The following is a 121,896-nucleotide window of genomic DNA, read 5'->3' on the forward strand; positions in this document are numbered from 1 at the left end:
AAGACTCTTTTACTGAAAAACATCGCAGCTATTAGTATAGGGAAACAGAATGTATGTTTGGACTGCACGGTGCGGTACGCAGATCTTGGATCAGTGATTGAATAATCACGAAGCTTATGAGCAATATACAAATTAATCAGTGAGATGGGTGGGACTCTGCAGACACCCCCCAGCTATCAAAGAGTAAAAGTGCCCAGATGCACTAACTCGGAGAACGCTCAAAATACAAAATAATGATTGAATAAATAAATTTAACAGAGAATACGATTAAACTGACCTATGATATAGTAAAAACAGATTTTAAGCTAAGGATAAAGTCATTCAAAGAAGTTCATCACCCGTCAGGAATATGCTGCATTCCTTTTATATGAATATATGAACAACAATACATATTTAACAACTTGAAACATCTATTTTTTTTGCAACTGTTCATTTTATCATGAATGCAGGACTACTCTATGTTAAGGTTGTGTGATTGGTATATTACTTCTAAAAGTAGTACAATAATTTTACCGACTTTCTTGCCAACATTATCAAACAAAGAACAATTATGGTCGCGGTGCTCCGCTCCGTTAGAAGATGATACCCTGTTTATTTCTATTCTTAGTCATCTTCTAGATAACTTCAATACCTAAGTTTTTCAATCATTTCATATTCTTAAAATTCTACATTTATAACATTTTATTAAATTTGCAAAGAAATTTAATAGTAGGAAATAAGCAATATTAGTGCGTCAGTATTAGACGACTTGAAATTTTGAAATATAAGATTCTACTGAAATCATTTAGCACAGTTTTGATTTTACAATTCTCATTTGCTTCACCAAAGCAAAATATTAAATAAATTGAGTGAATAAATTACAATTTTGATATTTCAATTCTCATTTGCTTCACTTTTTGTGTTGAATAAAAATCTTAAATCTCAGAATATAATTGTGAATAATGTAAAGTTTAATGTAAAATTTCAAAAGAATTTGTTTAAAACACAGACATCATAGAAAAGCAAACAAATTAGTCTGATAAATTAACTTGTATTTTTCGGCGTTTAATGCTATACATATATTGGCTGTTCTTATCGTTCAGAAGTGGTGTTCATATTATTATTACCGTATTTTTCCGCCTAGATACTTCGATAAAAAGTTATACGGACGTAGATAATATAAATATCTACGTGGCATGTAAAAATTCGACTTTTTCTTTAGCGGAAAAGTTACCTTCAATAGAGAGCTGGATACAGCTGAAAAAAAATATTCAGAGGTTTAGGTATTATTAAAAACTAACCATTAAAAAAGGTTTGGTGAAAAAATTTTTACAATCTTTTAGACCCAAAATATCACAATGACCCACAAGTGAGTGTCAAATAAATAATGCTGATTCAATCAAAATCTGATTGGTCAAAAAATATTCAAAAATTCCAATTTAAACTCAAATGAAGTATAATTTATTTATAAATATTAATTAGCTATGGTGTTGATAACTTCAAGACGAAAAAATATTCCAATAAGCAATGCCGGAATTATTAAAAAAAACTGCTTTAAGTATTGCTGTCAACTCTGGCGTAGTTCCAAAATTAGCTCATGTATTTTATTATCATATTATGAAATTAGATTTTTTCACCCGTTGTGATGTACCCGTTTTTTATTTCTGACTTTGTAGTCAGACAAGAGTGTATACATTCTCACCCATCATTGACGTCGTTATGTCAAAAGTAATTCCCAAAGTGTGTGATATCACTCTCGGCTTAAATTATAAGCTAAGCGGCCAGAATTGTACAATTGACATTCAGTTGACATCTTACAGCTTCACGCCCTCAATTTTACAGTTAGTATTACAAGAACCATATAAATTCGATTTAACATAACTTGTGAAACTTCGGATAAAGAAGCTCCAGTATCGAAAAGTATCAATTATGTAGGTACCTTATATCAAACGATAACTTCAACCTACAGAACATATCCCGTTTCTATACGATAGTGAAAGCTGAAATACAACCTCCAACAGCACCCAACTTTTAAAAGGTTCACCACATCATGCAGTTATTCTGTCCTAACACAATATCTAACATCGAATTATGGTTCAGAACTAAGCAGCCTTTAACTACTAAAAAAATAATGACTAGAAAATAATAGCTTAGCCATTTATAGGTCTTAGTTATAGGTCATATGAAAAAGAAAACAGGATCCGTGCTGCAATTTTATGAAAGCAGTTGAAAATTATTTGTTATTCAGCATCAAAATAGAAATAAATAACCAAGTGATATTTGTCTTAACTTTTTGAACATTAAACCATTCCTGAGACATTAGAGAGTCTTTTGAAATATTATTTTGGTTGTGTAGACTATGTTTTGACGCTCTGTAACTTAGTAAATATTGAAAATGAAATTAATAAATTTATATAAAATAAATACATCATGAATATTCCATCTATTAATCATATAATTCTCTCATTATCTTTAGTTCTTGTTTTTTTTTTTTTTATGACCGTCGTAGTTAAACCAGAAACCTCACTTGAGTAGTAGTAGATCTTGATTAAAACTCTAAATTATATATAGTAAATACTAAGAAGTGTACCGAAGAAAATATCATAATTTAAATTTGATATCAACTTCAGTTGTCTTTTTTCATAAGTTACATATGTATATATTCAATTTTTCCGATTTTGGTTAAATAAAAGAAAAGTTACATTTTATTGAATAAGAAAAATATGGATAGACTACTAAGGCACTAGGCGCCAAACGAATCGTAGCACTCCGACTTTCTTTGTATCAACAAACGGAGAGTATTCACCACTTCGAGAGAAGATCACTGAACATTACGCACTCTGTCCATTAAAAAAGTTTCATAAAAGTTTAATATCTAATATTAGACGAAGATAAATATTTCTGACTTAGTATTTTCCTCCTGACCCAAATCATTGCCGGACAGTATCAAAGCATGTGATTAGAAATATCGTCTGCCTATAAGCAGTGCCGACACATTTTTCTTAGGCAGACTAATCTTATTATTATATATTATAACAAGGAATAGAAATAATTACATACGTTGTTAACTCCAAAGAACACGAAATCGCTAAGTCCAACTGAATGATGATATACATACTATTTTGAGATGAACAGATGGCATCGAATCAGATCATTAACAGATCATTTACTATGCAGTGATATTGAATGTTTGCAACAACATTTGCAAAGAAAATGTTCATCAAAACATTAAACAAGTACGGATGTATATAACCGTCATGCTGAAATTTTATGAATCACTTCTCCATTAAAAATACTTACCAATTTGAACCCTTGGAACTATATTTTTTATTACAAAGCACAAGCAAAGGTAAGTAGAAAAGACCTTACTTAACTTGCTGGTGTTACCATTGTGCCTGTATTCAGGAAAATGTTTAACCCAACCGAAAAAATGATTAAAATATTTGATGTGACAGAAATGCGCACAATAAGATATATAACAAGGTTACTCCAAACGGACCAAATAATCACATCAATGGTGATATGATCATGTAATAAGAAGCTCAGGGAACCATAGTGTAAACCAAGATCTATAAAGCACCAAAAGAGAAAAACTCAAATAGGCCAACGAAAACTTAGAAAACTACCATTAAAAACAGCATGGGAATGAAAACCACTAAAAAATGAGAACTAAAAATTTTGTGACCCAAGAAGATCTGACACGAATTAAGATAGGACCAAGAGACACAAATAAATGATCTGGATAAATGTTACTTTGTTTTCTAATTCAAAAAAAACTATTCAACTTTATTTTAATAAAAATTAATTTTGTCTAACTTTTTTAATATTTTTTTAAATAATTTACGAACCAGCAAGCTTTAGTGACAGACGGATAGCATTTTATTCCTGAAACTATTAAAGGATTGCATTCTTTTTTTAAGTTTTCATTAAAATAAAAGGTGATTTGACTTTTGACTTACCACGTATATTTAATATTTCAAAATGTATTTTTTCTTATGAAATCCAAAGCAAAGATATTTATATTTTTATAAGCACATGTGATGCTATGGATGTATATGACATGGATACTATGGATGTATATGCTATGGATGTATAGCACTCCTATGGATGTTATATGATATGTTTAAAAACCAATTTTATTTATTTGTCCATTCAATCTACTTACAATCAGTTACATTTGATTCGTTCAAAAACGAACACAAAACCGACGGATTGACTGCAACCAAACTTTATACCGAAAAGAACAAAAAGAACCAATGTCATCTAATGGTTACCTTTGCATACCTATGTAGTTGGCCTTTGCAGATATACATATGTCATTCAGGTAACATTCAGTGGATTCTGTCAGTCAGGCTAATCAACTGCTTATGGTCATCACTTGGTAGCATCAAATGTCTTTAAATAATTTGGCATCTTATCCTTCCACCGAAAACTCGGAAGGCATCTATATTTTTCATCAGAAGGTACCTAATTGAATATCCTCTTAACTGAAGCAGTTTTATTGGCCAATGACATTTTCTGCTCTAAGAAAAGACATCATTTACCCTCTGAAATATCAGGTAGGTGCCTGTTGAAAATCCTGCTGTAAAACAACTAGGATCTGAAAGCGGATTCTGTCTCAGTTTACAGACCCGAAAGCGCTTACCTGTAATTAAACTTAGTGTTGTTATCTACGTTGCGGCAGGTTTCAATGTATTGATAATGCGAAGAAAGAGATTGACGTAAAGAACGAGGAAACAGCGCTCGATGTATAGTTACGCCATTTGGATGTCTTTTTATGTTTTAAAGGTAACTGACAAATTAGTTCGTTTTCAAGTTAAGAATTATAAAGATATCTACAAATATTTATTTGATAATGTGGTGCATACAATATGTATAAAAGTAATAAATATAATAAAAATATAAATAAATAATAAAATTGATATCAGCGAAAAGAAAATAAAATATATTCCCTATAAATACCCAAAATTAAATCAAATCTTTTTGTACTATATACTATATAAATGGGAAATCCATCAATAATTAACCTATACTATAACGAAGTAGCATGAAGAAGTTTCGATTTAAGAACGACTAAATGAGGTGTACAGGTCACAGGTAGTCTAAAATATCCATGAACCTTTTCAAACTGAACTCAAACGAACTTCATGTATTTATCAGAAACTGTACCAAAACTTTCATCGGAATTCTAGCAAGACAATACAACAAAATTACCATTTCTAGATCATAGGGCTCTCAGAAACCAATATCTACCGTTTCTAAAAAAGTGACATTCTGTGAATGTCCAATATACACAATAGTTCACTTATCTATCACTTTTTCACTTATTTCATCTCTTTTTTAAAAATAATCTGTCTAAAGTGCTCATGCTTATTAAAAGTATTAGAATCAATCAAGGTAACTGAGGTTAACACAATTGATAATAATAATAGATAGTGATAACACGCTGCAAGTCTCTGAACTGAAAATAGACTAACAAATAATAGAATATAAAATAGAATAGAGTCTGGATATGTTTCAGAGTACACATTTCAAAAAATTTTAGTCTTAAATAAAATGAACATAAGATTTAATGGAGGTTAATAATATTACTGTACTAACGAATAATATAAATAAACTTCAAAAATTTCTGAAATCAGTAAATGCAATGAGTGTCTAATGGATGCCCTGCTTATCTACCATACGGCTGCTGCACAAGAAAATATTGCAAACAATGATATAAATATCTGTTCAAACGACAAAATAATCGGAACAACGTCATGCTTCAATAATTTAAGATGCTCTTAGAATGATAAAAAAGGTCGTTGCTAAATTTGACTGCCAACATTACTTTTTTGTAAATTTAGAAAAGTTCTCTTATAAACCTCACGGAATGACACAAAAAAAATTTTTAACGAATAAAATTTGGAAGAACATCTTTCCAAAATTATAGAAAAATTCACTCGCAAAATGCTCACAAAATGATATAAACCTTCGTTAATGGATTTAATAAATGCTCTAGAATACCTTTCTTAATTATAGAAAAGTTCCTAGACGCCAAAAACGTTAGTATGAGATACTTCAAGCAAAAGTCTAACACATAAAAAATAAAAAAATAAAAAAATAAAATAAAATAAAAAGAACGCGTGGTAGAGAAATCTTACAAATATCTTAGCTCCAATATATTCAGAATTAATCTGAACCGGTTGAACAACTTTTATAAGTAATACGTAAGAGGATAATTTCAAAATCGTGTCAGAAACTCTACAAAAATATTCTGTTTGATAAGTCAGCGGTAAAACAAAAATGTGATCTAATTTATACTCAGTTTTGAATTTGTTTTTCATAAATTATCTTAACATCAGTATAAATATTGTTATATGGCAACTCTGTCAACTTTATTCTGCAAAAAGCATATGCAAAATGTGTGGAGTAATAACAATGAGTCTTCTTATTACTGAATTCTTGAATCAATCGCAGTGTCTGATATGTGGAGATATTGACAACATGCAATGTCTAGTAAAAAATATTATAATAGTATACCAATTATCGTACCAGGCTACGAGTAGTTGAGATATTTCTGATGTCTTCGATTGTGGTTCTATTGGCACTAAAAGTAGCACCATTCTTTGTGTGGAAGTAGACTTACCCTTAGAATGAACATGCAGACAAGACGTTGCTTGAATAATATTGCCATACTTAGAACATCTCTTTGCAGTGGATAATGATAATGTCTGTAGAAAATATTTTAGATTTTTTAAAACTATCCAAATTTTAGTGAAAAGATATGCTAACAGTATCTGGAATAGGCACATGCTGCTTGGAATATTATTGTAATTTGTAGTTCATACTGTAATCTGTATGAAAAACTTTTATAAATAAATATATTACATAAAAATTGACCTTTTTCTATAGAAACAGATCATTTTTCTTTATTGAAAAGGCTTTACAATAAAGCCTTTTTCTATAGAAAACAGCTTTATTTATTTTGAAAATATTTTTATAGATCTAAACATTTTCCATTTTTACTATTATCTTTTGGTAAGTTATTAATTAGAAGAACTAAATCATTGTATCGTTTTACTTTTTTAATTCTCTGAATTTTTCTCTCTGAAAAATTCACATAGTTTATTTTTTTAAAATATTTAAAAATATTATTCATATATTATCGTTATTTAAATAAATAATTATATGACTATATAAAGTTTAAGCTACATTGAATTTTTATTAGCCAAGTTCCCTTAATTTGTGGGTTCCTATCTCTTTCTAATGTTGGGATATGCCAAACAACTGACATTTTGAGTGTCATTCGAATAACGGAGTATCTTTTCTGCAGTTACGATTAGTTAGCAGCAGAGAAAATCAGCTATAGCCGTAGTACTCCGCTCCGCTATATTTGTACTGGGTGACTGAAAATTTGAACGTTTCAAAATTATCATAACATTTTTTTTTGATGTTTTCCAATTTTTTTCTGAAACCACTTTTGTTGCCTGATGATGGCTTTAGAATATAGTCGTATTATCAAAAAAATAAAAACTATTCTAAAACAAATCGTTTTTTCTTATTTTTAATTTTTATTTTTTAGCAATAAAAAATTTGACCAATTAGCCTGCAAAGAAACTTTTATGAAATCACTTTAATTAATGACTGTAAAGACTTCAATAAATCGTTGAACTGGAGAGCAGTACCTTGATTCATATCATATTTTAAGGATTTGTCGCCTTTCGTGAAGCTTGGTTTTTTTTTATACCAAGGCCGTTTACACCTAATATTAAAACATGTGATCCACTTAATATCATTCGGTTCTATATGTTTTAAAAATATCAAGATAAATGCTACTCATATAAGTTTTAACTAATATATTTTAATATGGTTGCGTTTTGAGTGAAATAATGAAAATATTTTTTCCTTCTATGTCCACGATAACGTGGTCTATAAAGAGAAATTAAAACACTCTACAATATTTAATCTATCTAACACACTCCCAGATGAGACTATCTCTTTTTTTATAAAACTCGTTATACAATAAAATTATAAACAATAATCGACTATTATCGAAAAATTAATTGCATTTTGCAAAAACCAACAAATACTTTCAAAAACCAGTGACGTTGAATTTTTAGGAATATTCGAAGCAACTGTTTGGTCAGATTCAAATCATATTGATAAGAAATAGAACTGTTAGTATCACATTTCCTTACTATTTTTCCTTTATTATAAAAAAATATGGTTCTATTTCAAATGTTAAATTATATGAAGTCATTAATAAGCATTTTATACTTCATCATTGAATTTTACCAAAAAAGTTTTCTATCTGCATTGCAAATGATTAAATAGTTTTTAATTTGAAATTTTATCTTTATCAAGTATAATCTTTGTGTTATACATATGTTATTTAAGTAAATAAATATAAGGTATTTCATTATTTCAATCGATTTAAATTGAAAAAACAAATAATAGATAAGTAGATGCTCGACATAATGAAAGATATTATGTCAAGACCCTTCGTTAATTCGTATGCTTTTGGTATGGAAGATTCGATTTTAAGAAAGAATAATATTGGTATGTTTTTAATTTACAACAGTTCAATCGTTTTTTATTTAGAGAGCTTGTTTTAACGAGTATTAGTTAAACCGAGAATCTACTGCATATATAATCATCATTGGTTAAAATAGCCACAGTATCAGGGCTTAAGTTAACACGGGACTTTACTGATTACTAATAAAACTACTTTGAGGTTCATATAAAATGGTGCGTATTTTTAATCTGAGCACTAGACACATATGTGAAAGAGCTAAAAACACATTCGCCTAAGATATTTTTGTTTCTAACTAGAGTCGCATAGCTATATTAGAAATATACCACTTTAACTATTTTGAATTCATCTTTACAAGTTCCGCAATATTTTTTGAAGAAGACTCCTAACCTAAGAACATGCTTCCAACATAGTTAGTGACCGGTTATATATGGCACTACTTTAGAGATATCTTCTTTTGTTAGGCTGATTAAATCCTTTAAATTTTTTGTTTAAAATATCGGCCACATTCACTTAAATGTTACACAAGTGTTTTAAATTTCCCTAGAGTTGTACGTTTCCTGAACAACATGTTGCGTTAACAATTAATATGTTTACAGGATCGACCTTTAACCGGATCCACTATCTACTACTCTCTGTGCTATTGCCTACCTTGCTGTTAGTGCATTTTCATCTATCATCTGTTCTATTGTTCCATAGCAAACGACGACAAAAAAGTTAGACAAACAAATATCATGTTTAATATGCGCTTAAGTTTACTATAAATTAAACAAGCTAAGAGCTTTGTCAATTTGAAATCTTACTTACTTACTTAGTTGGCCATTACAGACGTGTGTCGTCCTTGGCCGCGTCGAGTAGCCTCCGCCAGTCAGCCCGATTAGTTGCCTTCTGAAATCTTACGAACAAGAATATATATTTTTTTGGTGAAATGGAGACCACTGTGCGTATACGTTACAAAATTTTGCGAAAGCATGGAGAATTTTGAATTCCTAAAAATAATTTTAATAAAAAAAAATTAAAAAATAGTGAGAATAATAAAATGAAAATTTTTAATATAGAGTAAGTGCTTGAAGTGTACATAATTACTAAAGTAAATAATTTCATATGAACCCATAATCCATGTACAGATTTTGTTGTACCGTACCCTTTACAATACTTCAATTATGACAGCCTCGTAATTTCTATTAAATACCTAATTAGAGCATACATATCGTCCCAACCCACTTGTGCGCATAAAAATTCCTTTTTTTTTTATTTTTTACCCTAAAACATATTCCGGTAATAAAACCTATAAAAATAGCTAGCATTTTTAATTACAAAATTGCACAAATACTTCTTAACTTTTGGTCTACATAAATAAAAGTTATTAATTTTCCTACAGCTTATGTTTGGCAATTGGTATGAGGAGGCGGTCCTGCTGCATGCACATGTTCCCTAATGAAAGCCATAAACCCCAAAAAGTTTTCCAAACACACAATTTACCACACATGAAGCACACAATTTAATAAAGTAAATATTAATTATACACTTCAAAGCAAAGAAAAAACGCAAACATTTTCATATGGGAAACTTAACTGGCGGAGAGCTAACCTCGTCTTTAATGCGAAAATTCATTTATTTGATTATTCGGTAATTTACGGAATGCGAATCGGTACGGATGCCTCAAAAGATTTTATTTACTGTTTTACTTCAGCAATTTTTTTAATTAAAATTTTTCAGCAACTTTTTAATACGGAAAGAAAGAAAAAGTCAAATAAACAACAAAAAAGAGAAAATTTATTTTAAGCACTTTTAAATTTGTTGAGCTAAATTTTGGAATACTCCATGGGGATACTAAAGTTTAGGGATGCAGTTTTAGGGCAATAACAAATTTAAAAGAGAAACAAAAAAAAATTTTTTACGTTTTTTTCATTAAGGAAATGTTAATTCTGTTAAAAAGATTGGAAAAATTTGAAATTCTCCTGTAGATTGGAAATATTGTATTAAATTGTTATATCAAGCTTACATGATGATTTTAATAATAAATAAATTTCATGCCCCAACTTATTAAAAATATTAATATAAACTATACAAAAAGAATAAAATCATTAAAGGAATATCATGTACTGAAAGGTGTTATATCTCTTTTTAATGGTCAAAAATGCAAACGGATATTCTTTCACCATCATCTAAGCAGACATCATAAAACAGAAACATATCTCCTATCTTTTTCTGTAAGATCTTTTACCTCTTCAAGCAATAAACACATAAAAAAATTAAATGATTATATTTGATAATCACTATTGTAACTAAAGATAAACAAATAAACCTAAATATCCCTTTCGAATATCTATGTATCTTGCTCCGGGTTGTCTTTCACATCTTTAACCAATAAACACATAAAAAAATGTCCGGAAAATAATTGGTAGTCACTACATCAGTTGAAAAAAAAAAATTAAACTTAACATCCCTCTTTAATCTCGATATCGCTTGGTCCTGTACGTTCTCAATCAATAAATTGATAAACAAATTAACGAATAATCTGTGATAATCATCATTTTAATTAAACACAGATTAGTAAACATAAACTTTCCTGTTCTGGTATATATTCTATTATTTCAATCAATCAACACATAAAAAACTAGAGATTAGTCTTTAATAATTACTATTTTACCTAAAGAAAGACGAATAAACCCAAACATCGCTCCCGATATATCGGGTTTTGTATGATATTCTGCTTCTTCATCCAATGAACCCATCAGAAAAGTGAACGCATGGTCCTCGACAATACTCTATCACACCAAGTTCTCTTTTTTGATTTTTCAAATAAAGTTCGAAAAGTGTCATTTCAAATGGTTAATAAAATTTTTCTTATTTTGGAAGAATTTATTAATTTCAGCAAACTTACTGTGAATAAATAGATAAATATTTTTATGATGAAATTAATGGAATTTAAGAAAGATTGTCTAAAGCAAAAATGTTTATCCGGAGCCATCTCATCAAGTTCGGAAACAGGCTATAGTCACTGGGAGCCAAATCTAGAGAATACCGTGGATGAGGAAGCAATTCATACCGTAATTCATTTAATTTTGCTATGGTTGTCATTGACGTGTAAGCGGGTGCGTTATCCTGCAAAAACAAAATTTTTTTCTTCGACAAATGTGATCGTTCTTTCTTGATTTCCTCAGTAAGAAAATACTGATATACAAATGATAAATAAAATTATATAAAAAAAATATGTAGTAGTAGTTAAATAATAAATATGTAGTAGACCATCTAAACTCTACAATATTATTTTGAATATCAGTAACGCTACACCTAATTGACGAAACGAAGCACTTAATTTTATCCGTGGAGGATGTTAGGAAAGCAAGAAGATTTGTTCTACACTTGTAGAAGAAACATAAGCATTTATTAAAAAGTATATACTATCATATATACTTAGAGAGCTAAGGAGGAGTAAGCGTTCTAGTGATACCATATACATACATCAATCAAACAATAATAAATCATACAGAAAAACTTACTAGTCAATTTTAAAAACTTTTGTTAGTAAATAATTCTATGTGAGGGTTATTGAACCTTTGAAGTGACCAAAGTTAATCTTTTTTTACAAGTTCTAGCTTTTATATATTGTATATTTGTATATTTGTTTCGAGTTTAAAAGGAATTCTTTATAAGTCTGTCCATATTCTATTGTTAAAATCACCACACAATAGGACACATAGAATATGTGTTTAATGGCTATTAGTTATCCCTCCTCAGTCTGAAACGTAAAGTAAGTAGTCATTAGAAGACACATATTTTTTGCTGTAAATTCTCGAAATTCCTTTACTTTTGTGTAATTTTTTTCATACTTATACTAAGTTCATGCGTTAAGAACTTCGGGAGGAATTCGGGAAGACAGCAACACAAACAAAACTTTATTCTGAAAAAAAGTAAAAATAATAAGAAATACAAGTTCGGGCATCATTTATGGCAGTTTAAACTTATTTTCGTAATTTTTTTTATTTTTCCACAGGTTTTTTTCAATACTTTTATTTTATTTTTACTTCAACACCCAAAAGGAATTTCATTGTGCGTATTCTCTACGCGGCAACCCACAAGTCCTGCCATCTTTTGGTATTCATCCCACAAGGCAAGCTTTTAAGTTGCCTACTTAAGGTCTTTTATGCCAAACATGTACAGAAAAAGTTTGAAAAAATTTTCTTAGAAACATTTTACGCGTGCAAATAACTTATTTTTTCAAATTCATGTGCCCAAATATTTACCTAAAAATTGCTTTTATAAATATTATCTACGTTAACTGCCATTTAAATGGAGTTACTCATACATGCTCTATTTGTGCATTTTTTTCTAAGACTACCAAATAGTCCTTTCTCGAAGAACACTGTTACTCATTGTGTGCAAACGCTAAGCAAAATAACGAATCCATTCTGTAACTATAGTCTCCGACAGGACATAAGAAATATATGCCATCTATATGGCAACAATTTTTTTTGGATAAGAATTAATTACTTATTCTAATTACTAGTTTCATCAGACAAACCCTCATCTAAAATCAGTATTTTTACAACTAAAAAAATACGTCTTAGTCAGTCTTTTTTTAAATTTTTAAATAAAATATATAATATTAGTAGATACTTCCTTCAATATAACTACGCTGGAGCATCTAATAATTTATCTGTCAACAAACACTATCTTTTTATCAAGTAATACCTTACTCAATCAACATCGTTAAAATGAAATCTATTAAAATTAACAGTAAAAATAACAGGTCGAAGATTTTACCTACCTATGTAGTGTAATATCCGCAGAAGATAGCGCAAGAAAAAATAACCTGACCAGAATTAGCAAGGCAACGGGCATATACTCGCAGTTGCGTCAAATATGGAACTCAAGAAAATATCCTTCTTCACAAAAATGAGACTATTTAAGTTAAACGTCATCTCAGTATTGCTCTATGGATGCAACTTGTAATTTTCTTACTGGATAAATTCAACTCATTATAGATATATTTGATCGAGAGTACGTTTTGTTTGTTGCAAGGAATTACTTCAGACATAATTGACGTGACACCATCTGTCCTGTCTTGATTATTTAATTACCAGCTAATTAATTAAATGCTAATTTATTTAGCTATTTCCTTCGGTTCGAATACTTCTGGTACAGAAAATATTCCTTTGCTTATATATTCCTTAATAGGAAATTTTATGCCTTTAAATTTTAATAACTTTATATAGAATTATTTCTGCGTGATTTTTGTTTTTGTGCACCCAGTGCTAGTTAAACTTGCTATTCTAAGGTCTACGCACCTTAGAAGTTATATTTAAGTTAAGTCAGGCACATTTTTTTTTTGTTGTTTGATAGATGGAAAGCATCAAAAGCCTGACCAGACCTAAACCTACTAAAACCACCTTTTAGGAATGAATGGAAATGATTTTCACAGCAATATGGAAAATTCATTCCAATAATCAGGGCAAAGAGCAAGTGACTAAATACCTAGCGGACTAGGTTTATCCAAGCCAGAAAACATAAGTGGGACGCAGGTAGATTTGGTGTTGTTGGAGAGGGGCAGGGTTATAGGGCAAGCATGGTGGTTGGGCTAGTGATAGACTCTGTAATCGGGGTCACGAAAGCCCAGTTACAGAGGGGGATAATATGTGTACCAGAGTCCTTTTTATCTAAGTAAAGCGTGAGGTATTTGACAGTTTGAAGCGCATAGCTTGAACGACGTCTGCAGGGAGGATGCTAGGAGTAAAGACGTCAAGCGGAGGGTATACAATCGTGCAACGTATCGTCAGGCGAGTATCAAAGATACTCATTAAAGTGAGTGATTTTGGCTTTGTCGTAAAGAGCGGTATCGGGCCGTCGGTTTTGCGCTTGTAGTTTGTTCAATCACGCAGAAGCTTGTGCTTAAAAATACAGATTATGTCCATCTGAATAGAAGTAGAAGAAAAAAAATAGAATAGAAGAATAGAATAGAAGAAAAATGCTCATCTTATGTACCCAATCGACCGATCTTTCATGAAGCGAATTATTTTCCGTGTGATACTCTTGTTTATTTTGATGTTTGCAGTTTCCTATTTCATCTGCAATGCGGAACTCAACATGCATACTCAACTTTCTCTGATCCTGTCTTCATATTGTCCAGCATTTCTCTAACGTCAAATATGTCGGCGTTTGAACCACAGGAGAGCATAGGAAGCGTTTATTCGTCCTAACTTGTTTTTCTAAATTATTTCTTATAAAATCTTTCCAAATGTTACAGTCCGTCAGCTCTTCTTTTTTTGACAATTTGATTTTTATACAGTAAATTTAGTCGGATAGGTAAATTAGCATTTCTCGTTATATCTAATAACATGTTCATATTTTTCACTAATTTTTTTTCGATTGCTCAATCATCGCTTAAAATCATACCCTTAACTTTTACAACGAGTTCTAGCTGTAAAGTAGTTTTTGAACATCCTTAGCGTTACTAGCCTCTAAGGCTTGTACGATCAGTTTTAAAATTTTAAATTGCTCCTTTTTGACGAAGCAGATTAATCTAGTATCAAGTACAGCACTTCGATCTATTTCCATATTGTTTGCAAATAATTTAATCACTACTCGATATTTAATTTTTTCTATTGTTAAAAGACCCATTGGCACGTCACTTCAAATTACTAATACACAAAGAATGAATTAACAGATCAAAAATATGTTGACTAACTTTGTGTGAAGACTGAAATATTTAAATTGAATCAACATTTTAGTATTAACCAATAGGTGGCACTCCGTGAACTTATTGGACAACCTAGTATGTATTAACAAAAAATTATTAAAACTATTATTATTCTTTACAAACAAAGAATGAATTTACAGATAAAATCCATATGTTGAATATATTTGTATGAAACGTGAAATATTAAAATGACATCAACATTTTAGAATTAACGAATAGATGGCGCTCCGTGAACTTATTAAACACCCTAGTAAATACTACCAGCTAAATTATTGAAATTATTATTTTGATTTAAATTTTGAAACAAATATATTTAATCATATTCTACTTGTGATTGTTATTTGCTATAAATGAAATATAATTAATTAATAAAGTATAATTAAATGAGGTTCTGTTATTTGTCAAAGCAGATTGAATGGGTTACTTAGCAATACTAATTACTTGTTATTTTCTCCCATCAGTTAATGCACTAGCCACCTGGTAAACCATTTATTAAGCAGTAACAATGACTTTACAAACTGTGTAAGAACATCAAATATAATTTTTGGAAATAATATAATGACAAACAAAAATGAATAATTGAGTTGTTAACCTAATAAGACTCAGTACTTGGGATTGCAATTATTTACTTATTCTCATTCTCGAAATTTCTAATTAATAATTGTTGGGATTTACAGATGATTTCGGTATTGAAATTCAAACGACTTATTTGTTATTGTATAATGATTGAATTGTTTCGTTTGTAATATAAGGGACATATTAGAACAGACAAATATTAGCTGTAACTATGTACGAGAGCAATAATGCCACAAAACAAACACTAAAGCAGCTTTTATTCTGCATGCAAAGTTAATGGAATCATCACATAAAACGGAGATGCCTTAGGCTAAGCAAAATAGGTATAATTCCTCCCACTAATGGAAACGTCCTGTGTGCTACATTCTATTTCGGTACTTAGCACTTAGAATGTCCAATAGCATTAGCAACACAATCTACGGCTACACTTTTAGTGCTAAGCAGTCACCCACACAGCAATCAAATCATGGACCATGAACAACTGAACAACTACACAGGAACAACAACAGCAACGAATACAAATTCAATTGTAGAAATCGGGCATGGGAGCAATACAAGTGAAACAAGCCAAGCACGTTCGAACCCGGGCAGTTGCTAAGGTAACACAATTCCAGCACCTAAGTATAGCACAAGTATACTTCGTACCAGCAGTCATTCCAACAGTTTAACATTTTCACATTGATTCATTCATTCATTCATTTATTCATTCTTCTTCATAGCCATTTGCTCATACAGTCAGTTTGATACAGTTCAGTTCAGTTCAGTTTGGTTCGGTTCGGTTCGGTTCAGTTCAGTTCAGTTTGGTTCAGTTCGGTTCGGGTCTGGTCGGTACCATGTATTGTATTGCATATCTAGTTTGGTTATTTTTACGTGTACTACTTTTGTTGGGGAGTAGTCCTTTTGTGCACAAATTTTTCAGTTGTTGATTGTGCTCTGTATGGGAATATGCGACTCATGCAAAGTAATCCTTACTATACTCGGCACAATACAATATTTGCGGTTTTCATAGAAAACTTATTGTGCAGAGAAAACTTTGCGTTTTCACAGAAATGCTCGTAGTGCACAGAATGCGAATTATAATTCCGTTCGCAATTGTACAAATTGGAAAAAAGGAGGAGACTTCCTCAGGAAATATTAAAATAAACTTACAATATTAACTAAAAGGCTTCAATTAAACTTACTTGAATATTTTTATGTTTTCAGCACAAGACATACAAGCACTTTGTCATGACTTTTAAAAGCTTAAAATGTTCCTTTTACTTCTGAATGGTAAGCATTTGTGGTATTTGTGGAATACTTGCGGAATATCAACTTAGACTTAGGACCATTTTAAGGTTAAAATACTCGTGTTTAAGAAAATAATTTAAATATTTAACAAGGCACTTGACTTTTGTGTAATTGACTAACTTATATTAAAAAATTTGGATACTGCTACGTACTCTTCAGGTTGTTTGTTTTTCAGCAAAAACTTAATTTAAGTTAACATTTATTAAAGTTATAGTCAATTCTTTGATTAAATCCAACTGAATACTTAAATTAATCAACCGCTTCTCTAGTGTTATGTGAAGTAATCGGTTCCACATTGAAAAAGTTTTGAAACTGGTAAGTCTGGGTACCTCAGAAATCAAACATAATATACCTGAGAGACTTAAATATGATAAACCGCAAAAAGTGAAATATACCTAAACTGATCCTTCGAATATTTAATTTATTACTTCAAAGTATGATTGCAACTTAAATAAAAAAATGATTATGCACTTTATATCGTAAAACAAGAATATACTAAGAATCTACCCATTTATTATTAACAAAAAAAAATTTTAATTATCCAATATAAATATTTTTCTTTACTGCCTTAAAGAACCCAAAAACTATGGCAATGGAAAAGTAGGTTATGATTCAAATATTTTTCATTATATTTCTAAAACAATATAAAAATGTAAGGTATAGAAATCGGCTAACCAAGTACATGATACAATCTTAGATGAAATCAAGAAGGAGTGTAGTGGTCCAATAAAGGTTCTGGGATTTACTACAAACTATATAATATCAACCCCGAACTACGAAACTAAAAATTTCCATGGTTTATCCAAGCAGTAAGACATTGGAGTCAAGATCTGAAACAGATACATCTGAAACTGTCATCTCAATAATGGAGAAAATGTTTTACAGTACAGACAGTATCATCCAATCTTCCAATACCACTATTTTTATAGACAGTCAGGCAGCAATGAAAGCAATTGAATCCAGAACGGTTAAATCGAGAATTGTGATAAAATGTCACACAGCCACTTTACTAATAAAAATTGAGCTTAACAAGCTATCTTTAGTCAGTGGCGTAACTACAGGGAAGCAACTGGAAGCAACGCTTTCGGGCCCCCGAATTTAGGGGGCCCCACTATAAATGTTTGTAAACGTTTTTTTGTTGGAATAACTTCATATTGCATTTTATAAAAGACACGTAAATTTTAAATTTAAAGTACATAATATGTATGTACTTCAAATAAAATATTAAACCTATTTATAAAATAAAAAAGTTTTTCTAAGAAAAGTATGTGTCGTAATCGAGAGTTTATATGGAAGCTATATCTAGATTTAAACCCATTTGAAAATAATTTTGTACGTTGTCTTTTGCAAATATCAGTACTGTATACACTAAATTCTATTTAAATACCTTTATTAAAAACGGAGAAACCTCATATCCGATTGTTAAGTTTATATCACAGCTACAAGAAATAGACGTCAAATTTCAATCAAATCAAATGGTGAACAGGGTCGGCTAAAAGTATGTGTGTAAAGTTTCATTCGAAGAGTTCAAAAGCTGAGAAAGTAGTTTGAACTGAAAAAGTATATATATACTGTACTGATATATACTTAATGGTATTTCCGACGTTTCCTTTAATGCGTTACGAAAATCTTGACAAACCTTATATGTATACCCTTTTCACATTTTTCGTGTAAAGAGTATAAAAAGAGGGGCCCCTTAGTATGTTGATAGGGGCCCCTTAGTTAGAATTTGCTTACAGGCCTAAAAAATGTAGTTACGCCACTGTCTTTAGTCCATTTCTAGGCAAAGAGAATTCGAAGAAAACGTACTAGCAGAGAATATGGTTTGGAGAAACGGCAAAATGCATATAAATAAGACCGACTCCTCAACACAAACCCGATGTATTTGCAATAACAAATAAGTTGTGGACAAATCGCATAGGCTGTGAAATCGCTAGGACCCCATGGCATTAATCAGATGAAAAAAATAAAAGTTCTTTTAGGTTTCAACGAACCTGAAGTACGTGCACTTTTTAGCGTACTAACAAAGTACTATACAAGAAATGGCATGATATAAAGGAAGTGAGAGCTATCAATCACTTTCAATATATCTGCAAGACACTACAGCGGATGAGACGGTTCAAGAAAACCGTTTTTAGAATTTTTAATTTTCTTATTGCATTTAGTGTTTTGAGCCAATTTATAAAATACTTCCTATCAAAATTACACCCATGTATCTAAATTTGTTTACTTGTCCTAGTATTTTTTAATAGCTTTTAATCTTGTTATTAAATGCTGCGGTTTTTTTTACTTCTTTCGCTTCTTGAAAGCTTATTTTTACATATACTTTTAGCTAATGTGGTTCTAAATCTTTCAGTTTTAACTATAGATCACACGAAATGGTTATTTTCCTTTCCAGATCAGTGTAGCCCAAATATTCAAGTTTTTTAATAAAATTTGAAAAGCCCCGCATGATTTCGCACTCGGGCCTGTAGCCAGAAACTTACTACGAAAGAAAATTTCAGAAATTTAAAGAATATATTTATTTTTCTAAGGGACTAAGTTGAGTTAATCTGAAATTATTTTCGGTAGCGCTTTTTGAAACAATATCAAGCACAATTTGGAGTAACGGTGATATTAGAAACACCTATCTTACTTTCACGATTCATAAGACTTCATATGACTGCTATTTGTCTTGTCTGCTGTTTAAGTCTGAGATCATCTTTTTTTTTGATTTCTTTATTATATAGAATATATATACATCTCAACTTAAATACACTTTCTCAAAGAGAGTTCAACAGTATCTCGAAGTCGATAAAGTGTGATTATAATGATGGCAGCCAATTATCCCTCTGTTTGATAGTAGTTCTTTATATATTTGATCTATAATTTCATGAGCACAAAAAATAGAGTTATAAATTCTATACGAATATGTAGCTATAAAAACACTAATATGAGTGCATGTAATAAGACTAAAGCGTAATAAGTGGATATCTAAATTTTGTATTTTCTAATTATTTCTCTTAAATTTTATAAAATTACTTTATTATTTTATGTCTTTTTTAACCTATTAAAAATACTACACAAAACTGTACAAGTTTTAATTATGAATAACTTTTCTTGTTTTCTGTATTTGAAAGTTCCTAAAAGTTTCGAAAACTTAGAAAATGCTAAAAACTTCTTTCATCATCAATAGAGGCAAAGTAAAAGGGCTTGAGGCTAACAGAAAACATCCAACAAAGATGAATCACAAAAACAAATTCCATGCGTAACAGTTCCAAATAAACAAAGGATGAACATAAGGATATTCGTGTTTTATGTCTAATAGGGATTTCATTATTCATACAACAAAACTTAAACAGCTGCAAAAAAATCCAAAAAAAAAATAAATGTAAGAATATTGTTAGAATTTAAGATATCAAATATATTTCATACAATATATGTATTTAAGTGGTGATTGAAGGAGAGTTATTATTTGCAGGCAGTCTCGTCGAGAAAAAATAGCACAACTAATTCCTTTTTTATAGAATAGAAAAATATAGCTTAATGCTATAAATCGATCGATTCTACCACATAATATGGATGATAATTTATAATAGACAATTTCATTATATAAAGTAAAGCCGGTACATGGACATCAAATTAAAAAAAAAATATTTATATAAAATATATATTATTCCTTTTGGTTTGTATTGTTACATTTTTAAGATGTGTGTTTAAAATTTCTCTAGAATCTTGTATGTTTTTAGAAAAATTGTTGATTAAAGTTTCTATATCAAATCTAGAAAAGACTTACAATTATCGTTTCTGTTTATACCAATATAAGTAAAAAATATGAGTTGCAGTAATAATAATATTTGCATTCGTACCTTAACTTAAAGTATATAATTATACCTCAAAAATATTTATTCCTTCATTAATATAAACAATTAATATAAAGAATTAATAAATATAAAATAAATTTCCTGCAATCCAGACATACTCTATTGAAACTATTTATAAAAATTGATATTAAAAGAAGTCCAATATTTTAATTTATATAAAAATACTTACAAAGGTGTTAGAAAAGGTCTTTGCTGTCACTTAAAAGATAAGGATCACTTTAATAGATGATAGTTAGCATTATTTAAAAAAATATCTGTGCCTTCCCCAAGTAAATATCCAGCTTAAAATAAGTTTGGTAACAATTCCTTCTGAGGAAAGAAAATTAATTTTTACTAAAAAAAAAGGTTAGTCTTTTGAGATTAATTACAGTAAAACGATTTTAGCTACCAGGAATCGATCTCGTGCCCTGCCAAATTTGAAGCTCAGAGTCAGCGCTCCTTAACACTGACCACTGGCCGTACTTGGCTTTTGTATGTTCGTACATTTTTCTGCAGTTTTGTTAATTTTCTGTGAACGTTTTATTAACAAATTCAATTGCTGTGTTCATATTACATACTTTTATTTTTAATTGTTAAATTTCAATATTATTCTGTTTATAATTATTATATTTAGGTATATATATAATTTATATTTATATATATATTTATAGTTTATATAAATATGACGACATAAGATCAAAACCATGGTTGCCTTTTATTAATTTAAACAATTGTAGTACTTAGAGATTTATATGCGAAAACCGACAGGCTGCCCTACTTAGCACCATCTAATCTCAGAGTAATTAGTAACCGCACGGGGCGGTACGCAGATCTTAGATCAGTCATTGCATAATCACGAAGCTTATGAGGAATACACAAATTAGTCAATGAGATGGGTGGGACTCTACAGAAACCCTCCAGTTATCAAAGAGTAGAAGTGCCCAGGAGCACTTACTCGGAAAAGGCTCAACATTAGACATTAGTACTAAGAGATCATGTATTGTATGTTATATTAAATATTTCTTTCTTAATAGGAAAATGAGATTCACCTGTAATCACTTAATTTGAAACTATTTTTATAAGCATTTTCAATCTTTACTTCAAGTTTTATGATTTAAAAACTATATTCTCTTATCTCAATATTATATCTATATTTGTATTAATTAATTCGTACACCCTGTATAAATATTTCCAAAAAAACTAACATATGTCGAAGCTCATATCTTTAGCTTCAAATTTATTTTTGTTTTGTAAGCAGAGGTGCTCACTTGTTGGCAGATGTTTGTATCCTTGTTCCCTCATGAAATTGCTGGAAAATTTGTTTCGTTGATACATTGACAAAGACAAAATTGCCGAGGATAAAATTTTTTATGAGAATTGTTGCTTTTCTCTGCCAATTTCTTGTTGTCAGTAAATCCCAATGCCTTATCCAATTTATGGAGCTTAAGTCTAACATCGCCGCACACGGAAGTATAAAAAAATGCAAAGACTAAAGCAATGCAATATTAGCAAGCAAATTTACCACGAATGTTACTTAAGTTTTGTATTCGACTATGTTTTAAATATGTATAAAACTATATGCTATATATATATACAAAAGCGTATAACAGTTCTTTAGTTTATTAAATTATTAAATTTAAACTTACTAATGTGAGAAAATGAATTTATAATATTATATTATTCATTCAGTAAAAAAATGCTTATCTAAATGGGCTTTACAGACAGTTGTCATCCTTGGGTACGTTCATTAGATTTAAGCAGTCAGGGCTTGAAGTCGGCAGTGGACAGTACCAAGTGCCTTTAAATGCTTTCTCACCAAAGATCCAAACGTCTTCTACTGAGTTATTCATCTACAGAATCAAACACGTTTTCAGCCACGGCACAAGCCGTTGCACTTACTATGTCGTGGTCGTGGTTTAACTTATAATAATTTATAGTTCATCGTTTTACCTAATTCTTCATTTATTTCAAATAAATACTTAATCACGGTTGTTTCAAAGAACACTTATTTTTAAACATTCTGAATGCTCTTAATGCGAGCACCCTCTTGTCGAGCGGAGGTTTAACTTACGAATTGCCTACTTAATCCCAAAAATTACAGAAGCGATTCTTTATTGCACCTTTGGGATAAAGAGAAATTATTCACAACCTCGAACTTGAAGTTACCAACAGTGAAATGGTTCTCAAGTTAGTTAATAAATTTCACTGTTGACAAAAAGTACTATGCTTTATCTCTATTTACTAAAAGATTCATCAACATCGCTTGTTTTTCTAAGTTCAAAAAAACTCCATTGCAACAGTATGTGGTCAGGCGAACAATATCAATATCGTCGGGTAATACGAGAAACAACACACTTGTTGGGAAAATCTGCAACAAACCCAACATTAGATTGAAGAAGTCGCACGACAAGGAGTTAGGTGAGGTTAGGTTATACCGGCAATCCCTAGCGGATCCACTTAGACCTATTGGCACACAAGGAGTTACACTATCTAAAACATCGTTTGGTGTCAAACGGCTTAAGTTTTCTTTCTCGTAAATAGTACACGGTATCAGCTTACTTATGTAACTTCTATATTATGTTGTTCATAAAAACAGGCCTAAATTAGTGGCTAATAGCTTAGGTGTCATTTTCTTATTAATGATGCCTGATTATTTTAATTCAGATTCCACATAAAACAATTTTTCATAAAACAAATATGTCTCCTACCAATCAAATTGCAACTTGAATGTCACTGGATACAAATGAATGCATTGTAAAAGTTGGTACAGATACGGTGTCAAGGACATTACGTTAGAGACACCATCTATTGTCAAATAAAATGTTTTCTGCCAACTAAATAATATTTTTTAATAGCCTTAAAGCCGTAAATAAAAAACTTTTAGCAGTTTAACCAAAATCCATATTTTTAAATAAAAATTTTTTTTTTTACCTTCTTTTAAGTAACATACGTTATCTTTTGCAGATATTGATTGACATTATTGCAATAGTTGCCAGAACAAGTCTTAATATTATTGCTTACGTTCATTCATAAAAAGTCTGTCTAAATTTTAAACGAAATTTTTTTTAGTTAGTAACATATGAGTTAGAGAAAAAAGTTTTAGGTCTGCTGCGCCGTACATGCTTGGTCCATAACTACTATATATGTGTTTTTGTGTTTTCGATTATATTAACATATTAACTATGTAGCATACAGTGCCATTTATACGCCTACGGACAGGACTTGCTACCCTCGCACTGGCAATTCATACACTGAGCCCTTAAACAAAATTTCATGATAAACAGAAAATATTTTAAAAAAAGTTAAAAGAAACAAAAATTTATAATCAAAAAATATAAAAAAAATGGATCAGAGGCATTTTACTTCGCTCCGAAAAAAAAACCAATCAAACAAATGCGCCAACTTCTAATTCAAACAATGTTGCCACTTTGGTTTTATTTATGGAGTATGAAGCGCACAACTGACTTTGGGACAACGGTTGACATACTCGTACGTCGTACGTATGTTCAGATGCAGATGCGAACCTGTGCCCTCAATATATTGTGCCAATGGATTGTCAAAGCAGTTTCCACATCTCCACATTTTTCTGACATATTTAGACTTGTTGTGTTGAAGTTATTGTCGCAAATATTTTATATGGGTTCTCAACATTTTATATTTGCAATGTCATCCAGAAGCTTAAAATTGAGGCAATGACTTTAATAATATGTTAAGTCACATGAGGCAACTGGCAACCTTATGTCGTTTGTTCCAAAATAAATTGATTCCGACCCATCACACTTCCGGTGGGTGTTTTTGCCACTTATTTTACATTGATTTAATGTTTTGCAAACATTTTTCTGTACAAAAGTTTACAAAGGTTTTTTATTTAGTTTTATTTTTTTTATTTTTTTTATTTTTCGTTTAGTTCAATTTAATTTTGAAATGAATTCGATCCATCATTTGCTGCTGACATATAATAAGACCGGCGACTAAATAATATACAAGCTGGTTATAGTAAACGTTAAAATTGGGAGATGCATACACACATATTGTAAACCATATATCAGTAATTTAATTAAGATACAAATTCCATCATCTTTTTAAAATAGATTCTTAACTTCAATAAAGGCTACTTCCAGTGGACTAATTCTTTAAATAGATTATTTGATTGTTTATAGGTTTATTTTTCCAGACAAATTTTTGTTTTTTTAGATTTAAGTAAGTTTGTCACCAGCTTTAAGCGTTTACACTAGGTAGATTTTGGGAAAATTTGTATGTTCCAACGCAAATACAAACCCGTACGAGAACATGTATGTGCAGTAAAAAGAAGAGACAGACTTTGGCACAAGCCTGTGTAGACATGGCTACTCAACTTAGGGTTAGATGTTTAAATATTTAGCACTTCAACGTGTTCGATCATTACTTTTAAAGAAGATAAAAAAAAGAAACTGAGAGTTATACTGGATAAACACAAGAGTTTCATTTTCATTTTGATGACAGCCAAAATCATAAACAAATTTGCCGTGTGAATCCAGTATTACGTGTGAATACAGTATCACGCAGTACAAAAACAAAAAACCTTATGCTACACAATGGGGCTTAATAATTTTCTCCATCCGGTTTTGCCATTTTGCCCACCCCGTCCTTACTCACCACAATATTTGTTAAAATAAGAGCATTTTCTGCGTCATTTCGTTGTTTGTTTTGGTTTTGTGACACTAAATATGCGACACAAGAATTATGTGGAAGCAAACATTTTGATTAGCAGCCCTACCGATTTTAATATCTGACAATTCTAGTATAGTAATTAGATAAGAGAGATTTTTTTGCTATATTACACAAAGTGGCATAATTTTTCAAATTATCCTAAAAGATTCGCTTATGTATATTATGTGATTTCGATATTCGAGCAGGTGAAGTACACCCGAATTCAAATATATGGATCGTGCACCTGAAAAGCATGGATCCTGAAAAACATACTATAATGACTATGATTGTTATGACATTCACAATCTATACCAGAACTTGTTACCAATAATTGAACAATGATTTAGTCAACCACACCAAAACAAAATCTAACTAACTTTAGGATTTCTTATAACCAGATTTGTGAAAATTAAAGCAGATGAAGCTACATAAGCTAATATAAATAAATTTATTTATTCCTTTTTTGAAAGCTGAATAATGGTTTAGTAAAAACACACATCCATCATTCACATTCTGGGCTTTGGGCAATTTTTTTAAGCTTTAAAACTAGTTTAGATTAATGTACTAGTACTATTCTATGGACTAGAATATAGGCTATTACATTTAAAGTTTTATTTACAGAATCTTTGCACTCAGAATTCTCAAACCTCATTAAATTAATTTAGAATTCATTTGACCCTGATTGCTACATATTTATTAAGTTATTGCCATAATGTGTACATATTGCCATATATCCATCAATATTCTTTTTTAGACATATTCATTGGCTTTATTTCTCTGCAAATAATTTTTAGATGACAAGTCTAGTTTAGCTATACAGTATAGTACAGACTAGAATATAGAGAATCACATTCTTCGCTGTTTTAGATATTGCCAAGTATCCATCGATACTGTTCTTTGGAATTATTTATTGCTTTTAATTGTCTATACACAATTTTTAAGCTACGTAATAAGTCTTGTTAAACTATATGTCATAGTACTATCCTATGGAATAGCAAATAGACTATTAAATTCTTTGCTTTATTTACATTAAGTAATATTATATTTTCGTTTACAATTAACGAACCACATTGCCGCTTTTTTGTATAGATTTCGTGTGAAAAACTGCACTAATTGTTACACTTTTATTGATTTAAATGCAGTAATGTATACATATTGTCAAATATCTATCAACACAATTTTATGAATATATTTATTAATTTTAATTGCTCGTATATAGTTTTACGCTGAAAAACTAGTTCAACACTGGTCTTCGGAAATATAGATTAGAATGTAGACTAATTCATTTATTGAATAAATTGCGGTAGTGTAAACGTAGAGTAGGATATTTAATCTTTATTTATTTTTAAGATTAATATTTCAAAATTTTTAAGTTCACTGAAAGTTAGCTTTCTGAATCTAACTTTCCTTAAATTAAGATTTTGTATAAAAAGTTATTCTAATTGCAACACATTTATTGAGTTAAGTGCGATAGTGTAAACATAGAGTAGAATATTTGATCTTCATATCTTTTTAGAATTAATATTTGAATACGTTTAAAGTTGACTGAAATTTATGTAAAAAAAAACGAGTTTACAACATATCCGACTATGCGGACGGACAGACGGTTAAGTTATCCTCATTGTTCTTCTAACAACTTCTTAATTCAGCTAAAATATAGAAAACATCTAACTTTAATATTATTTATAAGATAAGTCTTAACTTCTTAGTTATCAAGTGTAAATGCCCATAATTCCCTTCACTAATCTCATAATATATTTTTTCCCTAACTCCTCTTTAACAGACAAAAAAAAACATGCAAACATATACACATATACAATATATTTTTGCGGTTAAGCTAAGAAATTAATTTATCGCTTCGCGAACACCATTCCGTCTAAGCCAATAGGTATTGGCATCCCAGCTTCCGCAATAAGGCCTTGTAAAAACTTCTTCCCATTCTCGGTTCGTTTAGTTGCACAGTTTCGTTCTGGGTTATTTTTTGTAATAATGTTGGGTGGAATTTGGTTGGCTTAAGAAGCTTTGGATTGGCAAGGGTTTGCAGTTGCCATTGGTTTTTATTCATTTTGTGAGTATTAGCAACTTTTGCTACCGCTGCCGCTTCCAGTTCCACCTCTACTCATACCAATATTATTATTTCTATTTTTGTTCCAAAATAAATTAATGGTCCTAACTTAAATTGCAAATCGATATTTATTGAAAGCATCATTTGTTCTGGTCATAAAAGGGATTTTGTAAGCATTTTGCTTTTAATGGCAAGAATCATAAAATTTCACTACGCAAACCTATAAACCTACAAGTGTAGAAAGCTATTGGTACAATCTTATATTATTTTTATTTATTATTTTGCTACTTAGTATTTGCATCTAACGAACAAATGGCGTAGAAACCAGAAGAAATGGTTGCGTGCAAATGGCTGTTTACTAATAAGTCATAAATAAAGATAAATATTTGGAAAAACACACCTATTGTTATGAAAAAAAATTTATAAATTAATTAAAAGAATGCAGTATCATAGACTTACATTTTTTAATCTTTCACCAATTTAAAAGTAATTATATAAAGTATTATATATATTTTTCTTTATGAGCACTCTGTTCATTCGATTACGCTCTTAGGGAAGTCACAATTCAATATACTCTATTTGACTTCTCATATGATAAAATATACTAAACAATATAATCAATCACCTTATCATTTAAAAATTTAATAATATATATATATATATATAAATTTTTTTTTTCAAGATCAATGAAAATCATTTTTACATAAAATATTCTCTAGAACTAGTTAATAGCTCAATTCTGACTAAATCAAACTATTGTGAATTACTCAGATAATCGTGAACGAAGGACCGCAAGGCTCGTCCCAGAGCTAACAAAATAGAGTAGCAAGGAACTTCTGCGAGGTTAACTACTACCTCACTGAGTTTCTACCTCTACCGCTACCTCTATCGCATACACAAAGTAGAGTCACCAAATTGTATGTATTGCGCAGCTGAGTATGATACTCCAGAACACACATTCTTCGAGTGCAATATGTGGCTACTTGAACGAGAAGCGCTACTAGCGTAAGTTGGTGTTTTCTTCCCAAAGACGGTGAGAGAAAACAAAAAAAAACTAGAATAGCATAGTAATATTTGCTGAAAAAATCCTGAGATTGAAAAAAAATAAATTTCGACAGAAGTCTGCTGGAGCAAGCAGATGTATCACACCAAGTTGAAGCGCAAGATTAATCATCTGAAGCAGTTCCGGGGCCTGAAAGTAGGGATCTTATTAGTGATATGAATATCTACCACTTTGAGTGGTTCATAGTATTCCTTTTCTTTTTTACTTAATGAAACGTAAGTTCGTATCTAAAGCAGCTTAACTTAATGGTTTCTAGTAGGGTAATCCACTGTAGTCCGAACTCTATTGAATCAGTATAATCAGCTATTCAGGTGAACTTATAGAGGTGTATTTGAAGCCCAGGTTATCCTCCTGACGAAAATATTATAAAGTGCACTTGATTTAAGAGAGTCAAATTCTGACTATGTGTGAGCACCCATCAATCAAACAATTTCAGCCCACTGTCTTCGATATACATACTTTTGTTCGTTGCCATAAGATACACAATTATAAAGTAGTTTAGATGAAATTATTTCCTCCTAAAGCAGAATTTTATTTTTCACACCTCACTATCCTTTATTAATGATTATAGAACATTTAGTTATATTACAAGCCAATTTTTTGACCCTTATGTTCTCTGGTCAAGTATATCGTTATCCAAAGTTATGCTTACGCTTTTTGTCTTTTCGATAAAGACATTTTTAATCTACTATGTTTCACTCTATTTAATTTAAACTATTTACTAACATCGAAGTGCTTCAGTCTCTATAGTCTTATTTTATTATTTTTTAAGTGGTTTAAAGTTGAATTTTTTACTAGATAAGTAGTTGATGTTTATTATTTTGAAAGCTTTAAAAATTCCATCATCACCTGATAGGCATATCATGCCTTCACGAAAGAAAATGCTGTAGAAGATTTTTAGTATAGAACAATTATTTTTATACCGAATTCTGTTCCTTTTAGTTATTTATGCTTTTATATATAAAATCTAAATCTATTGCTTTGATTCATTGGAGCAATTTTCAACCTCTCGGTTATGCTAAGCTATGCCTCCCAGCATGAGTGACACAATTAAACACATTCATTCTTCCGCCTCGGTGCCTAAAATTTGCAAAATGTAAACCACATAAGCAAAAACCTAGTATAAAAAGGAAGGGTCGTGCATTCCATTCATTCCTGCATGCAATTTCTGTTATTTATAAACCATCTTATCTAAATAACAAAGCGCTACATATACCAAAAATATATATATATATTTATATATATATATATTTATATATACATTTATACCATTTTACCATTTTCCGTTTTCTTTTGTTTTTATCAACGGCAGAAGGAAATAAAATTATTTAAATTAAAATTGATGAGTTTTCGGTATAAAAATCCTTTTTGATCCCACGAGATATAAAAACAAGTAAAAGTAAGGATTTTATAATTTTTCATTTAAAATACTTAAGCTGGATTTTTGTAACACATATTTTTTACGTTTTTGCACAAAAAAAAATTTTTTTTTATTAAATTCTATTATAAATTTGTTAAAGAATATAAACACAAAACCATGGCAATATACCATAAACAATTTCAAAAATAAATTTAAGCATTTTTTGTATTTATTATATGCTTTATAAGAATTTAGAAACTTAACTGACAGAGCAATGCCGTGCCACGTTCAATCCAATGTGAAGTTTTCGTTTTGGGATTACACAGTAGTAGCATGGCCACTACGAAATTTGTACTGTGTCCAGTTGTGGATAGCACACCACGTCGTTCAGCCGTTTTATACAATGGACAGACATAAGTATGTTTCTCAATTAGGTCATCACGTTTCAGCGGTTTCATCCAAATAACTGGCACTCTGTCAAATAGTTCACGTGGATGAGATTCAGCTAAGAAATTATTTTTACGATCCCAGCAAGCACCCTCCAAAAATATGCCATATACAAACACACCATCAGCAGGTGCTGGCACTCCAACCATATCTTCTTCCTCTTTGCGCAATACCTCATAATCGAAACATAATAAATCTATTGGTATCACATACTTACGTGCGTAATTCTGTTGAGCACCAGTGAGGAAAGCTTGTGTGAAAAAGAAACCTGATAACCAAAAACTGCTCGGAGGTCCATGGTCGTACCATTTCTAATAAAAAAAAATAAGAAATAAATGAAAATAAGTAAAAAAATTAATTTTTTTTACAAAATAAAATTAAAATTGGGTTTTGCTTTGAATTCTTGGATCGATTTTTGGTTGAAATATTTATGGTTAAATATACTTTAACTATATGTACCTACTTTAGTTAGTTATTAGTTTAATATGCTTTTTATCACATAAAAATTTTTTACTTAAGTTTTATACATAAATAAAAAAATATGATTAAAACCATGTACAATTCAACTTTAAACACTAGAAAATGGCTTTAAAATACTAGAAATGATTTATAATTTATATAGTAAAAGACATAACTGGAGTTAATGTCTGCTTAAAAAATACAATAAAATGATTAAAATAATTAAAATAAGAAAATTTAGATAAAAGCTTTTATTATAAAATATTAAACAATACAAAGCCAGCGATAGAGACTAAAGAAAATCCACCAAAGATACTCCAACGCCTAACTCGTAATGTGTAAAACTAATGACTTATATTATATTTGTTATATTATAAACATAATATGCTTTTGGCAACTATTCCTCAAAAATAAGAAAATAGTTTAATCGAAAGCCTTTAGTATTTGTAAATCAATTAATAATGTTTACCCATCTCTGAATATTTTGTGTTCGTTCAAAATCATCTCCATTCTGATCTACAAATATATTTCAATGCGTCTACACTTTTTATAAGCCAATTAAACAATTCTAATAAATGCAAATAAATAAAAATACAAATATAAAATCGAAGCATATTTAAGAGTAGAAATTTCAAGTTTAAAGATGGTCATCAAAATCCATAAATCTCTTAAATCCATAAGCCGGGCACAGCAATCTAAAAGAAAACTGTAAGCTGACCAATTAAGAAATTACTACTAAAAGAAAAATAACTAATTCGTATTTCCTTATCGTCGTTCAAACTCATAGATAAGTTATATCTTTCTTAATAAAATAGATTAACGCCGAAATCTAGGAATAATGTTTCCACATGAGACTCGATGAGAAGCTACTGTGATAAGTAAAAGAAAGACACCATCAAACAATTTTTCAATTTCATTTCAAAACATTACTCAAATGCTCAAATTGGAGAATATGTCACATATTCCCAGTATTTCACTACCAAAGCTTTTCATAGCGTCAAAAAATTGGTTCAATGAGTTATAGTTCTATATACCTATGTATAAGAAGCCCTACTGGAAGCAATTCTATTATAATGATCTGATTTGACTGTCGCATTTTATAGCAAATTAATAAATCGACAACTACGCTAGACCTCTATACAAGGTATTTATAAGGTATTGAAGTTATAACTATGGTTTGTTTCAAGTAAAATTGGTCTGCCTATATCTATTAATAAAGAAATCGTAGTCTTACCTTACGAGTTTTTTTAATTCTTGAGCAGATTTTTTTCCAAATTTAATATACTTTCAAATGAATTACTCTTTATATTATATATTATATTTCTATATTATATATATGAATTAATTTGTTGATTTTTTTAAGTTAAAAACGTAGAACGAATATAATATATAGAGGGGATTGAAAAGCAAAAACTCAAAAAGTCTACAAAATTTCACTTTAATAATACAAATTAAAATTTCTACATTAAGCTGTTTTTAATCTGTTTCATATTAATTATTTAATAAATAGAAATGTAATCATTTTAAAATACATTTACTCGTGCTATACCACAAAGAAATATTTTCGGCATTAAAAATAAATCTTTCGCTATATCGACTAGTAACCGTTTTTCGAATAAATACGTTTGCTAGCGTGTATCTCACGCTAAAAAAATGTTTATTATTGTTATTTATACGTTGCTAGGATATAATAGGATATAATCACGTTACATATATATACAAATTCCTATACATAACATTACTTAGACAGTTGAAATACTTACCTGTAAAAACTCCAAACGTTGCAGAAAATCACCGACATAACTGCCAAGTGGCTTTAAGCTCGGATAGGATTTACTAGCCCACATCTGCGGTATTTTTGCTATCAATACCGATTTGTAAACTGCTTCCATGGGAGCAGACATTACGACAAGTCCTACAGAAGAGCACGGAAATAAAAAACAAAAATATATATATTTATATATTAATGTGAATATAATAAAAAGAGAACAAAATAAAAAAAATGTTTAACAATAAAACATCTCAAAACAAAAAAAAAACAGAGAAATGAAAAATCAGTCTCTGTAGTCCTTTTAGCTGATGTGGCACAACTATAATCCAATCGCAACAAATCTGCAGAGTATAAAAAATACGTAAAAATACATAAAAATACGTAAAATTGTGAAAACTGTCAACGTAAGCTGTTAATGCATCCCCACGTAGGTACGTATAACCCGAACAGGACGTACATCATAGAAAAACATAATATTAAGTGCTTATGCGCGATATACACATGCTCCCGTAGTAAAAAATGGTTATGAAAATTCGTAAACTCTATTAAAAAAAATATAATATATAGTAAAACAAAAGTAAAGAAGTGCAAATGAAAAATGAATACTCTTTTATGAATTGTATTTAAAAAAAAAAAAAAAAAAAAAAAAAAAAAAAAAAAAAATGAGCAGTTCACATACAAGTAATAAATAATTTTTCTACGAAAATTGTTTTTCACATATTTTATATTTAAAATTATTACTCATAAATTGGCTGGAAATTTCTATTAAATGCTATAAAACTGTGCACTCACAATTTAACTGCAACTGTTTAAACTACTTTTATAACAAGTGTTCTTTTCTCATGCAGCCGAAGAGCTTGAATGTAATTTAAAATATATCATAAATCTTATATAAAAATAAAGAAAAAAAGAATAATGATACAGTGAAAACTCTCTTGAACGAACACCGACGAAACACCAGACAATTCTGCGGTCAATTGTCAATTCAAAAAACCATTCTTTATATGAAAAATAATAACTGGAGACTAGCAACGTACCACGGTTAAAAGAGATTTGCATCAGATTTACATAACAACATCCATAAGAACCATGCTTATTCTACACAGTACAAGCTCTCTTAAGCTCTCTTAACACCAACGAATGCTGCGGTTAAAAGAATTGTCTGTTTAATAGAACTTTTTATATGATAACTTTATATAACTTTATATGTATGTACGGTTAGTCATCATCCATTTATTTCTCTACTCGTTCAAGAGAGTTTTAACTCTATAGTAAAAACTATCTTAAGTGGGCACCGACGTAGCACCAGATCGTCGGTAACACCAGAAACAAAGCCAGATTTGCGATCAAAACAATTCTGCGGTTAAAACAATGTTCCGTTTAAAAAATTAAAGGTTCACAGATGTCACAGAATCACAGAAGTTGTTATATATCTCGATGTCGTACTATAAGTTCGCCATCGATGACTCGGGCATCAGTATCTAAAGTTACTGATATATTTTTTTAAGGTTCATTAAAGGTTCATCAAAGACTGGAATATATCTAAAATCTCTTTTTATGTCAGTATTATATTAAACTTTCTTATATCGTCTATAGTTTCCACCAACTTATTAATATAGAATTGGTGAAAATTATAAACTCTTATATGTAACAAATACACATTACTAGCAATGTGTTAAATAAACAACATTAAATTTATTAAAAATTTTATATAAATTATATCATTTTTAATTATGTTATATAAAGTTATGTCAACTTTTTATACATCTTTACGGATAGATGCATAATCATATAAGTTTATAATAGCATTAAACAAAGCTTAATCGACATATTTTCTAATTTTATTTTAATATACAAATTATTATCAAAAATGAGCGAAATCAAATTTCAGTGATTGGATTAAATACTCTAACATCTCATACAACTGCAATTTACTATTTTAATATCAACCTAATGAGAATTAAAAATTCTCAAATTTAGTCGGCACAGTACTTAGTATGAACACAATGAGAATTATAAATTCCTAAAACTCTAGGGGCGCTCTTGACCCCCTACCCTAGCTAAGTGACTGTCTGGAATTTATTTATATTAATCGTAAATTTTATTTAATGGACATTTAATATTGTATTTATAACACTGTAATCTAAAACGATTAATAATTCAATGTTATTGGAAATAAAAGATATATATAATGTAGAAAAAGAAATTTATGTTTAAGCTACCAGTCTGTATTAGACTTAAGCGTGATTTTGGTCAATTTTTAATACAGGTTATCTATGGCTTAACTCAAATGGACCACCAAAATATCAACTTCATACAGTTTATTTTTATGTTGTTATCCATGTCGATGGCCGATATCAGGGGTATGAAGAAAAATCTATCCATTTTTTTTTATTGATATTTCAACAATCAAAAAACAATTCGATTTAAAATTTTGCATTATTAATGGAAGCAGTGGCAGTCGCTTTTAAAATGATTATTCTACGAAATGTTTTCAATAGCCTAAAAATTTCTGGAATTAATCTAATTTGAGGTTGCTTATAATAAAACGTGAAAGCTTCAACATATACTCGCATAAAATTTCAAACAAAGAACACCATTGGTGAACGGAAATAGTTTCTTTCTGTTTCCATAAACTTCACAATTTTTCATCACGTAATTCCCTCTTTTTTCGAAAAAGATTCCATTCTGTTTTTGTCGAGCTTCACATGCTTGTATTCTCCTTAATTTGCACGTCGTCTTCGTGAAATTTTGTTGCAACCAAAAATTTAATTGAATTTTATTTTAATTAAATTTCTATAAAATTTTTCAACAGGTGCTGTTGATACTGAAGTCAAATTTGATGTTGACAAGTTGACAAACAACCAGAAGAAGAAAGCGTTGCAAGCATGTTCCATCAATCGAAATCTCGTCCTATACAATTAACCAATTCTCGACTTCAGCATAAACAACAATGTACAAGAATTCCTGCCGGCTTTGCTACTGTCGTCGCTACTGTTCCGTCCCAGTATATACCAGAAGAAGAGGAAGAACCGAAAAAACTGAAGAGGAAGATGTGCACACGTGGCACTCAGTCGGTATATCGGTAAGTATGGCATTTCTATACTGTATACTCGTATTTTATACTCTAACTACTCGCAGTAAATAGAACTTTATGATGCGATGTGGTACGGTATTGTCTGATATATTGTGCATCTCGAGTTGATTAAATTAAAAGATGGTTAAGTTAACTTTTTGTTATGGCGAAGGTGGTGAATTAATGTGTACTTTCTCTGATAATATTTTGATTTAAAAAAAATTCTTTCGTCAGTTGCGCCAACAACAATACTCGAGGGTGGATATGCGTAGTGTAACTTATACACTTGAAAAAAATGTTCATTTAAAATTGAGTTTTTCAATGTTGACTATGTGTAAACGCTTTAGAAAATTTATTTCAATGTATTTCTATTTAGACAATTTTATGCAGTGTAAAAACTAATAACAACTCTTAAGCTATTTCATCCCACCCCACCACTGTACACACTTGTCACGAAAGACAGAGCACCCTTAATGTAGCAAACAGTTAAAGTACTTTAAAATTTCATTTCATTGACATAAAGTCCATTAAAGTCTCCAACCTACGGTTGGGAAAATCTGTAGGAAAATGGACAAAAAATTGTAATGAAAGGATGTTTGGCTGCAGATAGGAAGTGATATGAAGAGTAAAACGCAAAAAGTTAATAAGCGTAAAGTACGTTCAGTTTGCTGAATTATAAATGAGTAAAATAGCTAATGAATATGATTTTGTATCGCTGATTTGCCGCCACTCTGCGACTACGTAGGCGGAATGTCATAAGGAAGTAAGCTGAGTGAATTTTTAATATATATTATTTATATAGATTACCGTGTTCCGACAGTGAAATTGTCGGGCTGCAAGTTAAAGTTTGGAGTGCTTAATAAATCATTAAGATAAGAGATTTATAAATAATAAAAATTATCAACGTAGAGGAAAGGATGCTTAACTCATAATATAAATTTTAATGATACTTACAGTGATGGGATCACTTAGTTGAGCGTTTGTTGGAATTTAATTTTTTAATAAGAAGCTACTTACAAAAACATGTAGTAAAACAGACGTTTACTTAAAGATACGAAGCTGCTCTAAGACATAAAATTTATTCCTGCTATTTAAGTAAATATATAGCCAAGCACTGCTTCGAAATTAGTGTATTTTTATATTACACAATACTTTTCCAGTATACTTTTGTGCAGAAAGTTAATTTCTTTTCAAAAAACAAGTATTTATTTATAATATATATTTATTGACTTATTAAAATAAACCAAATTAGAGCTTATCACACTTCAATTTTAAACCAATAAATAATTCGGTAATTTGTAATATACTTCAGAAATACTCATAGCTTTCAGATAATTTCAGAAATTAAAAAAAAAATTATATCTTTAACAGTCACAATACATTCATTTTTATAGTTTAAAAATTTTTTTTAATTTTAATTTTAATTAAAATTAACTGACTTCCTAAAACCTAACTAAGTACCACTTCGACGGATTGCCTCCTCATACATTCAACGGTGATTGTAGTAAAAGTAATAAACTGCTCTCTATAAAAAACTATTTTTGTAAGAAGATATATAAAAATTATACAATATTTTTAACAGGATATATTTCGAAGATAATATAAAATTGATATAGAAGAAGGTAGAAAAATAATTGATAATGATTTTTATTTAAAAACCGTATAATAAAAAAATTAATTTTTAAAACTCATAATATTCCAACTTAAATAGAAAAACATTTGAAGATTAAGTTAAACGATTTTCAATAAAATATAAAAAAAATATAACAGATAAGGTTTTCGATTATAAGGATTTCAAGATATTGACAAAAAGCAAATTTTTTTTGGAATTTCTTAACACAATATATCGACTGAAAATAAATCATCAAGCCAAATTACATTTCCCTACCTCATTATATGATTTTCTTCGTTTCTTTAAGAACACATCATTGCTGGAAATAATTTTATTAAACAAGCAAAGATCTTTGATATTTTTGTGTAGTGTATTATTTTCGATAATTGCAAAGTAGACGAGGTACCCAGAAGGGGTGCTTCAGAAAACCACTCGGAACACCTAAACAATCTGTGCATATCGTTGACATCATGCAAATTGGTATTGAGTTCTTTCTGTGCTGAACTTTTCAATAAAAGATGGGAAGACTTTACGATATGTAGACAACTGTATGAACTTTGGGCACACACAAATAGAAGAAAATCGAACTCTCTCATATAGATTTCCCGTAGAGATATCAGTCATGCAATAGGTTTACTTACAGACCATTGTATTCTAGCTAACCATGTTAGGAGACTAAATCTCCCTTTCAACCATATCTGCCGCAGTTTTGTTGAGAATGATGAACGCACCTCCCACCTGCTTTGCTTCTGTTCGGCATATGCACGTCGCCGCCTTAACATTTTAGGGGCTTTCTTCTTTGAGAATCTTGTCGAACTTCAGAACCTCCCTTTAAATAGCATCATAAACTTTGCCAAAGGTTCTAGATGGTTTTAACCCTTGGGTTTTTTAATAATACGGTAGCACAATGGGCTTATGGATCCCCCTAGGATCGCCTGTATAACCTAACCTAATATGTAGAATATATAGAAAAAATATCATCAATAAAAAGTAATTTGATTTTTTTATATTTAACAATAGTGAATCATCTGCTCAAACTTTACCGTATTTAGTGACAATCGCTCCCGATAAAATAACTGATTTACACAAAAATGAATTATTTAAAATGGCTACTGAGCTAACAATTAGCGACCATCCTGGGGTCAAGGAGGTTGAAAAACTTGAACGCGCTCGTAGACGTTGGCAATATGCAGAAAATTGTCAACAATATGTACTCAAAACTTCAGTCGCTACTAAAATGGTGCAACTCTCAAGGCAACATAGACGACTTTATAAGTTATTTGGTTGGGAACGCACAATGGAACGTGAAGCTGATCTGCTGGATGAACAAGAGTTACGACTAAATTATGTAGTTCAATGTATGAATAGACGTTCCAATGCATTTAGAGAAAACGCTGATAAACGTATACAAATGCGTTTCGAAATGGAAAAAGTAGAACTACAAAAATTTGTACAAAAAAATCGCATACAATATCAACGAGAACTGAGACGCATAGAGAAAAGCTCAAAAATATTCAAAGATAAAACAGATCATCGTGTCGGATCAAAGAATACTATACTTAAAACTAATGGAATTAAACAAAGAAAGCAAATAGAACCAAGTAACACTGATTTCGAAATGCAGATATTAAATATGAAAGACTTTGTTTGTCCATTTGCGAAAGTGAAACGTTGGTCAAAACCCAAGGAACGTTTAAGAGAAATAGAACAAAATTTTTGTACAGATAAAAATTTACAAAAATTATATGAAAGCTTGAAGGTAAGTTAAATGCAAAAGCAAGAAATTTTGTAACAAAAAACTTCTTTCTACTACAGGTCTTGAGAGTTGAGTCCAGCAAAAAATTACTTATACCGAAATATCAATTTACAAAGCAGTTTCTACAAAACACAGAAGAACCTCACAATATATTAGAAAACATCAACGTCACTGATGAGATAGAAGAATCAGAAGACGAAGAAGAAAATGAAGTGCAAAGTGATACACTTACCACAGCCTCAAGTCATAAATTGGAGCAGGAGCCTTACGATATATTACCAGAAGCATACAAGCAAACTTTAGCCACACTATTTTCAGATAGTCCTAGTGAGGAATTGGTTGCTCTGCTAATGGATTGCGATAATAAAACTTTGTCTGATATCATGACTAAAATGCATGAATTGAGGAATAGCACTGCAGACATCAAGTTTAAAGAATTTAATGCCATTAATAATATTAAAATAGAAAATATAAATATTACACAATTTATGCAACAATTAGAAATATTTAATATAGGCGAAAATACTGAAGAAACTCAAGACTCAGTAGATGTTAAAAATTTTGAAGAGGCCGGAGTAATTGTCAAGGGAATATTATATGACAATTTAATACCACAAATAGAGTTTCAACAAGAATCCTATTACATATGTGGTTGTATCTTAGATGAGATATTGCTTGATTATGTGGATATATTAGAAGATCATAATACAGAAAATTCTTTAACAATAAGTGAACTAAATGATGACTTTGATTAATATATTGATGAAGAAAATGATGAAAATAAAAATAATGATAAAAAATTAAAAACTATGAATAACAGTAAATAAAATATAAATTCTGGAACCAATATTTAAAATTTTTTCCAATCTCATTATTAATTTCAATAATCAATAGTTCAAGTATATTATATTAGCTCTGAATTGAGTTAAGTAGGTTTTTCTTTGTTGAACATAACAGAAAGTCTGTTTTTAAAAGAGTTTAGTTTATTTTTCTTTACTTCAGTTCACTTAAAGGTTGTTTGAAATGATATCACTTCATTTCAGTTCAAGTAATAACAATTCTAACTGTTACTTTACTCTTTAGAGCAATTAGCATTGAATTAAGCTTAAGCTTTCCGCTTAACAGTTAATCCGCCAGCTAGAAATTGCACAAAGCCAGGCTCTGAGAAGACTTTTTAAAGTGCCATGGTACATTAGGACGCATAACATCCTCAGGGACCTCAAGATTGATCCCATCAGAAAATACATAAAGGATAGAGCCCTGCAATTATTTGCGAAAACTGACAGACTTACCAATACCGCGTTATCAAATCTCAGAATTGTTAGAGGCTCCTCGAGGAGGTATATAGATCTGTGGTCAATTATTGCTTAGTTTGATGTAGTGATAAACAATAATCCAGTCAAGGTATAAAGAGCGGTTTTGAAAATACCTCGAGTTAAAAAAGTGTAAAAGTGCTCAAGTGCACTGCCTCAAATAGCTTCAACATAATACACACATAATCTTGGAAATGAAATCAAAAAAAATATTGCATTTTTTTCAATATTTTTTAGTTAATTTATATTAACATACTATAGACTGACATAAAACTTATATATATATCACTATATGAGTACAATAATTACAAAATATGTTCTTTGAAATCGATCATTTTTCTAGCTCAAAGAATTAATGTAACTGTCGGTGCCCTCTATATAGTGTTTCATATTTAACTTACCTTTAATAGCCTTGCGTAAAGTAACCAAACTATTACGTATAGTATTCAGTAGCACATTGAAACGTGTCATCTCCTGCACAAGCACAGTATTCATACTTTGATGATAGATCGTAGGGTACTTAGTAATAGCAGCTTCACGATCAAAAGCTTTAGGCAATTTTGCTAAAATATCTGTAGCTACATTAATGACCATATCTTCGGGAGTTAGCGGTTTTCCACCTCCACTCTCTTCTTGACCACCTTGACTTGTATCCTTGTAATAAAGAGAAAGGATATTAGGATATGAAGGAAAGGAGGGTAAAAGGAGATTTTCAGGAAAGCGTTTGGATAAATTTTCTGCATGAACTTTTAGGGATTTTTGTAATAACTTTTGGAAAGAAATTAAAAAAAATACTTTTATATTAATTTTTTGTTTTAAATTAACAGAATGAACCAACTTACGCGCTTCTCATATAAATCCTTTTATAGGTATGTAATTAAAGTAATTTTAAATATATTATTATATAATTTATAATATTTATTGTTTATGAGTTTCTCACTTACCACACGATCCTAATTTATATGTGATTGATATTTAAAAAATATTTTATAAAATAATTAGTTTATATAAAATTAATAAAGGATTTTAGGCTATTTTAAGTTAAATAAACTACATTAACACTCATATTAGCCCCGTCTTCTTTCTCTTTATGTGAATGATGTAAAATAATCCATCATAATGGATTCAATCATTTATTCACTCACCCAATTATATGTACATACAACCCTATCTCTATTTCGAAATACAATTTATTTAGCTCAATTCTTCACTGTATGGCAGTAAATGCAGTACATATGGAAAAATAACAGAAAGTAGTCTATATATACTATGCATATTGACAACAAAATGCAAGAAAACCACTACTTCATTCAAATTTTGCATTATTAGAACTACTGAAATATTATTTAAATAACTAAACTACCATATATTTTGACAACGGGCCAGATCGTCTTTATAATTAATATAAGTTATAAATTCTTCACATATCTCTACCTACTCTAATATTTCCAGTACTAAATTTTATACTAACCTGTGTCAGTAGGGTATGGGCAAGCAACATATCAGTTTCATGTTGATCTTTCATAATATCTGCATTGGCATGGAAACCAAATATCGCTGGCGCGGTTTGTTGTGGCAATTCTTTTGTGAAATTCATATAATTTTCTATTTCCTTGAATACCGGTACGTAATAGAAATGCGACTCATCAAAGTAATGTACATTTTCAATATCGACCACTTCCGGACTATAATATATGTTTAAAATTGTTTTTAATGTACGTCTATCCCAATCATCAGTTACACGTCCGCCATAATTACATTCACCAGTTAAATAACGCAGAGCATCATAATTAACACCTTCATACTGATCCAAAAACATCTTCAACTGCATTAAACTAATGCGTAAATCAGTTTCATTAAATTCATATGGAATATTCCATCCAATTGGACCAAAATATCGGCGTTCTTGTATAACAGCATGAAAAAAGCAGAGCGAGTATATCAACTGCTTAAAAGTTTGGGATTGTCGACATGATTCATACCATTCAGGATCACTTATCGGATCGCTTAACATTGACCGTACAATATTTGATCGTAAGCCTTTGGGTGGTTCATTAGTCATTTTTATACCGTTTTGTAGTACAACAACTGGAAAATGATCGGCTGGATATGAAGTAAGCCACAGACGAAAATCAGGATGCGTAGTATCCAAGACCATACCTTCACATATTTTCTCAAGCATGGGCATAAAACTTTTAGCCAAATGGCAATTCTGTAAAACAACCCAATTTCCTAATTTTATACCTTCATCGATCATTTTTATAGCAATCGGACCCTGCCCTTGACCAAGTGATAGCGAGAATAGACGATTTGTTCCGAAACCTTGTTCATCAGCAAATTTCAATAAGGTTGCTGTTGGATCTGAACCAGGAGTTAAAACAAAAATCAAAGGTACACAACAATGTGAATCAGCGTACGAAGAAACTAAATCAAAAGGTGGAGGATCGGTAAATTTAGGACCAAGTTCCGCTAAAATAAAAATTTTAATTTATACCATTATATTTTTTGCACAGAATCAAAATAAAATCCTTATAATTACCAGCTACAAATTTCATAACTGCCGGTACCAATTTGTCAGGACGAAAAACACGCAACACTAATAATTTTTGGAACAAGCTCAATTTGTCACTCCAAGGTTTCGGTATGTTTTTATTATCGTGCGGCTCTTTTGAATCAAAAAATAATTTCCAATCAGCCAGGTCTTTTTGAATATGTTCGCGTATCCCTTTGAAATGATGAAAATCTGATAAACGGCAAATTTCGTCCCAATTGTTAACACCTAACCATTTTGCTGGATTTGGATAAGGATTACCAAGACCTATTCCACCCGTCAGTAGAAACATCCATTCGGCATTATCGATTTTTCCCTCCACCTTGAGTATGTTAATCGCCAATATTAATGAGAACAAAAGCTTATCCTGCCAATAAAAAAATTTAACTATGAGTGATGCTTTTTACATTCATAACAAATATTGCTTACATAAATACATAACACATAACTGGGTAAAAATATAAACCTCTATATACTTTATATGTATTTACAAGATAAAAGTAAATAAAAATCTGTCTGCCAATTACATGCAGAAACATAATTTGATGCTCTCAAAAGATGTTGTTTTTAATTTGTTATAATTACAGATTTCTTTATTTATGTCAAGAAGGAATACGCAGTAAAATATATTTTTTATGATGTATTCATTTTGGGTACCAAAGCATGTTAATTAGACGCTTCTCAGAACAACGCCTGCACGGCAATGACAACAACAAAGGACACACAAATTAAATAAGGATAATTTGGCAGAGTTGTCAAAAAGAAAATGACAAGGAAAAAGAAAAATCGTAAAAGGCTCCAAGTTCAGTAAATAATTTTTCCTCTATGGATTCCATTTATGAATTTTTCTTTTTATGTGTTAACGAGAATTTAAGGACGCATTCATGTGATAAATTAATGCACAAAAAGGCAATACAAACGAGATAACTAGGAAAAGTTGAAAATTGAAAATGAAGAGGAAATACACCAAAATTGAAAGATATATTTTCATACGAAAAATCAAGTAATTTTTCCATTAAAAATAAAAAGCTTCCCATAAATATTCAGAACACATGTAGGTATATCGGAAATGTTTCCCAATCAAAACGGAATTAAATACAATAACTTTTGGGGTTACGATGATGAGATGGTATTCATATAGAAAAACGGAAGATCTAATTTTAAAAATTTAAATTTTAAGATAAGGTTATTCTAACCATTTTATTAGTAGAATTACAGCAGAAGGAAGAAAGTTCACACGTCTCCGCAAAGAAACGCCACTGGAACTTTAATCCGTGACCGACTTCAACAGACAGATGTGCTACTGAACACAGTCCATTCAAGCCCACAAAAATTTTAAATATTTAATGAATTACTCTTAAATATTGTTCATTGTCTATTCTTAAATGACAAATCGCAATAAAAGAAAATAAATTACAAAACAAAAAGTATAAGCTTAAGTTAGGATGAGAGGGCATGTGTCAATATAAATAATAACACATTATGCGGAAAAATCTATTGCCATATGTGATGTTCTATAAGTTATCGGGAGAGATAAACTGCACATAAAATTGATTCTAATATATCTCTGTGAGCTATTTTTATTAAATTACTTGATGTTTTAGTAAAAAAATATAAGAGATCCTATAACTCTGTACCTTTGTTAGTAAAGTAGCGAAAAATTTAGTCAAGTTAGACATTTCTATTGTTCACAGTGTTTTAGCAAAAAAATAAAATATTCTTTTTATTCAGTGCAATAGCTAAGCTAAAGCGCGATTTGGCCATTTCAACTATGATAACACGTCCCTCCTCTTCAGAAAAACATATCTCAAGCTACTGACAGGTTATCTGATAGATTATCATAGCCTATGCTACGATTTCAACAAAATAGGTCTGCCTAAAAAGATGGAATGTCCTCTCTGCAACGAAGCATATAAAATCAGTGATCACATTTCCCGTCGATTCTTATTTGAACTTGAGGGATAGTACTGACACAGGAGCTTCTGTCCCTATCTTACGATAGAAAATTCCAAACAAGTAATATTCTGCCCTTCATCTAAAATGCTGAGGTGCTACTATTTGATGACGGGCGAACACAATGCCTTACTCCAATGAAAGCACAAAAATCTATTTCATTATAATTAAAATATAAGTACTGAAGATAACAGTATGTACATGAACTTGGCTCTACTTTTGACGGTATTTGCAACCATAAAAAGATTCGTTCAAAGACAAAAATAGTTGTTCTGGCAAAAAACATTGATGCTGTACATAAACTGATAATGCAAAATCGGCATTAGAGATTAAAACAGATTGTGACATCAGTATTTTGTACGTGCTATATTCATTTTGGACCTATATGACGAAATGGATTAATTTATCTATATACGTCCAAATTTTCTTAGTCTTTTTTTGTGTGATGTTGACTAACAAATTTAAATGGATGATACCTTTAAAACTATTTATAAATCCAACCAACTACAATTTGGATTTGAATGATATTAGTTGGCAGTACTGATATAGATTTAATGTTAATATATAAAAAACATAGTTTTCGAAAAATAGTGATATACAACAACGAAAATTCTTTTTATATTATTTTCAATTAATTTGATTTTTTCTGAATTTAATATAAAAAAAATTTGTGTTGTTATATTTCGCTACTTTTCGAAACATCTCTATTAAATACATAAGTGTTTATTAAGTAAAATGGTCACTAAAAATATAAACTCAACTATATACACAGCTGCTTCTACAGAAAAAGTCTTCTTTTAGAATGAAACTGTGCAGTCTACCCAGTTGTAATTATGTAGGCAGAAAAAAAAAACAACTGAAGAGCTCAATACTAAATTGTGGTTCTCTCTAGTGGTAATATATTTAAGTAAAGGCTCAGTGAAGGCCCATCCACACCTGTATATTTGTTAGGTACGAAGGACTAACTGATCTTCAAAACTCAGAATATAGAATACAATTGAAAAAACAGCAAAGTCCTGGATCTCGAAGAATAAAACATTGCGACCATGAGTGTCCAAAATATAAAAGTTACTTACTATCACTTGCAGTTATATACTATATAGGTACTACAATTTGTAGAGAGGCGAAGAATGATATTAACAAAAGATCTGAATAAAAAGTTTTTTAATGGGTATTGCGAATGCCTATTTTGGTAACAGTTCTTTTCCTTTTACATTACGAGTATTTGAAGCTGTTATTCTGATACACTATTCTTTCCCCTTGATCTGTTTCTCAACAGACCTTAAGGAAAAAGCTTTAGGTCTGCTTAGTGCCATGTCGTAAAAATCTTTGATTTCTATACTTTTCGTATTTTATTTTCTTCTATTCAAATTTTTTTCTTAATCTTTTTAGTTTTCCAGTTCCTATAATTTATTGACACTTTTTTTACATTTTTTTAATACAAGTATTTTTATATTTTTTCCAAAAAATACTCGTACCATGGAAGTCAGCTACTTGCGTCCTAACATAAGAGTACCAGCGCAATTCAACAAAGTTCTTACATGGTGATTGCATAAATATAGTGCCAAAGAAATTTGAACGTATCGCAAACCATGTTAAGATGTCACCACAGAATAATGGATTAGAACGGAAAAAGCTTACTAAATTATATGCTCTGCTGCTGTTAAAAAGCAGAAAATTAATGAGACGTGTGAGAGCACAACACAAAGATAAAAAGCGAAATCGCAAAGAATAAATAAAAGTATCGAGAAGATTTATGGGATTAGGATTGTGAGTAGATAGATGTATGCAATGAAGTGAAAAAAAAATATATTTTGCATATTTCTAATTTAAATTTTTAATGGTAAAATGATATGTATAATGTATAAATAAAACATAAATAAATTTACATGAAATATTCACATTTCATGGAAGATAAAAATATTTTTTAAACTTAAGCAATTACGAAAAATATTTAAAGTCATAATACTAATAAGGTTTTATTAATTTTTTCCATAAATACCAATAAAAAGTATTTAGGTCAGATTAGGTTATGCCGGAAAAACTCGGTGTTTAAAACCACCTAGAACCATTAGCGAAACTTAAAATGCTATATAGTATCCGGTCTTGCAATTGATCAAGATTCTCAAAAAAGGGGTCTCCTAAAGTGTTGAGTCGCCGCCGTGCATGAACTAGGCAAAACGTAATATATGAGAGGCACTCTCATCGTCTTCTTCACAGCTGCGACAGATTTGATTGAAAGGAAGACTCAATCTTCTAGCATGGTTCTCTAGTTTACAGTGACCTGTAAGTAAACCTACCAAAAGACCGATAGCTCTACGGGGTATCTCAATGAGAATTTTTGATTTGATTGCATACATATGCCTACATATCGTTGAGTCTTCCCATATATATTAAAAATTTTAGAACAGAAAGAACTCAGAACAGTTTGCATGCAAAAAGTATTTATGGTCACTCAAATTTATAGAAGTGCTATGACTACATATGGTAAATTATGTCCACCGAATACTAATATTCACAAAAAAATTTAGGAAAATACTAAACGATCAAGCAACCTAAGTCATGTTAAGTTTTTGATGTGATGTCAGGTTTAACAAAAACTATGATCTACTATAAATGATTATGACATTCGACAGATAAATATGAAGATGTATGGTTGTGAAAGCTGGAACTTTATCATGCTATAAAGGTAGATAATGGTAATGAAGTAAGAGCTCGACAGATAGACAGAGAGATGTATTGTCGAGGAAGCTTGGACTCTTATCATACTCTAATATTAAATAATGATAATGAAGCCAAAACTCGTAATATGGTCACGATCTTTAGGCTTTAAAATACAGTAAGAATGCTTATTATAAAAAATACAATTTAGTAATATATAATGTATTGTAACATTTAATTATATATGAGAAAAAGAGTCATCAATCTCTATAGAAGAAAATGTCAGATAAAAGTACTGTCTTTCTATAGATTAATTTGAAACTATAGTATATTTTTTATTTAATTGACACTTTTTAATGCATAGGAATCTATATTATTAGTTCATTAATTTGAAACCAACCACAAAATGGAATACCGCAAAAGTGTACCTGGAGAAAGATTCTACAGCAGATCAAAATCGACTGTAAAACTATGGATGATAAAAGTGATTTTTACATGTATATATATATTTACATATATATATGTATAATAATAAAAAGAGATTTGATTTAACATATTTTATAAAAAAACGTAAAAATATATACCTTTTTTCTTACTTTACTTAATCAAAACTTAATATGGATCTCAACAACACGGCAATTTATTTTTTTCAGTAAATTTCACCTAATAATTCCTTCCAAAATTTAATTTATTTTTCAATTCCATAACCAATTAATTCAAGTATTTATCACAAATATCCTTTTAATGATTCTATTGGAAAGTCAAAAAAAAAAAACTCAAAATGCAATTAATATCATATCACATGGGAGTCCAACATCCAACATCGCGTAATTAAAATCGTTAATAAAATCGGTTCAGTAATCAAAGTTATCAATATTAACATTGTCAGTGGCACTACAATGACTGCGGGCACATTCTAAAGCACCAACGGTTTTTTAAGTCCAAAAATCAATATTTATATCATCTTCTTTTTATCTTTCAACTCTTTCTATCTGCAGTCTTTATTTTAGTTCGCTGTTGGTACTTTGGTCTTTGTCATTTTTGAATTATATTGCATTCAACCACAATGCATGAAATTTCAATCGTTTTCATTTAAATTGCATTACATTGTATGTGAGTACGTTCAGACTTTACAGTGGAAGTTGGCTATAAGAAAATACTTTCAATTTATAGAAATTAGTTGAATAATTTGGATCTAATCTTTCAATTATAAACTTCAATATTAAAGTATGAACTATAAAAAATATGAACTAATCAAAAATATATTCTTATTATTACTAAAGATTTATGAATTTATATTAATATATAAATTAAATTGATATATTATGTTTATATAGTTTTTTTTTATTTTTATTTATATAGCCCTTTTCTATTAAAAACTGCTAACAAAAATAGATGTTCAATCATCCCACCCTGATTGAAAAATTAAAAAAATTTCATAGACTAAATCCTTATTTTAAGTTTTCTTATTCAATCATTCAAACACAATAAACAAATACTACTCATACTCATAATATACTCATCAATATAAAGATATATAAGCAGTACAATTGAAATAGACCCTCAGAAACCCTATCACTTCCAAAAAAAAGAAAAAAAAATAGAGGTATCACAATTGAAATAGACTCTTAGTGACACAAGAATATCAAATTTACTATCTTAATATAAAGTAAGATCAGGTCTAATGAATCTTTCTTACTTCTTCAACGTAGTGATTTTTGCGGTAATACATATCAAGAGGCATTAGTTTCATGCATATTTAAACCTACTTCTCAAAATCACTCATTCACGACTACAGATAGTCGCTCATTTCACCTGTTTGAATAATTTATAAGGAATTTGTAGAATGTTAAGCTTACCCGCAACAACAACAACCTTAAATTTAAAATACATAAATAACAACATATACTACCAATAGCTTAAAATATATAATGCAAACAAGCAATTTATATATAGCATACAAATAAATATTAACAAACTTATATCTTAAAGTTTTATGTAATTAAATTTACAAAACTGTTTAGAGTTAATATTTTTATACTATCGCCTTTAGCTGGCACCCACTGTCATAGCCCATAAATATTGCATTTTTCATTATAGAAGTTCTGCATCTAACGTGGTCTTGTATGCAATATTTCATTGGAAAAACCGGATGCAGTTAAAATTGCTTTTATCATTTTTGAGAATCAATATTTAAATGTTTTTATTGAAATTTAATTCGTTGACGTCATCCAACGAATTTTAATAGAATTTATGTGTTGAGGAAAATCTATTAAACTTGAAATAAGTAACTTTACATGCTAAGGATATAAATCAAGTACCACAACACTGATTCATAGTAGAATAAGAGAAAATTATTAACAATACTTAAAAGTGACATTCAAAAATGAATTTATATCAACCATAATTGATATTTCAAATTAAATTTAATAAATAGATTTTACGAAAAACAGTGGAACTACAACAACAAAAACTCCTTTTCATATTATTTTAATTAATTGAATTTTTGACTGACCATACAGTTGTTTTGAGTATTGCCAAATACCCATCATCGGTGGGTATGACAAATTTGACAAATTTGAAGCTCAGAGTCAGCGTTCATTAGCCAACTAATCAAAAGCCGTTTTTTTATGTTTATTAAATTTGATAAAATCAGAAATATATTTATGTCTTCAGGGGAACAATAAATTTATTTAGGGGATAGAAGAGAATAGATTAAGGTTAAAATGTACTATGAAGATCAGTCTATAAAGTATACAAAAAGTATTGTATAGATTTAATAATACTGTTATGATAATAGTATAATAGTGTTATTAATATATATAATTAATTATTTATTTATTATTATATATAAGTAATTATTTATTGCAAAAACTAATAAGACAAATAAAAGAGAATCATAAATCTTTGTAAAGGATAATATAATTATTTGATTTACAAAAAAAAAAAAATGAGTGTGTTAGTTAAGACATATATAACTAGATGTGTAACCAATACATAAAAACGATTCAACTTGATAAGCAGAATTCGATTGATACAGCAATTTCAGTATTTTAGTACATTTTTGGTCATATCTGATATAATAAAGAAATCTATACAATAAAAGCATAGCAAAATATTGAAAAGTAAAACTCTGAAAAGTCGGAAAAGTCGGAAAAGAATACAATAATAAATGAAGCACTCCTACGAAGTTAATTATGTTTTAAGGTTAATTTTGGACTGACTATGCAATTTTGGACTGACTATACAGCTATTTCACATACTACCAAAACTATTCGAATACTATATATATACAAGAGATTAATTATTAATTATTTTAATTAGTTTCAACATTTATTTGATTAATTAAATTAATTTTTAGTTAATTTATAATTAAACGTAAAATAGTAAAATTTATTTTACAGTAAATTTAAAAGTATCTAATACAATATCTTACAAGACATCATTAGATGTATTGTGGAACTAGAAATAGTGAAATATCTGTTGTACAATTCTTCAACTCATTCTTCAACTCAGCTCATTTCATTCATTATGGAGCCCAATTATGGGGTATTGCAGCAGACTTAAACCTGGCAATTATTTAGCGTTTTCAATCTAAAACACTACAAATGGTCACAAATGCACCTTGGCATATAACGAATGATCAGCCGCATAAACAACTACGTGTTCCGACAATCAAGGAAGAAATATCTCGTATTATAAACAATTACGCTCATCGCATATATATGCACCCAAACCTGCTGGTTACACACCTAATGTCCTAATGTCCAACACTCTTACAAGGATGAGAAGAAAAACATCGAGAGACGTTTTAGTAATGTAGGTATATGTTGGTCACACACTTCTATTTTAAGTATAGATGGATATGTCACTGGATATAGTACATACGCGCCTTACTTTTTCAAATCGTAATAACTATTATTACGATTCATATTAATATATATTATTTATTGTCATTCATATCTGACAGATTGTAATAAAATAAATGGATTTAAAAGACAAAAAAAAATTCTACCAAAATTTGTGAGGAATATGGAATCAAGACGTTCTACTTAATTAAGACGGCTTCATTTTTCCACTTCACTACTACCAACTACTGTATATATATATAATGAAACTGCATCTCATATAACTTTAAAATTTACTGAATTTTACTCAAAGTTTTTTTACATCAAAATTTTTTGGAAAAATTGTTAATGCAATGAAGTTGTTATTTTCCATTTAAGGTTTCGCAAGCAATAAATAACATTTATCTGGTAGTAAATAAATTAAAGCCAATTTATAGATACAAGTAAATACATGTAGGACATATGTGTATTTGCAAAAATTTATATATTTATATCCTCGGGATACGAAACCACTACGATATAAGACTTAGTATGTAGTACTCACCCGCACAAATAAACTACGACAAATGTTCACGTACAGACTGTAAGTAAAATGATTCCGCAAATCCTCTAAACGTTCTTTTATATCGTCCACTTTTTCGGTGTTATCAATTGAGGCAATATATAACGCAACAAACCAATTCAGACTGTATTGGTACATGGGATCAATATTTGCCAATTCGACTATTAAAACATGTAAAATATTAGAGTAAATGTAATTTAATATGAAAACCAAACTAAAAGGTTCATAAAAAATATTTAAAAAATAAAAAAATTTATATAAAAATTTTAAAATGATAGACCTGTACTTTATATCATATATCTGCCTCACCTATAGTGAAGAACAAAATCGAAGAATGCTCAGCGATTGGTACATAGCTCAGACGTGCTTTATCGATTTGTTTTTCTGTAGCTTCGGTAATTATTTGTTTTTCACTAATCTCATTGGCCAATATTTTCGATGAACTTAAAATGTGTACAGCTTTTTCATCTTCCAATATATTATCAGCTGATGACAGTACCTCCAATATTTGATCTTCAGTTTCCTTTAATAAACGCTTATTTTCAGCACTCTGTACAATTAAAGTGCTCTTCTCCGCTTCTAAATCTGGGCGCTCTCTAGCTACAGTTATACCCAGTAACTGATCATTTAAGCCCTGCTCTGTTATCATAAAGTTGAGTAGTGTTACTTTCACCGCCACTTCAGGCAAATAATGCGGATTACGCAGCTTTGTAGATATATAAAATCTAAAATGAAAATATATAATATATCATGTTAGTTAAATATAAAAATGATGTATTTAATTTGTCTTCCACGTACTTAAAGCTACTGTGATATTCAATAATTGAGTCACCAAGTTTAATGCAAAGCGCTCCACCTTGTTTAAATAATTGTTTCAGCAATATTGATTCAAGCAATGGATCGAGTTCCTCTCCAACATTTTCAAGTAATACTGGTAACCCAAATTGTATAGCATTTTCTAGTATGCGTGTGTAATCCGGTTGATTCAAACGTATAATGAATAGCTTATTGGCTTTTTCTAAATTTTTAATCCATTTGTTCGCCTGTCCTTGTGGATCAATCATTAAAGGCCAACGTCTAGAATTTCTGAAAGGATTGCATAATGAAGCATTGAAGTTTCATAATATTAAATAAATAAATAAACATCATAAATATTTAACTTGGTTAAATAAATATCATAAATAAACTTTAGTATTAAAAATATAAAATATAATTAAAATGGTAAACATTATAATATTTATATTTAAACAATAATATTAATATTAAATATAATAATATTATGAGTAAATTTTTTATTAAAAATAAAAAAACATTAAAATATTTAAAATAATTTTGATAAAAATATTTTTTTAAATTTATTTTTTGACCTGTTTATTAAATTGGTTTTTTTATATATTTTTATTCTGGCAGTTGGTCCCATCTTGTTAAATAATAAGACTTTAATATTTTTTATTAAACTCTATATTTCAACTCTCCTTAAATCTCCAACTGGTACCCGTACTTATACCGCGAATCCACCTGCTTCGGCAGCATGCACAACGGATTTGGAAGAGCAAAACTCACGTTTAGACAGAATCTCTCTGTTAGGTACAACTGTAGCCACTTATTTCCCTGCGGAGAGGGGAAAAGAATACTCCCGCGGTTAGGATTGCCTGTCGTAAGAGGCGACTAAAATCCCCCAGTGCCAGTCTGACACTTATGTAGGAAGTGTAAACGCTAGTAAGTTGAGTCGGCAACTTGCGACATCTGACCAAAGATGATCCAATCCAAGCTCTACGGGGGTCAGTGGCCCGCAGCTTCAGCTGTACTGAACATTGGTGTTGGCCTCGTAGTGGTTGTGGTTAAAACCCAAACGTACGCGGGAAGAATGATTTGAGAATTATCATTCATTCGCCGTGGAGTGCGTTTCATACCGGATGCTACAGCCCAAATTGTAGCAGAGATTTTAGGTAGGCCTCGCATCTTACCAAGGTGGAAGTTATGACTTACATGAATTTCGTCATTGGTACCGGCGTAATAAGGTAGGCTATTCCAATGGGGCGTTGATTGACGCTTATATTAATACGTGTGTTAAGAGCACCGTGATGTTGTGCCATCAAGGCAGGGAATCACGTAAAACAATTTGAGACTTCTGTAGCCACTTATCCTCATCTTATGACCCAATGTTCCCCTGGGAACGTGATGGAATGAAGATATATATAATAAATATTATATATAAATACGATAATTACCGATTATGAATATTAAAATTATTATATATAAAATATTTGAAAAATATTATTAATACTAAAATTATTTAAAGTTTATAAGTATCAAAAACACCATTTATGTTATTAATATTATAACTTAATAAACTAATAAAATTTGATATTTATATATAGCAAATTTAATGTCTGTATAAATATTTATATATAATTATATAAAAAAAATTATATAAAAAAAGCAGTTATAGTGAGGAAATTTTCTAATCCAAAAATATGATATTTAATGAAATAAATTCTTGGGCTGACTATTTGGGTTTTTGCGGATACTGTCCAATATGTGTATTATCAATGGTGTTTGGAAACATTTATTGATTTAATTGTCCATACATAATCTTTGCACTCGAATACACCAAACAAACATGAACACATACTAACTATGTAATTGAGCTAGCAACTTAAGATATTAATGATAGTAACAAATATAGTAGCATATGTAGTATGCTGGTTATTTGTCTGAAAGACTTTATTTCCCACTACTCCATTTCACATAGTTTTAAAGTGAAAAGAGATTCCGTGCCAAAAATAAAAAAAATATTTCAACAAGATTTTATATTCCTTTTCATCTCTGGCATCCTTTCGTTTTCAAGTTACATGGCGTGATATTGCCTTACAGTTTTACGATATCAAGCCGTCATGTCTATTTGAAAATATACGAGTATCTATGTATCTGTCTTTCTATCTTTCTGTCTGCCTGTGCGTCCGTCTATTTGTTGGTTTTTACATATGCTACACTTAATACTTAAACTGCCAGCAATAACAGCAGCAATTTTACTTAATTTAAATGTGTTTCAGCAATTATATTCGCTTACTGTAAACACTTCCCTTGCAAAGAGCGTTTCCAATTCTTTATTTCTACTTTTGTATCTTTTAATTACAAAAACCTAAAATACAAGAATTTACGCATATTAAGATTATTCAGAATGGTCTCATGACTTGTACGTGAGTCCGAAGAAAGTTTTAATCGTAGACGCACCATGAATGAACATTTTATGGGGTGGCTGGATTAAAAGTGTAATCGTACACTGAGTGACATATATATATGTACATACAGAGTAAGGCGTTGCTTGAGGCTTGAGTTAGTTATTCTCAATATATACACATTATAACACATATATACACAAGAAATATAAACTCATGCTCATATAAATATACAACTGTATACAGAACACGCATCTGGCATGTTTTACTGAATTTTGGTGGAAACTGACTTGATGGTGATGGCTTGAAAATTTCCACAAACAAACCGATTATTTATTAAAGAAACGCAATAAAATACAGGCAAATGAAAACAATGTTAAACTTTAAACGATATTTTTACGATATTTTTAGTTCGGTCATCATTGGCTTGAATCAATTTAATTCAATAAAATAATAGATCATTTTGATCAAAAATAGCTGAAGCTCTCCAAACACTCAATCCCAGAATTGAGGAAAAGAAACACGATGCAGGCGTCTCTATAGTTAGGTTTTGCTGTAGTGGATAATATTGATTGATACCCTTAATATAATCATTATGAGCTAATACAGGTAAGCCGAACTATTGATTAGATTATTAACGATTCAGCCGCAATGAAAATAAATAAATATGTCAAAATTGATCAAGAAAAAAGTTATGTTATTTAACTGGACAAAAATTTAATATAAAGTTCTAATATTACATCAAAAAATTATCATTATGTCAGACCCTTGCAATTTTCTTTAGCTAGCATAAAGAGAATTTTCAAAGACACCTATATCAATATTTCAAAGCTAAAGCACTAAAATTAATTAATTAATATTAATTAACAATTAAGAAATAATTGTTCTCATTAAATAATGGCAGAAAGTAATGAATTATTTAAATTATTACTTAATAATTGATTGCTTTTGTTGTTTAACAATTACTCCACCAAACGTTTCAGTGCAGAAATCGATCGGAATCGGAAATATTTTTAAAACTCAGGAGCTCAACTGTTAAAGCTCATCTACGCTCCCTATGCGAACTCGTTAGACCCAAGATGCACACTATGCAATATTGGAGAAAAGGAAGATTTAATACAACCCTTAGTAAATGTCCAATTTCAATGGAGTTACATGTACATGTGTAGTTATATATTATTATTAAAGATAAGAATACAACAAAAATATTTGAATTGGCCATATATTATATTGCAATGCCATAAAATTTTACTGGTTTAAAACATTACTTCAGTATTGATTTAAGAATTAAAGGCTTCATTAGTGGCGAGATGTCACGAACTTCTCATCGGATTCACTGACTTAGAGCTAAACATCCAATCATCAGCATTGATATAGATATACAGAATGTATTGATATACAGAAACCGCCACTTTAAAATACTTCAGAAGTATGAAGGACATGATATAAAACTTCTTTTGATTCGTTTCTTCTGGGGAAAAAAAATAATAGCTTAATGAATTATTAATAAAAACTTTTATTTCTTTTTTAAAAACCAAATATTAGCTCAAATTTTGTTTATTGTTATTTTATAAGAAAACTATATTATTATCTGTTCATATAGACAATATGGCAACTATAGTAATTTTTATTTCGCAAATTATTAAATATAATTTTATTTGAACCAACACCTAAATAACTTAAAAATCGCCTCCGATGGAATTGACAGATTCTACAAATGCTGGGGTCCCTTACTCTAATTCACAAACGAAGGAAAGTCTTAAATTGATACACTACATTCGATGATGAACTAAAACTTTGAACAGTAGAACAAATACATACTACTAATTATTGAACATGTAGAACTTAATGAGTGACTCCTATTCCGAGTTGGAGACACAACAAATCTTAAGATCATGATGCTATATACCGTATTCATAATAATATTAATATAAAACATGAGTGTTCTCTGCTCTGTTCTCTTTTTCATGTATTTAACGAATATAGCCCATTTAACAAATGTAGCAACCAAAAACAAAAAGAATAGTAAAAAGAAATTGATTAATCTTCCGTGCTAGATTAAAGTAATTTCATCACAAGAACGCATATGTAAGCGATTATGGAGTAACCCACGTTCAAACACACGTCCACTATGCAGCACACATTTGTTTGAATAGGAAAAATTTCATTAAAAAGAGGATTTGAAGAAAAATTCCTCATTTTTCATGGTTGGTATGGACATAAATAAAATTTTACATGGAATTCCTATAAGTAAGTAGGCGTAAAAAGTTTTCAATATAAGAATTTTAAAAATAACATAAAAATATGAAATTGAATAGAAGTAAAGATAACCCGCATAAGCATTCTTATTTTAATACTATATGTTAATAGATTAATAATAAGATAATAATATTTAAATATATATATATATAAATATTTAAATATATATATAAATATATATCCTTAAAATGGATAAATATAATATTTAGATTTATTTTAATTGAAATATTGTATATCTATGCTTTTAAGATCTCTCAATAATGTAAAAGGAATATCCTATATAAAAGTCGATCACAAAGTCATGTATGAACAATCAACTAAAATTTATCTAGAAATCACACATATATAAAAAATAAATCACATTAAATGGGTATCAAACTTTTTAAAATATAAACGGATTTAAATTCAGATATCTTTAACCAGAAACCTTTAACTTTCATGTTCATTTCTCAATGTCACTCTTATTTTCGGCAAAAATTCTGTTAAAACTCAAACGATCATTGTTAAAGTTTTTCAGCCCCCAACTTAAATGGGATCTATTCATATCATACCTACACCACCGTCTGTTACTTATATGAATTCCATGTAAATTATTATATATGTTCAGACCAACCATGAAAAAAGAGGTTGGTGAGAAAAATGATGATTTTAAATTAAGAAATATATATTATAATAAATTTTAGTATATTATATTGTACGGTCTTATAACAACAGATACATTTAACAAGTGGCCATGGCCATATTATCCACTATACATAACATAAATAGTCTAGTAAATAATATCTAAATTATATATACCTAAAATGGAACCCACCTTAAATTTACTTCAAAAATAACCATTGTTACTAATCCTAATTAGCATGAATGAGAAAACTTAAGAATGAAGAAAAGAGAGATGAGAAGTTAAGAAAACAAATAAATCTCTAAATATGTAGCAGTATAAATAATACAGTTGAAGAAATAGATATAGGTATACATTAAGACCGAAAAGTTTTCGGAAATTCTCATTTAAAATTCGCGCGCTGTATATTTTTCGATATTTTAAGTTTATGTAGTTTGGCAGCAATTAAGGAAAATTACTATGCAAAAAATGAGCGCGATCTGTCAGACAGTTCGTTTACGGCAGCTGTTGAAACCAGTTCACCTCAGTAGTGGCGTTGCGAAAAAAACAATGGAAAAAAATATTGAACAAAGAGTTTGCATCAAATTTTGTGTTTCGAACGAAATTTCGTGTGCAGAATCGTTGCGAATGCTACAAAAGGCTTATGGGGAATCAGTTTTATCGAAAACTCAAGTTTATGAGTGGTACAAAGCCTTTCAGGACGGTCGTACGACCGTCGAAGACATTTCGCAACGCACTACTGAGGTGAACTGGTTTCAACAGCTGCCGTAAACGAACTGTCTGACAGATCGCGCTCATTTTTGGCATAGTAATTAAGGACAGTGCTGACAAACTACATAAACTTAAAATATCGAAAAATATACAGCGCGCGAATTTTAAATGAGAATTTCCGAAAACTTTTCAGTCTTAATGTATATATTTTAAATGGTGTAGTTTAAAGGGGTGTTATTATGTTTATTTTATTATGATTTTAATAATTGATCTATATACTATATAATATTGAATTGTTGAAATTATTTTGTCTTATATAATTTTTTCCAGATTATCTAAAAAAAAAAATTAATTCTTTATCACTTAACAAAAAGATTTGTTTAAAATTTAAAATAATGCTATATATAATACATTATTCATAACATTAAATATAATATTTAGTATATAATATACAACTTATAATATAATAAGTATACAAGTTATTTAATATATATAATATATATAATATATATACCTATATATGGATACGTATGTATAATAAAAAATATTTATTAGTTTACTTAGTTTAATTATTATTTAATAAATTTGTTTAATATTTTATATCCGGCTACAGATCATTTTTTTTTTAAATTAAAATTAAATGTAAAAAAAAACATTATTAAAAAAGGTCGAGAAATAAATTTAAAATTTAATTATTTAATATACCTAATATATATATATACATGTATATATATACATATATAGTACAATTCTTTCAAAAGTATCTTATATACAAAACATACACTCAATGTTGATTTTTTTTACTTACTTCAAAATAATGGCACTTTCTATTGAAAATGCATCTGTTGGTAAGCCACATATATTCCATTCCCGAATTTCTACAGGTTGTCCAAGTATCTGTGCCAGTTCAAAATCATTACTACAAACGATACCAAAGGATTTACACCTAGCAACCCATATATTAATTTGTTTAAGACGAAAATCAGTAGTAAACGGTCCCAAATAGGCAACGACGCCGGATGATATGAGTATATCTCCAACTAAAGTATTATAAGAGAGCCCCAGCGTTTTCGCAGTTTCAGACCAACGTTTTCGTTCACCACCCAAACCTAAAATAAGATCTTGTGCACGTTGTAAACGTTTCGTACAAGCCTCGTGATCAGCTGCCAAAGCACTAATGAAAAAGCGAAATTCATTCAATTTATAATATTTAAAATATTTAAAATATTTATAAAATTCAATTAATATTGTGTTTTCTATTACAACAATTTAATTATGTTTTCTAAATATATGTAGTGAATTTTATGTATACTTGTATTGCGATTGAGTTTCTTCCAATTGTTTCTTAATAGCTGCAAGATCAGCCTCCACCTTTGCTAGTTGTGCTAATTTCTCGCTTAAATGTTTCATGGCAGCCTAAATTATATATAGAGTTTAAAAACAAAGTTATTATTACAGAAATTAATAGTCATATATAGATTAACACTAAAATGTTTAAAATATTTATTTAGTTTAGGGATTTAGTTACTTTCAGACATGATATATATATATTATAGCCAACCAATTTCATTCCTTTTTCGATTGAATTCATAAACCATTATACTTAGTTTTGCCCTACTATTTAAAAGAGTGGAAGTCTAATTCGATTGCTAATCTGAAATAAACGAATAAACAGATAAACAGAAGAACAACTAGACAATCAGATAGACAAACGAGATAACAAACAGACACACAGTCAGATAGAGAGTCATAGAGACGGTCAGAAAGATGAACAAGAAAACAATAAGCAAAAGAACAAAGAAAGAAACATATAGAGAGACAGGTAGACAGAGAGACGTGGTGGTAGATAGATAGATAGACAGAACAATAAACATAGACAAACAATAAACAAACAAAGAGGCATATGTAGAGACAGACAAATAGAGAAATAGACAGACATGGTGACAGATAGATTGACAGGCACTTATAGATACATATACAGACAGATAGACATGGTGGTAGATAGATAGATAGATAGACACATAGATAGATAGACAAACAATAAACAAACCAACAAGCAAAGAGGCATATGTAGACACAATAAGCAAAAGACAAATAGAGAAATAGACAAACACAGTGACAGATAGATTGACAGACACATAGGCAGACAAACAAACAGATAAATAAACAAACAAAAAAAACAGATAAATAGACGAATAAACACATCAACAGATTGACAGATAAATATGTTGATAGAATTATACAGAAGGACATCTTTAAAAAATCTGTGGTTTATATACTCTTTGCATTTTCCTTCATATTGAATTTTGACGAAATTAGAAGAGTTTATAAATATTCTTGAAAAGTTTATGAAAACTAAGTAAGCCTCTTTACTATGCGTTCCTTTAACTCCTACGTGGAGCATAGAGCCGCCTTCAAACTTATTTCATTATATATTATTATAATACAGAATAAATTATTATTAATTACTTAATAGCGTATATTCACTTGCATTAACTTACATTGTACTCTGCTTCGGCTGCAGCCAAAGCAATTTTCTTAGGTGCAACAACTTTTGCCACTACATCATATTTGGTTAACGCTATCACCCAACGACATAAGCCTTCACAAGCTGTTGATGCTGTTTTAACTTTATCAGGATCAAAAGCTTCTTGAGTCAAAACACGTTGCTGTAATTTTTGCATAACTTGTGGTGATATATTATCCTTATCAAAATTAATTAAACTATCCAGAAATTTCAAATCGCTAAGCACACGTTTTGATGCGCCCCAATAATCTTCAACCATGCCTGTTCCTGATGGATTTTGTATACGTTCAGGTTTGACTTCTTTCAATATACACACAGCTTCCATAACAATACGTACTCCAACTGGTGGACTTTTCATGGTCTTAACAACAGCAATATCAGCAGTTGTCAATGTATTTAACGCTGCCAAAGCAGCGTTTAGAATTGGTAAAGCCTCCGATAATTTAGCATCGCACTCATCTTTAATTTCTTGGGCTTTGGAAGCTTGCACTTTGGCAGCTTTCTCATCTTCCTTAACAAGTGCTCTTTGCTCTTCAGCCTTAATGCTGTCCGCAGTGACGATTGCAACTTGTACAGCAACCTATAAGAGAGAAAGAAACAGGAAGGTATAGAAAGTGAGAGTTCAGTTAATAGCATAAAAGTATAAAAGAAAATTACCTTTTCCGCAGCTACTTTAAGTTTTGGCTCCAGAGCCACTAACTGCTCTTGCATCACAGCGACTTGTTGCGCTGCAATATCCAATTGTGATATACCAGTAAGGTAACGATTTTTCATTGTCATTATGGAACTTGAAAAATATGATATATAATGAAGTTATAGCTTACTTTACTAGTTTTCAATCACTTACGTTCTCTTCTCATCCAACAGAGCTTTAAAAGTTTGTATCAATTCGAGATAAGATGTGGGTGTTACATAATTATGACGTTTTAATCTAGCAAAGAATGCTTCAGACAAATTCTGCGTTGATGTGTGAAATTCCATGCACATATCTATAGCTGCCTTGCGCTCCAGCTCTGTTAATTGCACTTGTGCTAAGAAACGCGTAGACACAGCCAATAGAGCATCTTCCGGCCACGTCTGAAACCAATCTATGGTACAACAATTCACAATCGAAGGGAATTTTCTAATACGCACACGCAGCGCATCGCCAATAGGCGACATACACAATACAATATGCAATTGATCTTTGCAAGTCTATAAAGGATTTTTATTATATGTATATGATAAAAATAATATAATCTAAAAATATATAATAAAATTTTTAATAAATCGAGATTAATATTTCAAAAGTAGAATCAATAACCCTCTAACATTTAACAGATTGTATTCGATTCAATGCTATTCAATTTTGTAATTCGTTTCCTTTCTGAGGGTCTAGGACAGTAAAGCTTAAAGTTCAAAAATAAAGGATTTCAGTTATAAATGTTAGTGGTACACAGCAAACTTAACAAGTTTATCTTAATTGAATTGAGTTTAGACTTTCTTCTTTAAATCAAAATATATTATTTTAAAAGTGTGGGTTTTACCATCTATTTTACTAAATTATTAAACTCAAATGAAGCAATTATACATTCTAATCTCAAGAACTTTTCCGTATTGGAAGCGCTCCTAAACAGATATCTGTTTTACCTGAAGAAAGATATTAGTCCCTAATTTTCACATAAACTGTACACTTTTCAAGAGCAGTTTTTCAACAGAATATAATTCCTTATAGATGTTCACATAAAAGATATTCTACTGTATTCTTATTATAAAAATTTCTAGTTTGTACGTACCGTAACGAAAAAATTGAATAGCGCCACTGGGGTACCATCCGTTTGCATCGCTTTATCGCGCTGCTTGTCTATTTGTGCCATTTTTTCCACAACTTCTATCCTTTCTTCATTTGTGAAGAGATTAGGCACCTCACCAGAATTCAATAAATTATTAATATCTTCCAAAAATGATTCGTCTTTAATCTAAATTTGAAATTATATTAGTTAAATATGTAGTTTGATGTTTTTATGCTCATTAAAAGGAAAGAAAGTTTTAAATCAATAATTTAAAATATCTAAATTCGATAGATTATTTATATATATTTCAAAGCAAACCTCCCTTCTGATTCAACTCTCTCAACTTCTAATCAATGATATATATTAGCCTATAAACTTTTTAAATCTAATTAATGGATTTCATTCATTATCATTAATGAAAAAACAAACTCATTTTGGATCACCCTACATATTTAGTATTATGTTCTTTTAAAACAAATTAACTAATAGTTTATTTCGGCACTCCAATTATATCCTGTAGATCAATCAAATAATTGAAACGAGTAAAGTCTTAAATAAGTGTGGAACCCTACAATTAAAAATATAATGATATCTATATATTATATAAATACTTTCAAAATGAAATGAAATAGAAAAATATATTATTTATAGTAAATTTTAAAGTTGCACTGCTTTTCGGTACTACTACAGAATACCAGATGCCGCACCTATTTAACACCCTAGATTTATATCTTACTTAATATAGAATTTCAAAATGTAAAAACAACCAATATTCACTTTTCCATACGAAAATGAACCAAAAAGTTGTTGACTTTGATATCAGAATAGCACACATTCCCACCTGTACATCGGTAAACAAGAATACCCCGTGCATGTCCGATGAGCTAATTTTACGCAATATAACTTTAATATCATCATGCCATTCAGTTGGTCCATATTGTCGAGTGATTTCAACTTGAAATATTTCATAGTCACATATATGCGAAGCCAAACGAGTTAAGCTCTGACGTCCGGAGCCACCAACTCCAATGAGTAGAGCATGACTACGAGGCTGCTTTATTATGCGACAAATTCTCGACAAATGCTCGATGGCAAAACGAAACAATACCAAATTCATTGGCTTTTTGGACATATTATTATATTCAACCAGATAAGTTTCTACAACCGAACGTAAATCTTCAAGGTCATGCACTTCAATGTAGTTCTTATTATCAGCCTTCGGATTCGAAAAGTCACAATAGATTAAATTACGAAAATTTGCCTCTGATAATTTCTCATTCTTTTTTAATAATCTTGAAAATAGTGCTTCCGGTTCAGAATTAAGATGTTTATTTATTTTATCACAAATTGAAGCGAAGAGCCAAGCGCGATCAGAGTCCTCAACCAAACGATCACCGTACACACGCAAAACCTCGTGTACCCACAAACGTCTCATTGAATCCAGATCCTCTGTCGCTTCCGGCACAGATAGCAACACACCTTGTATGACACGTGAGAAATCACGTAAATTGAAGAGATAATGCGATTTTGCTGGAGTAGGCAATAAATTTCTCTTAGCTTCATTGTATACGAAAAGTGTAGCATTGACAATTTCATCAATGCAAGGGTCGAAATCCTTTGAGAAACCACTGTAGTAAATAAACAATTTAATATAATTTTTCTATACTAGTATTCTGTACTAGAATAAATGTACTACCTACCGCGTATCAAGGTGCCACAAAACAATTTTGGTGAATATTGTCTTTAAAATGGCAGTATCGAATTCGTCAATAGCTATCACATGAAAGAACCGTTGAAAACGCGGTGTGACAGTGTTGCCAGTTGCTGGTGGTCCCATAGCCGTCAGCATTTGCAAATCGATAAGCTTCAGAGGTTGTGTTGTTTTGAGATCATACCACATCATATGATCTAATAACATTCTCAATAACTCAATGGGAGGTTGTGCACCAAAATTTTCTTTTAAAGGCATTGATACATCATCTACAAATATCACATACTTTTTATTTAATGGTGGACCATAAACGCCTTTTCGACGTTTATCTAATTTGGACATAATAATATTTTGAGTTTGATTAGCAGAAGTTTGAGCGGAGAAGTTTAGCATCATTGGTGTAAATATCTCCAAATCCATACGTTTCAACATATAATTTATTACATATACACTTTTACCGGTACCAGTGGGACCAACAAACATTATACCCTTTCCATTTTCAACCAATAGTGCAGTAATCGCTGTAATACGCACACTTTCTTTTGTGGTAATTATAATTTGGTTGACTGGTATATCACGCGGTATGGGTGGCGCGGTCTCTACATCATCTTGCCAAGCCTTCCACTTACCTTTGCCATCCTTAATATAGCGGTAATCAAACACTGTATGATCTTTAGGCATTGGAAAAATATATGGTTTTGTTAAGGCTGGTACTTGTAACTCTTCTGGTATACCAAACTCTTCATAGAGACTGTCATTGAAAGCTTTGTCTGTTAGTGCGCGAAAGAACATACTAAACTTAAGGCGACTTTCTGCATCTAAAGCACCCCCAATAGACCAAACTAACGCAAACATAAATGGACCTTCAATCTGCGCACGAAAATCTAAATCTGTAAGAGCAGCCATGTATTTCTCATCCCTAAAGTCTTCGTAATAACAATCCAGAAAATTCAATAAGGAGGTTATTAGATTTGCATCTGTAGTTGGTGCAATTTCATTCAAACATTTACGCACAAGGAACAATAGAATTGAACAAAAACGGTCGAAGAGGCCATCGATAACTTGTCTGGCTATGGTGTGAAATGAATCCGGTAACTTATTTTTCCAAGTTGTAACTAAAATTTCCCAACCAAGAGTACTTGGTTCCATATAAATCATACCACAACGTGAAACAGTTGCTGGTGAGGCAACTTCTAAGTCCATCGGCTCAAATATCAAGTTCGTTGTGGGAGACAGTTGTATAATCTCACCAGACATAAGGCACAATTTTTTGTTGTCATCAAGTACAGTGTTCATATTTTCTATCCAAATAGCATCAACAGGTCCATCAAATATCAACCACTTTCGATCCGGCGTATCAGTGATTGCAAAATACCGATAGCTTACGGCTAACACGCCGTCACTCCACTCATGAGATACAGCATCAAACTGCCCATATAATTGTCCCATCGTAATGGCTTTGGGGTTTATTATTGTATATATAGCACGATTTTCGCCAGCATTCTACAAGAAACAAAAATTTTATTATAATAAAAAATTATATCAAAACTATATTCAGTAAGACCCTTAGTTCCATGCACTCTAGCGCATCAGCTAAAACACGATAACAAGTGGTTTTGCCGCCAAAAGGTAAACCGACAATCATGAGTCCGTGGCGAACAACGATCATTTCATAAAGCTTAAATAAAAAAAAATTTATTGATGTAAGTTTTTTCATATGAATTCAACTATGTTTACCTGTTGAACTTTTTCCAAAAAGAAATCTGTGCATTGTAAATTTTGACTGTTACAGACTTTCCGAACACATTCGTTGAAGATAACATAATCAGATTCCGGTAAGATAACGCCAGGGAATAAATCAGATGTAATACCCTGAAATAATGGTATATCTTGATTAAGAAACTTCGGTAAATTAACGTCCTTAATGGAACGCAACACTAATATGTCTTCGTTCTGATCACGATAGCGCAACTTAAGCGCTCCTGCTGCCTTCAATACGGACTTTACAGCACGCATGCCATAATCATAATGGCACTGAGTACTCAGCTGTTCAGAGCACAAACGATAAGTAGCCACAATCTTAACAGATAGCGGTTTTGCCGTCAAAAATCCATAAGAATAAAGTTCAATTTCTGAGATAAGCGCATAATCCGGCACCATCATAGCTACTGAACGGAATAGTGCCTACATATGCGGAAAGTCAAGATATACACATTATTTATATGTTTAATATAAAATTCTTTTAATAAACCTTTAAATTATCAGGCAACTCAGAACGTCCAGCATAACCAGGGTTCATGGTAATAAAGACAGCACAAGTGGGATCCAATGTTAGAGTAGTGCCTTCAAACACCAAAGTAGGACTGCCGGAGTTAATACCACGTTGTATAGTAAGAATCTATTGTTATTTTTTTTTTTTAGAATCACATTTTTTACACTTGCATAAGTAATAATTAAAAAACGAAACTTACCTGCTGGGCTACAACGGACAGCACTTCCAAATCAATTCGATTGAACTCATCGAAACATGACCAAGCACCGCATGATGCTAGACCTTTGAAGAATTTACCCAAGGCAAGATAATCCAAACCATCGGAACAATTGAACACCACACATTGTTTAGCAACAGCTTTAGCCAAATCTTTTGTCGTTTCTGTCTTACCGGTACCAGCGGGACCTTCTGGTGCACCACCTAAATGTAAATGTAAAGCACTGAAAAGTGTGCGATAGCAACGATCCGTTAATGGCGTTACAACTAAACGAGTAGTATTGCCCAGATATTCATAACCATATTTAAGAGAACAATTAATCATGCGTGTATCTAGATTATTCTCCTCCCAGTAATAACGCAACTAGAATATATCAAATATATACCTTACATATACAAATATCTATTAATATTACAAACCTGACAGAGCCATTGGAAGTCATTAAGATCCTTAACACCTTTCTCATAAATTTCAGCTAGTACATCACGTGCATGTACATCTAATACAACCAAAGCTCCAAGAGTAATACGGTTTTGCAAATTCAAATCACCACGCACCAAATCAACAATCTGGCCAATCTATATAGGATGACGTATATGATCAAAATTTGTTATTTCAATTACTTATTGTAATTAACTTACCTGAAATCTACACAAATCCAGGAATTTCCCTAAATTCTCAACTGGGTGCTCCGACAAGAAACATTCTGTGATGCGTAATGTCCAATATGTAAGTGATATGGATTGCACACACTGTCCGGGCCACACCAAAACCCAATTATCTCGAGGCATGTGTGGATAGCTGAAGAAGGCTTCACTGACTTTTTTATGTATACTCTTTTTCATATCGATCTCCAAATCGAGCAACCATTTTTCAACTTGACCACGAGCTTTAGCTGTTGATATCACATCAACCAATTTAACCTCTTCACGTTCAGATGAACGCATGGCTGTAACTTCTAACTCTTCGGTGAAATTTAAAGTAGCAATACCCTCGAAGCACTTTTTAAGATGTGGCTGTACGCGTGTGGGATCTTTGGTTTCGGATAGAATCTCAAGTAATTCATCATTTGACAAGAAGAAGAAGCGCGGGAAGTACAAACGTTTCTTTTCCAAATACTGTGAATGAACAAATAATTATTTTAGTTTTGCTTGTACTATTTATTTACTTGCATTTTTTTTTTATTAAGATGAAGACTGGATAAAACAATAGTCTTTAATAAGTAAACCATTGTGCTCAAAAAATGGATTTCACAATTTAAGCAATTATCCGAAAATAATATATAATTTAATATATATAAATTATATATTGATTCTCTGTTAGTCGCACAAATATATATAACATATATAACAGATAAACAGATAAGCAACCAGAGACTATATATTCGAATGGCTTTTCAACGCCCCAAGCAATTATAAAAATGTGATATCAAATATATATATATATTGAAACCTTGCGTTTAAACTTACATTGTTGAGACCTTTTTGTATAATTTCCAATAATTGATAAGCTTTTTTTAATTTTTCTGACATCTTCTCAATCTCAACCACTGTCATAACCCTCGGATCCACAACAACTTGTTTCATGAGTTCTTTCCAAATCTAATTATAATATTATAATATATATTATATATTACTATACGTGCATTTGCCATGTATTATATATACAGTATCAAATACAACTACCGATATATGAAAATGTTACCTTATCGACAGCACTGAATCGTCTACCCTCCTCAGGCATTTGTTGTTGAATATCAGGACTGGAGAAAATTGGCTCCAAATACATCCAAGTGGATTGCACACGGCACCATTCATCCAATATTTCTTGTAATAACATTAACTTCCGTTCCCATTTTCTGAAAGTAAAAAAGAATATTTATGAACGTTGAAGACTAATCCCTAAAATATTTAAGTTTCTTAAACTTTACTTACAGCATTTGCTCCTCAAATGGTTTAATGTATGGTGAACTCTTCATTGTTTGTGTTTTGATAATATGATCATCCAGCAATATTTGTATATCATCTACCGCACCCAGTTTATAAGTACCAGTATCTCTGTGCGGTGAAACAGTAAATGCAACATCTTCCCACTCTTTTTGCATTTTTGCCAAAGCTTTTTCCAAATTATTTTCTTTGGTTGCACTTTCTGAGATGGCCTCAAATCTAGGTACATATTCTTCAAGTTGAAAATCAATAACTTTGGCTAATGTTAAATCAGGCGTTACTTTTATGGGGAAGCCAATTATCTCAGATACTTGCTCCCAATGGCGTGCTTTCATACCAGGATTTCCTAGAGTACTAATTATTGGCATGTGTTCACGGAACTCTTCAATTCGCTCTTTAACCTGTTATAATTATTAAATCGATATTAACACACATAAAATAAAACAAATCAAATTATAATAATAAGTAAAAAATTAATAATATATAGGATTCTCTCTCTTTATCGGAGACATATAATTGTGAGAGGTGATTCCTGGAAGTATTCATATAGTTACACACAGTCTATTATTTTAACTGAGATATAAGTTGCAAAAACAAATTTATTTAATTTAAAATATTGAGAATTTTGGGCTTGAAGGAATTGTTCAGATAGAAGGGTTTTTATTGCTTCTATAATTATTTGAAATAATTATAAATTAATAGACACCAATACGATGGTTCTCACTTCTTAAGTTAATCAATTGCTTTCTACATTAATTTCGTTTTGGTTCGGTGCAAACTGCGTATACTTACATCTCTAATGAGAGCTTGAGTATGCGGCTTATCTCCCATTTGTTTCTCCAATTTTTGGACAATACGATATATATTAGCAACGTCATTTTCAATCTCATCTGGATCATACGAGCCAACTTGTGAATACATCCAAAGATTATATTTATCCAGAAACTCTTGTCCAGCATCGAACAATGTTTTATAAGGTCTCAATTGATCATGTGCTTTCTTACGTATAGGATATTGTGAGAGTTCCCAACCGAACGCTGCTTCTTCCTCATTAATTTCATCTATTACTTTCATGGCATCAACTAATTTTGCATCAAGTACTCCTGCTTTACGTTTATAGCGTGCCAAATGATTAATATCACCCCATTGATCGTACTCCTTTAACTGTTCATTATAATTATTTAAATCGCGTTTAAACATTTCTATACGTTTTTTAAGCAATTCCTGGTACTCTACGCTCTTTTGTGCAACTATTTTGCGATGTTTGTCGAATATCGTATGTAGTTTTTTATACCAAATAACGGTGTTGCTGTTATTCTTAATTTGTAAAGTTATATATTGAGTGTTATCCATAAGCCAGAGCAAATGTGATATATTCTATAAAACATATTATATGATTTCAGATTTAATATTATTGTATATTACTTCTAATACCTACCGTTCTTAAACGGTCTTCCATTTCATACACTACTACCTCTTCGACGCGTGCAACGTATGCTTTCAGTGCCATAAGTTCCGAAGTATTTCTAGGTACTGTCAGGGCTTTCTTAGCGATTGCTTCATACTCCCTGCCCATTTTAGTCATTTCAGATTGCTGTTGTGATACCATTGTACGCAATAACTCATTTTGAAAATAACGCGCAATACGTTGAAGATTTCTTATGAAGTTTTCACGATTAAATTCGAAAAGTCCCAGACGCATAACACCCCATATTTCTCTTGTTATTGTATACTCTAAATCTCTATAATATTTAACCATGTCACAATACTTTTCAAAATTTGGTCTCGATGCTTTAAACTCGTATACTCTCCTGGCTTCAATCCCATTAACAAGCACAAGATATTTGTCAAAATCATGTATACGTAATTCAGGTAAAATACGTTGTTCTTCTATCAACTCAGAAATGCGTCGGCCAGCATTTTCTACTATATGTTCCGGTATAGCAGGAACCAAGTAATACGCTGTGCCCAGTTTCAACTCCGTATAGAGTTTATTCTCAATGCGTGGCATAGCTTTCACAGCTACAAGTATACCCTCAAGTATACGTAATAATTCCGCTTCAACTTTTTTAAATCTGGGAAAAAAGGATATACTGTCTTCTCTCTCTAATATAAGATCCAACTTGATGCCAGGCCAAGTTCTCTGCAATATAAAATTTAGCATTGAATCATATTGAAAAATACTTCTACTTACGCCATATTCGAATATAAAATTTGTGAAGGCGTGTATGCTGCGTATGCACATGTCTTCTAATTGCTGTGTCATAAGGGCACCGGCACAATTAAAGAAGCAAACCACTAACTCCAAATCATCCAGAGCAGGTAATAAACGTTTCTTATTATAACGCGCTAGAATTTGATGTATTTCTTTGTACCACGTTTGTTCCAGAAGTCTTTTTGTTTCCTCTATCATGCGTCCACACTCATACTAAAATAGGTTAATTAAATTATCAGTTAAGTTATATATTTAGGCTTTCAAAGAGATTAAAATAGAGTGCATACTTACTGCAAAATCGTAGACGTCTATGACTTTATCAGTTCTAAAAAGATCGACTTCAACAAATAACTTTTTTCGATACTTTGTATTCCACAGCGACAACATACCAGCGATTGCTCCATGTATACAAAAAAGTACTCGACCCAATCTAGTACGATTTTGCTTATAACTGAAAAATAAAAAATGTATATACTTATATAAGCAGTTGAAAGCTATGTCAAAATTCGGATCACTGAAATTCAATCCACAAAAAATAAATTAGATATTTTTACATTAATGATCACCTTTAATAATTATTAAAGGGATTCCCGATCTCGAAAATCCAACTCGAGTGAATAAATTTTGTTGTTCCCGCTTTGCACTGTTACTTCTATATGTTCTTCGGTTACCGAGCTCATTACCCGAGATCGTATCTACCACTATTGATATACTTTTTATATAAAATTCAAATAACATTCTTTTTTTGTTTCTGATCTGACAAAATTTCAAGTTAAAAATATTGATCTATTAACAACTAATGGTTAAGTGTGTCTGAAAGACATCCAAAGGACTTTACGCAGATAGCACGACCAGTCCCAAAAAAAAATAATCTTACTAAATATTTCAAGTTTAAAATATAATGTCGAACTTCTAACCGTTAAGTACCATGTCTATATGGAATACTTACAAAAAGACTTAACATGTTTAATATGTTAATTTGCTAATGCTAACGCTAACTGCTATGTATCTCTAAAAGTCCTGCAAAAAGACTTGTTATATATGAAATGAGCAGTCAAAAGGTTCTGGATTAATCAATAATAATTTTGTTATAAAAAAGCCCTGAAAAAAATACATTTAAGGAAAACTTTCTTGACTTGAATTAAAACAAAAATCGAGAAATAACATGTGAAATATAAGTCGGAATCTCTCATACATCTACGCTCTAATCGTAAACCAACTCTTCAGCTGTGTAATATTTCAGATCAAGTATTATAGTACTGATCCAATATTTTTTTATTATTATTGTTAGAAAGCACAATAATGTTTTACAACGTATGAGATTTCTTGTAATATCGCTGGAGGTTAAACTAACAATATCTTTTGTTCCATATCTCAGACGTATTGAGGCAGTGGACTCAATCCCTGATAATCGTGAAGTGCTGACAGGTATGATGAACGAATGTACAACTGTACATTTTTAAAATCTGCAGGATTCAGCGTCCCTATAATCCCATATTCCAAAAGTATTAATTAACGACTGCACAGCTAGTTAAGAAACTAGTAATTAATCTAAGTTAAACTAATTCAACATACTTAACTAAAAAATTTTTAATTATTTTATGACTAAGATTAGTACACCAAATGTACTTCGAATCCAATAACTTTAAGTCTATACACTTTATATAAGCGTGTAAAATATATATTTAAATACTAACAAGATATATATAAATGACGTCCAAAAACTGCATGAAGTACAGACAATATCGTTTTGGAAGATTGTTGAATAATCAAAAGAGATTTAGAATCCATGCCGTTACAGGGACGATGTTTGACGGGTTCAAAAATCAATGCAATTATATATAGCTCTCTTACGGTCTTTCAAAATTAAGAATTTGGATTAGAGAAACTGCAGCATAACAGCACTTTTAATTCTGCTGAGAACATTAATATTATTAGAAAATTTTTTTGCAGTCCTATATAACCAACTGTAAAATGTAGCTCCAGAGCTAGGAAGAATATACAACCGTATGTGAAAAAAAAATGTCTAAGTGTGGTTAATTTTTGCTTTCCGTGCTGTGACTTAAATACGCTTTTTTGCACTTTTCATGCTTCATGGTTGGTTTGAAAGATGTTTTTCTTTTCATTTTCATTTAATTTAGATTTAATATAAATTTTTAACTAAATTCTTTTTTTTTTCTTTTAGAATTTTTTTTTTATTCTTTGTCATTTATTTTTTTCAATGAAAATAAATAGAAGAGAAAATGTGTGCCTTGCGCAGCTCATAAGAATCTTTATGGACTCCATCACATAAGATTTAGATTGAGTTATTTGGGTTTGAATACTCAAAGGACTTCTACGCTTTGCACATATTTTAAGCCGAAACAAGAAAGGAAGAAAAAGAAGGAAAAGTACACAATCAAGGAACTTTGAGGACTTGATTGCATGTGAAGCGAAGATGTTTTATAAGAAATTAAAATATTTCTGAAGTTCCTCATACAAAAATATGTCAAAAGCAACGAAAAACACTCAACATAAATTTGATGCGATAAAGTTGAAGAAAAATTTCACTTCAATATATAAATATTGATAAAAAGAAATAGTTTGTAATAAATTTATTGTAGAATGTTACTATTCTTTATTATTTAAAAAGATATAATTTTTAAAAACAGAAGCATATTAATATCTAATTCCTATCTAGTCTCTATATAGTAACCGTCAGGCTAAAGAGCTAGTGCAACCCTATAATTATAATAAGATATGCTTCTTCAGCAAAACAGATTTAAGATTGCTGGTAGGATATTTAGCGGGTCACTACGGACTACGTTACCACCTCAACAAAATGGGTCTGCCTGAAGAGATAGAATGTAGACTCTGTTTAGAAGCAGAGGAGACATCCAGCCACATTCTATGTGACTGCCCAGTATGTGTTTTTATAACAATTCTATTCCCACAATAATTCCGCTTACTAATTCTTAGGAAAAAAAGACGACTACCCAAGGCAACAAACAGTTTAATAAGTCAACTGAGATCAGTAGAGATATACTACATCTCAAAAAAATACTTTTCAAAAATTAATACGACGTGTTTATACATCTACGTATATACAAACCAAGCTCTTACTTATGACATTCACAGTCACTTCATAGGATACACAAATCTGGCTGAACTTGACCTGCGGCTTCATCTTACTGGTGTACAGGTTAAACTAAATCTGTGTCCACCACTTCCTCTTTCTAAATCACATAAGTGATTTAGGAGTTACCACGCTATCCAGCTATTCATAGTTTACTTGCTTGACTTTATATATCAATTAAGTACATTCACAATATACACCTGCATAATAAATTTCTAGTCTCTAAATATTCAAGTAGCAACGTTGCTTTAATCTATTCTAGAAACAACTTCTTGTTTACAATAATTTTCTATCTATTCATTAACATAAATCCATCCAACTGAATAACTTCACATTAATCTTGTATTATTATTTTCAGATTAGTGAAGCTCAATCCGAAATCCGCGATAGCACTTTGATAACCATTATATTTAGTTAATGATATCCGAATACAGCAAGATATCTCCTGAATTTTGAATACCAAATATGTCAAATTATTTTGTCTCTTTCTGAAAGTATTTATACTCTTTCTTCCCAGTATATAATATAATGCGATTCAGTTCTTTCACATTTTTTCATTTCTTGGAAATCTTTCTCAATGTTACTTTCAACGGCACTGCAGTCGTTTAAGTATCAAATATAATTGTTTGAGACATTCCCATGGTCATTCAAAAAATATTTGGACCTTGGTCGAGATATTGAACTCTGGTACTTTTTAAGATGCTACCGAGACCATAGCCTGTGTTTGCGTTATATTACGATAGGGGTAATACTGAAGAAGTATTGAAGCTTTTGGGATCATGAATTCTACATATACATTCTAGAGCATTATGAAGAACTACAACTATGGATGCTGTTGTATTAAATCGTGATGAGTATACGGTGAGAATATGTAGAAAGGAATTATAAAAACATTCGTGGAAGAAATAATTTTCCAAAAGGCATTATGTGTTAAGTGGGTGCGTACAGAATAGCTTAAAAAGATAATATGGATTCAGAAAAAAAAATTGTATGATAGAAGTGAGTATATTTTAAATAGTCACCAATATCCAAAGTCTCTAAGAAAGCTCTGCATATAAAAATCGTCTGAGAATATCTCAAAAACAGCTTATATTTAGGACGATGTGTATTAAAAAATTGTAAACATTTTCTTGATTATCTATTATATATGTTAAAATATAATTTAAAATATTAATATTAAAGCCAACTTAATGAACTACCATTTTGTACTCACCGAAAGAAGTACGCATGATAGAGTTTACGTATTTCAATAGATTCTTTACATCTCTCGAACTTGTCATCTTCCTTGACGAGACTTATAGCATTACGCAGAACGTAATCAATAACGCCCTTTTTCATAGAGTTTATAAAATCATCTCGGACTTCACGAACTGTAAATGGAACATATTTGACCCATTGTAGCAAACGCGGAGGAATAAGAGAATTAATGCTGTGAATGTTTTAAAAAAAAAATTATTATTATTTTATTATTTGAATAACAAAATGTGAGTTTCTTACCGCCGTTGTAATTTATTTGTTATTGGTGATATAGTTGTAGTATCCACACCATGCGAAATGTAATGATGATACCGTAATAGTACACGCTCACGCCAATCTGGCATTACAAATTCCTTTACATCTGTTTCGGGTTTTTTGTCATCATCCAACATTATAAGACGTATAAGATTTCGTCGAAATTCTTCGCGATTCTCTCGCCTTGTAACATAAGTCGATTTTCCTAACATATAGACAGGATGAGGATTATATAAATTTAATTAAATTTTGTGTCATACAATAGTCTTTTATAAAATATTTTAATTTTTTTATTTTAACATTAATTAATACACACTTCTGCGACATGTTTCCGAAGATGAACTTAACTGTACTGTACGTCTTTCACATGTTTTGTGTAGAGAAGTCTTACGATGTAAAATTTCACCATCGAACACTTCACTAGTCACGTCGGGCATATTCAGCTCATACCACATTTTTCGTGTTGTGGACTCGAAATTCGTCCTAAGCTGTAAAAAGTTCTCCACAACCTGGCGTTGTGGCCGCTTGAAGATGACCCTATATTTAGGATCTAGCTTTCCTTTTTTTGGCGGCTTTGGACATAGTTCATCTAATTCGTCAGAATCTGAAATATTTAAAATTATTATATAATATAACATTATTGGTAATAACTTATATAATGTATATAAAAATTTAGTTTTATTTCAAATTATATTTACTTTTGTATACTTCTAATATACTCATAAAAAGATTTTTGTACTCATTCTGTATAATTAACTGCAATCAGTGGAAATTCTATAGGGTTTATGCGCGATTCCGCTTTTTGCTCAACTAGTAATATACACCTATCCATAATCTACCTACCTATCTAACAGTCATTAATTACCGTAATACTTCATTTGCTTATAACATATATTAATGTTTACTCAATGCATTTAGTGAAACATTTATGATCTTGAAGAAAGTCGTCTTGAATAGACTTATGATAATTTCATTTTATCATTTTATAATTTCATTTACTCCTAAAGGAGCTTCCATGAGTTTTCTGAACTTTACTCTGTTGCCAGACGCTTTGTAGATTTGCTTCCAACTTTTCTTACCTACTCATGCATAATAAAGCCTCTCTACCGGTGACTACCCTCCGGATTCAATGGATTCTATCTTAAATATAATTAAGCCTCTCTGCCATCGAGTACCCTTCGGATTCAATGGTTCTATCTTATGGCCTGTCCACATATAACCCATTCGTATTTCCTCTACATAACATTTTTACCAATACTAAGCCATAGTTCACGTTTTGCCAATCGTTTTAGCTAGAACCGTATCCAGAAGTTTACTTCAGGAGGTGAGAAAAGTGTGCTTTCAAATTATTTGATTGATTATAAAAATAATTTGTGTTATAAGCCTATAAACCCATATAAAAAAATATTCTACAATATTTTGACATTGCGACATTTTATTTTATATGGAATACAATTTTATATGGAATTAAACAACCATAATGCATTAATAATGAATATAAAAATCTATACAAATAAAGTCCTTCAATTTATTTTGGTGGGTTTCAGCCTATCACGATTCACATTTGTCGGGCTACGCATCTGATTCCGGTCAATAAATTTTCAAGATACAACTGATACGTTTTTTTGTGTAAAATAAATTTTTTATTAAATTCGGTTGACTCATCCAAATAGCTTTCTCAACGACTTTCTGCTAGGTCCAGCATAATCTAACTTACAATCATCATAAAAAGATTTTGGACAAAAATTGTTAACTTCATTCACCCACTCATTATATTGGTCAGTTGATGTTGTCCCATATCCACATCGAACTTTTTGGGTTATTACAACAATTTATGTACCTATGACGCCGTGAACAAAACAAGTTCTGATGTTGTTCTGATAAACTAACATAGACAATAGAGAAACATAGACAATGCAAGCTCACTTACAAGCAGATAAAAAGATAAAGGTAAAGGTAAAAAGAAATGTCTATTTAGTTGTCTTCAATTATAGTGTCTTGATGTCTTAGTGTCTTAGTCTTAGTTTTGAAAACTTGACCAAATACGCCCCCTCCGACATTTACTTTCTCTTCACTGCAGCCATCAATAATGTTAGTGTCAAAATAATTAAATATTCAAACATTTTCTATGTCATTTAATGGAGTGGTCGTACAGCTTCGGAGTCATAACCTCCCCGCAGCTTCTCTTCAGTTTTAGAAGTAGTAGCTGCCTTCGTTGCGAACCGTTTGTCTTTTCAGATGACCAAGTACCGCTCGCTCCTGCCAACACGGGTTATAACAACAACAGCATTTTTGTCTTACTAAAGTTAGTCTCGAGACCAACTTTTTGAACTCCATGTATTCTGGCACCACAAAATATGCAATTCAGAGATTATTCAAGCAATATCTCCTTAATGGTCTTAAAAATTGCCTTTGGACAGCTCATAAAAATAATGATTATGATACTTAACTTGCTTTTAATAATTTAATATTTTATCATTAAAAAATAATAAGAATGTTTTAATGTTTTTAATATGACGTCACATAAAATATTACTTCAATCAATTGTCACTAAGGTATCAGCTATAGCACACGCAACACTCCTTGTAAGCTCCAAACATATGAGCCTTTACAAAAACACAGTGGGTCTTATGCATAAAAATTGCCTAAGTTGACATAGTCAATAATTAGTAATAAAATTATTTGCAATACAATTGATATTTTCATGTGATTATAATTTATTTACTGATTTTTTAAATGAAATCATTTCTTTACATTTAGCCTTTACACAAACCATGAATAAAGCAAACATTTTTAAATAACCGTCTGCCTACACTGAACACACATAACCAACTCAATACTAATGCAATAAAAACAAAGTAGCAACTGTCAAAAGGAAAAGAAAAGCCGGTCAAAAAAAAGTATGACAGTTGAAATGTCAAAAACATATGCCGAAAAATTATTTATACGTCCGGCGTGAACGTTTTGTTGTGCAATCACATTCCACATAAAGGAAAAAGTAATTTTCTATTGTTTCTTATAAGTAAAAAATACTTTAAATTTCATTTTAAATTACATACCCATTTTATGAATATTTTGTGCAAAATTTTAAATTAAATTTCACTTAGTAAAAATATTTTATTAATTTTTTTTTGTAACTTCACAATTGGAAAAGTGAAACACTTATGTGCGCGCTTGTTTTTAGTTATAAATGAACTACACACAAAGAATATATATATTTTTGTTTATTTCATATTGATTTTTGTGTTTACTATTTTCCATGCACTGTAATTTATTGTCAAAACATAAATAAACATGAAATTTTCCTGGTTTCCTTAGCATTTTCCAGCCGTCGAAGTGCAACAAGTTTACAATTTTCATTGTAGAGGCAACGAGACGCACGCAGGCCTTAGTAGCAAAATGTTTCTGCAACAATTCCGACGCTCATTCCACGTAACACGTTTCGCTTGCAATGCCAGTAAGGAGAAAAATGCATTGGCCACGTTGCGGAAGAAAACCGGCTACACATTTGCCAATTGCAAAAAGGCATTAGAATTGCATCAGAATGATCTTGAATTGGTATAAATTTTTTTAGTTACATAATTTTCTCTAATTAAACTTAAATAAAATTGTTTTTCTTTTCTTTGAAACTTTAAGGCTGAAAAATGGTTACGTGAACAGGCACAAAGTCTTGGCTGGTCCAAGGCTACCAAACTAGCTGAACGGAGCACAGCACAAGGTTTAGTCGGTGTATTGATACGTGGTCGTATTGGCGCTATGGTGGAGGTTAATTGTGAGACAGATTTTGTTGCACGTAACGAACATTTCAAGAGCTTTGTTGATCGTGCATCGCGCCTTTGTGTAAGATACACAGAAGCTTCTGATTTTGATGGTGATCTCTGGAAGGTGAGTGTGCTGATATAGAATAGAACCAAATTTAACTTTACTACTTTTTACTTTTTTACCATTATACCATTATATAATACCATTATAGTTTATGTTATCACAAGGGTTATAAGAGCAAAAGCATCTATATCCATGAGCTAGACTCATCAAAGAATATATTGAAATCACCATGACCTACCAATTTGTACCGAGTTCCTGTTAGTAAATATAAAAAATATCATTTCTAAAAAAATGCTTACGTCGTCGTCTCCTTGCATAAAAGTATTTAAAACTCTAAGCTATGTTTTAAAAATATATTGTTGTAAATTATCTTGTAATTACAAATGGATGAGATATTATAATAGGTGGTTGAGGTAGATAGATAGATTTTTGTGAATGTTAAATTCCGATTTGTGAAACTATGAATTAAAAAATTTATATCAAAATGTAAAGGTAATTGTGGTGTAGACGTTATAATATCTAAGAAAACCTTATCGTTACGCAAGATTAAATTTTAATGACTAGAGAAGTACTATAGAATAAAGATTCATATTAATGAAAGAATTACTGTAGACCCACTTGTTATCAGGGCGACTATACAAAGTTCTTTAACCAAAAGTTGGATGACCAAATCATAAATTAATCGTCACTTCCTAAAGATATATATATACTTAAATGGCGTTACATCATATATACCCTTTGTTAACGTACTGAAAACATTGAACCCCAAATGCTTGCAAGGTTGCGGTTATCGCTTAGTCACCCACTACCACATAGAAAAGATCAATTCATGCTGACTTAAAGGTGCTGGGTTACACTTGGAATGGTATTAGTTGAGAGACAGGAAGGACTATTTTATAACAGATCTGTCTACATAAATGGTTTTATGTAATATATATAATAACCTACATTTTTTAACGACACTGTTTTTTTGTCTTTGCGGTGTACTAAAGTATCTTCAGCTTTACCGGAATCGCCGCCACTTACCCACCCATATAATCGTCTTGTATATCCTTTTATGTTATCTCCTTACAGGTCTCAGGGGGTTATAAAAACAACAACATAAGATTGCAGCGCCCGTGGAGATAAATAGGATGTTCGCAAAAAGAGGGAGTTTCTTAACTCCAAAGAAACACTGACTCCAATAAAACAATATTAAACTTTTAACATTTCTTATTTAAATTTCTTATGTTATAATTTTGGAACTTAGAACATCTTTAATTTATCTCATATAAATAAATATATATGTATTGTTTTTGTTTTTTGTATACAACAATGTAATATATTCCTATTTATTTATTTTCAGCTTGGTTTTGAATCAGAGGCGCTGATGAAACTTAGCGATGGAGAAGGCAAATCTCTAGGAGATCATCTAGCACTATTGATTGGTACTGTTGGCGAAAATGCTACTATTAAACGTGCGATTTGCTTTAAAACCAATAATGATGTGCAACTCTCTGGTTATGCACATCCCTCACTATCCAATGATGCAGTTTTAGATGACATAACACAAGTCGGAAAATATGGTGCTTTGGTAGCTGTTCGTTCTGGCAATAAAGTAGATGACGAATTTCAAAAAAATTTATGCCAGCACATTGTTGGCTATAATCCAAAGAAAATCGGAGAAGAAGGGAAGGATAAACCCTTGGCTGAGAAAGATGACGAACCTTGTCTCATCTATCAGGAATTCATTGTCGACCCCGATAGAAGTGTGGGTGAAGCACTCAAAGAATATGATGTGTCTATTGTTGATTATCAAAGATTTGAATGTGGTGAAAAATTGAAGAGTGAACAAGTTGAGGCCGTGAATCTAAATTGAACAAAACATTAATTATATATTTAATAATTATTTTATTAATTTAAGAAATTATTTGTTATTAAATATAAAATGTAAAATATTATTTAAAACGTATTTTTATTTAATTTATATAAAATGTTTTTAAGTAAAAAAAATCCGTCAATGACGGAGTTACGACTTTGTTTATGACTCCGGTCGATCTTGTTATTGTTGTTATTATTGTTGTTTTGCGTGAGGGATCTACGCATGAGTGCGCCTTCGATACTGGGTAACAACAAGGGCATGCAATGCTTACTTTTGATATATAATTTGAATTTTTATCCAAAAATATGACTAATAAGAGGGGTAATAATAGCAACCAACTCCTTTCTACCTTTATAACAAAATAAAATGTAAATTATTTCATATGGAAAATGCTGGCAGGTTGACGCGGCAACAAGTGCGTTAATAAACAATTTTGTTAAGGTATTTTTACTTGACAACTTTACTTCGATTAAAAAAGAAGTACATATAAAAATGTGTAATGAAAATGTCTATTAGGCAGCGTTCACTAAAATACACTTTTCTATATATTTATTTCCATAATATACACTGTTAAACAAAAATAATTATTATTTTCTACTATTAGTATTATTTGAATAATATTTAATTTTATATATAATATTTGCACTATTAAATATTTTTAATATTTAAACACTGAAATGTTTTACGAAAACTGACAGGCTTACCAAAACCACGTTATCCAATCTCAAAATAGTTATACGGTCCTCGGGAAGGTACACAGATATAAGGTCAATTATTGCTTAGTCTAATGAAGTGATAAACAATAATCTAGTTAAAGAGTTATGAAGAAACCTCGCAGTTAATAGAGAGTAAGAGTGCTCAAGTGCACTGATTCAATTAGCCTCAACATAATAATAATATATAAGTAAAAGTATAAACACAAAGTTACATATAAATATATATATAATCGCTTAGAATAAAGTTCAAACAGTATAATACTTGGTTTGGTTTTGAATAAAGTTCAAACACCAAGTGAATTTCCGCATATACATACATACATACATAAGTATAAATGTACGTCAAACTGTGCAAATCAACTAAAAGCATAAAGTGATTAATAATTTTCCACCACCGCCAAAATGTTGAATATTATGACCTGCAACAACAACAAAAACAACCGTAGAATTACAAACATAACAACATTGCAATAGAATACAACAACATCAACTGACAATAACAAAATTTTACCACAAAGAGAGTAACAGTAACAAAAATGAAATTAAAATAATTTGGACATGAGAAAGGAAGGTTACTTGGCGATTTTGTCAGTTGATTTCGTTAGTTGAAGCAGTTAAAAATCGTGCTTTGTGCTTCCTCTGAGTGCCGGCATCAAAGAGGAATTTTTTTTTTTAAATTAAATTATTTAATACCAAATATAAAATTATTTTTTATATTCAACTGGTAGAAATATTTTTTTAATTTTAACGAAAACTAAAACGAAACTAAATTGTTTTTATTCAATTAATATAATACCACAAATAGAGTGATATTCTTCGAGTTTTGTTAGTATAATACGGAACAAATGTGAAATTATAATAAACTTATTAATTTTATTAATTAATATATATTATAAAATTAAAAATTTTCTTTAAATTAAATATTAACTTAGAGTAAAAAAAAACAATTGTCTGCACTTGGAATATAATTATTTTGTGTTGCTCTGCTTTTGCACTGTTAACATTTTAACTGTTGATTTGCCAAAAACAACAACAACAACAAACAAGGAACAAGAAGCTGTCGTTGCTCCTATAAATTTATTAAAAAATTTTTTTTTATTTTAATAAAACTTTATAAATTGTCTTGCTCAAATGTTAGTACAAGACGTGGTCGTACACAATTTTATTACACAGGTAAGTAAGTACATGTACATACATATATGTATATGTATATTGCTATTGATATTTTATTCTCTGAACTTTTCCTTTATTTTCACTGAAAATGGCGACGACGAAGATTCAAAAAATAAAGGAATTTTTGTTCAACTCATGCTAAAAATTTAAATGTATATTGTATAACAAAAATTGTTGTTCATAGAATTAATATTTTTATTTTGCTAATGTGACAAACATTAAAAAAAAAAACTTTCATCAAACACTACATTTGTTGTTGCTTTAATTTTTTAATTTACGTATATACATATGTATGTATGTATATAAGTATGTACATATATTGAAAGCAGCAACAAATGTGGTGATCGACGTTCAAATATCGCCTATATAACAGTGACCCTAAACCCTTTTTAGCCTTCACACACACATGAAAAGTGTATATTAAATATGTCATTGTGTTTGTAAAGCGGGAAAAAGATATCTAAAGCCCTGTAATATATTTTTGAACAGATCTTTGACATAATTGATCTAATAAGATTCTTTTTTTTATCTAAATATATGCCCGCTTGTTTGTTTAAGTTGAAATTAGTCATTTAGTTTTTGAGAAAAACTAATATAAAAATGCTATAGAATTTTATAGACAATTAATGATGACGGTACAATCGAGATCTCATAATTATGTTCTGCAAAATACCACATGAACTAAATAATCAAAATTGATTTTTTTTTTGTTTATTTACAAAAATATTTAATTGTGTTAAATATAATGTCGTTTTTTTTATATTTAAAATACAGCAATAGAACATAACATTGTTGGTAAACTTATCATAAATACTAATGTACATATAAAATAATAAGCAGACAGGCGCCATGTTTAAATTTTTGCGTTTCCTTTGTCCTTCCAATGCACAAATAGTTAAATTGATAAGTAACGAGTAATTATTGTGCACTACTAGATCCTTCGTCCTACATTTTGTGAATATTTTTTTGTCAACTAGTGTAATTTTTTTTTTTTTAAACGTCCATTATTGGATATGAATAATACAATCGTGTGCAGGTTTATACTAAACCAGTGTTCAGTGTCCATAACTAGTGAATATCTGTTTCATATTCCTTTATATCAAAAATCATAATTTTACTTCTTAAAGATAATATGAATTTTGATTGTGTTTGCATACTATTAGAAAAACCAAACAAGTTAAGATTATTAAAGAAAACATCTAAAAATACTTTTGCTAAAGCACTTGATAACAATTGCACATCCTAAACTTTTGACAGGATTGTAATGAGAGGAATCATTACTCCTATCAAATTTTTTACAGGATCGTAATAAAAAGAATTATTGCTATTTCCAAATCTTACACAGGATCGTAATAAGAAGAACCATTGCTCATTCCAATTTTTTGATTGGATCCTGATAAAAAGAATCGGGTATACAATCCTTTTCATACTGTGCAAGTAAAAATATGCAAAATATCGAGATCGGATGGGAGTATAATCGTTCGTTGCATTAGATAGCACATTATAGAATAGTAGCCCACAACTCCAACCTATTTCTTTTTTTCAACCATGTGGACGAAAGATGTTACAAATGTACGATTTATATGGTCTCGGATATCTTCTTTACTCTCTAGAAATAAACCTCATTTTGCTATTTTTCACAACAGTTTTCTAGAATATAAACCTGAATATGGTCGTCTTTATGGTTTATAAAAATTTTAAATTAAATATTAACATTTTTAAACGTTTTCCTTCAATAATCAAAAAGATGAAATGTGCACTAATATTGTGAGTATTATAATACTGTCGTCCACAAAGATTTAAAGGGCTTTGTGTAATCAATAGTGAAATTGGTACAATAGGACTCTTCAAGCCGCAGTACCGGCTGTTGGGCGATTTCAGTTCAATAAATTTTTTTTTATAAAATAATTATAATACTCTTGATTTTCAATTCAATTGATGGTCTTCGGTAATACCTTCCTAAAGTAAAACTTGTTCTTTCCAGAATTTTTAGATTGTGTTAATCAGTATAGATTTCATTGTGACTGTAAGAGATTATTATTTACGTGGATGAAAAGCACTGTTGGCATAAAAAAATAATGGTGGTTTGTGATGCAAAAGGAGTAGCAGACATTGTGGAAAATGTAGTGGTAAATTGGATCCTAATGACTAATGTTCTGCTGAGCCATTTATCTCTTTAAAGGCAAAAAAAATAATGTTATGGCAACTTTAGATATACTAAAGTAGACGAATTAGCGAATGACTAAAAATTTCTCTATTGCTAGCAATTATTGAATTTCAGAAAAAAAATTCTGATCAAAAACTGAGATCAAAATTGTGCAAAAGGAAAGGTATTGTGTTTAATTCTAGAATGTTAGAGTTCAATTCTATTTATTGAAAATAATAAAAATGCTCTACTCCTTAATATAGCAAATAATGGAAAAACAATAGTTTTATTAATTTAATATTAATAAATAAATAGTAATACTTTACTATAGGTATGCAAATATTGATAAGAAATGTCTAGGGCATAAACAAATTTATCTAAATTTATTGCTTATAGATACATTTAATGGGAAATTTTTAATTATTATCAATATAGGTTTCAATAGATATATCAATCATTTATTATACTATATATTAGTTTGATTGATTTTGATACATTTTTGTTATATTATTCGAAATTTATATGTAAACAAAAAAAAAGATATGTTAATAATATATTATATTGTAATATATGATAACCTTGATAACAATGATAACAGCTAGAATGAAAAATTATAATAAATAATGCATTAAAAGGTAAAGAATCTCATCAGTTTCTTGTACTCTTTTTTATATTTATTAAGACCAATCAGACCCAAATCATGGAATATAACATTAGAAAGTATATATATACATTACATTACAAAAAACTTTTTTTAATTTATGCAAAATAACTTATAACCTTTATCTTATAAATACAATAATATTTTTTTTATAATTGTTAATAATAATACAATTTGTTATTTACATTATATGCTTATCAAGTCGAATCCAAGAAGTGTGATAAAAAGAAATGCACTGGTTAGTTCAAGTCCCGGAGTACACGAAAATTCTATTATATAGTATATACGGACCAGCAGTATCGTCGGTTTTAGTTTCAAGCATTTTTTACCGCAAATACGGCAAAGTAGTGGTGCCGTACGTACTTGAAGGGTCATGTGCACCGGGTCTAAGAAACTGCATACATTTTAAATTTCAGTATTCTATATAAATATAGAGAAAAGTTAAATATTTGTAACTAATCGCTTGCATTTATGAGTTCATAAGTACTTCAAATTTCTCAACTACATTATTTAAGTTAAATATAGAGTTATTATATAAGGGGTTTAAAAATTTTAGTGTGGATTACCTAAGTATAGTGGGAAGATAATACTAAATATTATTTTAATATAGACTAGATCAGTGGCAGTGTTTCGATGTCTCTATAAGAGTTTGAACTAAGTTACTATCATATATCAAATGGGTAAAAGTCAGGCAAATTGTTTGAAGCTTTACTTTTCCCTCACTAAATTTGATTCATTAAATCAATATGCGCTGAGTATAATATTATATTTAATATAAATTATTAATCCGCTGTTATACGAATCTATAATGACGCTGATCATGTTAAAGTTTCAAAAACAAATAATATTTAATTTATTAAAATTATAACTTAAGTATTTTTATTTAAATTTTTTATAGTATAAGTAATATATAAGTAAGTAACTTATAATACTGTGCTTACAGCAGAGCTAAAATAGACTATGGTTAAAAATTTTAAGTTCATCTTAAAGATCAGCCAAATATATTGATTTCACATTTACATTACTCATTTAATAGAACGCTTTCGAAAAGTAGTGAACCACAACAACAAAAATTCTTATATTATTTCAATTGAATTTTTGGCTGATCATACAGCTGTTTCGAGTAATGCCAAATACCCAACATCAGTGGCCTTGGAATTATTGTTTGTATTTATTTATTAGTAAATAATTTTATAAGACTACAAGTATCAAGAGTTGATCTCGTACCCTGCCAGATTTGAAGCTCAGAGTCAGCATTCATTAGCAACTGACCCTAATCCGTACTTGACTCATGGTATATGTTCGCACTTTGGAGTTTTGTTAATTTGCTGTGAAAGTTCATTAACAAATTCATTTGCTGTGTTATATTAGAATGAAATCTTACCTCTTTTAATACTCATTCAATATAGTTCAATGGACCTTTTCTTTTTGCGAAGCTAAAACCACACTTCAAAGGAGGCGTTTATGCCGATTGTCATCAAAGGAGTTGAAGAACATATCTAAGTTAGCCTGCAGAAAAAGTATGGGGGGTGGGTATATTTGTGTTACACTCGATAAAGCCTATTTTAAAGATCACAAAATAACTTTTGATTGATTGATCATTTTGAGATTGAGAATGTTTACTCAATGTGCGCTAAAATTTTATTCAAATGACATAATGTTTTATTTGTTTCATATACTTAAACATAATTATCAGTAAAAGAAGGTTGACATGTAACTATGAAGTCGATTCTTTGACAAAACATTTTACATTCATAATTTAAAGATATGATTTCTTTCATGTAACCGAAGAAAATATCCACTAGATGTGACTTTTTTAGTGTAATTTTAGTGAAATAGCAATGAAAATTATACCTTCATGTGTTAAATTTGTTTGATATGCTTTTGCTAAACTGAAAACCCAGCACAAAATAGCTATTCGAATTACCTAAACAATTAACAATAACAAAGACGTTATCAGTTCGGCGCAACTAGGTGAACATCTACAATTAAGCGACGCGTATTCCAAAATTCAAAACAGATTACCTTTCGAAGTATGTAAATTGAAGTGGTAAAAGATCAAAGATCTTTTACTTCCTGCCATTAAAGCGCAAGACAAAAACAGAAATGAAATGTATTGTTAACATATATATACATATATCTATGTATATGCTTTAATGTGTACTTACAACCTTCTAATCAAATCGTTGGTTTTACACAGAAATGGGAAAAATATTTTTGTGCATAGATAGATACTCATACATCAGTTAGTGGCTTGTTAAAGAAGATGTTTTGTGAAGATGAGCAAATAATGAGATAGAAAATAAAGCCGGAAAAGGTAAATTGTGCTCTGAACGCAAATGGGTCAATGGTCAATTTTAATGACTTTTTAAATAAATTTGTATTTGTATATGTACCCATCTAAATGGTAGCACTTCCCATGACTAAAGTTCTTTCATTAGTTTTTTTTTTGTTTTTGTTAATGCATTATATATACAATATATTAAAAATCAATACTTAGATAATCGTATAATACTTGTTTTAATAAATAATATGAAAGAAAATGGGAATAGACATTGTTCGGTATTATTAAAAAATAAATCAAGTGTTTGTACATTTATATTAACGTTTAAAAATTGTGTGTCTATTTATTTTGAGCTATTATTTTAACACACTACGGTCAGTATATATATATACATAATTGTAACTATATATATGCCTATAAAATATATATAGTGCATATATATATATGTATCTATATATATACCTATAAAATATACATAGTACATATATATATGTATCTATATATTTACCTATAAAATATATATAGTGCATATATATATGTATCTATGTATATACCTATAAATTATCATATATATATGTACACATATATATGATTTTTCCAGTCTGCATATGCTTTTTTAAAGTTTTAAAGATCATATACTATTTATACTATTTATAAATGTATATATATACATATATATGTACATGACAGGCTCATTAAATCATTTTGGTGACCCTGCTAAAGACGTGGCCGCACTGTCGGAACCATTCAAAGTGACAAATGTGTTGAGATGGGATTGCCATGCTATCCACCATCCTATTTATAGTGTTTCTGGGGTGTATGGATGAACACAAGTCATTGAACTTGCAGTCATATACAGACTTGAAGCTGATTGACATATGTTTAATCAGCCACATACCAACGAACTGTTTATAGTCCATCATTAAACTAATGAAAGCCAGTTTTTAAATTAGTGTAGATAAAGCAAGATTTATAAAAAATGCATATGAAAATGAAATTAATCCTGAGATATGTACCGATATTCAAATTGACGAACAATATGCAAGTTTAATGTTCTTTGAAAGAGCAGTAATCAAGAAGGAGCAAGCGGATTATAATGTAACTATACGCAAAAATAAAATTTTAGTTCAGTTAGATGCATATCTAACTAAATATTATTAAAAACTGATCATAAGATAATAAATTCTAATGTTTACTTAGTGATGTATGTACCGCGAATTTAAAAATTGAAAGTGAAAAGTATTCTTTAGGCGCTATATATAACAACATGGATTTCTTTACAGCTAGGAATTTCAACACCATCATTTCCGTTGGCGACTTAGAGTCCATTTCTCTAGAGGCAGAATTCATGTTCATATCGTCAGATAGCAATTTGTTAGAAAGTATCTAGTGTGTATATCCGTAATCATTTGTATTCACCATTCAATGCTATAATTCTCGATTGAGAGAATCGTGTCTAATTTTATAGAGTCAAAATTAATATAATTAGAGACATGTTGTTTTCATATTATTATTGCGTATTCGTAATAAAATTGCAGTATTTGTAATTACAGTTCAAGTCCCAAGTTCACAGTTTTAAAATTGACTTTTTGCGGAAACTTACAGGCATCATTCCTATTATATTATTATTATTATTTAAGTAATAGGCTATTAAAGCACCCCGACCTAAAAGATCTATTCTGCGCCTAAAGGCCCAACTAGGACAATTTTAGACTATTTATAAATCTTGTAATTGCTATGGGCTTAATTTTTCCTTTTTATAAACCTCAATTTTCTCTCTTTGCCTCCTTTCCTTATATTATTGTTCCCGTCTGAAAACGCTTTCCCATAAACAAAAATGAAATCATAAAATGGATATAAAAACATAGGTATAAGAAATGCTAGGTATCTATGTCATTTTCAACATAAACTATTTTTATAGCGTGTGCATTTAAGCTGTATTGCCGACATTGAAATTTTCGAGACTCACGTAAGCTCATCTATTTTTTTGATATATTATTTTTTTATTCTTATCTCATACACTTTTCGTTACAATTTACCTACCAGTTGAGTCAAATAATTAAGATGAAAATGAATTTCGGGAGATGCTTACACATAGGTCAAAAAATAAGGGGTAAACATATAAAGAACAATGAAACTACCGGACCATAACTAACACCTTCTTCACTGAAATACTTGAAAAAAAAAGTAAAGAAAAGAAAATTCACAGCCAAATACACTGTTTATAGCTTTAGATTACGTGTTTGGGTTCAATGGATTTCATTTTTTTACCTTATTACGTAGGTACATATGTGCGTTATACATATACACATAGATAGATAGATAGTATAAGCAAGTAAAAGGGGGTCAAAATCTTAACTATAACCAAATCATTTTGCATATAAAGCGGCTCTGTTAATTACACGTTAAAAACCTTTTTGATGTTTATTTTTTCAGAATTATGCTTTTTTATATATTTTTTACACTTACCAGAGTTTAACTTTGGCTTTTACAGAGATACTCTTTTGTATCTTGTGTATGAGTTTGCGATGTGTACTTAGTCTGCACTATGAATTGAATGCCATTTTACTTGGAAAGAGAAATAATTCTATTGTTGTGTGATTCAACGATTTTTGACTTAACATTTATTGAAATGCAAACATTTTATGAGTAAATTGTTTGCTTTTGAAAGCTTAGTTTAAATACTTAATCGTGGGAAGACACTAAAGTCTTTAACCTATTAATGTGCATAATTTACTGAAGACAGCAAATTTGTGCCTAATTAAAATAAGATTTATATGCAATTTTTTTTGTGTTTGTCGCTTATTTTATTTCCTACGTTTATGAGCAAAAATTTTGTAGTTATTTTAGTTTTTTCACTAAATTGTATTAATCCATTGTTCAAGAAACCAGAGACAAAATTATGCATTCACATGTAATTTTTTAGTTGTACACTTTTTTCTCTCAAATGTGCGTATTGTTATTTATATATAATATATTATTATTATTTTTTTCTAAAGCAGTCTATAAACATTAATAAAAATAGAGAAAACGGTCCTGAGATTGTAATTAACTTAGTTGCATTCACTTCAAGCCATAACATAGTAAAAGTACAAAAACCTCCATTAATTTCTAATATAATTGCTATTATTATACATAAATATATATACTTTTCTGCCTAGGAATAGCGAATTTAATTTTGTATGATTACTGATGTTAGCAAAACATATATAGTAAGTAAAAAATATGTGAATTTATTAAACAAATTATTAATATGAATTTTTTCTCTAATTTAATAATTCATTTACGCAACGAAACACTCTATCTGTACATGTATGCTTAAAATAACTGCATAGTCTAATATCTAATGTTGAACCTTTTCCAAGTTAATGCATCTGAACACTTTTACTCTTTGATAGCTGGGGGGGTTTCTGCAGAGTCCATCCCATCGCATTGACTAATTAGTGTATTACTTATAAGCTTCGTCATTAATCCATGACTTATCTAAGATATGCGTACCACCCCGTACGGTTAATGCATGACCTTAAAAAAAAGTCGAAAAACAGCGTGGATAAAAGCTAAAACTCAAGACCTAGAAAAAAATGATCAAATCTGAAAATAAGCTCTCATAAGATCCCATTTTTAAATAAGACTCTTTTGCAAGTGAAATGAGCGTGAGCATGAGCAAATTTTGTGGTAACGCAATAATTGAGAGTAAGCTCTCAATTTACTCATATTGAAGAAGTGCTCATGAGCGTGAGCCTTCAATTTGCTCTATTAAAGAGCTGCTCATGAGCGTGAGCAGAATTTGCATAAATGAGCCGCTCTTGGGTAAGCAAATACGAAGTCTGACTTCTATATATATGTTTTTATAAATTTTAACTTGTCTAGTAACACCCCTCTATATACAACTACACCCACTGGTTTTTGAAACAAATTTAATAGAATAAGGAACTACATACTAAGTTGGTAGGTGAACTAGTCGGTTAAGATTATTTTTAATCTAATTTTTTGTTCTAGAGGTATTTATAAACTTAAAAAACTCGAATATACGGTTCAATCCATAAATATCTAATAATAATAATCAAATCAAAATATTGTTTAGTGTTCTGAAAAGTGAATGGTTTCCTTTAGTTTTAGATGATTCGGGACAATGTCAAAAAAGTTGTTTAAGCGTCTGTACCTTGGACATCTATAACGAAGATCTTCAGAAGTATTAATTGATAAAACTTAGAATAATACGATTTTTTATGCCATTATCTATGAACCAAATCCATGATTATAAACTTTTGTTTGGTATCCTAAATTTCGATAAATATGAAAAGATATAGCACCACAAGAAAGAAATTGGTACTGTTAGCTGTTCACTGATAGCCAATTTATAAATACTTTTGTAATCAAACAAAAAAGCTATAAAGGTGGAAGCATATACGGATTCAGTTGCAGAGGAGAGACGTTCTAGATAAGCCTATTGCATTTATTAATAATGCACTATTATTATTAGATGCTTTCCACAAGATCAATGGCATATGACAAGTTTGCACTATGCTCTATTTTTTTTTCACTTGTCAGAAAAACATCTTAAGCAATGATGGTCCGTCCCTTGGGCAAACAAAAATCAAATAATTTTGCTCAAATTCATTTATACGAAGTACAAAAAGCCATTCTCTTTGACAATTATGAAATGTTTAATATGCAATCTATTTATGTTAAAATCTGAAATGCAAATAGAAATATATAATTGCATATTTTCACTATTAGTGGAAAATACGTGTAAATTATCTTTTGTTTTGAAAAATGTGTATAAAAAAATAAATTTTTTCCAAATGCAGAAATTTCATATTTACTTAACGGCAACAATAGAAGATGCCAAGTGTTTAATATTCACATATGCATAAATAAACATAGAGATACTCTATGTGCCCATTTCTTTCGTTCAAAATGAATCACAGTCACTGATGTGATAGATATTTTTCATCCCAGATACGAAGTGGCTGTAGCGGCAGTCTTTTTGTCTTCATAGCTTCAGAAGTATGCAGTTAGGCCTCAGTTTCAAATATGCCTAATTATAAATTAATTTTTAAATGGACCAAAATTATTTTCATATAATCTTAATTGTTATTATAGCACATAAAACCGTTGCTGTTGTTGTACCACACGGACTGTATTTACGTGCAGACCGTTGTTTTATTTTTTAAACTAGAAAGATTTTTCATAAATTATTTAAATAGCAGCACTTTTAGTTAAGCCAGAAGAATAAGAGCCAGCAGCCGCAGATTTATTACAACTGCAGAAGAAATGGAAAGAATGTTTGAAGTCGACCACAATTCAAGCATTTCCCAGCGCATTCTTCACAAATTATATCTTCTATCTATCCAGCGTTTAATACTCATTTTGCTCACTGATTTCATTTATTTATCGGCAATGAAGTTTGAAGAAGTCTTTTATGCTTACACGATCTGTTTGTACTGTTAAGTGTTAAGTGTTAATATGACTAATTTCTGCAACTATTTATTATTATATAAATTAATTAGTTTAAATTAGCATGCTGCAAATGTTTTTCTATAAATATATGTATTATCACATGGAATAGGCATACTCATGTAAATGTATCTACAGAATTTTAATTACACATTTGGTGTTAACGTAACTTTGTTTTCTTTCTTTTAACTATTTAGTTAAAAAAAATTTGTTGAATTCTTAAATCGATGGACAGTAAAGAAACTATGTCATAATTTTTCTTGATTATACAATGAATATATAATTTTTGCTGATTAAATAACAATTAAATAAAAAGCATCACATTTCATATTATTTTCTATTGAAGTGATATTTACCAACTAACTCCAAAATACAATTTTTTTTATAACAATAATAGTTTTACGCCATCATCTTTTTTCTATTCCTTTTTATCTCCCATTCTTTATTCTTTTTTATCTCTTTATTTATTTATATCTCTTTATAACTATATATCTATTTATTTTTTTATATATCTTTATAACCCTCTATCTCTTTATGTCTTTCTATCTCTATATCTTTCTTACTCCTTGTCTATATCTCTATATTTTTTTCTATGTATATATATATATATATATATATATATATACATATGGATATATATATATCTTTATCTTCATCACTCTCTCTGCCGCTACATCTCTCTATATTTCTGTCTCTCTCTATATATATACATCCTTATCTCTCTCTATATCCACATCCTTAAATGTCCTTATCTCTCTCTATATCTCCATCTCTCTCTATATATCTCTATTTCTCTCTATATATCTATCTCTCTTTCTATATATCTCTACATTGTCTATATATATCTATTTCTTTTATATATGTCTTACTTACTCTTTCTGTATCTACTTCGCTATCTCATAATCGGTCGTCCCTTTTTCTCCCTTTTCCTCTTTTTTCTCGCATTTCGTCTCCTTCTTCTCTCTTTTCCTCTCTTTTTTTCTCTCTCTTTCTCTCTCTCTCTCTTTCTCGCTCTATTTTTCTCTTTCTCTCTCCTTTTCTCGCTCTCTTTTCCTCTCTCTCTCTCTTTTCCTCTCTCTCTCTCTCTTTTCCTCTCTCTCTCTCTCTTTTCCTCTCTCTCTATCTTTTCCTCTCTCTCTCTCTCTCTTTTCCTCTCTCTCTCTCTTTTCCTCTCTCTCTCTCTTTTCCTCTCTCTCTCTCTCTCTCTTTTCCTCTCTCTCTCTTTTTCTATTCTTCTTTTTCTATTCTGCTTTTTCTATTCCTCGTTTTCTCTTTTTTTCATTTTATCCCTTTTTGTATTTATCATCCCCTATTTTTTTTCTCCTTTTTCTATTTGTTTCTCTTTTTTTTCTCGCTCTCTTTTTCTTTTTCTATGCCTTAACATTAAAACAGTTCCAAAGATTATTACATGTAGTGCCTAAGGAAATTTAAGTTAATTGGGGTCGATATTAAACAATTTTTTTTTTCATTTTTATCCAGACTTTGGCTCATAGCATTGATATTTTTCACCAATTAATTTTAGTTTTGAATGAATGAATATTATCCATATTATCCAAGGATATGAACATATTCTTATATATAGTATCTTCATACCCGTAGTTCATAAGTAGTATGTGATTATTTTTTTTATATATCGCTAAAAATACTGGGAAAAAAGTGGATCTTATATATTATCTATTATAATAGAAGTTCAAACCCATAATGCAAAAATCACACATATCTTCTATCCAATCTCATGCGTATATGTGCCAATGTTACAGGAACCAATAATTAAAGCTGTATTTATTACTAAACTACCAAAGTAATGAGGAACACATTAAAGCGATGTGAAAATTTATGATGACCAAATATAAAAATTCAGTACCAGATGTATTAGGGGCTTCAAATACTTCAAATTATTACCGGCACTTACAGTTAGGAACAAAACAAACTACAATGGAAAAATTTCCGCTTGTGCGGATATAGTAAAAGTATCTGCATATTAACAAACAAATTTGCAAAAACAACACCAAAAATGTGGAATTAGTACAAAATACTTGTGAAAAGAGGACGGTAGAATTTACGGTTGCAAGCATAGTTTAGTCGTTGCATAGAACCGCAATGTTGCGATGCACGAATGCATTGAACTGGCATAAAAAACCATAAAAAATGATCGTAAAATTGCGGATTGTGAAAATATTGGAATAGTCAAACACAATGACGGAAAACATTAAGGTTGACAATAGCGGAATGCTTCATCGAATGTCATGAATATGAGTAAAATTTGTTTTTAATTATAGAAACATAAACGTATAATAGAAGAACCCAACAAGAAATTGCAGACTGCAATGCGAGTAATATCTGCACAAAAGTGATTTATATGATGTTCACTCCAACACTCGAAATCACCTCAATTAATAAATTGTCATATGATAGGATATTTACGACAGTATTGCAAGAACAAGATATAAGACTGCACTTCTTAAATATTATGATTAATAGCCAGCCTAGCAGTCACATAGACACAAACAACACAAAAAAAGGCAAAAGTGATATCAATTACCAAAGTAGGAAAAATTATCCAGAATTTTTTTAACAAATCATGTTGACATCAATTTAGCTGAAAGCTATAGTTTTGCTCGAGTATTTAGTACAGCAAGTCTCTCAAAAATGATCGAGCCCCTTTATGTCATTCAAGCAAAATCACTGTTATACATATATAACATATATATAAAAGTATACTCGATCTCCTTCAACATCGTGATAAGACTTGGTTTCGTTTTAAAAAAAATCAATGCTGCTTCGACAAAAATGATCGATACGAGTATTGTTGTACCTGATCAACGACCGAAAAGTGCAAGGTTGTTGAAGTCACAGGAATCTCACATGACATTTCAATTTTGCTAAACAATTTTATCGAACGATCAAACGAAAGAACGATCGCGACGGTGTGACCTTTCCAAAACAATACTTAAAGATATTCTAACGTAATTCAATTGAACTTTTACGATAAAGCATTTCTGTAAAATAATCCATACATATGTGGATTTACTAATATGCATTCGATACAGAATTATGGACTTCTTTATTGCTTTTTTGACTACAACGTACGAATTTATTAGAGTTTAATAGTAACAATGAATAAATTTACACATTTTGGTTGATCACCTTGACAAACGCTTAACTTTGCGGAAACATATCGAAACAAAAAGGACTCAACTGAAGGTCAAAGCAATAAGTCTTCGTAAGCTAATCGGGCATCAATCTCACTTATGTTGAGAGAATAAAATTTTGTTATACAACCAAGTCATTAAACCAACCTGGATGTACAGCTTACAACTATATGGCAATGCCTATTCGTCAAACATAGAAATCCTACAAAGAGCTCAAGCAAAGGTTCTAAAAATGATAACTGGTGCACCCTGGTATATCAGAAATGAAAACATAGATTTCGATTTGAAAGTTTCGATGGTTGAAGTCGATTTCAAGAGAATAAGGCAGAAATATGTTTCCAATCTTGAAAACCATGTGAACCTCTTGCTAATATTATAAATTCCTTTAGACTGCAACTCTGTTTAAATGTTTGTATTAAGTGAACAATAAAATAGAAACAATAGAAAGACTGCTATTTACTGTTCTTTCTTCCCAAATAATGTTTTTCTAAGCTCCTAGTAATTTTAATCGCATAACGTATTTATTTTCAAACTTTAATTTTAGCTTTCATATTTCTATTTATTAAATAAAAAATTTCAATTAAATAAATTGCTAATGTTCTGATTACACCTTTATGTAGTATCGCTAAGAACAAAAAGGTATATGCATAATAAGGTGATGTTAATTATAATAATGTAATAATTCGAAAGTTTATTTAGAAATCAATGTTTAATAAAAACAGTCTTTGGTTTTTTCTAATAATAAAATTTAAGAAAAAATGTTTAATTCGCAATTTAAAAACCCACTTTAAATAATTTGAATACAATTACCCAATAGCAGTTGTTTCCAGAAAACAGCTGTTTCCAGAAAACAGCTGTTATCACTTATCAGAGTGATAACAGCAGAGTTGCCTCTCTTGTTTTAATTCAATTTAGTTTGATCACCTAAATCAATTTTACTAACCTAAAATAATGTTTTACAAGATAATTAAATTTATCTTAAATGGATTCTGTTTGAAAAACAGTACATATTGCTGCATATTTGTTGAGTTAAGTACAATAGTCTGAAAATAGCATAATAGCTTATACGATAAATAGATTTTATACATTCATACAATGTTTCTTACTCTTCTTTTAATTATTATATTTCATCTTTGTGTTTTTATAAGACTTCAAAAAGTAATAAATATTAAATAATATAACATATGTTAATAAAAATAAGGAATAAAGCTAGGTATGTTCAGCCACTCTGAAGTACGGCAAAAACCAATAAGTCTCTTGCTGAAGTCTCTAATTTGAACACAAGACAACAGCACTGCTCTTTTGCTATAACAGATTAGCTATGAATCAAAAATAAGTGACTGTAGAAAAAATATTACCAAAGCGATAACTGATCTATAGCGGATATTCAATATTAAACAGGTTCATAAATTTCAAATGTTTGAAAAGGAATATTTTTAAAACATATAAAAATTGTGAATAATAAGTATTTAAAAAATACAAGAAAAAAAAATATTGAAGAATATATGAATACAATGTAATCATAAATTACATTCAATATTTTAACTTATTAATTGGTAACTGTGTATACACAAGTGCGTTCCACCAGTAAATTTTCGAGTAAATGATGGCATCTAGGAGCGCGTAACATCCCTGTCGAAATTTGAAAATGCTACACAGACTTTACTCGTACATTTTAATTCAAGTAAAATATGTGTTAATGTGTGAATCAGCTGTTGCATTGGTGTTCTCACCAGACTTTACACAAAGCTATACCATGAAAATTTGTGTAAAGAGTGTAATTTGACACTTTTTTCGTGTTACGCTGTCAGTTTGTACTTTACTTGTATTTTACTTGAATTTTACTAAGAGTAGCTCGTGGAACAGACCTAACATTTGACCGAATGCAACAGTGCTACCAATGTGCTAGCAAGAGACTTAAGCTAGAAACTTGTTGTTTTTTAACGCACTTTAAAGTGGCCGAATATAGCTATGATATATGAAATAATATTAATTGATATTATTTTATTATAATATTAATTAATTTATATTATTTTAATTAATTGAATTTTTGTCTGACCATAAAACGCTATTTTGAGTATTGCCAAATACCCATCATCAATGATCTTGGAAATAATTCATACATTTATGTATTCGTAAATAATTTTCTTTCTTTTTGAGACTGCAAGTAAGAAGAATCGAACTCGGATCCTGCCAAATTTGAAGCTCAGAGTCAGCACACCTTAACGAACTGACCCAAAGCCATACTTTGGTACTTTAGACTTTTATGTTCGCACATTTTTCTGGAGTTTTGTTACTTTGCTGTGAAATAATAATATTAAATAAATAATAATGGTTTCCAGGATCTTAAGTAACGAGCTCAGTAATGCTTAATGTTACTCGAGAATGTGAATATCAATTTTATTGGAACACTTATGCTCAGGAGAGATTCTCTAAAGAACGCATATCAGGTAAAATTCTACAATTTCTTTCTAATACGAGTAAATTAAACCAAAAAAAAAAAAAAAAAAATTACTAAATTATACTAAGTCACTCGCTGAGTTACGCCTATGAACTCGTTAATTTAAGAGGGGTCTAAAAAAGAATTCTGCTGCTGCACAAAAAACAAAACAAAAACAAAACAAAACAAAAACAAAAACTTACATAGAAAAGAGTTACAGCTTTTAATCATTAAATAGGGGAGAGCGGAAAATTGCTACTTGCTGTCTTCTTTGTGTCTTTGTTATTGTTTTCATATTTTCACACTCATCTGATAATTTCGTTTCATTCATGTTGGTTACTAGTAACTCGCGTTGCTAGTTGCTGTTAACAGTATTCGTTGTTTGTTGGTAATAAACTTTGGCAGTGAAAGACCAAAGCAAGGCAAACAGTCTTCAGTTAGCGGTGATGCGCGCTTGACTTGTTGGTTTGTGGTTCGCATTGCTCGGTTCGGTTTGGCTCGGCTCGGCTCGGCTTGGCTCAGCGCGGTTTGTTGCATTGTTTCATTATTTCATTATTTCAACTTCAATGCTTTAATTTGTGCATATATAACTAAGAATTATTGTCAATTTTTTGTATATTAAACATTTCAATTAATTCGTAAGAAATGTTGCAACAAACAAAAACCAAAAAAAGGTCAAAATGTGTGTGTAAAAAACAAATTCACTTGAATTTATTTTGAAAAAAAATTGTCGCATGTAAAGTGTAACAAATTTCCCTTGTGTGAATGAAACGTTTTATCCCTTCGGGTAAAAACGGCCTGTACTAAAAAATTAAAAAAAAAACTAGGCAACATTGAAATTATATATCAACTATTCAATTACATTTTTGAAATAAAAAAACTAGGCAACACTGAAAACATATTTCAAGCAGTCGATTACATTCTTCAAATTACATTCTTAAAGGAAAGTTCTAAGTGTGCAAATCTCTAAGTCTCAGTCTCCGTCTCCGTGCACGAAATTATACGTAAACGCTCGTGTTTAGTTTAAATTAAGATTGCGATTGGATTCCATAAGTGTTATTTGTGTGAAAGATTCTTTGCTGTGCTAAATATCTTCTAATGGGCGCCATAAATTTAGATACTTTCGATGTGGTAAATAAAATTCATATGCAATTTTTTTTTTTTTATTTATATTAAATATTTTTAATTTGATTTAAGTTGATATTTTTAATTTGCAAAACAAAAAACAACACTAATATTTCATTTCATATGATTATGAGTTTATTGTTAAAATATATGTCCTAATATGTGGGGATTCAAAGATGACAGTTGTAGTTTTCTAGAAATTTCTAGAACTTCAGAAAAAAAAAAATATGGTAAACAATTTTTATTATATCTTAAAAATGTTATTATATAGCAGATTTCCAACTTTTTAGAGCATCCTAAAAATCCTAATGATAGTAAAAACCAGGATATATTAGCCAGTAATACTTTTGGCACATTTGTTTTTGTTAAGCCCTTTGCTATGTGACTACACACAATTGCATGCTTTCTTCCACTTCATATGCACTTGCATATAAAATTTTCAGACAAATCTGTCATTGTGCTATGTGCGAAGCAGTGCTCGTCCATAAGCAATTAAGTAAAGAAACTAACAATTTTTTTACAGATTCAAAGAATTGTTATACGAGTTTATCTGTTTTAACGTAATTTTAGTCAAACTTTACAAACAGTGATTCCTTCTTGCACTACAACTATCATTTACCATCATTGTCAATGTATGTATTTAGTTTCATTAATAAGTAAATTTTAATTGCCAATAATTTTTTCGGAACTCGTAGAAAATTGGCACATTTTCTTTTTCGAAGTACTACTACTGCACCAGTAACACAACGGGTCAATAGAACTAAGTGAATTTCTAGAATTGTGGGTATAACCTATAACCTTACTGGTTTTGTACGAGCATTAAATAGTAGTGGGCATCACTCGTTTAATATTGTTTATAAAATGATAAATAATACAGTGAAAGCTCTTTTAAAGTAATACCACCTATTTCAATAGCATTTGAACTTTTTGTGAAAAATGGAAATAGTAATATTGCATAGTTAAGAGAGATGTCCCTTTATAAGAGAATACGTTTTTCATAGCTTTGAGTGAGGCACGTAGTTAGAGGGGAAATCAGTGGCGGAACTAGACCAACTCTAAACGTCGGCGACATCAGAATTGCGAGGCCCCCTTTATTACCCAGTTCTAAGCTTTTAAGTTACAGTGTTGAAAGTTTTATTGCTAATCAAATGAATATAAACAAAAATTAAAATAAATGAATTTTCCTACTTTTAGCCTCACTCAATTTTTTTTTAAATTATATCATAATTTGTGCCAGCCGCTATTTTTGCTTCAGTTTATAGAATTTCCAATGGAGATAGTCTCTCTTGGATCATCATACTTTTCTAGTACGTCTTAATAAATTTTAACTTTGAGAAGCTTCTTTCCGTCGAAGCTATACTGACTGGAACTGTGAACATGAATCTGGTTACTATATAAACATTCGGGAATACTTCCAATATGGTTAATGCCATTATCAAACCAAAATGTTCAAAATATTTATTAAGTGCTTAGAATCTACAGTCGGTAACTGCCCCTGTGGGCGCAAGGTCGTAGGCGGTCGCCGACATCGCTGACGCCTAGCGACGCCACTGGGGGAAATACTGATATATACTCATTATTTAATTATCATGACTATTTAATGAGATAATATATATATTATATATATGATATAAATATATATAATGTATAATATATATGATATAATATATATAATATAAATGTATATAATATATATAATGTATAATATATATATTTTTTAATTACGGAAAGTGTCTTGAAGCCACATGTACTAAATTTTCGTCCACGGAGCTTGGTTTATTCTATAATCTAATAGAAAAAAATATTATTTTATTTCTTCATTTATTTTATATGTTATTAATAATTTGAATGAATACAGTATTTTTTCAAAAATATAAACATTGACTTATGTTAATTATTTTTCTATACATTTACTGCTCTATAATAATGTTTCAAAACGTAAACAAAGTTCTTAAACTAGAACAAAAATTTTGGATAGAAATAGTTTACGTTTTTAAGAACGCACTGTTAGTTTATTTAGTGCACATGCATTTATATATATATTATGTATATATTATAGGTGTCCTTACACCGAATTTGCTTACTGTTGTAATTATGAAATTACAACATAAAACTAAATTTTATCAAGTTACTTAATTTATTCTCAATACTGCTTAAGTTTTTTAAAACTATAAAAGAACTGATTTTACAATCGTATCTTAAACCACACTACTCACTTAAGTAATGTGACTTCTGTCACAAAAGTTGATGATTTAAACGAAACCAAAGTCAGTATTGAGAAGTAACTTAACGGCTGTGAAATCCGTCCTCAACTCACTCTTCATTCCACAGTTGTATTTAAAAGTGGAATGTTTCTATATCTTTTATAAATAACTACTTTTAATTACATAAATTTTTTCAAATTATAAATTTAAAAGTACTGAATGGTCATTTTGAGTTAGTATTTTTCAAAACCTTTATTCTTTCTTTTAAGCAAATACTTGTTTATTTGTATGTCTCACTTAAGATATATTAATTTTGATTTTGCAGTAAATTTCTATTATCGCCATCAACTAGATAAATGTGCATTAAGAATTTATTTTATACAAAAACCATACAAAAATAAACTAATAAGATTGAACAATTACATATAGGTATAAGTATAAACAAACAACGTATAACGTCCCATCTAGAAATGTCTGGATCATATTATATTTTTCAGATCATGTAACATTATGATAGCTTCTATTAGTTAATTTATCTTATCAAAACGTTGCACCTCTCTATTTTTGATGAGTTATTTTATGGTGCCTATTCAAAGGTCTCCAGAACCTTTTTATTATGCTTTTGCAGCTTTTACTAATCTCTTAAAAGCTTAGTTTTAGAATATATGGATTTTATTGATTTCAAATTTGGCAACTTTTCCATTGCAACACATCCACTTAAAAGATATAGTTTTATAATTTGTTTCTAAAAGATATGTATTCTGTTTTTATATTTTGTTTATAAATATATCTGGGCTTTAACTTTAGGCCCAGATATTTTAATTAGTTTACGTATTCCACATCGAAACTGTTGTCTTTTAGATATATTGGACTTTGGCGGAGCTATCGTGTGATGATAATTGTCTTTATATTTTCTTGGAGAAATTTTATGTTGTTTATAGCCACAATGGGTTTCTTGAAGAGCAATTTTCGTAGATGCGTCAGGAGAAAAAGTTTAACGATTTATAGCATTTGTAAAAATCTGATTTATTTGTGATCATTTTTTTATTCAAGATACAGTTTAAATTTTTTTATTAAATGGTTAAGTTGACAAGCCCAGATACGTCATGGTCATGAAATAAAGATAAGGATATGAAAGGCGAAACTAAAAATAGGGTAGGCATGAATATAATTATGTAGTGAAGAATAAAGATATGAGAGATATTAAAACAACATTTAGTATTCAGCATTCAACCTTCGATGTGACAGGATCAAGGATTAATTAGACATAGATTTATGTGTTGTGACGGAGTACACATTAAAAGTTGGCGATATGTCATAGTAGTTTTTTTTTTATAAATCTAAGTTTTTTTTATTAATGAACATCTTAATGTTATATTGTTAGCAATAGCTTTTTTGTCACTAATATAAACCAAAGTAGATGATTGTTTTCTTTTATTGAAAAATCGGGGAATTTTCGAGCGGTCTTTCATCACCCGATTATGGATTTAATTTACTACATTCGGAATAATTATCTTATATGGACGTCAGTATATGTGCTGTTTATAAAAATACAAAGGTATTTGATAAATAACTTTTGAAGCATTTTATATGCTGGTACAGGGTCTCTATATTATTTGTCAAGCTTTTTTTTTTATTAAAAATTGCAATTAATCTCTTTTTTTGACGTCACTTTCTACGTTTTTCAAACTACAAATTAATTTACATACTTAAAATTTTCCTTATCTTCCTCAATGTCATAAATGGTTAATTAACTACTGCGCTTTTCCACATACGTTTATTATCATTATACCTTGCCAACTTTTTGCTCCGCCATAGCATCTTTATTTAGCAATTTTTTGTCTCCCGATACTCTCTCTAAGTATTGACTGTTAAAATTTTACGATCTTTACATATTGTTTAGTCAGTCTTTTTTTTGGAGTTTCTTAAGTGTCTACTACTCAATAATTCGAGTAGCTAGTACTAAAATCAATTTTAAAAACGAATGAATTAGTGTTTTTTTTTAGGTTCGTTTTTGAAGTTGGGAAGACTATTTGTAGTGGCAACCGTTTTGACAATTTACAACTGATTTATATTCTCTTAGCTTCACTTACGCATGCGGTCAGTGCTCAGCATAAGTTAAATGTGAAGGAAAATTTTATGGGTGTGCTTTTTTAGTTCGCAAAACTGTTTGTGACGGAAATCATTTTTACAATCATTACAATTATATATGTTTTATTATAATTTTAATTTTCAGCAATTTTAATATTAAGGACCACTTACTGCCGCAGTATAAACATTTATTGATGAAAATTGCGGAATAAGTAACCTCGATATGGTTGCTAAGGGATTGTATCGAATTCGATCGCTTTTGATTTATAGATACACCTTTGTTTAATTTCAAACCATGAAATAAGGATCCCACATACTCTTACTAATTTTTATTCCGTTGCATTAACACGATCTATGATTTATTTTTCAAATATTAAGAAAAAAACTTTTTTTTTGTAACTACTTATCACTGAGAAAGAGAAATAGGTTGAATTTGGTTAAACATAAGAGATTATTAAGTAACAAAAATGCGCCGAGTAAAAACACTTCGTGTACCATCGAAAATGGAGCTAAGGTGGGATTTGAGGGGAATCCTCTTTGTTTTAAAACTACTACCGGACAATGCTACGAACAATTCTGAAGTATATTGTCATCAACTAGACGACAAAGAAAAAATATCAATCAATTGACCAATAAAAGAGATATAGTTTCACTAATATAATGCCTCATAAGGTTTAATTGCTTGCCTAATGCCTTTAATTTTAGAACTGATGTATTTCCACACTCACTATATTCTAGGGATTTGATACTTCTAAAATTCAGAGGCATGTACATATATTATATACACATATTTACAGGGGCACCTCTTCTTTATTTATTCCTTTCTCTACAAAATAATTTTGATATGCAAAACTTTAGTGTAACTTGAAATATAAATATTAAAAATAAGTTTTTTATCAGTAGAATTTAGAAATTTCAGTTCTATAACACTGAAGATAGTCCGAAATATCTGTTAATAAAATATATCACATAAGTTAACAACTGTGATATATTTTTTTATTAAATTTTAATTTTAAAAAAACTAAAGCTCCAAATTTTATAATCGTTCGTATAATAGTTATAGTACACAAGGTCTTATACCCAAATCAAGTACATGTAATACATTGAAATTTATATTTATTTATGTACTATAATATATAAATCTTCTTTAACCCATATCCGCCCAAGTATTGTTTTTTCGGAATTTTTGGTCAAAATGTTTTGTTGAAAGCTTAATTAGTAAGGGAGTGGGGGTGTGGAGTGAAGTCACAAATATTTTTCTAAAGCTAAAGCTTCATACATTCAAAGTAATCACATATATAGACTCTAAAGTTTTTCTAATATAAACAAAAAATCCATGAAAAGTGGTAAATTTTGCAGTTCGATTAATTGAACGTTGGGCGAATATGAGTTAATTTAAATGGAAACAAATCAATATCACTTTACGAGCAACCCAATGTTTGGGAATAATCTTTGGAAATTTGTCCACCTTGTCATGTATCTAATATTATATTATTCAAAGTCACACTTTACACTAAGCTTATACTTATAAATTTTAAAATGGGAAAAAATATAGGTACGATTCTTAAAATATGATTCTTGTAATTGTATCCATTTAAATAGTAATAGTTTCACTGCAACCAAATTATCACAATTTACTCTTAACCTTCATAATCTGACTACATCGCAGAATAATTTCTAACCCAGTTTTTTTGGCACATATATTTCTGCATAATCTCTGCATTGAGAAAAGTTTTCCACTTTGAATTTTAATTGCACTATTTGTGACATAAATATTTTCAAGTAATATCGTTTGGTTCGCATGCAACACAACACGCTGATCCATTTAAATGAAGTTATTCAAAGAGTCCAACACGTTGACTGGCTGCTTGGCGAATATACATATATCCACATCATCCATCGTATGCAGCAGATACCAGATACGCAGCACATGAGTTTGTATTATTCGATATTACTGCTGAGATGTTAATAGAAAAGTAAATAAAAGCAGAATAATCTTAATGTGCCGCTTCACCTCGCACTTTGCACCTCCCACTTTGCAAACATTGCCATGGAGCGGCAATGTTGCTGCCGAATGCCCGCTGAATGCCAGATATGCAAGTAATCTGCGTTACGTGCTCGCAACGGGTTAAAACCACAAACAAAATAATTCATTTGTTGCATTTAATGCTTTTGAGGGGCCCAATCGCTTGTTGCATGAGCCATTATGATTTCTTGCGGTTGATTTAATGACTGAATACAATTTACGGTTATTGTGTTTGATTCGTTCTTCCTTTCTTTCTAAACATTTATGGATGTTGCATGCAACACACATTGCTCTCCACATTGCAGCGCTCCACACTGTAAACTGCACTTCCAGAAAAACCCAAAGCCGCTACAGAAAAGCAGTAGCAGCAATGGCTCTAGCGGTGTAAATTCTTTTACTTGTGGCTTTGTATCTTTCTTCATGTCCGTACTCAAACCTCAATTACCCGCTTTTTATGTTTCTATTATTGCCATTATCTGCCTCTTTTCGCTTTTTGTCTTTATTTATTATGTCTCACTTGTTTGACAATTTAAAAATTTAAAAAACTTCTGTAGCAAACGATAGTGAAAACTAGGTCTAATTGACTCACAACTTTTTTTGCATACCGAAATGGGTAATGTGACTTCGATTGCAGTTGCTATCCTGAGAAAGTAGTAGAAAATTGGTCTGTTGGTCTTAATTTTCGTGTGTAGGTAAATATCCAGTTAACTTCACTTTTTATAAACCTTGTGTACCACAGTCTATCGGTTGTATTCTCTGCATCACAAACGACAAGTTATGCTGCATGATTCTTGACTTGAATATTAACTTGTTTCATGTCAATGAAAATGTTAGTCGATAACTGCTGGATATATTATAGAATTCCATTTGTATTAAATATTTGCTTTCCTTTTTATTTATAACATATTAAGATGCATATAAATTATCTTATCCTTTAAAAGATATTAGTTAGAATGACTTCTGAAATTCAAAAAAAAAAGGAATATTATTAACAGCTGTTTTTGTCATTGAAAATATAGCACAATTCCAATTTCTCTTTCGACAACAGATTTTACTTATGGTCGAATAGTAAGTCTGTTCCACCAGCTACTCATAGTAAAACTCGAGTAAAACACAAGTAAAGTACAAATTGAGAGCGTAACACAAATAAAGTGTCAAATTACACTCTTTACACAGATTTTAATGGAATAGCTTTGTGTAAAGTCTGGTGAGAAGACCAATGCATAAGCTGAGTCACATATCAACACAAATTTTACTTAAAATAAAATATACGAGTAAAGTCTTTGTAGCATTTTCAAATTTCGACAGGGATGTTACGCGCTCCTAGACGCCATCATTTACTCGAAAATTTATTGGTGAAACGCACTCAAATGCAATGTTACTCAAAGTTACTACGAGTAGCTCGTGAAACAGATCTAATATTTCTAATTGTTCCAAAACAAACTATAAAATGTATTAAAACTGCTGGAGTTCGTTGAGGAACAAGATAAGCAAATATATGTTGGGTATGATTAATTCAACTATAAATTGTGAATGAGATAGATTTATCCCTTACTATGATATTTAAAACTATCTGCGATTTTTTGTCATTAGACATAACATGACAGTTACAAATCCTTTAAAAAGGGCAGACTACTTATGTAGTAAGAGCAGACTTACTAGAGACAAATTTTGTGAGTAAACCCTCATAATTAAAGACTGATGACTCTCCACAATCGACTACAAAACTTGACATGACGGGAAACATGGTTATGCTGAGTGTTTGATAAGATTAAAAAATATTGGTCTATTACTAGCTACTCCAGCCTTGTACAATGGTTAATTGGGTCCTCTATAGCTCATACCTCGAGGGCTTAAACGAAACAATGAAGGTAAGGCAACTATAATAACAAACAAAAAAGCAGTGGTATTACATCATTAAAATGCCAGGCCACTCATATAACTATTAAATAATGGATCTAGTTGACAAATAGTAATCAATAAAATGTTTTAATCGTTTGTTAATAAGTGCTAAACTTTTTCCCTATCCTTATAAAATAGTAAATTACTTAATTTTTACAAGATAATCTTCAATCATTTACATCAGGACTGTCCAGATCAGAGAAGATCGCAGGCCAATACAAATCACTGAATAGGTTAGAGAGTAGTAGAAATAAATAAATACATTCATTTATTGCCATACGAAAAATATTTTATTTTTAATATAATGACTTGCCTAATTGTGGTAGATTAGAAACAATTGGCGGATCGCTTATATATTATTCGCGGGCTGCATAACGCCCGCGAGCCGTGCTTTGGACAATCCTGATTTACATCATTGAAATATAACAATTTTCTTTTTACTGCATTCTTGAATATTTTATGTGTTTATTTTAATATAAAACACTTTATAAAATAATGTCAGATTCAAATCATAGTTCCTGTAAGAGAAATCGTTAAAGATTTCTTGTTATTAAAATTTCCAGTTTATTTAAGTATTTAAAGTGCTTCTCCATAAATAATGGCTAGAGATATATATGTACACTAGAATTATTGTTATTGTTTATCGTATATCTTTACAACTTTAATATAAGATTCTTTGTAATTGATTTTTTTTAATAATTAAAATACAGATATATATTTACAAAAACGAACTTCAACTAACATTCATTATAAAAACATAAATCTTTAGTAACAGCGTGCTAGTTCTATAATTATTATCAGTTCATCTTTACAAACTCTAAAGTTACAAAGTTGAATCCCCCAAGCGTTGCAAATGAAAACAACTTCATGGTTGGTATGAAGCAATTAAATTCGCTATTGCTAAATATCACAGTTTCATGCTCCCTTCCCTAAAAATCGGAGTTGACATTAGCATTGCATTTATTCTGAAATTTATAATGTTATAAAATGTTATAAAAAATATATTAAATTTTTTGCAATTTGATATTTTCTGGTACTTTAACAATCATTTTATATGCACACTACATCACAATTTAATTTACACAAAAAATATAACGATTATAATATTTAATTAATCATGATTAAGAGCAATATATACATATATGTATGTAGTATGTGGAAAAAAGTATTTCTACAGCAAGAAAGACATCGGGAGAAGAGTAAAACAAGAAAATAATTTATCACCCGTTCTTTTTAACCTCTGTCTTCACTCTGCGATAAAGGGCTTCATAACTCCTGAAACACAGTTAATAATGGTCTATACAAACGATTTCACCCTTGTTGCACACAACAGCGTTAACTTGATGAATTTTTTACCCACTTGAAAATTATAATGAGAACTTAATGAGCATAGTCCAAAATATATATATGTTCATGGTATTATCTAAAAACACCAGCAAAAGAAGTCATCACAAATTTGAAAGTTCCAGTTCAAAGCAATCAATAACAGCAAAATAAGTGATGATATTTACAAAAAATAAATAAAATCGAAGAGAATATATCTAGGGTCGCTTGTTGGTGATGAAGAAGGCATGTTTTCTCCAACTTTAAGTTTTTAAACCCGGCGTTCTGTCAATAATATGCAAGTTAAATATATGTAAAATACTTACTTACAAGATCAATGTCCACTTATTTTATTTATTATTAACGCAAAGTCATGAAAAAGTTTAAAGCCTAAACAGAAATTTAACGCATAGATTACCTAACATAAAGCCTACCTACCTAACTACCTAATATAGGGAGTAGCATTGATTGGTGAAGTTAACCAAAGTTTAAGACATTGTTAAATTCTTCAAAGCTAAGAGCTTAACATGGATTGGCAATATATTAGGAATGGAATGCAACCGTACAGAGAACACACAGTTTAATGATTAATGAATAACATTGACTCAGGACTATAAATCAGGAGCTATTCAGTTACAATCAGAAGGAGTAGAGCGAAGAGCTAAGAAGTATGACTTGAACTAGAGGGCAACCCAAAAATAAAAAACACGGGTTGTAGAGCTAAGAAACTATTATAATTATATAGAATAAAATACATATATTATAGTTTCAAAAAGTGACTTAATCAAATCTATAAATAACTCACATAGTACGTTCTACTGAGGCTTATCTGTTTCATTAATCCATATTATAATATTGAGTTAGAAATGATTGGATGTATCTAACCTTACACCACCAATACATAAAAACCAACACAATATATAATACTTATATAGAAAAATACTTTTTTTTTCTCTTACAACCTCAACAATTGTTAAACAGTTTACTATTTCTATTAAATAATATTATAAATAAATATTTATGATGTGTATAAATACTTCATATTCTGCTTTAAATACAATGCTTTATAATAAATTTAATCATCAATTAATTTTATATATTTACTTACAGGAGCTTGTCTCAGATTCGATCTCAGAATCAAAAGTTGATGCTTCATTTCGTAGAGTATCTAAGCATCTTCAATGTTTCCAGATTTGGAAAATAGCAGAAGACAGTCTCGAAATACTACCTACTACAGAGTATGGCAACTTCTATGATAATTACGGATACATCATATACAATGCTGCTCAACCTGGTGTATTTCCCAATGAAGATACAATTGTAAAATAATTTTCATATAACATAAAGTTATGTACAAGTGTAATTAAAAAATTATTATAAAAATATCTTTATAGCCACGAGAAGTTCGGCAAGGAGTTATTTTGAACCGTTTTCTGCATTTCTGGTTTGGTACAAAGGCATCAGATCAAACTCGTGCTAATCTCACTCATAAGATTAATGAACTTGACAAATACTTTGGTCACACATGTACCATCTATCGAGATTGTCAAGAATCGGAAAGTGCACGCTTTATGTCATATTTTCGTAAAGGTCTAACGTGAGTACATTCTAAATCAATGTTACTTATTGTTGTTAATGTATTATTATTAAATACATATCGTAAAATTGTGTATTATGGATTATTATATGCAATCGAAAATCCGATTGCAAACAAAAATATTTATGATTTAAGAACACTCCTCTTAACAGACAAAAATTATTTATCATTTTTGGAACAACCCAATCTATTTTAGCTGGACATTCCTCTTTAACGAAAAGAGGTTTGTTAACAATTAAGTGTCCCCTTAAGAGAGTTTTTATTATTATTTTTATTATATTATTATATTTATATTATATTATATTATATTATATTATATTATATTATATTATATTATATTATATTATATATATTAATATTATATTAATTATATTATATTATATTAATTATATTATATTATATTATATTAATTATATTATAACTTATATAATTATATTATATTATATTATGATTATATTATTATATTATATTATATTATATTATATTAATTATATTATCTATATTATATTATTTTACACACTACATTATTTAATATATATTATATTATATTTATATTATATTATATTTATTATATTATTATTATATTTATAATAAAATGTAGTATTATTATTTATAATATAATATATTATATTATTTTATATATTATACATTACATTTCATTATTTTATGTATTACATTATATTATGATATATATTTTATTACTTTATATATATTATTTTATATATTATATTACTTTATAAATATTGTTTTATGTATGACATCGTATTATTATTATATTATAACACTTTTTATATTATACTACTTTTTTTATATGGTATAATATAATATACCATACCATATAATATATATTATTTTATATTATATTATAAGATTTTATTATATTATATTATATTATATATTATATTGTATATTATATTGTAAATTATATTATATTGTATATTATATTATATTCTATATTATATTATAATATATATTATATTATAATATATATTATATTATATTATATTATATATTATATTATATTATATTATATTGTATATTATATTATATTCTATATTATATTATAATATATATATTAATTATATTATTTTACACACTACATTATTTAATATATATTATATTATATTTATATTATATTATATTTATTATATTATTATTATATTTATAATAAAATGTAGTATTATTATTTATAATATAATATATTATATTATTTTATATATTATACATTACATTTCATTATTTTATGTATTACATTATATTATGATATATATTTTATTACTTTATATATATTATTTTATATATTATATTACTTTATAAATATTGTTTTATGTATGACATCGTATTATTATTATATTATAACACTTTTTATATTATACTACTTTTTTTATATGGTATAATATAATATACCATACCATATAATATATATTATTTTATATTATATTATAAGATTTTATTATATTATATTATATTATATATTATATTGTATATTATATTGTAAATTATATTATATTGTATATTATATTATATTCTATATTATATTATAATATATATTATATTATAATATATATTATATTATATTATATTATATTATATATTATATTATATTATATTATATTGTATATTTATTATATTATATTATATTATATTATATTATATTATATTATATTATATTATATTATATTATATTATATTATATTAAATATATTATATTATATTACATAATTTATTATGTTAATTATAATTATATTTAGTTATGCAATGGCTATATAAGTACATACATTTTCATATAAAAAATAAATATGATAATTAATGAAATTTACTTATATTTAAAATTTAATTTATTTTAATTTACATATAAATTTAGTTTAAAATTTTATTATTATTATATTATACGATATATAATTACAAAACATATTTTTAGTATTCGTTCGAGTGAGATTGCAGGAACGAGTGCATCCCAACATTTGTTTCGCGTCGAGGGACGTAGGTGGTTGCGTTGCACTCAAATGCCTGATATCAACTGGGAACACTTCGCTTCTGATTATTGTATGGTGCTAGTAACTGAAAATTGTGTCTATGTATGGCTTGGCCGTTTCAGTAGTACTGTTGAGCGACGTAACAGCTTAAATTGGGCATCAAAGCTTGCAAAACCGGAAACTGAAGTGATTGTATTGGAAGATGGTTACGAGCAAGCATTGCCAGAAAATCACAAACAACAATGGAACTCTATTTTACCACTTCATGATCGTTTTGTTTCTCAAGGAACTGCCGCTGATAGTGAAAAGCATTTATTAAAGAAAATTAAGATATTCAAATGTTGTTACAAAAAGTCGCGTTTGCACTTGGATGAAGTTAACTCCATCGAACCCAATAAAAAAGATTTGGAGGATATTGAATCATCATATATTTTGGATGCTGGCGGACGCGGCGTATGGCTTTGGGTTGGCCGCAATGCTTTACAAAATACCCAAATTAATTGTATACGTATTGCGCGTTCTTATGCTAATAAGGTAAACATAATAATATTGTATATCTTTAAATATAATTATTTTTCAAACTGATAAAACTACTTATATACAGAAAAACTATCCATATGGCACACAAGTTGTACGCGTCGTTGATGGCTATGAGCCAAGTGAGTTTATTCGGCTTTTTCCGAATGCTCAAACTGAATGGAATAGTTCAAATATCACACGCAGACCACTATCAGCAGGATATGGTAGAGTGGAAAATAATATCCTTGTTCAACGTCCAAAGATGGCGGCAGATATGCAACTGATAGATGATGGTTGTGGTGCCCGCAAGATTTATCGTGTATATGAAAAATTAATTCAGGAGCAACCTGACAACGCTTTGCCAATGTTTTGCTCTAAAAATTGTTATGTTATTTGTTACTCAGTTCGGGTATTGACTATAACTAATTATTAATTATCACATTTTTTAATAAAAAACGTTTTTATATTTATAGCTTAATGCATCTAATCCTACGGATGCACAAAATGTTGGTGTTAAACATGTTGTTTATAACTGGATAGGTTCAGAAGCATCACATAATGTAAAAAAAATGGCTGAGAAATATGCTAAGAAGTGCTTTGAGGAATCATCTAGTAAATGCATATTGGTGCAAATACATGAGTTTTGTGAAACTCCTCACTTCTTACAAATGTTTGGTGGAAAATTTATAATAATAGCCAATGAACGCCAAATTAACTACACCGCAGACGGTTTGGATTTGGGTAATATTCTATTTGTGTTTAAATGCTATGGAAATGCTACCTACAATACCAGAACAATGGAAACTTTTCCAATGACATCACTTACCCCAACCCATTGTTATGTTGTGAAATCGGATCAAATATATGTTTGGTGTGGCACTCATACTACTGGGGACGAACGAGAAATGGCCAAGAATATTGGTGCTATGTTCGGTCAATATAGCCTAGTTATACAGGGTCGTGAACCACCGAATTTCTGGAAACTAAATGAGCATTTGACATCACCAATATCCTCCGATGTTTCTTTTGCATACAAAAATACAAATGATAATATGGTGCGGAGTGTCATGGTTCCACAATTACTAACAATATGGTCACAACGCAATCAAATACGAACCTTTGAAATAATTGGATATGACCAGAGCGACCTTATACCTGAGTGCACATATATACTTGATACAGGTTCGGTTTGCTTTATTTGGTTAGGAGAACACGCAAGCAACTGTAAAAAACAAACCGAATTACATTTTGTATCCTATTATATAAAACACATACATATACCGCGTAAACCTTCCACAGCAATTATTGTAGTCAAGCAAAACTCAGAACCAAATATATTTACTGGTCACTTTGAGAACTGGAATATTGATCATTGGAAAGTAAGCATTAAATGATTAACACATTAATGTCATGCTATATTCACTAATTTACTTTTCAGGACTATGTAAGCTATGAAAATTTGCGTAACACATTTAATATTAATGTGGTTAAAACTCAAAATGGCTCTTCCTCCGAGTCTATACCATCTTTTTATGAAGCTCATAGGGAATTTGATCAACATGCTAAGTTTCCATTGAAGGTGTTACAACAAGAGGTCTCGGCTTTGCCAGATGTTGTTAGCCCATTAAAGCGTGAAGTAAGATTTCATATTACCATATGTTAATTTAACTTTTTTGAATGTCAATTATGAGAAACTTTATTTATACTGCTTAAACTTAAAGTAAACTATTTAGAGATATACAAAACAAAGTATCAAAAATCCGGGACCTGTAGTACACAAAGTTCATAACGTATTTAAACATTAGTTTATATACTAATTTTTAGTTCATGGAATATCATTTAATATAATACCTAATATGTCTTTGCACTTAAATGGGTTCAATTATTCAAAACTGATGTTTTTTTTTTGAAAAATTTACAGACTTTTCTTGGTTCATTTTTCTTATATTTATCTTTATCAATATCTTATTTTATTTTGAATAGTTCAATTTAAAAAATATTCATTTTATAATAAACCCTTGTCTTGTAATATTATTGTTATAACCCATGGAGATCAAAAATAGACACAAAATTGAATTATAAAACGAGGACATAGTACATAGGTTGAAATAGGTGTGGGTAAAGGTAAGAGAGAAAAAAGATTGCGCGGGATAAGGCAGCGATTAGAATATGGATGTGTGCTAATTGAAATTAACCTGAATAGAGAAGAACGAACGTGGCCACATTACAAAGCCGAAACCATAGATCAATAGGACGCAAATGAGCATTGTGGACAGATAGGTGTCGTCATGATGAGTTGGAGCTGTAGTTGGAGCACACGTTGAGAATTAAAGTGTATATGCGAGACAAGTATCTATTTAGCATGTGCCTATATGCTGACTTCAATTGAGCTACAATAGTTTTCTTGTAATCGTTCTTTAAAGCGAGCTACCTGAAAAGAAAGATTAGCCCAATAACTATATTCTAACAAATAAGTTATTTTTCATATTGTCAAATGCTTGAGCTACATTCATATTCCTGAATGTAGCCATAAAATATTGTTTGTTTTCTCTAAACGACAACTTTCATTTCACTAGCAATTCTGTACCTGCTCTTTTGCGCCCAGTTATTTCCTAAAACCAAATTAAAGATTTGGTATTTTTAATTTTTTTTTTTTCTGGTTAAATAAGATTCCATCTTCTATAGAAACATATATTTAAATTATTTACATAAGGTTTAAGCAGTATAAAAATAAAATCGAAAACAGTGAATTGAAAATATTCTCAATATCAATAAAAATATTTAATAGAAAAAAATTAAGAAGAATAAAATGAACATCTTAAACTTAAATTACTTTTGGTTATGTTATTTAAAGTGTATTATTTTATAAGCACTATTTGATTAATATTTGAAGCTTTACTATCAATTACTATAACTGTTAATTATTTTTCAGGAACATCTTACCCATGATGACTTTGTTCGTACATTCAATATGACATTCCCGGAATACGATCAATTGCCAACTTGGAAGAAGCAAGAACTTAAGAAAAAACACAAATTATTCTAAAAAACATACCATACGTTCACCAGAAGAAAAGATAACAGCATTAGAAACTTGCGTATTTTCATAATGATTTAATCATTTGAACACATCCAGCTAAACATACTACCACCATTCAAATTCTTATATTCCCTAAACATTTTATTTTTTGTTTTAAATTTCTATTTTCTATTTTACAATATTTTTAATTTATATAAAAAAAATTATTACTTGGAGACTATAATTCGGAGAAATGAAATTCAATTGAAATATTTGTGAATTTTAAAAGTAAAAAGTAAAAATATAATTACGTTGCAAAACGTAAAAAAAATGCACATGAAAAATCCGTTGTTTTCTTTTCATTTAAATAAGTAGATAAGTAGTGAAAGAGATATATCTTCTGTTGAAAATAACCTGAAATAGTTAATTATTGAGAAAGAACTCACTACACTCAGTGCACGAGACTAATGAACGATCGCACTGAACTCACAGTGTCCAATGAGAATAGCTGTGTCAACCGAAACCGAACAAAAATATCTAAATCCATAGAAATAACTTACGCAAAGAATTATATGTAAACCGGGGATATCCAGAAATTATTTGGTGGAAATCAGAATTAAAAATAAACAAAGATGTTTATTTCTATAGCTGGTTCCAAGAACGGCCGGGTCTACGTCCCGGAGCCACTCGTCAAAGACGACCAAATGCCGTTCGACCACCCCCAAAGGGACTTCACAAGCAGGTCCCGGCGGGTTACAACAACAACAATAACATTTCTATAGCAACGGAACATGAACTAATTGAAGCTTATTGAAGCCATATCACATCAGAACAAATAGCTTATGTCATTGGGATTGAATGGTTTTAATACAGTTACGGTTGCAAAGTCTACATTCTGCAGTCACTTGTTAATTTGGACATCTAAGTACCAGCGCGGGCTACAACATCTAATTGAAGCCTCATCACATTAAAACAAATTGCTTATGTCGTGGGGATTGCAGTCCATATGTACTACCAGTCCATATGTACTTTCAGTCCATATGTACTACCAGTCCATATGTACTACCAGTCCATATGTACTACCAGTCCATATGTACTACCAGTCCATATGTACTACCAGTCCATATGTACTACCAGTCCATATGTACTACCAGTCCATATGTAGTTGCACAACAATAAGTAGATCGTTGTTAAAGATAACTGAAAATGGCGCTTTTAAAATTTAGGGTCCAGTGCTCAGAACCTCCATAATTTTATATGCCAGCAATTGACCCAATTCTCCAGAAATGTTTCGTAGTCTGGTTACTACTTCTTGATTTTTCTTTTATGAACACAATCAGCTGGAAACTTATATACTGTAACTATAACCGGAAAAATTGATATATTATATATATATAATATATATATATATATAGCATATTATATAATATGTATTATCTAATATAATGTGTATAATATATTATAATATATATTATATAATGTATAACACCAAATATACCAGCCATATTTAATGGACAGACAAGTAAAGTTAGTTTTTGATAATGAACTTTCTTGAAAATAGAATGTAGTGTCATGACTTAAAATAGTCATTAAACCCTTGTTAGCTTCCTAGCTAAAAACTTCAATTGAAATAATAGTTCAGCCGTTCATAAATATTCAGCCATAAGGAAATATCAGGCTCGAGCCAATACATTTACCAAAATAACCATGTGCAACTTGTTTTTCCTAATAAGGACAATACCAATTGCTATATGCATTTTTTTTTCAGTTATTGTTTATATGTGTTTTTCCAACTAAGAAGTAAGTCCTATATATTTTCCTTTTGTGTTACTTCTAATGGCCGGAGTTAAACTCAACTCTGGTTCATGGTACGTAGCTCCCTATTCCAGGCTTTATTTCATACGCGGTTTTCATCAATCAATCAGGTCAGATATTGAAAATGTAAAATGTTATATTTTGAATATATTGTAACCTAATGTAATTAGTTATTGTTAATAAAACATCTCATCTATTTTAATTTAAGCAGTACATGTATAAATAACATTATAGAAGAGCCACACGCCCATCCAGATAGAGCACGCATCGTTACTGCTTTAGACTCTTCTTCAGATTGAAAAAGATGTTTACTTTTTGTTTTTTGGCATTAAAATTCAAGAATTTTTTGGAGTAATTCTTTGATTTTTTGTTGGATCTATTTTTAAGTTTCATATTATATGCCTTTTTTATTGAAGCCAAAGAAGTGAGTTGGACCGATGAATGGCTTTTGGAAATGCATTGCAGCTTTCACTTGTATTGTATTATATATAGAGAACTAGTGTGAAAAAATATAATGCATTACAATAACAATAATATGATGATTTTTCTAACAACCCAATTAAAATTTTTGTTATTAATGTATTTAAATATTTCGACAGCAAAATCACACCTGGCAGACGCAAGTAACATAATTTTAAAAGTCAATTATAATTTGGTCAGCCTCGCCGATGTGTGAAGAAGAGACTCCATAAGATGTGTAAATGAAAATTAAATTTTTGGCAGCAGACTATACTACAGTGAAACACTCCAGGGTTTGAAAATGTGTGTCGTTTGCTCTTGAAAAAGATATTTGGTTGCACGAATGTTGCGGGACCTTCACCGAATCAGAGACCAATTTTTAAAGATTCGACGAATCAAGCGACGAATAAAAGTGTAGAAATATCAAAAATGTTGAAATGTTTGCATTATAATTAAAGGAGAATATATTGCTGAAAACAATGAGTTTTGATCCAAAATATGTTTTTATATCTCAAGCCAAAACTTTTACCGCAATCTGTGATTGCGTTATAAAATTATTATATATTTGATTACAATGAAAACACAGAAGACTTACATAAATGTAATATTTTTATTATTATTATAATCTTCAACAATTATCATATTTATATGATATTATATTTAATTTGTAAAATGTGGATATCACTCCCGTCTACGTGTCTACGTGTCAACGGTCTCCACTTCTTCAGAGTCGGGCTCATCACTGGAACCTAAAATATTTTTACACAATACAATAAACAATGATTTGAGAATACGAAGGATTTAGTTATCACATTCGATGACATACTTGGAAACAGCAGGTCCCAAATGAAACCAAAGATGCCTTGTAATAAATCGAAAAACATTTTAAAACCCACAAAAAAAAATTAAATATTTTTACTTGACTTGATTTGGCAAAAAAAAATGAAAGTGAAATGGACTGAACAGCAATAGATTAACTAAATGAATATCATTTCAGAGTCAGTCAAAATAAATACTTTCGGTAAAAATAAATATTATGAATTAAAAAAAATGAAAATTAATGAGCCATAAAATATATATTTCACTCTTACTGACAAAATACACTTAATGACTATTTCTATGATTTTTGGAACAAGCTGACTTGTTGTTACTATGTCGGCATATAACGAAAATAACAGATTATTTATATACCATAATTAATAACAATTTTTACATAGTTTATTAGTACAGAGGTTATTTACATAGGTGATAAATTTAGGTTGAAGAATTCATAGTTGCAAAATAGTCACTTTCCGTAGTTGGTAGATGCATATTTACCCAGTGCTCTCATCTAGGATGGTCTTGTGCATGAGATACTTTCACATTTTTCTTGGATATTGTATACGATAGATATTGGTACTACGATTCTTCCGAATCAACTTCGCTGTCATTGCTATTCAAACCACCTAGGAAAAATATTGAAAGAGAAAAATTTAGCGACAAACATTTGAGTTTTTTGAAATTTCTTTCACATATACATTTCAGACTTACCAAATGGTAGAAGACCCCAAATCATATCGAATATAGTTTGCAGCAAATCGAAGAACATTTTTTATCTTCTTTAGTTTTTTTTTTTAAATTTTTGTTCGTGTTCTGGAAAACAACTAAATTAGCTTTTAATACAATAATTAAGCGCCTAAAGTGGCTTTGTTGACTTTTTGTTAACAACTGAAATAAATTATTTTTTATTAGTAATTATAAATATGAACACAACATTAACTTGACATACATACGAATTGTTAATTAAACACACTATTTCAATTTATAGGATATATACTCGTATATGCAATGGTTCATTAGTTTTTGTGCAATTTTATTATATTATATTATATGATATTATAATATATATTGAATCAATATTCGGTATTTTACTCTTCATCATCGCTTTCGTAATCCTCATCTTCGTTTTCTTTTCCTGTAATAAGTAAGTTGAT

General features: G+C 29.8%; 3 protein-coding genes across 4 annotated transcripts; 2 read left to right on the top strand and 1 right to left on the bottom strand.

Annotated features, from left to right (window-relative positions):
• Positions 1–30,302: 30,302 nt before the first annotated feature.
• Positions 30,303–79,222, bottom strand: LOC119662091 (dynein heavy chain 7, axonemal). The gene is made up of 33 exons (XM_038071641.1): positions 79,209–79,222; positions 76,466–76,753; positions 76,135–76,354; positions 75,851–76,066; positions 71,814–71,973; positions 71,502–71,735; positions 70,746–71,450; positions 70,100–70,684; positions 69,296–69,708; positions 69,066–69,219; positions 68,831–68,962; positions 68,003–68,479; positions 67,781–67,939; positions 67,344–67,724; positions 67,124–67,270; positions 66,610–67,056; positions 66,437–66,550; positions 64,862–66,375; positions 64,003–64,789; positions 63,165–63,347; positions 62,237–62,583; positions 62,047–62,176; positions 61,364–61,969; positions 60,175–60,278; positions 59,671–60,036; positions 52,887–53,174; positions 52,398–52,813; positions 52,071–52,249; positions 43,053–43,431; positions 41,985–42,982; positions 40,915–41,167; positions 32,749–32,900; positions 30,303–30,837 (listed from the first exon to the last, which is right to left on the bottom strand). The coding sequence occupies exons 1-33, from the start codon at positions 79,210–79,212 to the stop codon at positions 30,331–30,333; spliced, it is 12,045 nt and encodes a 4,014-aa protein (XP_037927569.1). The 5' UTR covers positions 79,213–79,222; the 3' UTR covers positions 30,303–30,330.
• Positions 79,043–81,857, top strand: LOC119662092 (elongation factor Ts, mitochondrial). Its single transcript, XM_038071642.1, has 4 exons — positions 79,043–79,147; positions 79,468–79,707; positions 79,786–80,034; positions 81,320–81,857. The coding sequence occupies exons 2-4, from the start codon at positions 79,549–79,551 to the stop codon at positions 81,830–81,832; spliced, it is 921 nt and encodes a 306-aa protein (XP_037927570.1). The 5' UTR covers positions 79,043–79,147; positions 79,468–79,548; the 3' UTR covers positions 81,833–81,857.
• Positions 81,858–83,460: 1,603 nt separating this feature from the next.
• Positions 83,461–117,876, top strand: LOC119688924 (villin-like protein quail). Of its 2 annotated transcripts, none has more exons than XM_038103603.1 (8): positions 83,461–83,724; positions 111,649–111,858; positions 111,933–112,135; positions 114,057–114,645; positions 114,716–115,039; positions 115,104–116,009; positions 116,069–116,266; positions 117,563–117,876. In XM_038103603.1, the coding sequence occupies exons 1-8, from the start codon at positions 83,683–83,685 to the stop codon at positions 117,674–117,676; spliced, it is 2,586 nt and encodes an 861-aa protein (XP_037959531.1). In that variant the 5' UTR covers positions 83,461–83,682; the 3' UTR covers positions 117,677–117,876. The 2 variants fall into 2 exon arrangements, with proteins under 2 accessions (XP_037959531.1, XP_037959532.1); XM_038103604.1 differs by lacking the exon at positions 83,461–83,724 and adding an exon at positions 100,796–100,998.
• Positions 117,877–121,896: the final 4,020 nt, after the last annotated feature.

The sequence above is a fragment of the Teleopsis dalmanni genome, chromosome X, assembly GCF_002237135.1.
Source record: "Teleopsis dalmanni isolate 2A chromosome X, ASM223713v2, whole genome shotgun sequence".
Classification (NCBI taxonomy): domain Eukaryota; kingdom Metazoa; phylum Arthropoda; class Insecta; order Diptera; family Diopsidae; genus Teleopsis; species Teleopsis dalmanni.

Excerpts from the sequence above, each read along its gene's own strand:
- LOC119662091 (XM_038071641.1), bottom strand. Across the intron at positions 76,355-76,465 it reads TTCGGAAACATGTCGCAGAA|GAAAATCGACTTATGTTACA; the intron begins GTGTGTATTAAT and ends TCTATATGTTAG. Across the intron at positions 71,736-71,813 it reads TAGACGTCTACGATTTTGCA|TATGAGTGTGGACGCATGAT; the intron begins GTAAGTATGCAC and ends AACCTATTTTAG.
- LOC119662092 (XM_038071642.1), top strand. The coding sequence starts at position 79,549 with ATGTTTCTGCAACAATTCCGACGCTCATTCCACGTAACACGTTTCGCT. Across the intron at positions 79,708-79,785 it reads ATCAGAATGATCTTGAATTG|GCTGAAAAATGGTTACGTGA; the intron begins GTATAAATTTTT and ends TGAAACTTTAAG. Across the intron at positions 80,035-81,319 it reads TTGATGGTGATCTCTGGAAG|CTTGGTTTTGAATCAGAGGC; the intron begins GTGAGTGTGCTG and ends ATTTATTTTCAG.
- LOC119688924 (XM_038103603.1), top strand. The coding sequence starts at position 83,683 with ATGTTAGTACAAGACGTGGTCGTACACAATTTTATTACACAG. Across the intron at positions 83,725-111,648 it reads TACACAATTTTATTACACAG|GAGCTTGTCTCAGATTCGAT; the intron begins GTAAGTAAGTAC and ends ATTTACTTACAG. Across the intron at positions 114,646-114,715 it reads CGCGTTCTTATGCTAATAAG|AAAAACTATCCATATGGCAC; the intron begins GTAAACATAATA and ends ACTTATATACAG.